This window comes from Mytilus trossulus, chromosome 11 (assembly GCF_036588685.1).
Source record: "Mytilus trossulus isolate FHL-02 chromosome 11, PNRI_Mtr1.1.1.hap1, whole genome shotgun sequence".
NCBI classification, from domain to species: domain Eukaryota; kingdom Metazoa; phylum Mollusca; class Bivalvia; order Mytilida; family Mytilidae; genus Mytilus; species Mytilus trossulus.
The window spans coordinates 44463815-44574771 of NC_086383.1; the positions used below are offsets into that span (position 1 = coordinate 44463815).

The window sequence follows — 110957 nt, forward strand, 5'->3', positions numbered from 1 at the left end:
ATTGGCTGATAGCCAGTGTATTTTTGCATATTCTAACATTTTTTCCTCATTTCAAACGAATCTGACTGTTTTCACCACTGTCGGTGAATATGCCTCAAATATCATGGTATTTGCCATTTTGGTTATTCCTTTTTTACCCTCGCGAGCATCTTGCCGCCAATTTTTCCGGATATGACGTTACATAAAGACAGCGCGAACGCGTATAAGTACATGCATAGTTCCCACGGTATATTTTATGATAGTACTTGTCCTCAAATAAATATTTCCTTTTCCTAGTACAGAGGGTTTTAATTAAAATTTATTCGGTGTAATTAAACAGATATATCATGTTATGGAGGGGTATTTGCAAAAAATACAAGTCTTGGGACAAAATTTACCTTGAAAAAAAGAGTAAAGTAAAAAATACTAATAATACGTTTTGATATAACGGAATATGGATGAAGTATAACATTTTCATAAAAAAAAATATATAGTGATAATGGAAATTACATTTCAGGCACATCTATATAAAATAATTCACTATCAAATTAATTAATGATTCTATCCCAGGGGTTCCAGTACATGTGACAATCTTTCACACTCATATTTTTTGAGGAAATATGTTTTTCTAAAATCAAATTTTCTTTGATATAGTTTTTAAGTCCCTCTATATGAGGTTTTTCCTCTCGCATCTTTGATCTGTATATAAAATACTTTACTAGTAAAATGAATTTCTTTTTATAAAATTTAGTTTATAGTTATCATAATATCATAGTTTTATCTCGCTGTTTCATTTTTTTCCTCATGACTGCGATCATTTCATTTTCATATAAAGAGAAATTGTATTATTAATGACCCGACTTTTCAGAAAACATAGTCATATTCCATCGAAATATAATTATAAATGTATATATCAAGATAGATAAATACATGTCGAATATATTATAAATTTAAAATAATTGTTATCAGAGATTACCAATGCAGTGCATGTATATTAAACTGTTGCCACATACTGATTAAACATTCCTATGTTGGTAGCTTAATGACCATAATAATGTTGGTTATCTATGAACATGATGAAATATGCATCTTTCAGTCGAAACACCTTGATATTTATCTTCCCCGTTGTATACGACACAGATGATCATGGACGTCAGATTTTGGTTGATCATATGTTTTATGTTTTTTCGAATCTCAAATGTAGAATATAGGTCAATATCTATTTACGCTTTAATACAAAGCTGTTACTAGTATTAAAATACATATAACAATTAATTGTATTGCTAAGCTTATTGTTTAATGTGTTATTAGTACAAATATTTTCATTGCAGTGTTTGAATATTCCATTTTTGAACTCATATTGTAAAACGAATCTTAATTTTCTTCGTGTTGCCATGTTGTTCTGTTGATTTTTTATTAATTAAATTTTGAAACTAATGTCTGACCTAATTAATTATTAATATAAAAAAAACACCATCAAATGACCTTTGACCACTTATTCTATTGTCATTGGTCATCAAGAAGATCTAGAAAATAAAGTATTACCCTTTATTCGTGGGTTTTGGTTTTTAAATTGATTTATCTCTATTGGTACAAGAGTGATCAAATGGCGTACAGGAACATATTGACTAAACCATTCACACATGACTACATGTAGTGTAAATAGTTATCAAAGGTACCAGGATTATAATTTAGTACTCCAGACGGGCGTTTCGTCTACATAAGACTCACCAGTGACGCTCATATCAAAATATTTATAAATCCAAACAAGTACAAAGTTGAAGAGCAATGAGGATCCATATTCCAAAACGTTGTGCCAAATACGGCTAAGGTAATCTATGCCTGGGATAACAAAATCCTCAGTTTTTCGAAAAATTCAATGTTTCGTAAAGTGGAAAAAGATACAAACTCCCCAGGAACAGATGATTCATATATTGTCTACTTTGTCGGACTTTATATGCCAGCATTTTTGATTTTATTGGAATTTGTTTCATGAACATTTGCAAAACCAATAATTGCAGTTATAATAGGTTATTTGTAGAAACAGCAGTCGGTAATTCATTGTGTAATTGACACAAAAACAGAGGATCAAACGTTTGTCTTTCGTTAATATGTTTATGAAAGGTAATAACAAAAACACTGGATCCCACCTAAAATATAAACTTTTCAATAGACGTTAAAGATTAAGTGTCGTGACCGAGTTTCCGAGTATTAAATTTCAGATATTTTGTATCCATAATGTTACGCAAACGCCAATGGTACTTATATACATGAATTATAGCATGTGAATTTATGAGTAGATGATGCATGTTTGCTATACCATGGTTAACTTCAACTTCATGACAATATCAACTCAGATTTACTTTAAATATTATAAGCAACACGGCACGAGTTACATATGGAACCTGATCTGCCTACCCCTCAAGAGCATCTGAGTTGACCTTGGTGTTGCCCAGTCTCATATTAGTTATCTATGTTGTGTTTTGTATACTGTTGTTTGTTCTTTGTCGTTTTGTTTTGTCTAAATGCGTGACGTTTTATTTTAACCTTGATATGGTTGATGACATGGTTTTCTCGAACGCACAAATTCACAAAACTAACCGTGCCGCTATATGGAATAATGACTGCTGCTATTCGAGCTGATGAAGTCAGTATCAAAAAACATAATGTCATTATTTTTTTTCCGGAAATTTTTCTTTACCGTATGATTTTGAGTTTGTTAAGTATATAAAATATAATGAAATAGTTTGTAAAACTATTGTTAAGGTCAAGGAACAGTAAATGGGCTATGTCGCAGATTTTGCTAAAAATTTGCATACAACCTTGGCTTGTTGAACTACAACTGAAAATCGAAAAATAATACATTTATCTCTTTTATTATCTGAAAAATTGCAGATTGATTTCTTTTAATATAGGTGAATATTTGTATAGAAAGCACATAAAACTGGCGAAAAACCTTCTAAAATTTGTCTTAAAATCGCCAAATCTCTAATTCTACTCCATAGATTTTTCTTAAAAAACTATATATTGTTGACACATAAATTTCTGTTTTAATAATCATAGGGTCACCGACTTCGTTTATTGTCTAATAATCAATTTGTTACCTTGTTGGTAGTGAAAAACGTCAAAAATCAACGTTTTACGGCCTGCAACGCGATAACGTTACGATTATTTCGACGTTTTGTTGGAATTTTTCACAAAGAACGCAACTTTGAATGATGTATACCGTAAAAACGAAGTCGGTGACCCTATCTTTATTTTGCATCATTATAACGGAAATTTATGTATCAACAACATATAGTTTTTTAAGAAAAATCTATGGAGTAGAATTAGAGATTTGACGATTTTAAGACAAACTTTAGAAGGGTTTTCGCCAATTTTATGTGCTTTCTATACAAATGTTCACCCATTCTGTAAGAAATCAATTAGTAATATTTCAAATGATAGTTGAGATAAATGTAATATTTTTTCGATTTTCAGTAGAAGTTCATCGAGCCAGAGTTGTATGTTAAATGTTACTGAAAGCTGTGACATAGCTCATTTACTGTTACTTGACCTTAAGTGATAGTTATGTGGTTTTATGAATGCATTGCATTGATAAATTGACTCAGATGGAGGTAAATAGGGGAGGTTTTTGCACTGATACATGATGCCTATTTTTTTTAGTATCAAGTCCTCTGCCATGACTTTCAAATATTAGACATTAATATTAAAGAGAAAATGCATAAAATGCCGAAAACCTACATACTGACCACCAAGTTATATTAGGAAATACAAAACGGCAGATTACGTAGAATGCAGGGTCAAGATGAGGTACGACAGGAAGCTATTCGTTCGAACCCCCCCCCCCATTTTGAAAAATAATAAGCACTGTTAAAGTCAATGTTCTGTTCGAATTGTGACAGTTAAAGTCTAGTTTGCGAGTCCAACGAACTCCCCCTTGGAAATTTCTGACTACGGGCCTGACAAGTATTCATTTTGTTAGACCTTGGACGACAGAACCATTTTTTACTAGAGTCTCGAGTATATGACCAAACAATACCTTGCCGTTTGAGATTTCTCGAGTGTACAAATACTTTTATTGACATTGTTTTAGTTTTATTAACGACGTAAACATATAAGTCAATGTGAAAAATAATGGGTTTTTTGGGTTTTTTTTTAAGATTGAACCACTATATCAAATTTTTTTTAGGATGACGGTAAATCCAGAATAGCGCATCAAACGCATGCCATTTATAAAGTTTTAATGAGATGTTTAATACCGCCTGTATATTTTTTACAAGCTAAAAATGTCCTTTCCAATTTGTAAGCCAGCATGCATGAGTAAAACGACGGATAACAAAATAAGATATATTTATAACCATAGAGTACATAACTTATATAAGACAATCGTGTTGATTAGACATAACACCATCCTACGATATTTTGTTTTCTGCATAACCAATATTAGCAGAGAGTAGTCAGATTGTTTCGATTAATTAGTTTAAATGTCCCTCTGGTATCTTTCGCCCCTCTTTTACCAACAATTAGCAAATTCCGATATATGGGTTTAAACAAAAAGATTTCGAACTGCGTCTTTAAATCAACATGACTCTATCAGATAACAATACGAATGCTAAACATCCTCGCTAAAAAAACGTGTGTACTTTAATTAAGTCAGTCCAGTAATATTGCGGAAAAAGTAAAAAAAATAAAAAATACTGAACTTCAAGGAAAATTCAAAACGAAAAGTCCCTAATCAAATGGAAAAATGGACTTAAACACATCAAACGAATGGATAGCACCAGTTAATTTCCGACTTGGTACAGGCATTTTCCTAAGTAAAAATGATGGATTCAACCTGGTTTCGAAGCTAGCTTAACCTATCACTTTTACGACAGTTGCGTGTGTATTCTAGTACTAATAACAGATATAACCTAAGATGCTAAATTTATTATATCTTATTTTTTCTGGGCCGTACAAGCACACAAGGTTCCATATGCCATCTCAAAGCTAAAGTCTCCACTGTAATCAATACTCGGAGCTGCTGGGGTAGCTGAAAGTAATAGAAAATAAATAGATAAATGATGTGAAAAAGTTGATATTAAGTATTTATGTAGGACTCATATATATGGTTAATTCTAGATCTATGACAAATTTCTGATTTTTAGTAAATCTTAATAAAAAACAAAGAATATGGGTATACATCCGTGACACAACATAATTAGTACATAAATAACACAATACAATGGAAAAGAACCTGTATCTCAGTTTGCCGCCCCAATGTTATAGTGAGGCATTCATCCGGTAGCGAAAAGTTTTTTTTAACTTAATTTAGCTAGCACGATAGAATGTATATATCTACATCAACAAATGAGTAAAAATTAGTGCAAGAGTTGGAATTCGACATAACGGCTACGCTATAATTGCATATTAAGCATTGAGAACCACTGTTTTAATATCGGAATACTTAAATAAGTTAACATGTAGTTTTATTTCTCAATTCTAGTGAAACTAAATATATTATGAATACTAAATAAATCATAATTAAGACTTTTATTAACTAATATATGATGATAGACTTTTGTTAGACTTCCTATTCCTTAAGTTCAAAATATTGTTATAAAGGGTATGTATGGAACTTACGCATGCAATCCTCAGTGCATCCGTGAAGTTGCTTTCCTGAAATTTGCAAAAAATATAACGTCTACATTTGAAATTAAACTACAGCTTTTTCGACACGAGCTTTTTGGTAATAAAATTTGAATATACTCCCATTCTAAAGAATTAATAATTTATATTTGCTTATGTAAACATGATCATGCATAGCATTTCCTCTTAAATTGCCACGGCATATCGCATTTTCCATTACATTATTATAACATTGCACAGTAACAATCTTACTGCGTTGGATATAATTTTGGACTGTTTATGTATTCGTAGTGTAAAAAATGATTAAATCGAATACCTTATCTACACATGATAAACGTTAGTACCAATTATTTACGAAAGGGACGGAAAGTATAGCCAAAGCAGGTAAACAAACTAGAGGCTCTAAAGAGCCTGTGTCGCTCACCTTGGTCTATGTGCATATTAAACAAAGGACACAAATGGATTCATGACAAAATTGTATTTTGGTGATGGTGATGTGTTTGAAGTTCTTACTTTACTGAACGTTCTTGCTTCTTACAATTATATCTATAATGAACCTTGCCCATTAGTAACAGAGAAAAATATTTGGTAAAAATTTACATAAATTTACCGAATTAATGAAAATTGTTAAAAATTGACTTTGGGCCAGGTGAGCTAATAAAAGCTGTGCATGAGGAAGATACATTCCTTATTATAAAATTATTTCATCAGTTTAAAATCAGCTCTTACATTAAACAATATGATATTGTACTAAACCCCCCCCCCCCCCCCCCCCTGTTATTTGGTTTTAAACGCATTGAGCACATAATTGGGATCGCCATTGATCTGTTTTACTACAATTACAATGAGAAAAAAATAATAATAATAAAAGTGTTAATCGCTTACCAGTAAAACCGTTTTCCTTACATTTCTCCACGCACATTTTCAGGGGGACAGCTTGAACAAAAATACATTACATTTTATTATGATATATCATCCAGCAACAAACATGTATGAACTTTGTAATACTAGTATTAAATGAGGAGAATGGTATGAGCGTTCATAAGACAACTCTCGTCCGAAGTTTGAATGAACTGGATGGAAGAAATTATAGGCAACTATACGTCCTTTCTATAACGAGAAACACACCCATATAAAAGTGCCATACATAGAAATTGTGTCTGCTTTTCCATTATTCAATTTGTCTTTTTGATTCAACTAGATATTTGTAGAGCATAATTATGAATGAAATAACAAATTTCAAATCATTACAAAACTAAACGAGAAATTTACTTACGATCGCACATACGGATACATTCGGCCTTTACACGTCCTACAAAAGCAATAGGTGAATAACTATTTAATAAGTCCTAAATACTGATAATTATTATAATAGTTTCATTTGTTACCTCTTATGAAACATGCAAGGATAAACAGCTGTTGGTTCATGAACAACCATACTTCTTGTGATAGCATTTCAAATGCAAAACTACATAAGATAATTACGATTACAATGATCATAAAATCATTTGTGTTTTTTCATCAATTTTATCGTAAAACATTCACCATCGTTCATTTCTGTTTTTATTCTGAAACATTCAATTATGCCCTTAATTTAAGACATGTTTCATGTACCACACAATTAATTGGCTATGTAACAAATTGTTCTCTCTATAAAGTTATGTTTGAATGGTGACCCATAAAATTGTTTATTAAATATTATCGATGATAATAAACAACATATTAAGCAGAATGTAAATGAATGATATGATATATTACGTTGAAGAAAAGAAATTTACCTTTTCCCTCGCATTTTCTGACACAGTTTGCAGTAGGGATTTCTTCTATGTCTTCTGTGGAAATAAAAGATTCAGATGTTAGTCCCTTAACATACAAATTATAATAGCTGTTTTGACTGTTTATTTTACGTTTTTTTTTTAAATTATTATGTTTTTTATCACGTGTGTAATATTTAATTGACACACTTATAGCACAATGAATGCGGTATTTAGTGTATATATCTTTTATTATGACTTGGTATCCATGCTTAATGAAATAAACAATAAATTTACAATTCAAAATCAGAAGGAATGAAATAGAAAAAAAAAGATACGTATTAGGCGATATTAGTTCCAAAATGTATCGTTCAGATTAATATTACAATGAAATTATTCTATTGTATAAATTAAAAAATACATATACAATGAAACCACGTCTTTTTAATTTGATAGCATTACTTCACTTCTTCCTTTGATAAAACAAGATAAAAAAAATCATATTATAGAGACGGTTAACAAACCTGCTGACTTTTGACGTACATTCTTAAAATAACAAGAAATTACGATGCTTAATAAAAGTCAAGTTGTGTCATTTAAATGACCAAATTTATGCATTCAATTGACATCAATCATTTTAATAACAAAAGATAATACTCACCATAGACACCTAAGACTTGCTTGGTAAACATAAATACAACCACAATCGACAAGGCTGCAAATACTTTCATGATAGTCGTTGGGTATTGAAAAAGTATACTACAATACACTGAGACTGTCGCTGTTATAAGTTTTGAAGCGGGCGACGTTGTTTTTATACTTCATTTCTACAACATCTGTTCGTATATTTTATTGTCTTTGCTTAGTACATGTATTATATTGCAATAACAATTGTAATTACATTAACAATAAATGAAACACGTTGTTATCTTCTGATTCAATTCTGATAAAGGAAAAGAAAAAAAAAGATCTTATACAACAAAAATTAATGTTTATCTGAAGTGATGTTCTAAAACATAGTACACGTATTCCTTTTGTAATATTAGAAAGAAACTCAATGATTTGTATTCTTATTTTGTTTTTTTGATTTTTATACCAACATAATTACTTATTTCTCTATAAACAATGATTATTGAACGCATAACATTCTAGAGTCGTGATTCATAATGGTATAACATTAATCGGCTGTTGTCTGCTCTACGGTCGGGTTGTTGTCGCTTTGACACATTCCCTATTTCCATTCTCAATTTTACAACAGCATATAAATCAGAAACTAGATATAGTAGTATCAGAAGTCCATTACTAGTAATCTGGTAGTACATATGCAAAATATTTGGCCATGCTCGTTAACAATCAGTCTAGAAATCTCATGAATGTCTGTCATAAACACCTTAATAAGACTAATCAAGACACTATACCACATGACGGTGAAGGTATTTCAACAAGTTTATTTTTTATGCCCCACCTACGATAGTAGAGGGGCATCATGTTTTCTGATCTGTGCCTTCGTTCGTCCGTCTGTGCGTCCGTGCGTCCGTTCGCTTCAAGTTAAAGTTTTTGGTCAAGGTAGTTTTTAAAGAAGTTGAAGTCCAATCAACTTGAAACTTAGTACACATGTTCCCCATGATATGATCTTTCTAATTAGTTTTGACCCCAATTTTATGGTCCACTGAACATAGAAAATGATAGTGTGAAGTTCAGGTTCAAGTTTTTGGTCAAAGTAGTTTTTGATGAAGTTAAAGTCCAATCAACTTGAAACTTAGTACACATGTTTCCTATGATATGATCTTTCTAATTTTAATTCAAAATTTAAGTTTTGACCCCAATTTCACGGTCTACTGAACATAGAAAATGATAGTGCGAGTGGGGCATCCGTGTACTATGGACACATTCTTGTTTAAACACATATTGAAAAAAAACACGTTATGAATTTTATGAATCAAACCGCTTCTCCTTGTTTATCTTCAGCAGGAACAAAAAAAAGCTGATCTTTTTAACCCTACCATTCTTAATATCAGTCAGTTAAACCATGATGATACACAAAAGATTAATAATAACGTTGATAATGAGGTTCATCTAGCTATAAAACCAGATTTCATCCACCATTTTCTACAGAGGGAAATGCGTGTATCAAGTCAGAAATATGACAGTTATTTTAAATCGTATTATGTGTTTGATCATAATATGGTTTTGCCAATTGTTTCGGGACTTTTTGTTTCGAATTTTCCTTGGATATCGGAATTTTTGTGATTTCACTTTTTATTGCATAGGATTTGTTATAACCTTACATTAACTTGCTTTCTTTATCTATGTAAGCAGTCAATTTAGTAAACATTGCCTCATTTTTCTGTATAAACAATCATGATCAATCGGACAAACACGGTTACTGTTTGACTGTTGGTCCTTTTTGTTTTCAGCAATATCTTTATTAGTTTATTTCCAACTTTTGAGTTTGAATGTCCCTTTGGTATATTTCGTCTCTCTTTTGCAAAGCTGACCTTAAGTTATAGCCCTTGAACTATGATATGTAATGTATATCACCATTCTTCGTTATCTATTGCCAGTTACCAATCACTTAGGAATTAATGGTGGCAGGTTTTTTTATTGAGCTCGTTATGTTAACAATGGGATAGCAAACACGGATATGACTCCGTGCGACACCGTTATCACTTTCACTATCACATTTTAATGCTTCGTGCATGTTAAAAAGGGACTAAAATATGTATTTGAAATGTAATTTAACACGTTCCGATCATGGAAAAACATGTGCACTATGTTTCTAGCTAATGTGATAATATTCATTTGAAACTATATATATATATATATATCAAATACTGTAATCGGATACCAGAAGAATGAACGAAATAAACAATAAAGAGAATAACAGACAGATGGAAATAATACAGAAAACCCCAAATGTTTTCTTACTATCATAGACGGGACATAACAACGATTAAATTAAATCATCATTAAACAATAGTTATCAAAGGTGCCATAATAATAATTTAGTACGCCATACGCGCGATTCGTCTAAATAAGACTCATCGGTGACGCTCATATCAAAATATTTATAAAGCTAAACAGTATTTACAAAATTGAAATTATTGTAAAAATGTGATATTAGAAAACCTATTTGAACGTCTCATTCTTGTTGATTACCTCATAGAATTATAGGGCTCGGTCTGCTTGCTTTTAGTTGAACGACCGTTCATTTTATAACACTACATAACATCATGCTAACTGCAGTAGTTTCAATATATAAGATAAAGCTATATCATGCTATTTGATAATTTCATATAATTGTTAGCTATCAAAATAACATTTAAAATTTTATGATTTTATGACATTTAAAATTGCATGATCAAACAACACACACCAATATATTGGTACATTATGATACATGATAATGTTTATTAGAAAAATACAAACTATCTTCAGAATTTGATCTCTCATAGGAATGCTATAACGAAAATCTAACAAATATGAAATATGATTCGATATTAGGTGTGATTAAGTTACGTCGACCGTCATTTTTATAGGACATATCTTATTTTAGTTACGAGTAAAATGACTTTGAATAATTGTTTGAATTTTATTTCGTATTACTCTGAAAGAGTAAACGTTATAACCTGATGATACTTTAAACTCTAATAGTACTCATGATCCCGTCAAAAACTGCCTTTGTGTTTAAAAACAATTGGATATTATAAATGGAATAACTCCTTAATGTTCAAACTGCATTGAGATTGTGTCTATCTGTTTATAAACATTACAAGATCCACTTGCGCGTCGATTTATATTTGCGCTATTATTTAAGACGCGAAAGTTGCGAAAATTAATCGCTTGCGAAAATAATTTGGTTTACAGTATTTCTAAAATGAACATGATAGTTAGGAATAATGTAGTGCATAATTCAACTCATAACCGGAGGGCAGTTTTGTTTTTGTGCCAGACGCGCGGTTCGTCTACAAAAGACTCACCAGTGACGCTCGAATAAAAAGTTAAAAAGGCCAAATACAGTACGAAAACAGCATTGAGAAGAAACAATTCCTAAAAGTTTTGCCAAATACTGCTAAGGTAATCTAATCCTTAGGTGGAAAAGCCTTAGTATTTCAAAAATTATTTAAAGTTAATTTATAATTTTGACCATATTAATGATAATTCATGTCAACACAGAAGTGCTGACAACTGGGCTGGTAATGCCCTCGTGGAAAAAAAATTCCACCAGCAGTGGCATCGACCCAGTAGATGTGAATAATCTCATCATAGATACCAGCATTAAAATTTAGTATTTGCGCCTTACGCACGTTTTTAACTTCAGCAGAAGTCAGTTTTTTTGCATTAAATACAATCATACAGTTATTTGTACTGGTTCTGCTTCGAGGACACAGCTGTTGTCATTTGATTTTACTGATTGTGGACAATTTATGAATTGGAAATATTTTTCGCATACATTCAGAACTTATTCTTTTATATATATCATGCTTAAAAGAAAGCAAGAAGGGAAATGACATTACATGTTTAAACATTAGGGGCATGCACTTAAAGTTAGAGTAGTGGTTTGATCCAGTTTAAAATGGTCAAAAATTTGTATTTCTGAAGCTGTCAAACTGAATTACAGACACCCTTTACACAGTTAGACTTTTCTGAAGTTTGTCCCGACTATACTACACTACACTGTAAAAATATTTTTTTAATAGAGCAGGTGAGGTTTTTTTTAGTTTTTTTTTTTTTGTCTAAAAGAAATACACTACGAAATATCTGTGTTCTTGGACCTTTCTACATGCATTTGAATGATTTGTAAATTGCATTTACCATTTAAGATATAAAAATTAAAACAGTTTATGGCACATAATTGAACAACAACAGGGTTTCTTGTCCAATATAAAAATGAAAAGAAATTGTAGGATTGCGAATGAGACAAGGGTTCACCATAGACAAAAGGATAATACTATTTGAGATCTCTGTCAATGGAAAATTGGAAAAGTTATATATAGATTTTTTAAAAGCAGACATAAGCAAGTTAAACATATCTTCAGTGTATATTGTACACTTGGGCGTAACTATTCTTATGTGAATCAGCGATCGTCAATCATTCTTCAAATGAACCTGTTCTCATCCGCGGCAACATGACTAGCTGAAATCATCAGATTGGTTGTGTTTGATGGGATGAATTATTTCTTATTTTATTTATCTAAACCGATTTATACTATCTAGGCAATACAGGCTCACCACTGATAGCAGGTTTAAACAAAACATTGCCTGGTAAGTGTCATACAGGTGAGAGATTTAGCTAGCTATAAAACAGGTTTAATCAACCATATATCTACTAGTATATTAGAATTAGCCTGTACCAAGTCAAGAATATGACAGTTGGTATCCATTCATTTGATGTGTTTGAGCTTTTGATTTTACCATTTGATTAAGGACTTTACTTTTTGAATTTTACTCGGAGTTCGGTATTTTTGTGATTTTACTTTTTGCATAGTAATATTCTTGGATTGAGTGGTCTTCAAAGTTGCTCTTATTTCAGAGTAAGATTAATTATAACAAAACAGTTATAAGTTTTAACAATTACTAGTATGTAATAAGTTATAAATATCAATAATTTCAAATACACTCAAACAGCGAGAAATTCAACGGACACTATTTGAATAACAGAACAAAAATGAAAAAGAATGCATTAACGTCATTATTCATGCTATGGCTAAGTGTATGTGTTGAATTACAGTAGACAATGGCATAGCTAACAGACCATATATAGAGACTATGAAATATTTAAGGTATTTAATGGATTGCATCGTTTTACTCTCTCGTTTAAGTTTGAAAAAATGATTAGATTTATGTGAGTCAGTTTAGGAAACATTGTTGAGATAACAGCATTAGTTTAAATAGAAAAGCAACGAAAAATGATATATTGAAATTCGGTTTTCACAGAATGGTATAGATTTTTATACAATAGTACGAGTAAAAATGCATTGATTCTTTGGGAAATAAGTAAAGACGACAATCCATAACTGTTCAAAGCCAACAAAAAGCCTAACCGTCCAAAGCTAAAAAAAATTACCTAGGCTGCATACATTTTCTTATTCTTGTAATGATATGTCCGAAACTTCACTCCACATATCCTTCCATGCAATTTTTTGTAATTCAAGTTGAGTTTCGGGTAGATGGGGTTTTAATTAAAATCCATAGATTTTTTAAATAGTTTGTCAAAATGTAGTTTATATCATGCTTTTTTCAAACATATAATAAAAAGTATGAGTCACTGGGCTTATTCACTACAGGTTGTGCAAAAGTGTCAGATTTTGTATAGATAATGCATGGAAACCCAAATTTTGTGTCATAAAACGATAATTACATCATATAATTTTGAGATAAAATATAAGAAGATAGTTCTAATAATATGCTTTCAAAGAGAAAAAGAAAAAAAATGGGGTCACCGAACTCATTTTCTTGCTATAAAATAAAATTGGTTAAATCCCAATACATTCTATTGTCATGTATCTAATATCGTTTTTTGTTAAATAATTAAATAAAAAATCATGCACATTTAAACAATTTACAACTAGAAAAGTAACGATGGACCAGTTTCAATAAGCCTGTTTTAGCTAAACCATTTGGACATATTTTATTCATGCAATATATCAAATGATTCAAATTTCTACAATCAAAGTATGAATCGATTATTCTATTGCGTCGTCAAAACTTCATATTTCAAGTTTGGTTACAGTGAAAAGAACAGTAACAAACGGTAGCGGTATACCAGTCAATACAATGTTTAATCTAAGCACAGCAGTTATTTGTTTAGTGTTTTTACAATTTGTTTCAAGTTTGAGTATTAAATCTCAGAAGTTCAAGAAAGAAATGGATTCACGAATAGTTGAAAGTGGTGCACCAATAAAGACAATTAAAGTGATATCAGGGAACGAATGTGCCATGGTTTGTGCAATTACTAACAGCTGCTGCTCCAGTACTTATGACACAAACCAAGAAGTGTGTATGTTATTTCAAACATGCAGCCCTAGCATTGTGTACTCGAAAGGATCACAAACAATGATTAATATTCAAGGTAGGGTAGTGCATAGAGGACCTCCAAAAAATATTGTTTGAATGTCAGATCTCGAATTAAGAAAATCGTAATCCCGGATTACATTCGTAATAATTAATTTTATAACTCGATAAAACCAATTATAATTCGTTATCATGAATATTCGTGATAACGAATCATCTGTTGAATTAGTTATTACATAGTTCTGTTTGTAATTTTTTATAACATATTTTTAATAATTGGTGATAACGGATTAAAATTGTTTTCACAAACTTGGAATTCGTTACTACGGATTTCATAAAAAAATCTTTGATAACGGATTGAATCCGCGATCACGTATTATGAAAAACTGTAATAAATAATTCTACAGATTCGTTATTAAGAAATCAATCCACAATAGCGAAATATGCTTCGTTGTAGGTTATACAAATCGTTATAACGATTGTTATCCGTGATCACCATTTTCTCCAATTCGATGATTTTTATGATCAGTGATTTAAAGTAGGCAACAATCATATGTACTGGCTTATCTTTTCCAGACATATGCTAACAATAAAAAATCACTTCTTTCACCAATGTTGTAATAATTTATCACTGAAACTCGCATTTCAAATATGTACATCAATATTTGTGTGAGTTTTAAGGCTTCGAGCATAATTGACTAAGTAGTAGTTCTCGAATTAAATGTTTGATGTATCAAAATTACGATACACTTTGATTAAAAATACAATAATCAAATTGTTGCTTATGTTTTACACGTAACAGTAGGACTAATATTTTTTTCTTAGTTTACATTGTATATCAAATTATAAATTAAATTATTATATATTGTAGAAGACGCATGCTCAGCAAGCCCATGTCTCAATGGCGGTACGTGTACAACTACTTCCGGTTCGGATTACAGCTGCGAATGTTTATCTGGATGGTATGGATCAACCTGTCATGTCAAGTGAGTGCTTCAACTTTTAAGTGAAATCCGTCAATGATAGACAAAACTTTTAAAATTGGATAAATTACATTTTTCCGCATAAAAAAGGGACGAAAGATACCAAAGGGACAATCAAACTCATAAATCCAAAACAAACTGGCAACGCCATGACAAAAAAGGAAAAAGACAAACAATAGTACACATAACAAAACATAGAAAACTAAAGAATAAGCAACACGAACCCCACCAAAAACTAGGGGTAATCTCAGGTGCTCCGGAAGGGTAAGCAGATCCTGCTCCACATGTGGTATAGTTTATAAGAATAAAACATTCCACGAAAAATCAGATATCAAACGAAAGAATTGTTTCAATTTGGTGACCGATCAAGTAGCCTGCCAACGCGGAGGTTGTGAGTTGGAATCGCGCACATAGCAGGTATAACTGACTCTAATCATTTGAATTGACTAGGATTGTCAGTTTTCATAATGAAGGTCAGTGGTTCTCGCCGGACACTCCGGCTTCCTGTACCAATAAAAACTGAACGCCACGAAAAAGCCAACAGTGTTAAAAGTGGCGTTAAAACATCAATTTTTTGGGGGTAATTAACTTCAGATTCTAAATCAAATCGTGTTCATGAAATCTCTGTTCCCAAGGTTCCGGAAAATGAAACAACACATTATTTGACACTTTGCAGAAAGGTTGTTACCACAACACTCATTTGTTATTGGTTCAGATTTAAGCCATATGCACCACGCTTTGTCCATTTATGCCATGCTTTTAAGATCTAATACTGTTAATTGTTATATTTTGTTTATAACCGAAGTAATCATGATTAGCAATTAAGGCTCCTTGGAGCCGTTTTTTTTAAAAGGGGCTAATAAATTATCGTGGTATCGACAATAAATATACCCATTATTTTCCATCAACGTAGACCTTTTATAACTGACTGCTTTTTGCTATTGTCTAAACTGAGTAAAATTCGGCTGCAAACATTTCCAGCAGTTGAAATGTAACAATGAAAGAAATGCAGGAGATAATTTAATGATGAAATTGCAACCATGTACGTTGGTTTATAACTGAACCAAAAACGGAATGTTTATTGAGACAGATTCGTGGATGAATCCTAGTATAATTGAAATCTCAGTCTGTCAAAACTCCTTAGCTTAATAACAGGTGCATGAAGCTTAATTATTTTTAAGGATAGCCAGCTATCTACAGGAAATCAATTTATATATACGTTAGTTTTCGCGTTTGAAATGTTTAACATTTTGCCATGTCCTTATCTTTAAGCATACTATAATGTGATTTAATTTGATCTTTAGTGTTTGAACGCCACTTTAAAGCACCGTTGTGTGGCTATGTCGTATATATAGCGGCCAGTTTTTATTGGTGAGAAGAAGCCGAGTGCCCGGAGAAAACCACCAACCTTCGATAGGAAAACTGACAATCCTAACCGATTAAGATTGCAGTCGAGTGCACCCACACGAGCGGGGTTCAAACTCAAAACCTCAGTGCTAACTGGCTAGTGATAAGTATAGATTATCGGGTTTTCTACACATTGATATCGTAAAATATCAGCCGCGAGCCACAATGTGAACCTTTTTGGCGAGTGAGCGTACCGAACGAGCTAAAAAGTTTCAAATTGTGTCGAGCGGCTGATATTTTACGATATCTGTACGTAGAAAACCCGATTATCTGTTTATCGTTCTATTAATGGTATTTTTTCCTCTCCCTAAGACAGTTTTACGCTTGACGAAAGCAAGCTTGATTACGTCTCCTCTCGCATTGTGACGTCGCTGATAACTTCTCCTCTCACATTGTGACGTCGCTGATGACTTCTCCTCTCATATTGTGACGTCGCTGGTTACTTCTCCTCTCACATTGTGACGTCGCTGTTAATGCCTGGTCTCGTTTTGAAGTCATGGTACGAGAATTTCTGAGCGACAGAGCAGGGTGGTATAGGCGTAGGGAAGGACGATAACAGTAGTAACTACTTGTAACACTTGGCCACCGACTCGAGGCCCCTTACTATAATGTGAGCTGCATCGGATACAAATCGACCTTATGCAAATGAATATCAATACATCTATTAACTTATTTCGGGTTTAAAATAAACTCATAATAGATACCAGGATTAAATTTTACATTTCTAAGTTTGTAACTATTGGAAAATTTAGTTGTTATCAGAACGCTACAAAACATACTAAAATTCATCATTTGTTTCATAGTTGAATGTTTCAAAAAGTAATCAAAGGTACCAGGCTTATACTGAGTTATGCCAGACGCTCGTTTCGTCTACCTAAGACTAATAAGTGACGCGCATATCAAAATAGTTAGAAAGCCAAACAAGTAAAATTTTGAAGAGTATTGATGACCCAAAATTCAAAAATCATCGTTCCAAATAAGGCTATGGTTATCTATGCCTGGGATAAAAAAAATCCCATAGTATTTCGAATAATATTTTGCAAGGACGTATGTTGAATTCATTCACGTTTTTTCTAGACTCTGAAGATTAAGAGCTGATCTTATTGTATATCTACGTCCTGTAGTGCAGCTTGGTTTCATTGGCGATTATACAAAATCGTTTTTCTTTCTCTCTTTTTTGTATATAAGATATAAAAAAGAAGATGTGATATGATTGCCAATGAGACAACTATCCACAATAGACCAAAATGACACAGACATTAGCAACTATAGGTCACCATACCACCTTCAACAAAGAGCAAAGCCCATACAGAATAGAATTTAGAAATTCAATAAGATATTTCTTTATTTCTTTAACATTACGCATGAAACAACAACGATTTATTTTGTTTAATCCTCTTGAAACTTTCCATAATAGTGCAAAAAAGTGAAAAGTGTATCATCCACGCGAAAACAATCGACATACTTGCCAATCTTGAGTACAATCTGAGTAACTATAACCCATTATTTATGTAAGCTGAAATATACAACCGTAGAACATATTGTAAATTCACTTGTTTCAAAGCCATGTTGATAATGGAAACGGTAAATTTGGATAAAAACTATGGTGATTGAAATCAAATCTTCTCAGTTCAAATGTATATTTCTGTATACAGACGGCGTACAGTGTTGGTGTTAGTTTTGGTCGTTTTTATTTGACGTTATTGTATATGCATTGTATATTCATAAACTCATCATAGATACTAGGTTTTAATTTTGTATATACGGCAGACGCTCGTTTCGTCTACAAAAGACTTATCAGTGACGCTCGAATCCAAAAAAGTTAAAAAGGCCAAATTAAGTACAAAGTTGAAGAGCATTGAGGACCAAAAGTTCTAACAGTTTTGCCAAATACAGCTAAGGTAATTTATGACTGAGGTAGAAAAGCCTTAGTATTTCAAAAATTCTAAATTTTGTGAACAGTAAATTTATAAATATAACCATATCAATGATAATTCATGTCAGCCCACACACAAGTGCTGACTACTGGGCTGGTGTTACCCTCGGGGAAATAAATCTCCACCAGCAGTGGCATCGATAACGTCGTACTTCTTTCATTTCGTACAGAAAAATATAATTTAAAGTAGTGAGGTTTTGTTGTTTTTTAGTATTGTACCAATGTGGTTGTTTAAATATCTGAGAAACTTTTCAAAACTGTTTTTTAGGCTGAAATTGTTACGCCTACACCAAATTGACACCGGACATGCACTTGGGTTACGTTCAATATAGTAGCAGTTTGTTTAGCCGCTATGTCTTAGAAATCTATCTATCAATATGTTGAACGATATAGCCTATCAAAATGACATCATTAGCAATAACCTTCCCAACGCTATTTTGGATTCCCTTGCTATCATGATTATTTTGAGCTATCTAGATCTATTAAGCGGCTAGGCTAACTATACGTTTAAAAGCCAAAACCTAGGTAGCGCTACGTAGCAGCTACGGTATTGAGCGCAACCCTGTGCTTTTTATATATACTCTTAATGAATTGTAATCAAAGCATGTGTGTAATTAGTCAGTTCACATGCTAATCATAAACGTATACTCTCCAAAGATAGTCATGTGTATTTCTATAAATTTTCTTACTTCTTTCACGTTTTCTATTTTAGCATTCAAAAACTTTGCAAACCAAATCCTTGTAAAGGTGTAAATGGTGGCGCTGGGTAAATGTATGTCAATTGGAGACGTTCACATTTGTTTTTATTAGTTTTAGCCTAAATATGTTTTATGTATTATATACAATATGTATATTTATTTAAATGTGTAAATGACTTGGTTGTTGAGGTCGAATTGTAATTTTGTTTTACGTTAATTTAACATCTGTAGTTTTCTAAGTTCTCTATTTAAAGATTATGCACTTTTCAATTGTTTCAATGTTTAACATATTGAATTTTATTTATGAAAAAGTCAAAGTACGGCCTTCACTGTGCCCGGAAATTTGGAAACGATCCTGGTAAACTTATCGATTCTTTAAATAAACTTATTTTTAAAGGTTACCATTTCAACATCATTGAATAGTGTGTTTATTGGTATAAATATTGATTTTGTTATCAGAAAAATGAAGAAAAAAAATGAATATAATTGTAATGTTGTTTTACGTTAATATAACATCTGTAGTTTTCTAAGTTCTCTATTTACGGATTATGCACTTTTCAATTGTTTAAATGTTTAACATATTGAATTTTATTAAAAATAAAGTCAAAGTGCGGCCTTAACTCTGCCCGGAAATTTAGAAACGATCCTGGTAAACTTATCGATCCTTTAAATAAACTTATTCTTAAAGGTTACTATTTCAACATCATTGAATATTGTGTTTATTGGTATTAATATTGATTTTTTTTATCAGAAAAATAAAAAAAAAATGAATATAATTGTTATATACATATACACATTCATGGATCTAAAAAATACGGTTTATACCTGTGTCTTGGCATTGCACAAGGTCATGTTTTTCTCTGACTGTTAATGACGACTTTCTACTAAATCCATTAGATGTTGGATGTGTACTGATTGACAATTTAGTCTTAGATGCATGATTTTTTTTGTATTAGTTGTTAATGGCTTTGAACTAGCTGTCAGTAACTGTTAGTACTCTCAAATATGTACTTAGTGTGTTTTTGTTGTTGGAATGTACAAGTACCCTACAACGTCCACTCTGTGTAGTATCTGTATTCAGCTCATGAGTTAAGCCTTTTTCAACTAATTTTTATAGATCGTTCTTTTGTTGTACTGTTACACCACTGTCCCAGGTTAGAGAGAGTGTTGGGATCCCACTAACATGTTTAACCCCGCAACATTCTGTATGTATGTGCCTGTCCCAATTCAGGAGCATGCAATTCAGTGGTTGTCGTTTGTTTAAGTGATAACGTATCTGTTTTTCGTTCATTTTTTTGTACATAAATTAGGCCGTTAGTTTTCACGTTTGAATTGTTTTACATTATCATTTCGTGGCCTTTTATATCTGATTATGCGGTATGGGCTTTGCTCATTGTTGAAGGCCATACGTTGACCTATAGTTGTAAATTTATAGTCATTTTTGGTCTCTTGTGGAGAGTTGTTTCATTGGCTATCAAACCACATCTTCTTTTTTTATATTCAACACAGAACCTTTCTCACACCGGACAATTAGCTATACTGAGCCCCAAATGACTAGTGTAAAACAATTCAAACAGGAAAGTCAACCCTCTAATCTATGTTAAAAAGGAAAAACAAGAAACACCCATGAACCTCACCAACAAAGTATTTCCCTATATAAAACAATGATTTCCTTAAAACAAGTATTTTTAATAACTATATTAGTCAAAATAAGTACAAATATGAACCTTTTCAACCAAACCTTCAAGTGCGCGCTCGACTTTAGTGGTGGGGCGTGGTTTTCGTCAAATAATGACCGTTGGGGTGTGGTTTCTCTGTTAATGACCGGTGGGGCATGGTTTCTCTGTTTAGAGAGATGTACCTTTATAAAACATGTTCCTATCTTTAATATTATATTTAAGTTGTTAAATTTTTATTATATGTTTTTGTTAATTATAAAATTAAAGAGAACTTGATTAAGTATTTATATACTGGAAAATTGCACTAAAATGAATGGCAGTATCACTATGACTGGTCTTCACTCTTTGCCATAGAAATCGTACAACTACTCGAGTTTGCTTTAGGCATTTGCCATATGCGGAACAAAATCATATACCGTAATTTACACGGTCCAAAATAAGGCATGAAAATACTTTGTCCATTGGTTAAAATACCTCAAATAGTTCGACACGTGGTCTAAATATATTTCTCTTTGAATTCACCTCAAGTTTTCATTTAAGTAAACAATGACATCAAAAGCAATATTTTGTGTCAGCGTAGGGCTATGTTTACACCCATCCTCAGTCCACCATTATTAATGAATCTCCAAAGTTTAAAGTTAATCACTAAAGGCAAACATGAATTATGAAATTGAGAATGGAAATGGGGAATATGTCAAAGAGACAACAACCCGATCAAAGTGTTGACAACAGCTGAAGGCCACCAATGGGTCTTCAATGAGCGAGAAAACCCTTCATCCAGAGATGGTTCTCAAAAATTACCTTTCAACTGTGAGATCTATTACTTTGTGTCATTTTTTTTAAATTTTTCTTGTGCTTCTTAAAGGTCTGTTAATTCAACCTAATTTTTACAGTTTGCTCTATGTTTTGTTGTGACTTGTTACATCATTGCTCCAGGTTAGGGGTATGATTGAGTGCTCACAAATAACTATGCCACCTTCAGAATCCTTTACTTCAGTTGTTGTTGTTTGCTGTCTGTTTAATTTATTTCTTGTTTGTTATGTCGTAAGTGATGCCTATTTTTATTGGAATTGTTGTTACATTTTGTTGTTAGGGACTTTTATAGCTGACTATATGGTATGGGTTGTGTTTAATGTTGAAGGCAGTATGGTGACTAATTATAAGTTATATTTGTTTAAAATCAACATCATTTGGACTTTATTGGATACATTTTCCATTGACAACCATACCACATCTCCTTACTTTGCATATATACCAACATTCTTCAGGGAATAAGATACAGTTACAGGGGAGGTTATGACTTGCTAACATAAAAAGTTATTTAGCGACGTCAAACTGCAACATTTCAGTAAAAGATGCATTTTTCGACTGATTTTTATCCTTCAAACTGATTTAATTTGAAAACAAGTACATGGACCCCTACTTTTTTAAACGACATTTTGTTTCATTTTGCACGGAAATTATGTGAACCAAATTTTATAAACTGTAAATAGTACGATTTTTTTAATTTTCGATAAATATACAGCAAGGAATTACGTTTTTTCCCCAGTTAATAACCATTTGGTAAATATGAGTTATTTCTGAATAAAAAATGTATAAATTTTAAGGATACTTATACAATACAGAAAGTACAAATTATTTAACAAAAAACAAAGTGTTTATTTTGTAAAACAAAAAAGTTATGTCTTTCTTTCGAAAGGGGAAATATGGCCTCAAATCCGAATTTTTATACAAAATTTTAACCTCATTTTACTCAAAAAGTAGCACATGAAGGTATATTTTTTATAGCATATTTGATTTAATCAGATAGAAAATAGTCTATATGGAAATTTTTCATCAAACTGTAAATACAGGATCAAAACTGTATCGTATGCCCTTAACACATTGGTAAAGTTTTAAATAGTACTTCTTCCTAAATGTTGATACCAATCAGGTCTGCATTTTATTTGAATATGAAATTTCAATTTTGTTTCTTTTGGAAAAGTCTGAATTAGAGTGTATAGAACAAAGATGAGTAATTACACATATTTACAACTTGTTATTTTTTTTTGTAAATAAATTGGGTATTAGTTTTCACTTTTGAATAGTTTTATATTTGTTATTTTATGGCCTTTTATAGCTGACTATATGCGGTACAGGCTTTGCTCATTGTTGAAGGTTATATGTGACCTAAGGTTAAATTTGTGTCAGTTGATCTCTTGTGAAGAACTGTCTCATTGGAAATCATACACATCTTCTTTTTTATAAATAACAAGTTTCCTTCAAACTTAAGATGCATGGATAAATTCAAAACAGTTCACATATTTTTTTCTGTTTATTCTAAGCAATTATCACAGATATATAAAATATTTGTCAGAATCAGACCTGTTTCTATCTGTCCTTGTAATAGTCATTAAAGTTCAGTCTAAGTAATAATTCCTGAAGATGAGGCTGATATCCTCTTACAGACAGTTTATATACAACTGAAATAGAAAACAATAAAAAGATTATTAAAAATTTATCTTGTGAATGTAAAATATACATCATTACTATTAAAATATACATACAATATACAAGGAACCTGTTGTTTAGTGGTTGTTTGTTGATGTGGTTCATGAGTTTTTCTCGTCTCTATTTATATTAGACCATTGGTTTTCCTGTTTGAATGGATTTACATTAATCATTTTTGAGGCCCTTTTAAATTTGGTGTTCGGTGTAAGCCAAGACCCTGTGTTGAAGGCCATACTCTGACCTATAATGGTATACTTTTTACAAATTGTGACAGAGGACTAAAAGGTGTCCCATTAGCACTCACACCACATTTTATATCAATAGTTCATACTTGATACAAAATTATATCCCTGTGTCTGCTACCCTCCCTTCAAGGTTAAACATTATTGGCAAAGAAGCAAAAGAGATTTTATTTGTCCGTCCCATTCTTGGCAAAGAAGCAAAATAGATTTTATTTGACCGTCCCATTATTGGCAAAGAAGCAAAATAGATTTTATTTGTCCGTCCCATTCTTGGCAAAGAAGCAAAATAGATTTTATTGGAGCGTCCCATTCTTGGAAAAGAAGCAAAATAGATTTTAATAGACTGTCCCATTCTTGGCAAAGAAGCAAAATAGATTTTATTTGACCATCCCATTCTTGGCAAAGAAGCAAAATAGATTTTATTTGACTGTCCCATTCTTGGCAAAGAAGCAAAATAGATTTTATTTGACCATCCCATTCTTGGCAAAGAAGCAAAATAAATTTTGTTATTTGAATAAAATGATGTTTTTCTTATCCTGGACATCATTTTGTAACAAAAGTAATACATAGCTTATTCCCTCATAAAGACTAGAAGGGCTGCAGAACAACAATATTTACTGGAAATGGTAGTTAAGGGTATAAAAACTAGAACTGCTACTTAAAGCAATATGTTGAATTTCATCATTACTAATTGATGGTTAACATTAAGTTTCAGATAATTTTCCTTGAATTCTTCTGCTTTACCTAAATTTCAATAAAATTGAGAATGGAAATGGGGAATGTATCAAAGAGACAACAACCCGACCATAGAGCAGACAACAGCAGAAGGTCACCAACAGGTCTTCAATGCGATGAGAAATTCCCGCACCTGGAGGTGTCCTTTAGCTGGCCCCTAAACAAATATATACTTGTTCAGTGAAAATGAACACCATACTAAACTCCATATTTATAGATTATAATATTAAGATGTGTGATGGTTAAATTTTTATGTTCTCCGTTCTGAACACACATACTCAATCACTCCTGGGAAGCTCTATTATAAGGGAAAGGAATTATAAAATTTACCCTTACTGTTCAACAATCATGATAACAACTTTCTGAATTTAAAAATAAATCAGGAATGTGCTCATGTGAAACATATGATGCCCACGCTTTCATATCATATAAAGGGATATAACTGAAGAATGGTAAAGGTGACAATAACCAAATGTGTACTTGATCTGATTTGCATGGTAATAATTATTGTGTATAAGTTTAAGAAACTTTGGTTGGATGCAACGCTAAGTTAGAGAATGTAAACGAAAAATTCAGCAATTTTTCCATTTTACTCTAGGTCTAGAACAGTAAAAGTGATACCCCCAAAATTCATATTTGATCTGTGTTTTGTGGTACTTAGCAAAGTGTATAAGTTTCATATTATATGGTTGAGGCTAACTTGAGTTGGAGAAAAGGAAACAAAACATTCAGCATTTTTTTCCATTTGTAAAGGTGCATAACTCTAGAAAGATTAAAGTGAAACCACCTAATTAAAACTTGTTCTGTGTTTTGTGGTAATAAGCATTGTATATCAGAAACGGCTTCATTTGTATAGGGGCATAACTCTAGAATGGTTAAAGTGAGACAGCCAAAATTCAAACTTGCACTATGTTTTGTGGTACATTTTGTAATAAGCATTAAGTTTAATTATTAGTAAAAGTCAACCTAAAGTTAAAGAACAAAAAACAACTTTGTGACGGATGTATGTTGAGACAGACATGAGTAAAACTTAATGCCCACACCGCTATAGTGGGGGCATAAAAAATCCAGAATTTTAAAATACTCACCTTTGAACAAAAACACAGAATATTCTCTAAAGGCTTTGTAGAGAGACACCATATTTACAAAGTTTGTATGTGTTAACTGTCCAGATTCTGGGTCAGTATACCACTCAGCATTAATCAACTGAACACGGAATTTCAGAATGAGGCTGAATATGTCCTGTATTATCTTCATCACTGGACTAGCCTTCTTGTTCAGTAAGCACCTATTTAATATGAATATGACAATAGATATAAAATTATGGCATATTTTGTATTTTAAACCGTGAGTAAATTATCGTGTTGTTATTGGTTTAACTCTGTTACGTCATCTGCTAATGATGTTTTGTTTCATCATTTATTTTTCTTCAAAACACAGCAGATAAATTCGTTGAACAGTTCACTACTTCGGACTATAGAGGGGGAGTAAAATCCATATGTGATTCGTCCTTTGGCCTCTGTATTTTACTAACCCTCAATGGATCCTTAGGGGTTCAGTGGTGAACCATATCACTTATATTATTGGAATTATAATAATTGAGCTTAATTTTGTGGAATTTATTTCTTAACTCTGCCTTTTATTCACAAACTTAAAATTAAGTCCCTTTACAAACTATACTTATAAAGGGAGAGACTGATTTCATTGAGTGGCATTTCCTCTGAAACCATACAAAGTTTGCAACGTTTGTGATATGATGTATAAATGTAGTGTTTTGTACTTCCCAATTTTGTCTGTGAAACAATCTTTTTTCCACAGATATGCCAATTTTTGAGAAAATATCATAATTTGGAGACTGTTATTGATCCTTGTCTTATTGCATACTCAGTCAACGTACTGTCTAGGAAATTAAAAAAATCTTTTGTTTCAACACTTTTTGCTATTGACCCCCCATTTTGCGGGCATCTTTTAGTATAAATAAAAAGAAAAGAAACTGTTACATAAATAATTTGTTTGCAATATGTAGATTTAACAATTTCTTAAAGTCCAAAACACAGCCATATTAGGTTAACTTTAAGTTAGTGGTTCTTTATAAATAAGTTTCATTTTAAATCAACAACAAATACCAACCTAAATATAGTTTTGTTGAGATATTCTGAATGTATTCTGTGTAAACAAATACCAACCTAAATATAGTTTTGTTGAGATATTCTGAATGTATTCTGTGTAAACAAATACCAACCTAAATATAGTTTTGTTGAAATATTCTGAATGTATTCTGTGTAAACAAATACCAACCTAAATATAGTTTTGTTGAGATATTCTGAATGTATTCTGTGTAAACAAATACAAACCTAAATATAGTTTTGTTGAGATATTCTGAATGTATTCTGTGTAAATCATCCAGGTCCTTGACATCTGTCGTCAGAGATTCTGTGAACTCCTTCCATGATACATGTATAATCTGACTGGCTACGTATCCTTGCATCACCTTCACAAAATGTTGCATCTCTTGTCTAAAATAGAATTAAATAGGCATGAGTGAAAAATACTCCTCAAAGATAACAGGGTGAAAATTTTGTACATCAATTCCCTCAGTCATTAAACTTTGCTAAGGACTATGACCCAAAAATTTATTAAACAACAAAACTGGTATTTCTATTAGTTGATTTCTGAGTCAAAATAAGAAAAAAAAATAGTGAAAAAGTACAACGTAAAAGAGTATTGATACTCTGAAATTTTAAAGATTTGAAAATGTGTTGTTTGGACATGATATGATTTTTTATAATTTATTTATTCTTAACAGATTTCCTTTTCATTACATTGACTTTTAATGTAAATTAAATAGAAAAGGCAAGGAGTCATTTGTTTTTAATTTGACAATTTGGTTTGAAAAAGAATTTAATAAAAAATTTACCTGTACAACTGTAGCTGTCGAAACTGTACACTATTTCCTGCCTTGTGAATAATTGCTGTAAAAGACAATTTTTGTTAATTTAACAAACATTTGCTCTGGTTTTTTTTGTTGGGCCATGTCAATATTTCTTTCACCAAGGTGTTGTCGGTTTTTGTTTTTTATTGGCCCTTTTTCCATTCAAACCTTTTTTTTCTCGTTTGCATCTGAAACCGGTGATTTAATAGTGTGCTAAAATCAATCAAAGAACTTTCACAGGGATTTTATTTTTTCTGAAAATCTCTAGAAACCACGGCATTTTAAAACAAAACAAAGAGCAATGTTTGTTAATACCAATGTAAATGTACCCCAATCACATACTATATTTTGTCATTAAGCAAACAATAGTCAATCAACCATACCTCAGTTTGTGGATTTAAGTTGTACTAAGAAGGGAGATAACTACAAACAATGTTGACTTACCTCCCCTTTTCAGTCTGTGCCACACATCTTTAAGACTCCAGACAATTCTTTTGAGTTGAAGCATGAAGGAGAAGACTTTACTGTATTTGCATATTAAACTGTCTGTGATCACAATGTTTAATGGCCATACAACCTGGAAAATATAATGAAATAATTCAGAATGGTAATACTCTTGGCCTTGTATTAGAAAAAAAAATTGTTGTTAAAAGCCACTTTTAGCGACGCTGGCTATATCATGTTAATAGACTAACTAACTTCAGCTGGAAAACTGGCAATTCAAAATTTGTATATTAAAAATTAGTGTCAAACACACTCATAACAACCACGAAAAGAGAAACCAATCTATTAAATAACTTCGCATTAAGTTTTTTAGACTTTTTATAAGGTTGAAATTTATTTTACAATAATACTAATGGCATCAAATACTGCTTCTGGAAAACAAAGTTGAGAATTGACAAGCAAAAAACAAGAATGTGTCCCCAGTACATGGATACACCACAGGTACTATCTTGTTCAGTGGACCGTGAAATTGAGGTAAATCTCTAATTTGGCATTAAAATTGGAAAGATTGTATAATAGGGAACATATGTACTAAGTTTAAAGTTGATTGGACTTCAACTTCATCAAAAACTACGACGGACAGATGGACAGATGGACAAATGAACAGACCAAAAAACATAAAACCCATCTACTAATGTAGGTGGGCCATAAAAAGTGTCTAATAAAGCATGTATGCATGATAGATCATACAAGTATTATTATCATTTGTAACCAGCAAAACGTTTTAAAACATTTTCATTCTTTTACAATAGGTCAATTAGTCAAGAATTATTTTTCCTGAAAAGTTTCTTCATAATTCTAGCACCATTAAAGGTTACTAACTCTGCTTGTTCTTTGAATATTTTCCATAACATATTTATCTATTTCAAACTTAACTGCATAAAAGCAGATATATTGTAATTAATGAAAACCTACCTTATATCTCAATTCTAGACAATCCAGAGTATCATGTGCTGTGAAAATAGAGAGTATAATATAATATAATAATTTCATTTTGGATGTAACACATCTTCTGATTGGCTGACGTTATTTTGTTGTCAGCCCATAGACATAATGTAGTCATGTGACTGTGATGTCAACAACATTTTTTCATGGTTTTCTACGGTTTAAAATGAAATTAAGAATTAAATTATAAGAAATGACTGTAATATTTTCTGTCTATTCGAAATAAAATAAAGTAGAGGCTCTAAAGAGCCTGTGTCGCTCACCTTGGTATATGTGAATTAAACAAAGGAAGCAGACAGTTAATGACAAAATTGTGTTTAGGTGATTGTGATGTGTTTGTACATCTTACTTTACTGAACATTCTTGCTGCTTAAAATTATCTCTATCTATAATGAACTTGTCCCTGTAGTTTCAGTGGAAAATATTGGTAAAAATTTACAAATTTTATGAAAATTGTTAAAAATTGATTATCAAGGACAATAACTTCTTAGGGGGTCAATTGACCATTTTGGTCATTTTGTATTTTTGAGTCTTAAATTGCTGTACATTATTGCTGTTTACAGTTTATCTCTATCTATAATAATATTCAAGATAATAACCCAAAACAGCAAAATTTCCTTAAAATTACCAATTTAGGGGCAGCAACCTAACGACTTGTCCAATTCATCTAACAATTTCAGGGCAGATAGATCTTGACCAGATAAACAATTTTACCACTCGTCAGATTTGCTCTAAATGCTTTGGTTTTTGAGTTATAAGCCAAAAACTGCATTTTACCCCTATGTTCTATTTTTAGCCATAGCGGCCATCTTGGTTGGTTTGCCCGGTCACAAAACACAAATTTTAAACTAGTTAGCCTAATAATGATTCTGGATATGTTTGGTAAAATTTGGCCCAGTAGTTTCAGAGGAGAAGTTTTTGTAAAAGTTAACTAAGATTTACGAAAAATGGTTAAAAATAAAGGGCAATAACTCCTAAAGGGGTCAACTGACCATTTTGGTCCTGTTTACTTATTTGTAAATCTTACTTTGCTGAACATTTTTGCTGTTTACAGTTTATCTCTATCCATAATAATATTCAAGATAATATCCAAAAACAGCAAAATTTCTATAAAATTACCAATTCAGGGGCAGCAACCCAACAACGGGTTGTCCCATTCATCTTAAAATTACAGGGCAGATAGATCTTGACCAGATAAATAATTTACCCATTGTCAGATTTGCTCTAAATGCTTTTGTTTTTGAGTAATAACCAAAAACCGCATTTAACCTCCATGTTCTATTTTTAGCTGTGACAGCCATCTTGGTTGGTTGGCAGGGTCAAAAAACACAAATTTAAAACTAGATACATCAATGATGATTGTGGCCAAGTTTGGATTAATTTGGCCCAGTAGTTTCAGAGGAGAAGATTTTTGTAAAAGATGATGGTGATTTACGAAAAAAGGTTAAAAATTGACTATAGAGGGCAATAACTCCTAAAGGGGTCAACTGACCATTTTGGTCATGCTGAGTTATTTGTAAATCTTACTTTTCTGAACATTATTGCTGTTTACAGTTTAACTCCATCTATAATAATATTCAAGATAATAACCAAAAACAGTAAAATATCCTTAAAATTACCAATTTAGGGGCAGCAACCCAACAATGGGTTGTCCGATTCATCTAAAAATTTCAGGGCAGATAGATTTTGACCTGATAAACAATTTTACCTCCGTGTCAGATTTGCTCTAAATGCTTTGGTTTATGAGTTATAAGCCAAAAACTGCATTTTACCCCTATGTTCTATTTTTAGCCATGGCGGCCATCTTGGTTGGTTGGCAGGGTCAAAAAACAAAATTTTTGAACTAGATACATCAATGATGATTGTGGCCAAGTTTGGTTTAATTTGGCCCAGTAGTTTCAAAGGAGAAGATTTTTGTAAAAGTTAACGACGACAGACGCAGGACAATGAAGCCGGACGCCAAGTGATGAGAAAAGCTCACCTGGCCTTTTAGGCCAGGTGAGCTAAAAATGTGGTGCACACTGTTAAATAACCCACTTCGCACGTATTTCAGTGTGCACCAATTTTTTTTATATTATTTCTTCATAGACAGAAAAAATATTACAGTCATTCCTTAAATATATTAATTTCAGTTAGCTGATTGAAATAACTTTCAACTACTATGGATTATTTAGTTTATTTTTTTGTATACCAATCTTCATGGATTGCAGAAAAATTGTATTTCCGTGGATACTTAAATTTTGTAGTAGTCAAATTCTGCATACAATATCCTATAAGGAATTGGTATATCTTTGAACATTCACCTATAACAAAGAAAATAAGTCTTCAACCAATAATGAATTGTAGAGAGCCGTGGTGTAGTGGTTAGTGCATCGGACTACTAACACAAAGGTTCCTGGTTCGATTCCTGTTTGGGATGAAAATTTCAGGAACTCAATTTTCGGCTCTCCCTTGACACGATTTGCGAGTATGGTCTTAAGGAAACGATGATAGTCCGTCGGAAGGACGATAAATGGCCGCCCTGTGTTAAGAGAGAGCCATATCTCTTGCACGTTTGTAGATTTCGAAAAAGAGTAGGCTAATGCCGCTACAAGGCAGCACTCGCACCCGCAAAGTGGAAAGGGATTAATATAAGTTGCAAAACTTGTTTCCCAATCCACTCTAAATAAATATGTTTAAATTAATAAAAAATCATTGGTATCCATAGAAGTCACATTCTAATGCACAATTTTGTTTGGTTAATGTGACCAATTTTTATGGCATCAATTCACAATTTTGTTTGGTTAATGTGACCAATTTTTATGGCATCAATTCACAATTTTGTTTGGTTAATGTGACCAATTTTTATGGCATCAATTCACAATTTTGTTTGGTTAATGTGACCAATTTTTATGGCATCAATTCACAATTTATAGTTACAGTAAACTTAATTTGCAGCCATCAAATCACCAATTGATGCTGTTAGAGCTTAAAATACAATACAGTTATCTCCTAATTGTTAATCCATAACAGTACAGGGAGGTATGCAAGTAACAAATGTAACTGGGTTAAACATGTTAGTAGGATCCAAACTATCCCCCTGTATGTTTTTTTTTCTATTTACCTGTATAGTTTGATTGTTTGAGTAAACTAGAAACTTTTTTTAAACATTTATATAATTTTTTTTTTTTTTTTGGATTAAGTTTTTTCGATAAATATTGAGTATCAGATCTTTTCAAGAAAAAACATATCAAATTTGTATATAACTTCAATTTTGATGATAAGAAAATTCCTAAGTCAGGAATCTGATGTACAGAAGTTGTCGTTTGTTTATGTAATATATACGTGTTTCTTGTTTCTCGTTTTGTTTATATAGATTAGACTGTTGGTTTTCCCGTTTGAATGGTTTTACACTAGTAATTTTGGGGCCCTTTATAGCTTGTTGTTAGGTGTGAGCCAAGGCTCTGTGTTGAAGGCCGTACTTTAACCTATAATGGTTTACTTTTTAAATTGTTATTTGGATGGAGAGTTGTCTCATTGGCACTCACACCACATATCTATCTATCAAATTTTATGCTATATACAGCATATGAAATTTTAACAAATAGAACAATTCACACATTTGGATCCATAGTATTTTACAAACTTAAACCCACCTGTTTGTTGTAGAACCTGAGGTACATATTTTATGGCAAAACTCAGGTTATCTGCGTAAACATCATCAGCATGCATAGAAGATCTAAGTGATTTGGTCAGGACACCATTTAAAAATACTGGGTTCAACATCTCTCTTGGTTTTGGATTGGATGACAGCTGAAATCATACAAAATAAATATCATGAAGTCACTATATAAATATAAATACTGTAAAAGCAGAAATTTTTGTGGAGGATTTAATTTAATTTTATTTATTTGGTGGAAAGAATATATCCACAAAATTAAAAAAAAAACGGAAATGTAAAATCACTTCCACTTATTGGAAACCATAAAATCTTATAGATACAAAACCACGAAATTTTAACCCCACAAAAATAAGTGTTTCTTTTAGTATATAAATTTTTCTGCACATTCATACAATTTCCTTCATTTTAACTATGTAGTCTTGTAAGGTAACTATGGTTTAGGGTTTTTTGTTAGATGTTCAGACTCCTTGTTTTTTTTCCTATGATACACGGTAAAATATTTGGCCCCATATCACCAACTTTTCTTTTAATATAAGACTTCAATAGCTCCTAAAGGTCACTTACCAAAATTTAAGCAGATTCTAGATTTCTTTTCTTATGATTTGAAACCCAAATAATGTCAATGCAAAATATATGGTTAAAGTTTGAGTCAGCCTTTTCATGCCATTTTGAAATTTAAATATCTTGAAAAGGAGTTCCATAACCTATCAATATTTTTTTTTCCTATTTTGTTCCTAACTAAAGGTTGATTTACCTTATCAAACAGTAAATCACTAAAAAACTGTGAAAAGTCGCCATCTCCCATCAATAAATATCTTCTTAGAGCCTGGAAATGTTCCTCTATCTGGAGTTCTACTGTGAAATAATCTATAACACTCTTGTTTACTAGGGAAATTCTGAAATATACAGAAACCAAATCAAACACGTAAAAAAGTTGTACATTAATAGTTAACACATGTTTGGTTAATTATAGTAAGGTCGGCTCAATTGGTATATTGAGTTCATGCACAAAATGAACTCAGGTGGTTTAAAGTCATTTATGCCATTGCAGTCAAAGTGTACAGTAGCATTTTGCCAAATAAATAATATCATTAATTACATTATTTATTTTCAGATTTGTAGACCACTTGTATGGGGAATCCAGTACAAGCTGCTTAATACCAGCTGCATGCAGTGTATTTATATGAACTTTCCACAATATCATATTCATAATTATAATAAACTGTTATCACAGAGATATGTGTTGCTTTTTTGTAATTTTTTTTTTTTTTTAAAGTAATCATACTTCATCATATATTTAGTACAAAATACAGCTATTTTGTATATTTAATAAAGGTTCTTTTTTCCAGTCTGTATCACCTACCCTGTATCGCATACCCCGTATCGCATAGCTAAACCCGTATTGCATACCCCGTATCGCATGGTAAAACCCATATCGCATACCTTTTTTTTCTTTTTTTTTTAAATTAAACATGAAGTCATTTTTTTTGGTTTTTTTTGGCCGAAGAAAAATTCCTCAAAATAGGTCAATTTTTTTAATGACGTCATTGTTTGTTATGTAATGTCACGAGCGTCAAGTTTTCATATTGTAATTGACGTCATGAACATCAAGTGTTCACAACATATTTTTTGGCACACTAAATGCAACTATAAAAAATACAAAACACTCAAATAAATACAATAATAAACAAAATATTTTTAAAACAACAGATTGTAAGTTAACCCAGGTGCTTCGTATAAATTATTTTAAGGCTTTGAAACAAGACAAAAGCAGAACTGAAGGTAACCCAGGGCTATGGATAAAAGACAGTTCATGGAATATAATACTCTTCTGTTGAAATATATGATAAAGCGTATAATACATGGCAAAATCCGTATCACATGCCGTACCACCCTCGACCAATATCATCCCTCGGGCTGATATTGATGTCTCGGGATGATACGACATGTGATACGGATTTTGCCATGTATTATTCTCTATTTATTGATATTTTTATATTTGTTAGTGGATACATCAAATACCGGTATCTTATCCCGGCCTCGTTAACCGTTAGTAGCATATAACTAATTTGATTAGTATTTGTTAGTTTCTTTAACTGTAATATATACATTCATAAATCATTGTAAATTATAATATATCCAACTAAAAACATTATCAATATAGAATGATCAATAAATCTGAATAGATAAAAAAAATAAAAAAATTATAAAGAATAAATAAATAAAAAACACAGGAGTTTTGAATTTTGGAAAAGAAATTAAAAAAAATAAAATAATAAATATATTTTACTTGCAGGATATATTTATTCGAATATTTGCATACAGGCAATAACTTAGAGGAACCTACATGTAGTTATAAACATAGACAAAACATAAATTTTGTAATTTTGATAATAAATAATATCCATGGTAATGAGATGTGCTAATACTAATACAACTGAATACCAAACATATTCGACTTACCACTAGTGGTTCACCATAAACGAGACCTAATCACAAACTACTGTGGATTCATTTATTTTCGTGGGTACCAATTTTCGTGGTTTGAGGAAAATTGACATATTCGTGGATATTTAATTTCGTGGTTTTGGCAAAGCCTACACTCATTCCTTTAGAACATTTGTTTTTCGTTGAACATTTGAATTCGCGGTTCTCCTGTACCAACGAAGTCCACGAAAATTGGTATCCAACGAATATTAATGAATCCACAGTAATACATTGTTGATGCTGACGCTGGAAACAGCATACCTATGTCTTGCTTTTGACTCCATAAAGTGAGACAATAAAATGTGCGCTTGTCTCTGCAAGTGGCGTCTCCCATGTACGAGTTTGTGGTTATTTGTTAAATATTTTATATTCGTCTGAGTTTACAAATGAGAATTTAACAAGGAAAGGTACCTAGAAATCTTGACTTATGTGATTTTTTTTATAAAGAAAATGTATGAGAAATTATGTAATTGCCTCTGATGTTAGTACCTTGATATAGGAAGATGTGGTGTGAGTGCCAATGAGACAACTCTCCATCCAAATAACAATTTAAAAATTAAACCATTATAGTTAAAGTACGGCCTTCAACACGGAGCCTTGGCTCACACCGAACAACAAGCTATAAAGGGCCCCAAAATTACTAGTGTAAAACCATTCAAACGGAAATTGCATGTTTAAATGGAGCAATCCTCAATGACATGAAGATCTTTTTTGATGATTAAAAATCCTTCTGCTCTTTTATGTGTAGTCCATAAGGGGTTCATAAAAATTCATGCCATGTTGATGAAAATGTGGATTTAACTTTAGTTACAAGGGCAGGTGATTTATAACTTTCAATAGTTAGCTTCCATCTTTTTTTTTTTTTTTTTATAAATTGTGTTTTTTCGACGAAAATTGCTCCATGTGAACACTTTTATCTAATGTCTTTCGGTTAATCAAGTAGAAAATCTTATCATGTGAACACTGTACAAATTATGAATCAGACAGAAATATGTTGACTTACTGTGATCTGAGAGGCTTTGTAACAGAATGTTTGAATAGTTCAGGTAAAGGCATGTATTTATAGATGTCCACATTTGACCGTAAATTGATTCCGTAATCGCCGAATCCACCGTACAATGTGGAAACAGACGATGACAACAAATCCACAGCTGGTTCATGTTCTGGAATAGATATATTCAAAATTTAAAATTTGTAAAAGGAGAAGTAAACAACTTATCTTCATGCACATATACATGTACAATACTTTAGTTGATCTTGGAACATTCAAATATGTATGCAAAACTTTTTCAAATCACTAAATAAAACATCAATGAAATACAATTTTTACTAAAGACACCAAAACTGGTATCCACTAAAGTAAATCAATCAACAGTAACAGTAAGAAAGTTAAGCAGCACATATTTTGGAGTCATTTTCCCCACATTGGGATATCAGAGTACTGCTACATAGTACTTTATAATTAAGTTTTAATTTATAGTTCTAACAACAAATGAATTACCTAAATGGTCAAACTGGTCCTCATAAGTGAATTTCTCTAAAACTTGCACTTCTGTAAAAACTACAGTAAAACCTTTTGTATCTGAAAAAACAAAAACAATCAAATCAATAGTAAAGATAATTTTCATCTTTGTTGGTATTTTAAAATAACATGTTGTTAGTTGCTGTTGCTGTAAGGCTTTTCTACCTCAGGCATAGATTACCTTAGCTGTATTTGGGAACACTTTTACGAACTTTGGTCTTCAATGCTCTTCAACTTCGTACTTTATTTGGCTCTTTTTTTTTTAACTTTTTTGGATTGGAGCGTCACTGATGAGTCTTTTATAGACGAAACGCGCGTCTGGCCTATATATAAAATTTAGTCCTGGTTGGTTTAGTGGTTATCGATTGTTGCTGTGTTATATCATATAATTTTTTTCTATTTTAAACCTAAAAATACAATGAAATAGAGGATTTTGTAAAACTTTTTATTAATTAATCAGTCTCTTAACATACAACTTTTTTCCTTGATGAACCAGTTTGCTGAACATTATAGACTATAAAATCTTAGAAATCTGGTTTGAAATGATCTATTGTAGATACTAAGTCTAACCAAATTATTTCTGAAAATACGTTTTTACCATTAGACTCTTTTAAGCCATTCAAAGAAATCTGAATCGTAATTTTGTTTGATAGAAGTATTCATATTATATGTTATTCAGGTCTCAGACAGGGTATATACTGTGACATTCCCGGCTTAGAGTTTATATCCCCTGAGCCGAAGGCGAAGGGGATATAAGCCCTAAGACGGGAATGTCACAGTATATACCCTTTCTGAGACCTGAATTACACATATATTACGGATTACCCCTGACTTAATGTTATTTTCCAGAGCAGGTATTTGTTGACAACACATATATTATATCAGTTGAAAAACACAACCTGATATGTTTGGCATACGTAAAGGATTTTCTAATTTGCTGTGAACATAATATTATCGTGTATGTAATAATTAATAATAACAGTTTTAACATTAAATTTAAGTATTAATAGTGTAAATTGCGTGATTTGTATCAAAAATGTTTTATTGACTGAAGCACGTCATTATTTTCCCTCTGTGAGCCTCTGACAGTCTGATGGCTTTTGACTACGTCACATAGTAACCGGTTTTATGATGACGTTTTAGAGGTTCCAATTGGGGATAAAAACGTCGTATATACCCCGGCAGTTTCCTGAATATATACTGACATCTCTGTGTTGTTATCCAATCACAAACCTCGACACATTTGTAATCCGTAATATAAGACCATATTCAATTTGTCATAATCAAAGATTTATATTTGCTTTAATTTTCTATTTGCAAAATTTGTAAAAAAAAATTACTCAAGATCAAGAAGCCCTAAAAAAATTGTGGTAAAAAAAAACTCATTACTATTACAAGCATATTTATGTGAGTAGGAAATTCATGTGATGTCAAGGGCTAACAAATAACCCTTATAAGTTGTGCATTATCTCTAATATTATTCTTGCTAAAGGTATCTTTACCTTAGATTTTCAATATCAACTCTCAAAACCAATTTGTACATTGTATGTTAACATTTTACATTCTTTTTATAAAACTAGTGTCAAAATAAATAGAGAATTGAAATGATTATGAAAAACAAAATTAGTTACCACATGTTTAACTTCAGTGGTCCTTTAACCATGTAAACACAATTGGTTACCACATGTTTAATTTCAGTGGTCCTTTAACCATGTAAACACAATTGGTTACCACATGTTTAATTTCAGTGGTCCTTTAACCATGTAAACACAATTAATTGGTTACCACATGTTTAATTTCAGTGGTCCTTTAACCATGTAAACAGAATTGGTTACCACATTTTTAATTTCAGTGGTCCTTTAACCATGTAAACAGAATTGGTTACCACATGTTTAATTTCAGTGGTCCTTTAACCATGTAAACAGAATTGGTTACCACATTTTTAATTTCAGTGGTCCTTTAACCATGTAAAAACAATTGGTTACCAATGGTTTGCTTTCAGTTGTAAATAGTCCATTTGCCAATTAACGATTTGGATCTGTTATTACACACTTTTTAACCAAATTACTTCCCTTTGTCAATCGTAGACTGGTTCCATACCGGACAAAATTGGCTTTAGCCAATGCAAAGCATGATGAATTGAAAGTGATGTATCGGACGTTTAACTAATTTTTCATGAAAAATAATTTCTGATGTCAAAAGTATTTAGTTAAAAACAACTAATTAATGTTATTAAAAGATTTGAAAACCTTATAAATTACTCACATTACACACAGTTAGATTTGCTCTTTCTGCTAGCTCTCCATTGTAAATAAAAATGTATGTCTGTCATACGGGAGACAACTTTTTTAGGGATCTCTAATTACGGGGTCAATTACAGAAGTTGGAAAATAGCCTATTATTCATGAACAAAATAGTAACCCCCTCATTTGTATAATATACAAATTACCTGTTTCATCATATGACCTGTTATGTTTGTCTCCATACAACAGTTTCTGTACGGTTGAGTCAGAAGAATGGCCGTATACATTAATGGACTTAAACTTCTCCAATCGGAGGGCATCGTGGTCAATCATTTCTGATTCCTTTGTTGCCCACATCTGTTCAGACTTTTTAATTCTCAGTCTTTTAATAACAGAAGGCTCAGACTCTTTAGAGGCATACATGTTTTTACTTATCCTTATTCTTGGCTTAATGCCAAAATCTCTAAGCTCCGATTCCAATGAAGCGTGAAAATGTAAGGAGCGTTTTAATTTTGGCGCTGCTATATCAACTGAGTCTAATTTGGTCATTTGAGAGGGATGACCAAAAACACTCTGCTTTTTAATTTTCCATACAGCAGCTGTTGATTCTGTATTAGAATCCATGTCTTTATTTCTCTTTAATTTTGGAAAGTTAGTTTCTTGTACATTTGTTGACTCTTTTGTTGATGACATCATAAGATTGGGTTTAATATGTGGACGGATTTTATCATCGTTCGACTCAGTTTCTTTTGTAGCATGCATATCTTCCCGTATTTTTATATGGCTCTTATACTCCTCCTCCTGTTTAGATTCTTTGGTAGCATGCATTTCTCCGACCAGCCTGACAGAATATTTATCTTTCTCAACTCCTTCCGATTCTTTCGTAGCGTTAGCATGCTGATATGTCTGAATACCAGATCGACTATCAATTTCCTCCGTTTCAGCAGAAGCAGAGAAAGAATCGTTCAATTTTATTCCTGTTTTGACTCTTGGTGAAGGCAGACGTTTCATTCTTGGTGTTGAAGGTCTTCCAGCTGTTGGTAACTGTCTTGATGGAGATTTGTTTTCATCAAGATTTTCAAATACACTTTCTTCACTATGGTAAAAAAAAAATATTATTCAGTAAAATGAAATATTGAGGCACATTGTTGATTATACATTTTAGTGAAAAAAAATTGAGGTTACAAATTTAAAATAATGAAAGCATTCAACATATTTTGTTAAAATTTGAATATAAAGAACCAACTAAGGGGTTTGTGTTGCTAAGTCTTAAGTATTCTATGTTGTGTCTTGTGTACTATTATTTGTCTGTTTGATTTTTTCTTTTTCAGCCATAGCGTTGTCAGTTTATTTTTTATCTATGAGTTTGACTGTCCTGCTGGTATCTTTCATCCCTCTTTTAAGGCACTTTCTGATATATAAACAAAGTCATGCAAACTTAGAATAAAATATTAAATACATCTTCTTTTAAAAATTCACGAAAATCTGATGAATTAAAGAAAATCAAAATCAGATACATACAACAAAGGTAATAATGTCTGATGCAAATTAGTCCAGAGAAGAACTGATGGATAGGCAACATGTATTGCTGGTCTAAATAGTGAGTGAATAATCCACTTCAATAAAATTCAGAAATTTCAGTTACTTGTACTGGAATTAATTTTTTTCCAACATCAAGGTCAAGGCTTTCGTGTAATTGTATCTTTTCTTATCCATTTTCTATTTAATTTCTACTTGTACATTTATTTCAACAGTAATACTAAATATACTTGAAAGGAAGAAGGGTTACATAGTGCTTTATTTCTTCCTGGAAGAAAATGTATATATTGGTGGAAAATTCAAAATTTATCTGTCCATGTTCTCATGTACTTTGTAACATATTTCTATATAAGTAAATTTCAGCTATGAACATATGTAATAAGGTTAATCTCAGAAACTTTGTACATTTTAAATCTTGCCTTCCCCTTCATCCCTTTCTCAAATTTTATCTTACTCTGCAAGTTCATCTCTTGCCCAATCAGGCATCTGTACACCTCCCTTGTTTGCCCACTTTGGCAAAGTGCTATCCCCAACGACTTTAGGTTTTTTACTTGATAAGCCTTTATCTGCCCAGGCTGGTAAGGCAACTGTATCAGGAAAATCTTCTGCTTTCTAAAAATAGTATAGCAATATATAGTTGTAGCCATTTGATATGATTTAATTTCACGGTTTTCAAATTTACTTGATGTAGTTTAATATGGAAAGATCCAAATTTTACATGACTATTTATATTCATGTTATTTTTCTACTCTTGATAGTAGTGAAAATAAATCGCGAAAGAAAATTAGTTGGTTTACAGTAATAATTTTAATTTCATTATTTAAATACAGCACATCATATTTCATCAATATCATCATACCAATGAACAAAACATCAATCCCTATACTTCAATCAATATAATATAAATTGCCCTGATGATGCTTTACTAGCAACAAAATATAGTCTTATTTGAAAAGCAGTCAGGTCGTTTCTTTATTATTCATGTATTTCTTCATTAAAATCTACTTAAGGCATGACTGTATTATTTTTTCTTTCTATGAAAATAATAATATAAAAAATGTGGTGCACACTGAATAACGAGCGTAGCGGGTTATGTTAAAGTGTGCACTACATTTTTTATGTTATTTCAAATAGACAGAAAAAAATATTGCAGTCATTTCTTATAATTTAATGCTAAATTTCATTTTATACAGGAGTAAACCTGGAAAAAATGTAGATGATGGTCACATGACAAAATTATGTCTATGAGCTGATAAAAAAAAAAACATCATCCAATCAGATGACACAACAGTTGACACATCCAAAATTAAATTAATTGAATTTAAACAGACCTTAGGTTCTGGATTAGCCTCCATTTCTGTCGACCATTGAGTTTGATCATGTTGTAGAAAGTTGATTCTGTCCAGATCTAATTTAGCTCGTCTGACACGCCATAATGCTTTCTGTTCTCTAAAGGCAGCTTCTTCTGTAAGCTTGCTGTAGTACTCTTCTATTTCTTCTCTGAAATAATAATTAAAATGTTTCATATTTTCAAATATCTTCCCTTCCATATGTCAGACCAGAGTTTTCTTTCAATATTCAGGTATAAACATTAAAACATTTTATAGAGAATAAATTCATAATATTGTGTTGGCTGATTCAGCTAGACGTATAATTTAATAAAGCATACACAACATCTAGTCCCCTGGCCTGTAGTTTCTTTTATTATTTTGTTTGTTTGAATTCAAATGCAAAACTTAATCCACAGGAGATATTACCAAGAACTTAACAAATTTGGTCCACAAGAACACACCTATTGTCCTGTGAAGGATACCCCACTGACATGACTAAGAAAGTAGGTGTCTGAAGGATCCAAAGGTGATCAAACATTACAACTATTCAATGTCGAGATGTTAATAAATATTATTTGGCTCAGAAGAAACAGAAATAGTTGCTGACAGAAAAATAACCTGAGACAAGGTAAATCAATAAACTGTAAATTTAGAAATAAATGCGAGGTTTTTATTATTGCAAAAAATGCGACAGAGTTGTAAACACAATAATTTAAACTCGCATTTTGAAATATTTTGTATGAATTTAACATGATTTTCTCAAAATCGTAAAAATTAAAATCGCATTTTAGTCAAAAATGACAAAATCGCAAGAATAAATGCACACAATAATTTCTGAATTTACAGTAGCAAGGTGTTATATCAACAGGGGAGGAATTGTCAAATCAGTTTACATCTAACTGTCTGAAGACTGCAATGTTTACATTTGAAATACATATATATAAATATAAACTTACTTTGCTTTCTTTTCCAGTTCTATCTCTTTCTCTGTAAGAGCTTCTTCAGCTCTTGTTACCCTGGCGATAAACTGTCTATCTTCCTCCTTGTTTGCCTCTTTTACAGATGCTCTCCTCTGTAAAGATAAATTTAGGTCAAACTATGTCATTTACAATACAGTAAATGAGTATTAAATAACATGTCATAAAGAGACCAACAAATATAATTACAGATGTGATTGCATTTTACCACACACTTTCTAAGATTGAAATATATATATACACTGTACAAGATTCACTACAAAATTCCTATTAAAGTGGATATTATGCAAACTTTAAGAACAAATTTCACACTAAAAATCATGTTTCAAAATTATCCTAACATCCTTCCACATAAAATCATGAATTTTTTAAGACAAGATTTTTTGGCTTTGCGTTTCAATAAGAGATCATACCTGTAAATCTGTCTTCATTTGATCTTTCAGAAATAAGAGATCTTACCTGTAAATCTGTCTTCATTTGATCTTTCAGAAATTAGAGATCTTACCTGTAAATCTGTCTTCATTTGATCTTTCAGAAATTAGAGATCTTACCTGTAAATCTGTCTTCATTTGATCTTTCAGAAATTAGAGATCTTACCTGTAAATCTGTCTTCATTTGATCTTTCAGAAATTAGAGATCTTACCTGTAAATCTGTCTTCATTTGATCTTTCAGAAATTAGAGATCTTACCTGTAAATCTGTCTTCATTTGATCTTTCAGAAATTAGAGATCTTACCTGTAAATCTGTCTTCATTTGATCTTTCAGAAATTAGAGATCTTACCTGTAAATCTGTCTTCATTTGATCTTTCAGAAATTAGAGATCTTACCTGTAAATCTGTCTTCATTTGATCTTTCAGAAATTAGAGATCTTACCTGTAAATCTGTCTTCATTTGATCTTTCAGAAATTAGAGATCTTACCTGTAAATCTGTCTTCATTTGATCTTTCAGAAATTAGAGATCTTACCTGTAAATCTGTCTTCATTTGATCTTTCAGAAATTAGAGATCTTACCTGTAAATCTGTCTTCATTTGATCTTTCAGAAATTAGAGATCTTACCTGTAAATCTGTCTTCATTTGATCTTTCAGAAATTAGAGATCTTACCTGTAAATCTGTCTTCATTTGATCTTTCAGAAATTAGAGATCTTACCTGTAAATCTGTCTTCATTTGATCTTTCAGAAATTAGAGATCATACCTGTAAATCTGTCTTCATTTGATCTTTCAGAAATTAGAGATCTTACCTGTAAATCTGTCTTCATTTGATCTTTCAGAAATTAGAGATCTTACCTGTAAATCTGTCTTCATTTGATCTTTCAGAAATTAGAGATCTTACCTGTAAATCTGTCTTCATTTGATCTTTCAGAAATTAGAGATCTTACCTGTAAATCTGTCTTCATTTGATCTTTCAGAAATTAGAGATCTTACCTGTAAATCTGTCTTCATTTGATCTTTCAGAAATTAGAGATCTTACCTGTAAATCTGTCTTCATTTGATCTTTCAGAAATTCAAATTGTTTCCTCTTCCTTTCATCAACTTTTTTCTTTACAGCAAGAACTTTCTCTGCAAAAAATATTGTATTCATTATGATTGTGTTAATGCTACTATATACTGTCAATTGATGTGATTCTAGCCACAGGAAGAAGTTACAGAAAGAAGAAGTTAACAAGAATGTGTCCATAGTACACTGATGCCCCACTCGCACTATCATTTTCTATGTTCATTGGACCGTGAAATTGGGGTCAAAAGTCTAATTTGACTTTAAAATTAGTAATACCATATCAGATTGGACTTCATCTTCATCAAAAACTACCTTGACCAAAAACTTTAACCTGCGGACGAACGAACAAACGGACGAACGAACAAACGGACGGACAAATGAACGGAGCCACAGACCAGAAAACATAATGCCTCTCTACTATCGTAGGTAGGGCATAAAATTAAGAAGTTAGAAAACAGGACTTTGAACAATTCAATTGTATTTATAGTAAAACAAGAATGTGTTCAAAGTACACGAATGCCTCACTCACACTATCATTTTCCATGTTCTATTGACAGTGAAATTGGGTAAAAATCTAATTTGGCAATTAAAATTTGAATGATTATACTATAGGTAACATGTGTACTAAATTTGAAGTTCATTGGACTTCAGCTTCATCAAAAACTACCATGACCAAAAACTTTAACCTGAAACTCTCACTTTCATTTTCTATGTTCAGTAGACCATGAAATTGGGGTCAAAAGTCTAATTTGGCTTTAAAACTAGAAAGATTATATCATAAGCAACAAGTGTACTAAGTTTCAAGTTGTTTGTACTTCAGCTTCATCAAAAACTACCTTGACCAAAAACTTTAATCTGAAGCAGGACGAACGGACAAACAAACGAACGAACGGAGCCACAGACCAGAAAACATAATGCCCCTCTACTATCGTAGGTGGGGCATAAAAAATTAATAGAAGTCACAAAATGCTTAAATATCTGATGTCTGTAAAAGGGAGAGAACTGAAATTCTAATAAGCCTATATTATACCTTGATATTCTTTCAGTTGTCTCTCTGCCACTTCCCTGGCTTTACGTATCAGATCTTGTTTAGCCTTTTCTGCTCTAGCTTTTTTCTCCTCCCTAGACATTGTAATTTGATTGGCTATCTGTTTCATTTTACTGACGTACATATCACATTGCACTTTAATAGCCTCCATTTCTTCACTTGAATACGTCACCATGATCCTAGGGATCTCAAAGTCTTCTAACTGACACAGAAAATGCTGCAATATACAAACCGAGTTTTAAACTGAGCTTATGTTTGTACTGATATAAGTGAACCTAATCAAAATAAAACTTTTGTATTCGTATCAAATGACATAATCAAGTGGCTGTCAGAGTGACAGCAAACCAGATTTCACTGCATGAAAATTATATTTACAAATCTGGACTCCCAAACAGGATCAAGTAAAAAATAAATGAATTTTTGTAGGGTTCAGAAATGCCACAATCGATCCAAGTTTTACTTTTTGCTCCTTTAAAAGTCTAAAACTAATGAATGATAAAAGCTTATGTGAAAATCAAATTAAACATCATTTAGTCACAGGAAACAGCATAGCTAAATTTGAAAAGATTTCATTAGAGTGTAATAAGTTATTGCACAGAAAATGCTCTTAGTATCACTATTGAAGGTCTACAACTACAGTTAAAATCGTAAAAAAGCAAACTTGACCTTCATTTTGTCATAGCTATCAATATATCTGAATTTGAAAAGGCTATATTGTGGAGATGAGCCAGTTAAAGATATTTCTTAGTTTGACAGTATCATTATCATGATATAAAAAAAAAAAGTTATTAAACTAAAAATATTTCTGTATTTTTAATGTTATTCAATCAAAATTTTTGAAGTTCCTAAAATTTCTATTCAAATTTTGAAAGAACTGCTGTTGAAACCAAATATCAAAGTGGAACTGTCTGGGAAATTCATTCAATAAAATTCAAATTGAACTGAAGAGTTGAATAACAGTTAGTGCAATGACTAATTAATTATTAGTTTGGGTGTAAACCTTTTAATATTTTTTTGGCAAATTTGCTTTTTCCCAGATATATGTAAGTCATGACATTTACATGTTGTATTCGTTTTTATATTAATATATAAAGTCTTCCTATACATGTCATGGATTCATTTATTTTCGTGGGAACAATTTTTGTGGATTTTCTAAAAACTTTTCGTGGATATTTTTGATTACGGGTTTTGCATACTACCTGATAGAACATCAGTAATTTGTTGAACATTTGAAATAGTGATTAACCTATACCCTCGTCCCACGAACACTGTGAAAATTGGTATCCATCGAATAATAATAAATCCACAGTAAATGTAGCTTTTTCTACACTAACTTACATCACGGCAGCATGTCTTGAGAAGATTGACAGACTTTCCACAACTGAAGATTTTCTTGGCATAGTCTCTAAGGAACAAAGGTACAGAATCCATCACTTCACTGGTTGTCAGGGTAAAACCATGAGTCCAATAATACTTATCTAAACAAAGAAATAAAACATTCACAGATAAAATTACTGATATTCTACTAACATTTCAATTTTATATTGCTTTTCTCTCCATTTCAAGTTATTTCCATTTCTTGCCATTTCAATATATTAAATTTTCTTGATATTTCAAGTTATTAAATTTTCTTGCTTTTTCAAGTTATTTGTTTTTATTGCTATTTCAAGTTATTTGCTTTTCTCCACATATGAAGGTAACATACTAATGACATAATGCAGATTGAAATAATTCATTAAGGTGGTACTAAACACCCAGACTAAAATTAATTTGGCTCGTTTAATTTTCAAATTATCTACTTTGAAAGTTATGAGAACATTTCTTGGATACATAGCAGTTAGACAAACACTAATTTTTATCATGGAAGCTTATTATTTCCTTAACAATACAACATGATTTAAACATTCAGTTGATTTTACAGAGTTATCTCCCTGTAGTGCTATGTAACACCTTCAAAACAAATCACAGAAGTAATGACTAATATATGCAACTCTGGAGACCTACATTAATTTTAAACTTAAATGTACATCATTTCTATTAAACAATAGTAAGATGCCTTCTCTTGGTTTGATATATATTTTTAAAATTTTGGGTCCATAATGTTTGTGTAAGGACACCACAGTCATACTACTATAACTTACATAAACTGATATAAGTTTATAACTGCTATTACCTCTGAACTGAATATAGTCCTCATTAACCTGAATCATAAATTCACCATATATATCTCTATAGCGACCATGATATATCCAATCTTCTAAACATCTGTTGATAAACAAATTGTAATTATATTAAAATCATAAATTCCACATATATATGTTTATAGCGACCATGATATATCCGATCTTCTAAACATCTGTTGATAAACAAATTATATCACAATCTATGGATTCTACAAATTTTACACTCTGACGACCAAAAAAATGTGAAGAGAATTAAATTGGTCATGCATGACTATGTTGTTAAAAGAACAAAAAATAAAAAAATACCTCAAACTTTTTGTACTTATAGACCATTCCTATCACATCATATAGTAAATTGTGAAAAATTAAGATCTGACATTTTTAAGGATTATTTGATATGTCATATTATAAAATACTGGTTAAAAGCTGCAGTATTGGCCAATTCTGGTTCTCAAGTATTTTTCCAGTGTTTATATGTTATACATTTTATAACACAGTTCTAAATCCGTAAAAGTTTCCATTTTAAAAATCTGTCTCTGAGATCCATACTTTTTAAAATTTTGTTCTAATGATATATTTTTAGAAGCATAATGAATTTTTTATATAAACAAATGAAAAACTATTATTTGTAAAAAAAGATACCAGTCGTGAAAAGTTTCCTTCACATAATGGCTCAGAAAATTTACATTTTTGAATACTACTACTAGGAAATACCAGTACTTAACATTATATAAATGTTCCAGATACTTTAAATAAAATAAATACAAGAATATAAATAAAAGGCATCACCTGAACCCAGATTTTTATTTTTTTTGGTTTAAAATATAGTTTACTTACAATAAATAGGGAGCACAAGTGGTCTGTAAGATGGATAACATCATAGGGTAGCTGTCAGAACTGGCTGATTCCAATGTCTCTTTGTAAACATAACTCAATAATTCAATACCCTGAAAAAAGAACAGCCATGATCAGAAGTGTACTTCATAAAACAGTAAATTTCAATTTTGTGCATTGAGGACAAGTTTAAAATTTAAAAATTTTAATGGGCACTTGATTTCTTGGTTCTAACATTTCCCACATTCAGGCCTGTTGAATACTGAAATGTTTAAAATGTTTATTTCATTGCTAAAATTGTGATGAAGTTTTTCAAAAATGAAAATACACATTTTAAGTTAAAGGTCATGTGAATGTTTTAAGCTTCTCAGGAAAACAAGGTTTCTTTTCATTCCCCCACCAGAAACAAACTACCTAATAATATTTTTTGCATTGCCTAAACTGAGATCAAAATGCAATGAGACATTGTTATTTATATTTTAAAACTACAAAATAAAACTCATGAACTTATGTGCTTGTATCACATTCATTATCAATAAATTTAGATAAGTGTTAGTTTTAATTAGCATATTATGAATTACATACAGAGGGAAACTGAAGATCTGCATGTGGGTCAAACTGTTCCTCACATTGGCAAAGCCTTGCTAAAAATCTGAAAGAAAAAAGAAATTTTAGTTAAAACTTTTTCCTTATGCTTAATGGTCCCGCTACCTTTGTTTGCACATATTCTAAGCCAGAAAACTTTGTTCAGTGGTTGTCGTTTGTTAATGTGGTTCATATTTTTTGTTTTTTATATAGCATGCATAGATTAGATCATTTGTTTGTCTCTTGAATGGTTTTACACTAGTCATATTGGGGCTCTTTAAAGCTTGCTAATCAGTATGAGCCAAAGCTTGTTGTTGAAGGTCATGCTTTGACCTATAATGGTTTACTTCTTATATATTGAGACGAGGATGGTGAGTTGTCTCATTGGCACTCATACCACATCTTCTTATTTATATTTGCTGGTTATTCAAGAAACTTAGTTTCCTAGTTTGCCAAATCACTCACATGGCAGCTTTAAATTTACCCTACATTTCTTAGCCTTATGTGTGAGTTCATTATGAAGTAACTGTGGATTCATTATTTTTTGTTTGATATTAATTTTTGTGGAATTGGTGGGTACATGAAACCACAAAATGAAATATTTTAGGAATTACAAATTTGCTTTATGAAAACTATGACTTTTGGAAATCTAAGTAATCAAATATCCATGAAAGAACAAGTTTTCCGTAATCCACTAAAAATTGATACCCTTGAAAAATGATCCATGGTACATTAAGTAAGCATTTATAGTTGGTGAATATGTTTTTTTAATGTATATATTTGGATCTCTTAACAATTATTCACAAATTACCCCAAAATGTCATCTCATCTTTCTTTATTACCTCATTTGTTTAAAAAGCTGATGACACTGGAATTTCATTCTCAACACTGTCATATTCTCTTTGATGGACAACACAACTGCCCTATAATGCTGTAGTACTTTTCTTATGGATCCAATGAAGGCCTGGAATATTAGTCCTTTCTTATAGAATGAGTCCATGGTCTGTGGCAAGGAGAAATAATTCAGTCGAATGTAGATGGCGCCACATTCCATAAAATCCTGACAGATGTTATTGAGACTTTGTGGAGTAATTCCTGTGAAGTGAGTTCCTTCCTTTATGCAAAATGTTCCAACAGACTAATGTAAAAAAAATGTTATAAATATAATATGAGAAGACAATTATCCACATAAAAAACTGTTTCAAATTGTATGGCAAGCAGCTGTGGATTCAATATTATTTTTGTGGGTTCCATAGGTAAACCCTTAAAAATTTGTATACACAATAATAAATATAATTTTAGCCCTCTTATCTACCAAACTGCAGGAGCTAGGTCAAGATCGATTGAACAGTCAAAGGAAGATAATTTCATAAGATAATGTCCTTTTTTCAAATTTGATCTATTTTTTTCAAATTTGAATTTGTTCTTTTTTCATATACATTAATACTGTATAGCAACTATACTCACTGCATACAGTTCAAAGGTCACTGACGGAATCCCTAACATGACACTTATGATGTTTTGGCACAGTTGCCGTTGTGAGACAAGTCGTCTTGGTGGCAACACTACAGAAGGACATAGTATGTTGATCTCTCGTCTTTTCATATTGTACCACTCGTCTAAAGCCTCAGGTCCAGCTTCTGTTATGTAGGGCCTCTTCTCGGTACTCCCTGGTCCGCTGTAAAATGGTGTCAAAACATTTCTTAGCTTTTAAAAGTCATGGTGCACTGGCCTAAATTTGAACAGCATACTAATGAGTAATCTTTTTTAACCTTTGATTTATCAAATTTTCAAGATTTATTTTATTAAAGTTTGCATTTCTTTTATATTATCTTTTGCATAATTCCTACTAGTGCTCAAATGCAATGAGCAGTCAACATGCTTACAGTTTTATTTACACGTATTTCAAAATAGAACTTACTGCAAATTCAGAAATTATTGCCATGTTTTTATTATTGCGAAAAATGCGACAGAGTTATAAGCGCAATAATTTAAACTCGCATTTTGCTATTAGTTATATAGATTAAACAGGATTGTCATCAATATCACAAAAATTAAAATCGCAATTTAGACATTTTAAAATGTCAAATTCGCAATAATAAATGCATGCGATATTTCTGAATTTACAGTAATTCATGATAACATAATTCATAGTCACTATATATTAAATAGTATAATTCTTTTTTTTGGGGTCAAGGAACAGAAACAAATATTTCAGCAACTTTTAAGTTTGTAAAGGGGCATAACTCTAGATTTGAAAAGTGACCACACCAAATTCAAACTTAGGGCCCTTTATAGCTGACTATGCGGTATGGGCTTTGCTCATTGTTCAAGGCTGTATGTTGCCCTATAGTTGTTAATTTCTGTGTCATTTCGTCTTTTGTGGAGAGTTGTCTCATTGATAATCATACCACATCTTCTTTTTTATTTTGATCTGTTTTTTGTGGTATTAAGCATTGTGCATAAGTTTCATAATATTTTGTTGAGATTAACTTAAGTTAAAGAACAGAAACCAATTTTGGGCCGTACAGACATACATTCACACTTACAGACAAACAAGGATCAAATTTAATGCTGTAAACATACCATTTACTGGACATTAACAGGTATAATGTTTACTAAGGACATGAGATAAACACTCCTCCCATATTAATGTGTCTATACCCTCTGATACAATACATAGTATCTATACATACCATTTACTGGTCTCCCAGGTATAATGTTTACTAAGGACATGAGATAAACACTCCTCCCATATTGATGTGGTTATACCAGAATCCTGTGATACAATACTACAAGACATAGTATCTATACATACCATTTACTGGACTCCCAGGTATAATGTTTACTAAGGACATGAGATAAACACTCCTCCCATATTGATGTGTCTATACCAGAATCTTGTGATACAATATTAAGAGACATAGTATCTATACATACCATTTACTGGTCTCCCAGGTATAATGTTAACTGAGGACATGAGATAAACACTCCTCCCATATTGATGTGTCTATACCAGAATCTTGTGATACAATACTACACAACATAGTATCTATACATACCATTTACTGGACTCCCAGGTATAATGTTTACTGAGGACATGAGATAAACACTCCTCCCATATTGATGTGTCTATACCAGAATCTTGTGATACAATACTACACGACATATAGTATCTATACATACCATTTACTGGTCTCCCAGGTATAATGTTTACTGAGGACATGAGATAAACACTCCTCCCATATTGATGTGGTTATACCAGAATCCTGTGATACAATACTACAAGACATAGTATCTATACATACCATTTACTGGACTCCCAGGTATAATGTTTACTAAGGACATGAGATAAACACTCCTCCCATATTGATGTGTCTATACCAGAATCTTGTGATACAATATTAAGAGACATAGTATCTATACATACCATTTACTGGTCTCCCAGGTAAAATGTTAACTGAGGACATGAGATAAACACTCCTCCCATATTGATGTGTCTATACCAGAATCTTGTGATACAATACTACACGACATAGTATCTACACATACCATTTACTGGACTTCCAGGTATAATGTTTACTGAGGACATGAGATAAACACTCCTCCCATATTGATGTGTCTATACCAGAACCTTGTGATACAATACTACACAACATAGTATGTATACATACCATTTACTGGTCTCCCAGGTATAATGTTTACTGAGGACATGAGATAAACACTCCTCCCATACTGATGTGTCTATACCAGAATCTTGTGATATAATACTACACGACATAGAATCTATACATACCATTTACTGCACTCCCAGGTATAATGTTTACTGAGGACATGAGATAAACACTCCTCCCATATTGATGTGTCTATACCAGAATCTTGTGATACAATACTACAAGACTTAGTATCTATACATACCATTCACTGATCTCCCAGGTATAATGTTTACTGAGGACATGAGATAAACACTCCTCCCATATTGATGTGTCTATACCAGAATCTTGTGATACAATACTACAAGACATAGTATCTATACATACCATTTACTGGTCTCCCAGGTATAATGTTTACTGAGGACATGAGATAAACACTCCTCCCATATTGATGTGTCTATACCAGAATCTTGTGATACAATACTACACGACATAGTATCTACACATACCATTTACTGGACTTCCAGGTATAATGTTTACTGAGGACATGAGATAAACACTCCTCCCATATTGATGTGTCTATACCAGAATCTTGTGATACAATACTACACGACATAGTATCTACACATACCATTTACTGGACTTCCAGGTATAATGTTTACTGAGGACATGAGATAAACACTCCTCCCATATTGATGTGTCTATACCAGAACCTTGTGATACAATACTACACAACATAGTATGTATACATACCATTTACTGGACTCCCAGGTATAATGTTTACTGAGGACATGAGATAAACACTCCTCCCATATTGATGTGTCTATACCAGAATCCTGTGATACAATACTACAAGACATAGTATCTATACTTACCATTTACTGGTCTCCCAGGTATAATGTTTACTGAGGACATGAGATAAACACTCCTCCCATATTGATGTGTCTATACCAGAATCCTGTGATACAATACTACATGACATAGTATCTATACATACCATTTACTGGACTCCCAGGTATAATGTTTACTGAGGACATGAGATAAACACTCCTCCCATATTGATGTGTCTATACCAGAATCTTGTGATACAATACTACACGACATAGTATCTACACATACCATTTACTGGACTTCCAGGTATAATGTTTACTGAGGACATGAGATAAACACTCCTCCCATATTGATGTGTCTATACCAGAATCCTGTGATACAATACTACATGACATAGTATCTATACATACCATTTACTGGACTCCCAGGTATAATGTTTACTGAGGACATGAGATAAACACTCCTCCCATATTGATGTGTCTATACCAGAATCCTGTGATACAATACTACACAACATAGTATGTATACATACCATTTACTGGACTCCCAGGTATAATGTTTACTGAGGACATGAGATAAACACTCCTCCCATATTGATGTGTCTATACCAGAATCCTGTGATACAATACTACAAGACATAGTATCTATACATACCATTTACTGGTCTCCCAGGTATAATGTTTACTGAGGACATGAGATAAACACTCCTCCCATATTGATGTGTCTATACCAGAATCTTGTGATACAATACTACAAGACATAGTATCTATACATACCATTTACTGGTCTCCCAGGTATAATGTTTACTAAGGACATGAGATAAACACTCCTCCCATATTGATGTGTCTATACCAGAATCCTGTGATACAATACTACAAGACATAGTATGTATACATACCATTTACTGGACTCCCAGGTATAATGTTTACTGAGGACATGAGATAAACACTCCTCCCATATTGATGTGTCTATACCAGAACCTTGTGATACAATACTACACGACATAGTATGTATACATACCATTTACTGGACTCCCAGGTATAATGTTTACTGAGGACATGAGATAAACACTCCTCCCATATTGATGTGTCTATACCAGAACCTTGTGATACAATACTACACGACATAGTATCTATACATACCATTTACTGGTCTCCCAGGTATAATGTTTACTGAGGACATGAGATAAACACTCCTCCCATATTGATGTGTCTATACCAGAATCCTGTGATACAATACTACAAGACATAGTATCTATACTTACCATTTACTGGTCTCCCAGGTATAATGTTTACTGAGGACATGAGATAAACACTCCTCCCATATTGATGTGTCTATACCAGAATCTTGTGATACAATACTACACGACATATAGTATCTATACATACCATTTACTGGTCTCCCAGGTATAATGTTTACTGAGGACATGAGATAAACACTCCTCCCATATTGATGTGGTTATACCAGAATCCTGTGATACAATACTACAAGACATAGTATCTATACATACCATTTACTGGACTCCCAGGTATAATGTTTACTAAGGACATGAGATAAACACTCCTCCCATATTGATGTGTCTATACCAGAATCTTGTGATACAATATTAAGAGACATAGTATCTATACATACCATTTACTGGTCTCCCAGGTAAAATGTTAACTGAGGACATGAGATAAACACTCCTCCCATATTGATGTGTCTATACCAGAATCTTGTGATACAATACTACACGACATAGTATCTACACATACCATTTACTGGACTTCCAGGTATAATGTTTACTGAGGACATGAGATAAACACTCCTCCCATATTGATGTGTCTATACCAGAACCTTGTGATACAATACTACACAACATAGTATGTATACATACCATTTACTGGTCTCCCAGGTATAATGTTTACTGAGGACATGAGATAAACACTCCTCCCATACTGATGTGTCTATACCAGAATCTTGTGATATAATACTACACGACATAGAATCTATACATACCATTTACTGCACTCCCAGGTATAATGTTTACTGAGGACATGAGATAAACACTCCTCCCATATTGATGTGTCTATACCAGAATCTTGTGATACAATACTACAAGACTTAGTATCTATACATACCATTCACTGATCTCCCAGGTATAATGTTTACTGAGGACATGAGATAAACACTCCTCCCATATTGATGTGTCTATACCAGAATCTTGTGATACAATACTACAAGACATAGTATCTATACATACCATTTACTGGTCTCCCAGGTATAATGTTTACTGAGGACATGAGATAAACACTCCTCCCATATTGATGTGTCTATACCAGAATCTTGTGATACAATACTACACGACATAGTATCTACACATACCATTTACTGGACTTCCAGGTATAATGTTTACTGAGGACATGAGATAAACACTCCTCCCATATTGATGTGTCTATACCAGAATCTTGTGATACAATACTACACGACATAGTATCTACACATACCATTTACTGGACTTCCAGGTATAATGTTTACTGAGGACATGAGATAAACACTCCTCCCATATTGATGTGTCTATACCAGAACCTTGTGATACAATACTACACAACATAGTATGTATACATACCATTTACTGGACTCCCAGGTATAATGTTTACTGAGGACATGAGATAAACACTCCTCCCATATTGATGTGTCTATACCAGAATCCTGTGATACAATACTACAAGACATAGTATCTATACTTACCATTTACTGGTCTCCCAGGTATAATGTTTACTGAGGACATGAGATAAACACTCCTCCCATATTGATGTGTCTATACCAGAATCCTGTGATACAATACTACATGACATAGTATCTATACATACCATTTACTGGACTCCCAGGTATAATGTTTACTGAGGACATGAGATAAACACTCCTCCCATATTGATGTGTCTATACCAGAATCTTGTGATACAATACTACACGACATAGTATCTACACATACCATTTACTGGACTTCCAGGTATAATGTTTACTGAGGACATGAGATAAACACTCCTCCCATATTGATGTGTCTATACCAGAATCTTGTGATACAATACTACACGACATAGTATCTACACATACCATTTACTGGACTTCCAGGTATAATGTTTACTGAGGACATGAGATAAACACTCCTCCCATATTGATGTGTCTATACCAGAACCTTGTGATACAATACTACACAACATAGTATGTATACATACCATTTACTGGACTCCCAGGTATAATGTTTACTGAGGACATGAGATAAACACTCCTCCCATATTGATGTGTCTATACCAGAATCCTGTGATACAATACTACAAGACATAGTATCTATACATACCATTTACTGGTCTCCCAGGTATAATGTTTACTGAGGACATGAGATAAACACTCCTCCCATATTGATGTGTCTATACCAGAATCTTGTGATACAATACTACAAGACATAGTATCTATACATACCATTTACTGGTCTCCCAGGTATAATGTTTACTAAGGACATGAGATAAACACTCCTCCCATATTGATGTGTCTATACCAGAATCCTGTGATACAATACTACAAGACATAGTATGTATACATACCATTTACTGGACTCCCAGGTATAATGTTTACTGAGGACATGAGATAAACACTCCTCCCATATTGATGTGTCTATACCAGAACCTTGTGATACAATACTACACGACATAGTATGTATACATACCATTTACTGGACTCCCAGGTATAATGTTTACTGAGGACATGAGATAAACACTCCTCCCATATTGATGTGTCTATACCAGAACCTTGTGATACAATACTACACGACATAGTATCTATACATACCATTTACTGCACTCCCAGGTATAATGTTTACTGAGGACATGAGATAAACACTCCTCCCATATTGATGTGTCTATACCAGAATCCTGTGATACAATACTACAAGACATAGTATCTATACTTACCATTTACTGGTCTCCCAGGTATAATGTTTACTGAGGACATGAGATAAACACTCCTCCCATATTGATGTGTCTATACCAGAATCCTGTGATACAATACTACATGACATAGTATCTATACATACCATTTACTGGACTCCCAGGTATAATGTTTACTGAGGACATGAGATAAACACTCCTCCCATATTGATGTGTCTATACCAGAATCTTGTGATACAATACTACACGACATAGTATCTACACATACCATTTACTGGACTTCCAGGTATAATGTTTACTGAGGACATGAGATAAACACTCCTCCCATATTGATGTGTCTATACCAGAATCTTGTGATACAATACTACACGACATAGTATCTACACATACCATTTACTGGACTTCCAGGTATAATGTTTACTGAGGACATGAGATAAACACTCCTCCCATATTGATGTGTCTATACCAGAATCTTGTGATACAATACTACACGACATAGTATCTACACATACCATTTACTGGACTTCCAGGTATAATGTTTACTGAGGACATGAGATAAACACTCCTCCCATATTGATGTGTCTATACCAGAATCCTGTGATACAATACTACAAGACATAGTATCTATACATACCATTTACTGGTCTCCCAGGTATAATGTTTACTGAGGACATGAGATAAACACTCCTCCCATATTGATGTGTCTATACCAGAATCTTGTGATACAATACTACAAGACATAGTATCTATACATACCATTTACTGGTCTCCCAGGTATAATGTTTACTAAGGACATGAGATAAACACTCCTCCCATATTGATGTGTCTATACCAGAATCCTGTGATACAATACTACAAGACATAGTATCTATACCCGTGGAAGCCTTGTCATCCAAAACCTTCAAAAAATAAATAAATAATCAATTTCTATAATAAGAAATTTTCAATTTATTTCATGACATGAGAAAAGACAAATCCATTGGTGGCCTTTGGCTGTTGTCTGCTCTATGGTCGGGTTGTTGTCGCTTTGACACATTCACCATTTCCATTCTCAATCTTAAATCATAATAAATGTTTAGTTATTGGAATTTCAAAAACATCTGCATACAGGTAAATGTTTCAGTTATCAGAATGCCAGATTGTCAGTTCATAATATTGCAATACTCATCCAGTCCTATTATTAAAATTGAGAATGGAAATGGGGAATGTATCAAAGAGACAACAACCCGACCATAGAAAAAACAACAGCAGAAGGTCACCAACAGGTCTTTAATGTAACGAGAAATTTCCCAGGTTGTAAGGATTTTAGCATTCATAAAAACCTTACAATAATTTCTGAAATTACAGTACTTTAACATTCTTTAATTATATTTTTTAGGTAGAAAATGGCTGGAGGATTTGACATCATTTTACTATTAACAATTATTTAATAACACCCTATTCCTAATTGTATTTTATAATCTAAATGCTTCATATAATAGACAAAAGACATTGTGACTACATAAATTTTTGTCACTCTGTTTCATGCACATTATTGAAATTCCTTGAATATTTCCTTAACCTAATCATAATCTTACCATTCTATCAATAGATTGAACACTTGGAATTCTGATTTCAAACATTCTGCAATAAAGAAGAGAGAGAGAGTGTATAAACAATCAAAATATAACCATATGTAAACAGTAAACATGTCTATTAAAGTAATTATTTTCTTGGGTATCAATTTTTGTGGATCGAAGAAAGAGACATTTTTTTGGATATTTGATTTTGTAAATTGGACAAAGTTTGCCTACCAGCTTGAAGAAAATTCTTATTCATGAAATTTGTGGTTTTATTGCATCATGGCTAACTAACTTTGAAAAGAAATAAAAGATACTCATAATTTATACCGTTTAACACTTTTTTAACAGAAATTTTGTTTGGACAACAAATCAAAAGCATATTCTAACATGATATCCTACTTTGCTTGGTAAACAACATTGTTATAAATTCTCGATACTACTAGTATGAATATTGGGATACAATTCTAAGTATGGATAAATTGGGATAAAATTCTTAGTATGAATATTGGGATACAATTCTTAGTATGAATATTGGGATACAATTCTTAGTATGAATATTGGGATACAATTCTTAGTATGAATATTGGGATACAATTCCTAAATAACGACCCAGGCTTAGTGGAAATTTCCGATAAAATTTATGACTGGCAGTAATAATTAATCATACATATTTCATTAAACATACCCACTATCTTCATCGTCTGGTAAATCAGGAAGTTCTAATTTGTCTTCAAGGGAGGTAAACTTTCCCTGTACCAGTCCTCCAAACAGGGTACCAGTCGTCATTCTTTCATGTTGATCATTGAGGTAACCCTACAAAAGGTCAGAACAATATCATACATAAGGCAAAGTATAAGGAAAAATGTAAAATATAATTATTTGTAAACTGGAAAGTCATTCTCAGTTTACTTTTTACTTTCTTTCTCAACTCTCATATATATATATAGATATAAAGTTGTCATTTGTTTAGACATACTTATCAAAATAATTATTTCTGTGACTGTATCTTATGATCCTTTAAGATAGATATTTAGCTAATCCCTAATCTGCAATTAATTCCATCTTCATGCCTAATAAATCATGTAAAGTGTTACAAGTCTAGATTCTTCTGACAAGGAAACGTAACAATAGGCCACTTAAAGCTGAATTATCAGTTCAGTCTAGGTTGCTGAGTGGTCTAGTGTGCTAGACACAGTGCAGGTAGTGTTGTCTCGATATCCCAATAGCATGAGTTCAAATCCAGGCCTGAGAAGAACAAAATTTGCTTCTGCAATATATATATCTGGATAGTTGACCTTCCAAAGGATAAATATATATAAAGGATAGTCGACCTTCCATGGATAGGAACCAGTGCCTGTGTTCTTTCATTTTGAAAATCTTGTCAACCTTTTTGTGATTTGGTCATAAAATAAGAAAGTAAACATCTTGTTGCTACTTTGGATTATGTGACACTTGAGGCCATAAAATTATCACATTAGAACTATGTCACAGGTATTTTCTCTTGAGGCATTAATATCTGAAGGTTACATCTGATATCTTGTAAAGATGGACAAATCGTGATAAAGTGTATTGGAAGTGTACTTATATATTTATATATATTTAATATACTTTACCTTTACATTAAACAAACTGTTTCCTTGAAGATCTGTCCCTGGTGTTACTTGAAAGATCTAGAATTATAATTTAAAAAAAGATAAATTTATACCAGTGTGAATTAATATCCCCAAAAATTTATCCTTATAACTAGTATTTTTTTTCTCTGTTCGTATCTAATGATAAATCATAGGAGAATAGCCATTTTTTTATTTTTTAAATTGACTGAACAACACTTTAATTCACCAATCAGTAAACGAGATAATGATCATGGCTGCAAGTAAAAATGTTTTCTCAAACCTATTTTAAAAATCTTCATTTTTTTAGCAAGGACTTTTTGTCTGGATTTGAAATAGGCAGCTTCATTTCTTTGAATACTGATTTCTAAGCACTGTAAACAAGGTTTTGGTTGGCTTAGTTTGGTTTTTATTGTTTTAGTTTAATGTGGATTCATGTCTTTTCGTGGTTACAAATTTTCATTGGATTAGGAAAAATGGTATTCTAATGAAAATTTGAATTCATGGATTTGCTTAAGTTTGCATACAAGCCATTAGAAAATGTATAATTCATCGAATATCTAAACCCACGATATCCATGAAAAGTGGTATTCAAGGAATAATAATGAAACCTAAGTACATATTATTCACTGGCAGTGAGTGCAAAACTGTTTTAGGGTTTGTGTGACCGAAAGAGAAATTTGAACTTTTGTACTATATTTATTCATCTATAAAATCTTAAAAATTCTGTCTGACCGAATGAATTTTTGTCAGTCTGACAGAGTTTGGGGTACACTGCTCTGGTAAAAATACATTAAGTTAGTTTGTTTTTTTACTGAGATGGGTTTTAGTAATGGCTATTCCTTGAAAATCAACAACACAATGGAATGTAAACAAAACTGAAGAATTTATACTGTAGTTAAAATTGAAAAAAATAATACACAAACTTTTTCAACCAAAAATCTCTTTTATCTCATTAAACTTTAATAAATATCAATTACCTTAGTAAAAGGTTCAGGTTGTCTCACTTGATCAGCCATAAAAATCTCCCTAAAAATAGAAACAATACATTTTAGGGAATACCACAATTGTTACAACAGATTTACTGACTTATATAGAATTAAAGGTTGCAGAATGAGTATTCTGGGGGAAAAGTCAATAATAATAATAAATTCTTTATTTAAAGAGGGTAAACACAGTAAGTTACAATAACTAATCTTCCTTGAGGCCCTTAATGTAAATAGCTTTGTCTTTTGTAAGTCAGAGACAATGTCAGCTGCTAATATAATCTAAAACAAGTGGGTAAAATAACTTTGATTTGGGCAGACAGTAATAGGAAAGCAGTTGCAGAAGTTTACTTTCTAGGCATTTTTTGTCTTCATGGTATGTTTTCTTATTGACAATCCATAGCCACATCTCTTATTATTATGTACAATGTTACGTGTGTCAGTCTCAATTTACAATTCTCATATCACTGTGATGACAATAGTGACAATGGAGTCCTGCACTATAAACTGACAATATTATAAAAAATCTTACAGTGGATAATGCATGTAGAACTTGTTGTCTGGTTGAGTCACATGACAATCTCCATAACACTGTGGTCCCCATGGTAACACTAGGGTATCTGTCTGTAAAAACAAAATGTTTGTTCACTAATTAACAATGGTCTCTGTATTAAAAAACATGAGGTTTGTTTCTATTTTGATTCTGCTATTAATTTGTTTTTGTAGCATTTGATGCCACTTTCAATTTTAAGATATTGCTTGATAGAATAGGACAATTTTTATAGGGAATATTGCAAAGGTAAAGGAAAATATTAAAATCAATCAACATTCAAAATACAATGACATTGATTTTTTGTAATCCATTCTTTAGAAATGTTTTAGTGGTTAAAGCAAATACTGTAAAAATTGTCTTTTTTAAAGAGGATTCACAATTGAAAAGTACCTATATAAAGTTTCCTTTATTGCAAGCTTACCTCTTCAAGTCTACTGGGTCCCTGTTCAGAATTCTTCACTATTGATTTTTTTCAAGTAAGACTTGTATTGCAGCTAAGATGTTCTAGTTTAAACTAGAGGCTCTAAAGAGCCTGTGTCGCTCACCTTGGTATATGTGAATTAAACAAAGGAAGCAGACAGTTCATTACAAAATTGTGTTTAGGTGATTGTGATGTGTTTGTACATCTTACTTTACTGAACATTCTTGCTGCTTACAATTATCTCTATCTATAATGAACTTGTCCGTGTAGTTTCAGTGGAAAATGTTAGTAAAAATTTACAAATTTTATGAAAATTGTTAAAAATTGATTATAAAGGACAATAACTTCTTAGGGGGTCAACTGACCATTTTGGTCATGTTGACTTATTTTTGAGTCTTAAATTGCTGTACATTATTGCTGTTTACAGTTTATCTCTATCTATAATAATATTCAAGATAATAACCCAAAACAGCAAAATTTCCTTAAAATTACCAATTTAGGGGCAGCAACCTAATAACGAGTTGTCAGATTCATCTAAAAATTTCAGGGCAGATAGATCTTGACCAGATAATCAATTTAACCTCTTGTCAGCTTTGGTTTTTGAGTTATAAGCCAAAAACTGCATTTTACCCCTATGTTCTATTTTTAGCCGTAGCAGCCATCTTGGTTGGTTTGCCCGGTCTCAAAACACAATTTTTAAACTAGATAGCCTAATAATGATTCTGGCTATGTTTGGTAAAATTTGGCCTGGTAGTTTCAGAGGAGAAGATTTTTGTAAAAGTTAACTAAGATTTACGAAAAATGGTTAAAAATTGACTATAAAGGGCAATAACTCCTAAAGGGGTCAACTGACCATTTTGGTCCTGTTGACTTATTAGTAAATCTTACTTTTCCTGAACATTTTTGCTGTTTACAGTTTATCTCTATCCATAATAATATTCATGATAATATCCAAAAACAGCAAAATTTCCTTAAAATTACCAATTCAGGGGCAGCAACCCAACAACTGGTTGTCCCATTCATCTTAAATTTGCAGGGCAGATAGATCTTGACCAGATAAACAATTTTAACCCATGTCAGATTTGCTCTAAATGCTTTGGTTTTTGAGTAATAACCAAAAACTGCATTTAACATCCATGTTCTATTTTTAGCCGTGGCGGCCATCTATGTTGGTTGGCCGGGTAAAAAAACACAATTTATTAATAGTCGTGTCCATTACCAATCCCAGCAAAACATATTAATACCTTTGTCAATAAGTGAATTATATATTGCTTCCTGTACAGACTTTTTTTGAAAAAATGTATTGCGTAAACTATATACATTCATTTTGTAGTTATTTTCATTGTAGCCTGATAAAAATTTGACCTTTCTTATGTAAAACAATTACTGTTAGAAAGGTGTGTGTCTGTTATAAGCTGAGGTTATAAGATTATAATGATGTGTTGTAATCAAGTAGACGTCTTCGATTTCCAGTGATGTAAAAATGATTAAGCTGCACCTGGTGTTTCGGATATCATTTAGGTCATTTTTGACCAAGGCAGATGATCCAATTACTTAGAGCAAACCTAGTTTAGGTCTGACAACTGAATATATGTTCAGATTCTCCCTTTTAAACCATTTCTGTTTAGGTTTTACAACTGGATCCCAGTTCAGATTATCCCTTTAAGCCTACCTGTTAAGGTCTGACAACTGGATCCCAGTTCAGATTATCCCTTTAAGCCTACCTGTTCAGGTCTGACAACTGGATCCCAGTTCAGATTATCCCTTTAAGCATACCTGCTCAGGTCTTACAACAGGATCCCAGTTCAGATTATCCCTTTAAGCCTACCTGTTCAGGTCTGACAACTGGATCCCAGTTCAGATTATCCCTTTAAGCATACCTGTTCAGGTCTTACAACTGGATCCCAGTTCAGATTATCCCTTTAAGCATACCTGTTCAGGTCTTACAACAGGATCCCAGTTCAGATTATCCCTTTAAGCATACCTGTTCAGGTCTTACAACAGGATCCCAGTTCAGATTATCCCTTTAAGCCTACCTGTTCAGGTCTGACAACAGGATCCCAGTTCAGATTATCCCTTTAAGCCTACCTGTTCAGGTCTGACAACAGGATACTTTGTCTCTCCATATCCAACAACTTCTTTATCTGTCTGGTTGGGGAATTCTGCCAAAGCCATAAGTAATGTTAACACTGATCTGATGGATTCATGTTCAACACTGTCATCTGAATACAAAACATCTTATTTAATTTATCTTTTACTGGACTTTAAATTTTTTCATCCAAATACTTTCCAATTGGAGATTGATTCTTTTTTTCAATCTCCGACAACAAGAGTGGTTATCCAAGAGATTAACATTTCCCTTTAAATAACAATGTACAGGTATTAAAGAAATATGCTATTTATTTGTCTGTTTAATATAGATAATTTGCACATGCATGACATGATTGCCATTTGAAGGAGTTTCTGATTGTTGAAGGTCATACAGTTGCATACAATTGCTTACATAATAATATGGACAGGAATAAAACATGTCAGGGGCCATTTATAGCAATCCATATGGTATGTGATTTCTCATTGTTGAAGACCATATGGTTGCCTGTAACTGCTCACATTTAAATTTTGGTGGATAGTTGTCTCATTGGCAATCTTAAGTTCTTATATTTATAAAGATGTAGTATACAGGTGAAATATTGGATTTTTTATTTTCCTTTTTCATATACATGTCTAATTTCCCATATACATGTTTAGCCCCACTGCATTTTTGCACCTGTCCCAAGTCAGGAGCCTCTGGTCTTTGTTAGTCTTGTATCATTTTAATTTTAGTTTTTTGTGAACAATTTGGAAATTAGTATGGCGTTCAATATCACTGAACTAGTATATATTTGTTTAGTGGCCAGCTGAAGGACGCCTCCGAGTGCGGGAATTTCTCATTACATTGAAAACCTGTTGGTGACTTTCTGCTGTTGTTTTTTCTATGGTCGGGTTGTTGTCTCTTTGATACATTCCCAATTTCCATTCTCTATTCTATCATATATTCTAGGCAAGATACTTTTTTGGAAAACCATCTAAATTGAGACATGACAGTCATTGCATTGACACATGTACATTTTAGATACCAGTAGATAGCTTATAGTAAAGGAGTTATCTAGATATCAATAACTTCTTGTAAAATTTGATGCAAATATATTCTTAATTTTCCCTTTAATCATATGTGTCTATCAAGTAGTTTTGACTGACAAGAGGAGAGGTAAAATTCATTTCTCCCAGGAGCATAAGAGAGGGATCAGTCTATTCATATGGGCACAGGGGCCCATATTTGACACTTCCCCCTCAAATTTATGTCAGAAAGTCTTGGCTAAAAAAGATTATATAGGTCAATTTCTCATTTCTGAACTTGATGTTGCTTGTCTGCCAATCATCCATACCTCCCAGTAAACTGTCAAATAAAGATTCTAGTCTGTTAGCCTCATCAAACTTTCTCTTGTATCTTAGCTGAAGAATGAATGATAGTATGTTGATTCTTTCATCCTTTCCTTTGTCATCAATTCTATAACAAAAGCAGTAAGTAAAATTTACTAATTTTTCAAAATGACTGACATGTATACATGATACTGAAAATTCTGAAATTAATGTGAGGTTTTTATTATTATGAAAACTGACACATAGTTGTAAACGCAATAACATTAACTCACATTTTTAAATATTGTATATGAATGAAACAGGATTTTTCACGAAATCGTAAAAATTAAAATCACATTTAAGTCTAAAATGACAAATTCGCAATACATGTAATAAATGCACACAATAATTTCTGAATTTACAGTATTTATTTAGTCTACATTTGGTACAACTTATGACAATGCTCTTATCTTTCTTTAAAACCATATTTAGTAAATTTATTCAACCTACATGTATATATATACAGCTTTGGTTTAACATTATATGATTTTTCTTAACATTTAACATCCTCAGATTTTTTAAAGTACTCACACTCACAGACTGAAAACAGAGCAAACCAACAAAAGATTAAGATATTGATCCTGATCATTACCATATGGCGACATGCTTATTCAAAGAACCTGCATGTTAAAATCTAATGTCAGATTAACAAAAAAGGAACTTGACAGGCATGTCATCTCGATACAGTGTCTTGAGACAGAGCTAAAGTGTTTAAAAACTGAAACAATAATTGAGAGCTGTACCTCTGCTGACTCCTCAGGTAACCAAACACAGTATCATAAACCTTCCTCTGTAACGTCCTATTGATGTGTTCTCTTGTTTCTGTTGGTTGTGTGAGAAAAGCCCGCTGTGGATTATGTTTCAAACAATTTTCACACAACTCTTTCACCAGACTTGGTACACTCTCTGTACAAGTTGTCATCTTTCTGCTTTACGTGTACATTGTTAACTGAAGTTAAAAATGAAGTTCAATTATACATTTTACTTACTAGCTTTATGTCTATAATGTACTACAAAATGTAGGCTACTAGCTATATAGCCTCAGAATAGTATATATAAGTTCATTTAACACTGACTGAGCAGGACACTATGAATGTTATGTTGATGACACATGTAGCCAGGATTTGTATATATTGACAAAATATAGGCAATATATGTTTTTTCTCTTGAGCCGATCACAATTTATATTTGACAGAGCCTTTGGCATGTTTAATGCCATACTTCATAGTGAAAATTTTGCTTATAAAATTGTTTGTTTACCATGCTTACAGTAACCAATTCTTCACATGTGCATTCTTATCCAGAAATTTTCCAGAGTGTTTTTGTTTTAAGAAATATACTTTCATGTCACCTTGAGTCCTTGAGTAGAATTACATGTATAAAAGCACTGTTTAACTGACATACATGTACAAATGAATTGAGATTTAATCAGATAATACATGATATTCCATTATCGTTTTTACGAAAAATGTGAATTCCTTATGACATTAAACAAGTTTTGTCAAATTGAATATCAGTACCACAGGGCATTATCTATGATTTTGGAGAGTTCCGTAAGAGAATAAGAGAGGAGAGAGAACATAGAAAAGAGGAGAACTTCATCTTGAATAAGTGAAATCCATGATCTTTTTGGTTGTGTTGTGTTTTCATGACTTTTTAGGTCAGTCAGCACACACCCTTTCTGAAAAGTTCTGGATCCGCCACTGCTTGTACATCATGCTCATTAGAATTCATTTTTAAAAAGTCCAGAAAAACATTTATTGTTATCATTTGGTGGAATATCCTCATGATCACCTGGTCATATATCAGTTGTAATTTTATATTCCCACTCTTGCTCATGCATGATTGTTATCAAACATGTTCAATAAATGATCTATCAATCATATTAATTTACTGACAATTTAAAAAAAAAAATTATTCCTTTTAATTTATGCAAGATGTCTATCTAATTAACGAGTCGGTCCAGATAACAAAACACACCATTGATCACAAGCTGATCATACATCCTACATTTGTAATCAAGAATATCTATAATCTTTTTTTTTTTAACTTTTTATCTTCAATTAATATTGTGACTCAATGAATAGCAGAAATCCCCTATTGGTTTCCTTCCCTTAACCTACCATTATCTAATACAACTGGGCAGCTCCTAATACACACATATATTTACATTAGATGTATCTTTCATTTTAATACTTTATTCTGATTAACTAGCTGCACATCACATGTTAATCCTTAAGCAATTGCACATGTTGCATTACTCAGTAAAACTTATCATTCATGATAAAACGTGGTCCCACAATAAAGTGCACAGGAAAATTAAAAAAGAATATATAAAATTTGTGTTTTCATGATCAAAGCTAAAAAATGTAATTACAAATGTATTAGTATTGAATGCATCTTTTTGTAACTTCATAGGCCATTAGGGGTATAAAAGCGTTGACTGAAGCACATTTTGAGAATAAAGCGCTTACGTGCTCCATACAAAATGTACTTCGGTCAACGCTTTTACACCCCAATGAAGTAACAAAAAGAAGCATTCAATTCTTATATAAATAAAAAAAAAATTTATTAAAATGCTGAGTGATGATGCACCATCATGATGATGAAAATCTTTGTAAAATATCAGTCTTTAGTTAAAGAAGTTAAATTCATAAATACATTATTATACAATCGAGCGTTTCCAGAATCTTATTTTTTTTGTTATCTCCTTTATAAATTATACCATATATATATCATTATATATCAGTCAACCTTCAAGATTTAGCCATTTAAATTTTTTTTGGCTTCTTAAAAAATTAAATTACTGCAGTTTGTGACAACACAAAATAGCCGATTGAGGGAGGGTACGTGTCCCAAACCTCCTCTAGGAAGCACTATCAATCTAACGACTTGATTACACAACAGCTTGAGACTGAGCGTACTTTGCCATTAACAGATGTTTCCCCGTCTCTAAAGTAGTCAAAATAATTATGACATAGGAAGGCGTCACAGACAAAAATATTAAAAAAAATAATAGCCTAAAAAATTCAAGACCTTGTAAGTTATAATTATTTGGACTAATTCTAACATAGAAGTATCATATTTGTACCTAAAAAACATTTGGGTTTATGGATTTGAATACAATATTTTTTTTAATTAAATTTTGGTGCAACTATGGGACCAAGGAAATGACAAAATTTGCTGTAGCTGTAATGTAAATCATGTTGAAACTGGATACACTTTTTACATTTAGATAATCAACGTTTGAATCTCTTTTATCTTCGCAATGTGAATAAAAAAAATCTAAATATTCAAACTAACCACCATCTATTCTAGCTTATCATACTTTAGTGTTGAGTAAAGACTTTGTATTGAAAGTAATTAAGGATGTTTTACAAAATAAAATCTTTGTTGATCATTTTGTCGTCCATCTTGAAATTTGCGCCAATTCTAGTAGTAAAACACATCGGTGACAATCATGTTTATAATTCCGGAAAAAATGTAACCCTTGTGATGATACGTCATTTAAAACTGACTAGTTTATACAATTTCCTTGTTACACGAACTAATACACTAATCGAGTAAAACAGAAAAAAAAGTTCCCCTAGTTGAAAATAAAATCTTTTTTTTCACCAAGAACATGAAGAATGCACACTCTTAACTTGACATTTGACCTCCTTTAACTGTACTTTTTTCCTAGTTTTTTCCATGTTATTAATGTTTTTTTCTATGTAGGAGCTACAGTACTAGATTTCAAAATGTATTTTGATAGTCCTTTCCTCATTGGTCTGATAATGCTATTTCTCGACCACATGCAGTTGTCTCAGATTTTTTTCTTCTTTCGTATATACCTAAGTTACCGTATAACCGTGCATGATCAAGAGTTATTAACTGAGATCATCAGTATCTTTAATTTCTTACTTTCTTTGATTGCTTCTAATGAGAGGAATGCTGCACATAGGGATGACACTCCTTCTGTAAAGCCTCTTTACAAGGAGTTTTGTATGTTGTTAAATAGATGCAGGCACTTCTATCCTTCTTTGTAATATTTTTGCAAAGGTTTTAGTTACAGTTATTCCTCTATAGCTTGATGGTAATGCTTTTCTTTCTTTAGGATTGGTGTTAGAATCCCTGTCTGCAGAAAGATTGGGACATCCATATATATGTTAAAACTTAGATCAAGAAAATGTACTATAAAGGGAGTTAATTCTTCCATCCCATATTTGTAGTGTTCTGTCAAAATTCCATCCCCATCTGGTGATTTTCCTGCTTCAAGTTTTTCTATAGCTTTATTAACTTGCTTTACATTTACATGATCTATGCTTTGACCTTTTTTCCTTTCTATGGATTCTATTATATTGTTTTGTATTTCTACTAGGTCCCCCCGGGGGTTACTTTCTATATTCTTAGTTGTATTAGTGTGCCGCAAAACAGAGTCCCTTTTTTGACCTGCTGGTTAAAACAGGGTCCCTTTTTCATGCCCTTCTGATTAAAACATGGTCGCTTATGCATGCCCTTCTGGCGATAACTGGTCTTTTTTTTAAACAAAGAATTTGTCTACAACATGCAGGATCGATTTTTAAGTGTTTAAATACAGTCTAGAACCCATATTTAGAACAGCATCTATTTTATACAGTCTAGAACAGGATATACATTTTCTGAGATTGTCTAGAACAAAGTATGTTTTTCAATATTTCTGTTTAGAACAGGGTATGTTTTTTAATGTTTTTTTGGTTAGAACAGGGTATGATTTGCCAAGTGCTTTCGGCACAGTTATACCTCAAAAGATATATAGTCAGTATAAAAGAATAAAAGATAGCCCTCCCCCGGACTAGGTCTAGCTTTTCAGTGTCAAATTTTTCCTCTAATGTTGGTGTAACTAGTTGTTGGAAGTGTTTGAATTTTGATTTTTCTTCTATACTTTGGGATTGCCGTTTCTCCGTCTTTATTTAGAAATTTTTCTAGATATTCATCAATATATTTGGTCGGACAAATAGGAAACAACCGTAAAATTGCTATTTTTCCGGCTTGCCAGAACAATAGACATTTATGACTATTCGTCCGGCTAGCGCGGGTTTGTGAACGAACTTATTCTAAATAATCCACATTTTTGTTTGTGTAAAAAAATGTATTTAGTTATTATAAAATTAAGAAGATGTGGTATGAAAGTCAACGAGAAAACTCTCCACGAAAAACCAAAATGACATTAATTATAGGTCAACGTATAACTGAAAAAAGTTTATTGAAATCAAAATGTTACCTTAGACACTCAAGTTGTAAGTAATAGCGTAAGTGAACCAAAAAGCGTCATAAAGCAGAAAGGGAAACTAACAACGATTTTTTTTTATATAAAATTCTGTATTACAGAAACATTAAAAATGGTAATTTAATAAACTTTAGCTGTTTCTAGCGATTAGACTACCAACATAGTTTCAAAACCTAGGAGGTCACGGGACCAAACCTCATACAACGGTCGTTCCAGAAACGGTCTTAAACATTTAGTGTGTCTGGTGGGTTTTTTTTGCTCATGCTGAAGGCATGATTGTGACTCCGTTTCAGATATAGAACTGCAATAAAACACGTAGGGGAATTTTGTTTCAGGCATTGCTACATCATACCAATCCTTTTCTGTTCAGATGCCTACTATAAGTACTAGGCTACACATATTCACACAGTTTCAGTTAAAAAAGAGCTGTTCAAATAGATACCATATAGGTCAGATTCACACTGCATATTGAACTACTAAAACATTCCTATTGTCATGGGTGCAGACATATACTCGTTAAGGCGTTAAGCTATTATTCGTCATTTAAAGTGTAATTTTAAAGTTATTAAGCAAAGATTTACAAAACGTGCCGTTGTCTTCTCACTTTTAAATTGCCGATTCTCTTTATATGAAGTAAAACAAACAAACAAAGACTTGATTTAAAGGACTTTTTATCGCATTTTCTGTTTGCATAGTTATGTATAATCTGAGGCTATGTATGAGTGATCTGTGTTAAAAATCAGACATAAACATATAAGGACAAAATATGCAGTTCGTTTATGTGATAAAATGCGCAAGGAAATTATAGCAAAATATTTTTTTTATAGCTATTCGGAGATAGAAAAAAACACTACCATAATTGAGATTGTATCTAAAATACTTATCCTTCCGGAGCACCTGATTTTACTCCCGGTTTTTAGTGGAGTTCGTGTGGTTTCTTATTTATTGTTTATAACTGTTGATGTAAATGTCTTTTGGTTTTATGAGTCTTTGACATTGTTTACTCTTTGGTTTTGATTGTTATTGTCTTTATTAACCATATTGCATCAAAAGTTTAATTTTGTTCGTTACATATTGTAGGAACCAGATAATTTCATTGCGTTAGATGCTATTTATACTCGTCAGTAACAATTTATGTCAAGACTTTAGACAGTCAAAGATACACAAAAAAACATTATCCAAAATGTAAGCCGTATTAATGTAAATTCATATCAATTTGCCTTTAGTAGTAAGTCGAGGAGGGGAATATGTAATTTTACATTTAAAGAAGTATACAAAATTTACCAGGCTGAACATGTTCTTGATCAGCAAATTTCAATCCCAATATCAACAGTCAAAGATAATCATCTCGTCTTGGTGCAATACTATGTTATCAAAGTGGCATATACATACATGGTATGAAAATACACAAGTACGTAAATGTAATGCCCCATCGTTGTGAAGGAGACATAGGTGAGTGATGGTAAAGCGTTCGCTTTTCATATAAATTAGGTGTACTCATCCCTCGCTTTTGAATGCCAAGTTATTTATAAATTCAGTGAAAATAGTAGACTGCAGGTTAGTAGTTAGTACATACGAACAAAATGAATATCTAGAACAGAGCTCCATTTACATCAAAGGTAGCTCCTCAAGAGCCTCATATTTTGACTGGTTGATCCCACGACTCCAGAACATGAGAAGGTAGGTATTTTGTATATTTGAGTTTTTATAACGATTCATTGTGATTATCAATTATTGATTATTGATTTTTGAGCATGTTGGTCCTCTGGTGTTAAATGTGATACAAATCTATTATATTAAATTTGTGAATGCTTTCTCGTGATAGACAGGACCAGGGTATGTTATTTGTTTATCATTCATTTAAATATGTATTTTAAATTGTGTTTTGTATACTAGTAGTTTGTTTGTATTGTGATATACCACAATTAACTTTTACTAGTTAAAATGCTGAAGAATGTATATTTTATCATGTTACTTTATTTTGAAATATTTAGGGAGCAAACAGATAACTTCCAAAAAAGAGGGGGGGATATTTTTTTTTGTTTGAATCAGAATTTGTTTTCTTTTTTCAACGCTTTCAATCAAATTATTTTTTTCAAAATTTAAGCCTATATATAACGTATGCGGGAAATTTGGATTACATTTTTTTGTTGGGTTGTTTGCTTCCACAGAGTATTTGTTTATTAATCGATTTGGGAAACAGCATTAAAAAAACCCTTAACTCCACCCAGCCCCCTTGAAGGGAAATGGTCGTTCCCGTATGTAACTTTAATTGTAGAATTTGATGCAATTTTTTAAAATGTATTTCTTGAGAGTAGCATTGTAAACTAAAAATATATAAATGCAAAGCGAGGCAAATAACTCTTTTACGTATTTAAATCCTACGAAATCCAAAATTCAACTTATAAAATCATCGTAAAGCAATAACTCAAACAATTTGAAATAAGGACGTTAAAACCAGATAAGGGAAGGGAAACCAGAAATTGGTCATATGTAAATAAAATCACAATACAATCACATATACATTTATTATTCAAATAAATTCACGTTAACCAACATGTCAGAGATATAAACAAACAAATATGAATTGGTCTTTTTTTCTCAGTTCATTAATGTAAGATTCTTTCTTTCAACGGGATTTGCTTGGTATAAAATTTCATTAGTGGGGAAGGGATGACTTCAATCCATTGATTATTTGTATATAATCAATTTGCTTTAGTCAAGAATTTTAGTATATTGAAGGACTTTTTGTTTTATTTTAAAAATATGCTTTAAATTGTAAAAATATTCGAATAAGCTCTCGCAGCGATATAGCCTTTTTGTGCTAATGCGACATAAAGCAACCAACAATCAATCATGCAATCAATCAATCCTTTGATGGTAGGAACGAGTAACGGAAACATGCAGAACCTTTCATAAAAGTTTAATGCTTCAAATATAGTTATTTAAATTTTTATTGTACATCTAGCTCCCGTAAGTTAGCAAAGGATGTGCATGTACATACATTTTTTTCAAATGTTGTCATTGCATCATCCGAAACTGACTACAAAGCACCCTTTAAAAAAAAAGAATCGGTAAGAAAACCAGAATTTCCTGTTAACAGATGGCAATTGCTCTTATCTAACTAATGCTTTTTCATGAATGTAAGAAACCTATCGTACTTTTATAAAACATGGTTACTAATTATGATTATTTTATTTCATATTAATTAATCATATATGACAGTATCAATATGTGCACACTGGTGTCGAATCAATTAGATTAGCAAGAGACGACAATATCAATAACAGATTAGCCTACTCGTGTAGGTTTGTTTTCGTATCAGATTTTGGTATTGAAGTCAACAATTTAATTGTGTAAAGTGGCAAAATACGTTCCAATTTTCATAACCACAATCCCGTCACCTTTTCAAAGAATGTGAACTGCCAATAAGACTTATCACTAAGTTTGAACTAACATGAGCATTACGACGAGTGCCACATGTGGAGCAGGATCTGCTTGCCCTTCTGGAGCACACGCTATCACCACCAGTCTATGGTATTCTGTGTTGTGTTTTGTGTACTCTTGGTTTTTTTTTGTCTTTTTATTTTTAAACCATGTTGTTGTAAGTTTATTTTTGACTAATGCGTTTGAATTTCCCATCGGTTTTTACACATTTAGACAAGCTAGCTACGTACACAAGAATTATGGTTCAACAGTAGTATAACGTCCCCCAATGCAAACAGTTACTGATTCCAGAGTACGTTAACAGAATAAATTATAAAGGTGTTGTTTGTTTTTGATTAAATCTATGGCCATGATTGTCAACTATGTAAACACAAGTAATTGACTTTGTATGGGAATAAATATTTAATATATTCATAAAATCAAATGATATTATGCTAATTAAATAGCTTTTTTCCAATTAGGCCAAACTATAATTTATTATCGAATTTCTATGATAAACTGATCAATTAGATTCAATAGTTTATTAAAGTCTTGCCACTTGTATAACATTATACATTCCAATATACATATAAAACATTGCGTATAACATGAAATATTGGATAACATATATAAAAACATAGTGTATATTAAAACTAACAGTAATTATGAAGGAACTCGATCAACATACAAGAATCAAAAATTTGCACCGGTAATGTCAAACGTAATATATCATATCTCGACCAATATTTATCTACATGATCTCTACATATAGAATTTGTAATCTTTGTAAAAAAGAAGTGGAAGATGAACTCCATTTTTTACTGAAATGTTCATCTTTGGAAAGTGAGAGAGTTTCCATTATTTCCAACATAGTTAAAAGTTACAAAAACTTTCACAATTTAGAGTATCAATCACAATTTATTTGGCTAAAAAATGTCCAATGAAGATAGTCACATTTTTAATCAAGTAAGCAATTTAATTAATAATCTAAATGTTATTCGAAAACAACTATTAGAAACTTAGTGAGTTTATATATTTTACTGTAAAAAGACAGTCTGAGAGACATAATTTAGATCAATTTAGAAATTTAGATATTTATAAAGCTTCTCATTTTTAAATGTAGGATCATGAAAGCACCAGGGGAAAAACCAGAATATTTAAATTTATTTTCCTATATTCATTCATTTTTTTTTTAGGATCACTGTATTTGTCAAGTTGAAACATGATACACTTTATGAATACACATTAGTGTGTCTTTCTTGTCTTTTCGTTGTAATCATTGATTTAATTGTTTTCAAATAATTGTAATCATTTTGTAATCATTGTACCAAATTTAACTTGTGATTATTCTGCCTGTAATGGGCGTCTTTAATTGACAATAAAATATATTTGATTTGATTTGATTATAGCTTACATTATTTCGAGGATATTTAAAACGAAAGTATGAAATCATTGTAAAACAATAATGTGTCCATAGTACATCCCCCTATAATTTTTTATCTTCAATGGACCGTGAAAATAGGGGTAAAATCTCTAATTTGGCATTAACATTAGAAAGATCATATCATAGGGAAATTGTGTACTAAGTTTCAAGTTGATTGAAAACGTTAACCAGAAGAGGGACGAACGGACGGACGGATGAACGGTACAACAGACAGACGGACGCACAGATCAGAAAACAATACCTTTAAATGAGGCATAACAAGAATACCAAGAATATGCATTATATCTTTATTACCAAAGTCTATAGAATTGTATGTATATACATGTAGGTACAAATATGACCTCGTTATTTTAATTAGTTAATAACGCCAGCTTCGGTGTATTGACTGTGCATAAATTAAATTCACAAAATGCATGCGATTTAAAATTTGTAATGTTAATTTCCCTTAGATATTTTAATCCAGATTTAAAATTCAGTTTATAAATTGTAGAATTATGTACGATCAATACTATACATGACTTTTAATGCATCTAAAGTTGTCAAGATGAAAATTCAATTATTAAACTATATGTATCAATACTCCTTTCAACTGGAAATATTGTTAAGATTATTTCACGCAGAGTGGATGAATTACAAAACATTGAATTGTAAACTGAATTATTTATCATACAGAATCCCTTTAATATGTTTTTGTGATGGTATTGGCTCTCGTAAAAATTTTATATTATAGTGTAAACTTTTCAACAGGATTTATCATTTCAGAACAAAAGTGTAAAGAACGTAATACATCAACAAAAACCGTGCACATTATTTGCTGTTATTTAGATGCTCTTGTTATAGCCCGGTTGTCTAGATCTTTTATATGTGTTGTTGATGATGTGAATAATTCATGAAAAACCCGAAGGTTTGTCACCATGGAAGTTTCACAAATTATACATTGACAAATAAATTCAATGATGAGTTATCAGGATGTTAATGACATGAAGTTTACATTATAGGACAAAATGTACGTTTACGAAAAGAGAGCTTTGAAAAGATGTCAGCACGCTATGTCCAGAGACCTAAATCTCAATACACCACTGTTGTCCCAGCTCGAGAAAGGTCATGTGATTGATTCGTCACAAAGCTCTCTAATTATGGTAAGTTTTTATACATGATAAGTATTATATAAAAAAGAAGATGTGGTATGATTGCCAATTGAATGAGACAACTATCCACAAGAGACCAAAATGACACAGAAATTAACATCTATAGGTCACCGTACGGCCTTCAACATTGAGCAAAGCCCACACCGCATAGTAGTTATAAACAAATCTTTTGAATGGACTGTTTTTGTTGTTTCAATCGAAAGGGTTCTTGATCTAGATCTGAAAATATTATTTTTCACTGACAGTTGAAAATACTTGATTGAACTATGAAAATATCTTTCTGTCTTTTTTTTATGTTATTTTTTTTGTGCTTCGTATTTCAATAATTTCAAAGTTTAACTGCATATCAATTTTTTTTTTCTTTTATTGTGCTAGTCAAGGGCTACGATCTGGTCGCATCCTCGTATAGGAGTAAATAGGATCGTAACTTTTGAATATAGGAAAGATGTATGTACACTTTCAAGGAATAGGGATAAAAGATAAAAGATGTGGGGGATTTTGTAGAATATGGTGTGCACATTAAAAAATATGCCATTCACATTAGAGACGGAGGTATGATTGTCAACGAGCCACCAAAGGACGTAGATATAAGCAATTATTTGTCAACGTACGATTTAACAACGAGGACACACAGGAGTTGGCGTAGGAGGTGTGCACTCCAAGTAAAACTAAAAGAAGTATCATTATTTAGTATTAAAAAATAATCTCGGCATCACAGGTATACTTAGGGGGATGGAAACTATTCTGTCCTCCAATATTTCTTTTTCAAAATCTGGTGTTTTACTTTTGCTGTATTTAAATTTCTTTCAGTTTTGTGCTTTTCTCTGTTTCTCGTCTCTATCAGGGGCAGACCCAGTCTTTTTTTAAAAGGGGGTGGGGGTTCTATCCAAGTATAAAAAGGGTGGTCCAACTATATATATCCCGATTCAAATGCATTGACCGTCAAAGACAGGTTGTTCCTACCCCGGAACCCGCCTTTCCCCCATCGGTAAGCGCCACTGCCTATATATTTGTTAATTGAGTACCCCGGTATCTATTATATTTGAACAAACTTCTGTATAATTTGTGGCATAATTCTCGTACATGTATGCATATCAATCGATTTATTAAATGTTTAACTTCAATTACAAGCGTCGCCTGACATTACTCGTAGTATATTTGCCTACTTTCTCAATTTTGATACTTTGCAATATAATATCTTACTAGTAGACAATCAATATATATAGGAAGATGTGGTGTGAGTGCCAATGAGACAACTCTCCATCCAAACAGAGACATATATATGTCTCTGATCCAAATAACAATTTAAAAAGTAAACCATTATAGGTTAAAGTATGGCCTTCAACACGGAGCCTTGGCTCACACCGAACAACAAGCTATAAAAGGCCCCAAAATTACTAGTGTAAAACCATTCAAACGGGAAAACCAACGGTCTAATCTATATAAACAAAACGAGAAACGAGAAACACGTATATATTACAAAAACAAACGACAACTACTGTACATCAGATTCCTGACTTAGGACAGGTGCAAACATTTGCAGCGGGATTAAAGCTTGTTATATTATAGTTCTACAAAAAGTAAGATAAACACTTTCGAAGTTAAGTGTCGCTTATGTTCTTAAAAACTGAAAAGAAGATGAACTTAGGATAATGTCCATGTCGAAAGATGGCTTATATTCTTATTGAACCCGAGCCAACTGATCCCCGAACATTAATACACTTTGTACTATTGAACATTAATTATTATCAGGCTCTCAAAAGCAAACTTTCAGTTCATTTACCGAAAAGGATTTTTTTTATTAAACAAACTCATTTAAATAACATTCCATGATTTGATAAACCCTAAAAGTACATGTACATTATATGTTTTTTTTTTAATTATTATTTTTTCAATTCCAGAGACAGTCTGCTAGAAAAGATAAAGTACTGTTGCTCATAGACATACTATTTGAACAAGAAGATGGTGTGTGTATACGACTCATTAACGCACTTAAACTGGATTATCCGTGGATTTCTAGTCAACTACATCGGGAATTCATTAAAGAAAAGACTAAATTTAATCGAGAATTCAATCAAGGGTTATCAACAGTAGTAAATAAACAAATATCACCTATGGTGCTAGGACCTGGTGCAGAAGAGTGCCGAGTTCCAAAAACTTCAAAAGAATCACTTCAGTGCGTTGAAACTGTGTCCGAACTACTTGAAACATTTCAAAAGTTAAATTACCGCCATCTTGGCGTAGATCCGATAGAGGTGTGCAATATGGCATTATGCGTCGTCTTAGAGGAGAAAATTACACAGTATAAGAAAACTATTGATAACTTACAGGAAAAATTAACTAAATTAAAAGTTCCTACAAACAATATCCGGGTGATCAAGCAAGAAATTTTAAACGAAAAGGAGGCTGCAAAACTACTTGAAAAACAAATAAAGATTAAAGACTCTGCAATTAGTCATCTGGAATACCAAAATGCGTTATTAAAACAAAAGCGTGAGGCATTACGAAAAACACGTGATATGTCAAATGATATGTGCGCAGTTTGTAACAGTAAATGTCTTAGACGACAAAGTTCTTTTAATATATATAAATAAATATTAAAAACATTAATTTTGCTTTAGGAGATCAAGAATATTGTGTTGACCTTATTTAAATATTAGAACAGCACAACATAAGAACAAATTGTAAAAAATCAGTTGCAATTGGCTTAACTGAAAATATCGATACGAAACACAGAAAAACTTGCATAAAACGATCAACATAAACCACAGATATAGGAGATCTTGCATGCAGTTACTGATATCTAAAATTGAGAATGACAATCATCCGGGGAAATATATCAAAGAGACAACAACCCAACCATATAGCAGGCAACACGAAGGCCAACAATGGATTTTCAATGCAGAGATAAACTCCCGCACCCGGAGTAGTCCTTCAGCTGGCTCATAAACAAAATGTATTTATAGTTCAGTGATAACGGACGTCATACAAAACTTTGAAATATACACAAGAAACTAAATGTGAAAATCATACAAGGCTAACAAAGGCCAGAAGCTCACGTTTTGGGACAGACGCAAAAATGCGGCAGTGTTAAACATTTTTTTGGAGATCTCAAACCTCCCCTAGCTTTACCTCTAGCCAATGTAGACAAAACAAACGCACAACAATACGCGTAGTAAAACTCTGTTCAAAAGAAGTCCGAGTCCGATATCAGAATATATAACAAAAGAAACTAAACAAAATGACAATGATACATAAATGAACAATTAAGGACTACTAGCAGTTACTGACATGACAGCTCCAGACCTGAGTTTAACTTATTGAATGATTGTGTCTTCATCATATGAATATCAAATACAATCTCTCCCGTTAGGGGTTTAGTACTATACCATAATAAAATATATCAGAAGAACATACGTATATCATGCCAACAACTGGTTTTAGATTAAAGACAATAACCCATAATGCATCGTGTTCTCCTAGACCTGTCAACCAGTACACCCCAACAGATGTCCTCAAATATGTCCTTGTTTTCTTTTAGTATCAGTTTATGAGTTCTACATGACGGGTGCCTGGTGTCAAGCAGGATCTGCTTACCCTTCCGGAGCACCTGAAATCAACGCTACTTTTTGATGGAGTTCGAGAGTTCGTGTTGCTGTTGTAACCCTATTTGTGACATTTTTCCCTATTGTGTCTGTTTGTTTTGTTCACGCATGGTTGTCAATATAATGGAATTTGATGCGATAGTCATACAAGTGAGAGGTTAAGCCTTATAAACCCAGAACAGTCTCCGGGACAAGTTTGCAATTCCGCTGAGTGCAAAAGTTGTCACCTTAATTTTTGGAGTTAAGTCAAAACAAAGTTGATAACTTGGTTGGTATTGGTTCCCTGATATTTGTCCTAAAAAATTTTGGCTCTAGCACCACTGTTGAAAAAGTTATGCCCCTTTTTTCAACAATTTCCTCAGAGGAAAAGTACTTTTCCTCAAGGGAAATCAAATTTCCCTGAAGGAAAAAGATTTTTCCTCAAGGGAAATTTTTTTTTCCTCAAGGGAAAAAGATTTCCCTTAGGGAATTTGCTGCATAATTATTTCCTTTGAGGAAATTCTATTTCCTTAGAGGAAATTCTATTTCCTTAGAGGAAATTCTATTTCCTTAGAGGAAATTCTATTTCCTTCGAGGAAATTCTTTTTCCTTCGAGGAAATTCTTTTTCCTTTGAGGAAATTTGCAGCTTCAAATTTTCCTTCGAGGAAATTTGCAGCTTTAAATTTTCCTTTGAGGAAATACTTTTTCCTGTGAGGAAATTTGTAGCTTCAAATTTTCCTTGGAGGAAATACTTTTTCCTGTGAGGAAATTTTTGACAAACACTTTTCCTCAGAGGAAAATTCAAGACAACAAATTTCCTCTGAGGAAATAATTGTTCTTCAAATTTCCTCTAGGGAAATTTCTGAACATCAAATTTCCCTTAAGGAAATGTTTTTCCTCTATGGAAATCTCATAACAGTACAAACAGTATTAATATATTTTCTCCTAGACTGAATTATTGATACAAAAGATAATTAAAACCTTATTACTGTAATACAAATTTTCATGGTGAGTATTCAACATACAAAAACAAAAGGCTGACTGTTTAGCATGTTTAAGACAATACAATAATAAGCAAAACACTATGAATATCATACCATTTGTGATGTTATTAATATTGTGCTCATATTTGAATATTAAATAAAATAAACACTTTTCATGTCAAATTAACTTGTCTTCTGTTACAGCTGCTGTGTATTCGACACCCTACATAACAGTTCAGTGCATAAATAATTCAATTCACAAGACATCTTCCTTCAATTTGTTGAATAAATTTTGGCAACATGTTCTTCAAACATCTTCTTTGTATATTTGATATGATGGAGCCATGTACATGAATGGATAAAGCAGGTGTTTATTTCGACAACAAACATGACAAAGATACTAATTTTTTTCTTAATTTCTCCATAATCCATCAGTGAATATGAATGTAGGTTGTTACATTTTACACAATTGTGTTCTTTGATAGTACTCCATTTTGTTTAAAGCAATTTTGTAGGATTTTTTTTTATTTCTTTTTCCAGAAAAACACACAGTTGAGTTCATTTCACCAAGGACTTAAAATTCCCTGATTTCACATTAGTAATCCAACATGTCCAATTAGCACATTATGTAGAAAAGTATTAACAATTAAAAATTCCTCTTCAGTATAGACCTGCAGGACCTGTTGATGATCATAAAAACCAAGATATCTGACCTATAAATACACAAAATAAAAAAAATAAATGTTATAAATTGAGAAAAAACAGCAATATAAATAAGCTTATTTTATCATGTTTTAATGAACATTTTGAAAAACTTTCATTTGATATTCTTACTTGTCATGCTTATGAGTTCTCTTATTTCAGTGCTTTGTGTCCAAGATTTAATAAAGTTGAGCCACTTGCAATAGTTGTTATAGAATGTTCATATGTTGTGTTAATATTTGAACCACTGTCCTATATTATGGTCAGGTTGAGTGCTCACAGACATGAGGCCTAAATTAATATTTTGTTTGTTTCCGTAATCCCTATTCTGACAAGCCAGGTGTTGGTAGGTAGGTAGGTAAATAATTTTATTTTTCCCAAAAGCCTGAATATTATCGGATGATCCGGCAAGCCCGAAAAATCAGAAATGAATAAAATAATATTTGGCTTAGTTTTGACAATAAAATTTTATGAGTAGGGCCATTTTTGCAGGGTCGGTTGGGATTGGAGAAACAAACCATATTTTATATTAGGCCTGATTTTTTTTTATTAATTGTTATTGCCTTTGAACATGTTGAACTAAATTGGATTGTTTAAATCTTTATATGTTGAGATCTTTAATGAATGACCTATAAAGGAAGTGTTTTCTCATTATTGAAGGCAGGCCCATGATTGGCCTTTAATTTCTTGCATCCGCTTCATTGAACTCTGGTGGATAAGTCACTCGTTTACCATACCATATTTTCTTATTTTTATATGAGTCATCATTCAAAGGCAATTTCTTTTATTACTGTAATTCAGAAATTATCCAAACTTTTTAGTAATGTGAATAATGTGACTGGGTGAGTATCGCAAAAATAAGAAATCATATTTTGATAACAGAAACATATATATATATATATATATATATATCATGTAACTATATAGATCTTTATGCAGATTTTTTTTGTAATCACAATAAGTTGTCCATTCCCTGAAAAATCTGAATTTACAGTATATAGAATCTTACCATTTAGACCTTGTTGTATTCTGTTTATCTTGTTTTGCGCTCATTTCTATTGTAACTGTTTATATTTTTCATTATTTTTCTATTCTTGTCCTATAAAACATAAAAAGGGTAAAAACTATTATTAAACTTCAGTTTGTGTTTTTCTTTATATGCAGTTATATTTAAAAAGAATGGAATATTTGTGCTATTTCATTTCACAAACTTTTTGCCAGTCATGACTTTCAAAGACTTTCACCCTGGTCAATAGTTTAAAAAACAAACATTCCCATACTTTTTCTTTGTGTTCGTACTAATTTTTCATAAATTTGACAAAAAAGACATGGTGATTCAACTATTCTTCTATAATTTGTTTCGCTTGACTACGTTAAACTCTGAAATATTGTTAACAGTATAATCTGTATGTGTCTCACTCGTCAAAATTTCAAATTAATATATAAATAACCAATTAAAATGCTATGCATGGCTCAGCTTGATACAAACGTACATGTTGAACCTAGAACAGTTGGGGCAAGTATGGACACAACATTCAAGCTCGATACAACTCTGAATTTTAAATTTTTATTGTGATTCAATAGTTGATGGAGCATAAGTTTCTGACACAGAATGAATGTGGTCCAAGTACTTAAAAATTTTTAAATTGACAATTAACCTCTAAAATGGCCCAATATTCAAAATCTCAATACATGGTTAGATGCAGCATATCAACATGATCAAAGAACCCCAATAATTCATTTTTTGATGAAATCAAATAAAAAAGTTAAATTTTGGACCCTTAAGAATTCAATGTGGACCAATTTGATAACGGCCAAAATATAAAAAATCTTAACGAATGGTTAGATTCAGCATATCATAGAGCCCCATATAATCAATTTTTGTTGAAATCAAACAAAGTAAAATGTTGGACCCCGATTTGGACCAACTTGAAATTTGGGCCCATAATAGAAAAATCTAAGTAAATATTCAGATTCAGCATTTTAATCTGAACACCAAGAATTTAAATATTGTTAAAATCAAAATAAGTTTAATTTTGGACCCTTTGGACCTTAAGGTAGACCAATTTTAAAACAGGACCAAAAAACTAGGAATCTAAATACACAGTAAGATTTGGCATATCAAAGAACTCGAATAAATCAATTTTCTATAAAATCAAACAAAGTTTAATATTGGCCCCTAATTCATGTAATTCCTAAACTCTGAACAAAAACTCTGGTCACAAACCTTGTGTTTGAATTTCACAGATTTCTATTAACTTGTACTAAAGTAATTAAGCGGAAACTAAATGTCCTGGGACAACAACGACTACATGATAAAATTGAGAATGGAAAAAGGGAATGTGTTAAAGAGACAACAACCTGACCATAGATTCGAGGGTTGGAATCCTTTTCTTTTACCGACCAATGCATTTGAATGGGAGATATAGTTGGAACCCCTCTTTACTCATGGTTGGGACCCCCTTTGAAAATGTCTGGATTCGCCCCTGAGAAGCATTATAGAAAAATCTATAAAGCTTTAACTCAAAATAAGGATAATTTTATTTTTAAAGGGCAGGCACGGATCCAGAGGGGGGTTCAAGGGATTGGAACCCCCCTTTTTTTGGATTATCAATGCATTTGAATGGGGACAAGTAATTGGACCCCCCCCCTTCCCCTTTTGTCCTGGGTTAGAATCCCACCCCCACCCCTTTTTAAAATGACTGGATCCGCCCCTTAAGGGTCTATAATTAAGTTTGACAACATCAGACATACTACTTTAACAAAAATAAATGCCACATTTCATCCAATTTAATTTCATCCCTTACTTGCTATTTCATCCATAATATTTAAAGAAATATAAATTTGGGAGTAGTATGATTTTAATTTGCAAGTTATTAACTATCCAAACTAGAGACCTAATCATGCTAATAGAGTAGATATACTTGACTAATCTAAATCAAACTTTGGGTGACTGGGAACAAGATTTAAGGGAATAGATGACAGTTTACCTACAATGACCTAGTTTCATAGCAATAGCATACATTAATAAAGACTACATGGTCACTCTTATGTTTAAATTTTGGGTGTTCATTTTTTAATGTTTAAAGCTAGCAATTTCAACTACATACAAGTATCAAGATTTGATCCTACATTATTTAAATATTGAAAAAAATAGCTTTTTAAATTTGGATCTTATATAATTGTGTATGTCACATATAAGGAAAAAATATAGACAATTTAGACATAAAATGATAAACCAGATTATAGATTCAAATAATAGCTGTCCAAATGATTTTTGGAAAACAATTAAGAAACTAAAAAAGGAGAACTTCAAGGATCCTAGTTCTAACATACAACCTAAAGAATGGTTTAAATATTTTAATAAATTAATGAATATTGATTATGATAAAAATGTATGTAATGACAAGAAAGAGTATACTACTTTTAAAGATTGTAACACATGTACTAAGATGTTAAACAGTTCTATTACAACTGAGGAGGTGGTTATTGCAGCAAAATCTTTAAAGAATAATAAAGCAAGCGGTTCAGATTGTATTACGAATGAAATGTTACAAATATCTTGTTATATGAATATTGATGTGTATGTAAAATTGTTTAATCTTATTCTTAAGTCTGGTATCTACCCAACTTTATGGAGAAAAAATTTTATTAAGCCCATTTTCAAGGGTGGGTGTTTTAATGATCCATCTAATTATCGAGGTATAGCCCTTTCAAGTTGTTTGGGAAAATTTTTTCTAAAAGTTTTACATAACAGATTAGAAAAGTATCTTGAAGGAAATGAACTTATATGTCGTGAGCAAATTGGATTCAGAAAGGGAAGTCGAACAAGTGATCATGTTTTAACTCTAAAAACTATAATTGATAAAGCATTTAAATCATCAAAAAAGATATATGCCTGTTTCATTGATTTCAGGAAGGCATTTGATACTATTAATAGAGATGCCCTCTTTTACAAATTGTCTTATTACAACATAGATGGTCCCTTTTTTAGTATAATGAAAGATATGTATAAAGAGGTTTTGTACTCGGTAAAGATCTCGGAAGGTATCACTGATTTTTTTAATTCCTCAGTTGGGGTAAAACAAGGGTGTATTTTAAGCCCTACATTATTTTCTTTATATATTAATGATTTACCATCTATTTTTGACTCGACATGTGAACCACCCAAGTTAAATGATAATGATATATCATGTCTGTTATATGCTGATGATTTAGTTCTTATTTCTGAATCGGCTAATGGCTTACAAAAATGCCTTGACAAGCTTAGTTTATATTGCACTAGTTGGGATTTAACAGTAAATCTTGACAAAACCAAAGTTATGATTTTTAACAAATCAGGTAAAAAACTTATAAAAGACAAGTTTGTTTTTAGTGATAATATTTTGGAACACTGTACAGAATATAAATATTTGGGTATACTGTTTAAACCATCTGGTAGTTTTACAGAGGCAGTGAGACTTCTTTGTAAAAAAGCCTCAAAAGCTATATTTTGTATTAGAAAACTGTTATTTTCTGAAAATATCAATGTATTACCTCACTTAAAGCTTTTTGATGCTTGTGTTAAACCTATACTTCTTTATTGTAGCGAAGTTTGGTCTCTGTATATGATAAAAGATATTACAAATCTAGAGTCAAAATATTGGTCATTGGCTACCATCAAAGTCCAAATTAAATTTGCAAAAACTTTAATTGGAGTAAATAAATCAGCTGTCAATTTAGCAGTACTAGCTGAACTTGGTATGTATCCAGTTTTTATAGAAGCTTTAAAACTGTCAATTGGCTTCTGGTTGCATGTCATAAAATCTGATAAGAATTGTTTACTAAAAGATGTATATTGTTCCAACCTGCAATTAACCAATGGATTTGCTAAAAAGATTGAACAGTTACTTGCTACATTAAATTTTTCACATGTTTGGAAAAATCATGATACTATTTCAAAAAAGCGTTTATTATATGCAATTCATACCAAACTTAATGATAGATATCTTAATTATTGGAAAGAAAATATATTTTGTGATAATAAATCAGTACATGGTAATAAGCTGAGAACATATAGACAGCTTAAAGAAAATTATAAATTGGAAACCTATTTATTGTTAAATATAGACAGAAAAGTAATAGGGCATTTTGCTAAAATTCGTATTAGTAATAGTGTTCTTAGAATTGAACAAGGGCGTCACACTAAAACCCCTGTAGAAGAAAGAATTTGTCCTTTGTGTCTCTTAGAAGTAGAAGATGAATTTCATTTCACTTTAAAATGTACAAAATTAAATATAATTAGAGACCAACTGTTTTCCAGAATTAGTGAAATAGTTCCCTCTTTTTTCAATATGACTAATGAAGCAAGATTTAAATTTTTGTATACGTGTGTTGAGACTGATATAATTAGAATTATTGTTAAATTTATAAGCGACATGTACATTTCTAGAAATGCTCTATTAAGCACTAAATAACTTTGTGGTGCCCCCCCCCCCCCCCCCCCCCCCCCCCCCCCCCCCCCCCCCCCAATTAAAAGTTCTGGATCCACCCATCAACCTTTCACTCAGGTCATTGGTTGTCACACAAAATAAATGATACCAAATGTTCATATGAATATGTTTTTAGCCAGTGTAGGTGTAAGTCAGTCAGGAGGCAACCTAGTCCAAATAATTATGACGTCTTGAAAGGCCATTATATTTTTTTTCTTTAACGCCTTACATCAACGTCGAAGTAAGGCGTCAAAGAAAAAAAATAAAATAGCCTTTCAAGACGTCATAATTATTTGGACTAGAGCAGTAGAGGCAACCATTTGATTTGTAGGGTGAAAAATGTGATTAATCTTGCTTGGTAAACATGTGCTATAAATAAAAATTACCAATCCATTAAAAAATCCGTGAGCCCAATCTCATCCAGTGAAATAGATTATTGTCTGTTTTCGAAGTTATATGGAAGTAAGTTAGTAGTCCAGATAATTATGACGCATTGCAAGGCATTTTTTCTGAGGAGAAGTGTAGAATGCATATGGGGGAATGGAACCAATAAATTGATCGGATCCGAAATGTTCTTCCCAGTAAAGGAGCACCGATTATTTTGTAGGTAATTATTATTAGTGTCGGTGGTCTCACAAGTAAATCAGAGTGAATATCGCATGCACAGTAAGAGACAATTATCAACTTGTGTTTTATTCATTTTCTCGCAGTTATTTACGGTAAATCAGCTATATAGACATAGGAAGATGTGGTGTATGTATAAACTGATATGGCTTATGAACACAGAAGATAAGTCTATTCTCACTGCTGCATGTAAATTTATTTCGAAAAATTGTTAATTATGTGGCCTTCTTGTCTGCTTCAGACACGAGGAGGACTGTGTAAATACCACAGCTCCTTGAGTACCGCCCCTTGGTGTCTGTTGCAGTAGGGAAACCTACACTATTCTCAATACCTGTTTACTGCAGTATATGTTATTTGCTGTGAATATACATAAACTTTTTTCATTTGTGTTTGTTTTTCTGCATCAGATACGAGGAGGATTGTTAGAGCTTTTAAGATCACAATCCTAGAGCATCGTCCCTTGGTGTCTGTTGCAGCTAAACAATCATTTATTTTATATTTTATATTTATACATTTTCAGCAAAATATTATAAAATCAAGTGAGAAAAAAAAAAAAAAAAAAAAAAAAAAAAAAAAAGTGGGGTTTGCCACATCTCTGGAGTAGCAACTCTCAAATACTTTTTTTATTTAACAAATAATACCTGTATGACTATTTCAATAGTTTATTTTACAATGTTATGTAAAATACTGTATGTTGTATCAATCATATATGTTATGTGTATATGCCCCCCTGGGGACCTAATTTGGAAAATAAAATTTATCTTATCTTATCTTATCTTATCTTATATAACCCAAAACAGGTGTTCGGTTCTAGTATATATATATAGTGGCTATAGTCAGAGACATATATACACATATATGTCTCTGCTATAGTATATGACTTTTAAATAACAATTATCAATTATATCTGTATTCTGTGGCGGGTCGAAGGGGATGGAATCCGGGGTTGGACTCCCCTAGCTTTTTGTGAGCAATCAATGATAATCTCGAGAATCCTCTCAATTTCCTATAATACAAGGTGATAGGACGTTCCGTTGGAAAAGGATACAGGTCTGTGCATCAGGAAAAGTTTTAATATAGGAACCTTAAAAATATGTGAACAGGTCGGGAAAAACTCTCTTTTGACACTTAGGTAATGCACTGTTGCATTAAACACCAATCAAAACGCAAACAATATGGGAAAAGATAACATTTTAACCTACACAATATATGAATAAGGTATACACTTTTGAAATCTAAATTATATGAAAAGGGTGGGGTAACAGAAACCCAGCGGCAATGACACCCCTTATTTAATGGAGACATGTAGTTGGAACCCCCTTTATCATGGCTAGATCCGCCCATGATTTTACATGTAAATCAAGCCCCGGGTATTTGTTGGCATAACGGTAACCACGAAAAGGGGGGGGGGCTAATTAAAAGCACGAGGAATTATAAATATACAATTCAACAGGGGTAGAGTGCATGGAGGAATGGGAATTAAAATTGTCTCTTCACGATGATCGAAAAAAGTATCTTGCACGTTATATATATATATTCATCATCTTGTCTGAAACACTCTGAATAATGAGCTTCAAGGCGAAAACAAGGCATGTGAAATACTAATAACATACACTTCTTTTTTTATACGTTGTATGGACAAACCCATAAATCCCTTAAAAAAAATGTTTGATTCATGTCAAAAAAATTACAGCGCGGAAAGGTAACTTTAATTTAATATCAAACCTAATTTTTTGTTATATTTTTCAATAAATTTAAACATCTTAATTAGGCATGCGTGAGTTCCATTTCATGAAACCTACACAGATTTCTATAAAACAAATAAAAAAATTATAAATACAGTTTTTCAATTCTTTCCGGCATAGATTAAAAAAATAATCTTTATACGGGTTTGGTTGAATTATTTCACTTCATTATAATGATAAATCCTTTAGTTCTTAAATTTTTAATTAAAATGAATTTATCATTTTGTTATCTAACGATAAACTTTTTAAATTGAAGTGACATGGTCAGTAACCTAATTAGTTGCATGACTGATTACCATCTTACAGGTGACCCAGTAATTTTCCATATGACAGTAGCGTGTCGGGGTATTATATCGGGGTGTGTATAACTTATTTTCTGGGGAACATCCTGTCCACGTGTAGTACATTTTTACTTGGCATATATTGCAACAGATGACATTAAACAAATTTTCTTTGTAGCATCGGAGGCAATTTCATGTTCGACCACACAAAATATTTCACAAAAAAGATATGATAAAATCAAAAGAAAATATTTCATTAACAAATAAAGGTGGAATTGAGTAAACGGGGATTCGTTTTTTTTTAGCTTATTTTCAGTGGACAACAACAAATGGAAGTTTTTAACGACCTTGTGTGACCTGAAGTTGTTGATGTCATTTTGGTCTTTTGTCGATAGTTGTCTCATTGGCAATCATACCACATCTTTTTTTTAATATTGACTGGCTATATATACATGATATAATATATATAGCACTTGCACGGTCGGTCCAGTGGACATATTTCATACTAGATAACTTATGCAGTAATTCTTTTTATATATATGACAATAATTGTCCGATCTGATACACGTACCTATAATGTACAGAATTTTGAACAGCTTCAAATATATGGGGTCCGTAGAAACACCGCAAAGGACCTCCTAATTAGTGCACTAAGAACAAAAATGTGCACTAAGGACCTGATGGAATGATACAACTGTCACAAAGGATATGGCATATAGAAATAGACTTTGTAAAAGGAGAAGGTCCGGTAAGACACCTTTTTGGCCCCAAAATATAGCAGTTTTACAAAATTGTTAAAAGTAAACTTTTAGTTATTTTTTGGACAGTAGAATGCTTCTGCCACATAAATATGGGCTGTTTTTGACAATACATGGCACATATATCGGGTACTAGCACCATAAAGTCATGCTAAATGGCAAAAACCATCTGAAAAGTGACATTTGCCGGCATATTTGGTGGATTTTTCATATTTGAGCTTGAATCGAATCGTTTTTAATGACAAAATCAGAGAAAATCTTCCACATACACTAATAGAATCAAATAAAATAGTCACTTAAGTGTTTCAAAAGTGGTCAAAATCTTTCGTCAGATGAACCTGAAATTTGAGGCCAAAATCGGTGCTTACCGGACCTACTCCTTTCATAATTTTAAATTATATCTTTTCTATAATGTTTTCTCGACACGTGCCTCAAAAAGTTGATTGTCACCTTTAGTATAATCGGTAGAAATTCATGTTCGCTCAACCTTGAACCGTGAATAATCTGCTATAGTATACTGATTAAACATGAATTGTACCAGTCTAGTATATGGTATTACAAATTGTTCTCTATTTTTTTTCATTTGTTTGTTTCTGTCGTATTTATTCTATCTGCTATATTTTCTACTTCTAAAGTAATAGCGTATTTTCAACTCTTTTCAGTTTGGGAATTTTTCATCCTTTTAATTTTAAAAAGACAAATAATTGTGAACACTTCACGGAAAAGTGAGGATTGATATTTGGTTGCTTAACGTCCAGTTGCCAATACTTCATTCATTTTTCTAATGTCAGGAACTATGCCATTTATTAATATTTCGATTTGATCGTCACTGATGAGTCTTGTGTAGACGAAACGTGCGCCTGGCGTACTAAATTATAATCCTGGTACTTTTGATAACTATCACAGCAATGTTTTTAAACATGTTTAGGAAAGGAACATATTTCTGATTCGATGTTTATATACAAATTATAAATATGTATAGGTCGATGTTTAGTCCCTTCGATGTATTAGACTGTAAATATGACCAATTTATTTCTGACATCTTCTTCATTTTTAACTTTTGTGGATAGGTCTTTCATTGACAGCCACACCACATCTCCTTTCGCTTATTTTTGTTGTATATATTTATTCCATTATTTTTATTTGATGCCGAAAATAAGAATACGAAGTTATTTGTCAAATGCTATAAATAAGCGAAGTAAAACAACCGTTAATAATTATGTATATGAGCATTTATTTATTTCTATTTATAAAATATTTTAAATACAAGCAGACATACCATTTGTGACACCAATTTCATTTATTTCCAAATCTTAAAATCATACATTTCCGTTCTTTAGCGTCTCTTAATAATGGCAGAACGGGCTTAAGAGTCATATGATTAAGTTAACTGAATTATTTAGTTCTCACACATCATTAGCGGATTTAGGGGGTTCTTGTTTTAATGTTTACTTTAATTTAATTTGAATATCTAGCACTGAATAGGGTGACACGTTGTCGCTACACTTCTTTAAATATACACAAGTCATAATTACATTGGCCAGAGGGTAACTTGATAATTAGAGGACCAAAGGATTTAATTAAGACAATCCAAGGCTGCTATCTCTATATTTTATTATATATATATCTTTATTAGCCTCACTTAGAGTGATACAACAATTGCAAAAGTTATAAACGGGTAGATACGATCTGAAATCAAATAATTAAACTTATAGAATTAATACTTAAAAGTTTATTTAGAGTAACCATATGCCGGATGAACAAAAAGTGTGCCATTTATTGAAAAACATATGGTTTGGTATAACCAGAGACTGTCTCTGGTATAACAAGAAAACTTATCTATAGGGTTCTAAACATTTCTCACATAACCCCTCCCCCAAACCCCCACTTCAAGCTCTGGATCCGCGCCTGACCATAGTGCTTTTAAGGCTTATTACATTATAAAATAAAATGGTATTCATCTTCAATTGTTGAAATAAAGATGAATTGTTATAAAAAAAAGCATTGACACCAGTTTAAAGTTATCGTTCATAGAAGACAGTTATGATTTATTCTATAATTCTCTTTTTAAAACGTAAAATAATTTTACCTCTTGGAGTTTACTTATATTACTTCTGTAATCGGATTTTGAAGAACCCCATGGACACCACATACTCTCCAATGTCTTTCAAGGAATAATGATAGTATGTAAACTCATGTGTTGTTAGTAAGGAAATGAAATATCAAAAGCCTTTGTTTCTCAATTTGTATCTCAAAATAGAGTTCGTTAATTAAAAAACAAACTTGCATAGCAATTTCCTTAAAAACTAAATATATATAACAAAGGCAAAGTTTTAAAACACAAAATTTATTTTTTATTTTTCTTTCATAAACTTGAAAGTATACCACGCTAAACCGTTAGGTTAACAACCATTGATTACTCAAAAAGTAACGATCAAAAGACAATTGTTTATTGGATTAGGTTGATTGAACATGAAAATTCGGGAATCTGCAATAAACCGTTGGTCACGTGGCGAGTGGCACGCGTTTATTAAAAAGTCATTTCACTTCAAAATTACAAAATCTATTGATTCCTAACTTTATAGATTCATATCCTCTTATATTCATGCTCGCTGTGATCTTAAAACATCGTTTTAGTGTCCTTAATGCAAAAATTTTCTTCAGTCTTAGTGCACTAAGAAGTCTTTTGCGGTATTTCTACACACCGAAATATATGGCCTTATTTTTGGTAATATACCATATTAGTGTCACTAATGGCTTAACGTGTTACCAAATTAAAAAGAAGAAATAGGCTCAAAACCGCATTTTTAACTTTAGATTTTTTTCAATCCCAAAATAGAGAAGACTGAGGTCCGGTATACAGACTAATTAAAAAGTCCAGATGAGAAGTTTAACTTGCTTTTCTATTCCCGGCACTTTTAACTGTTTATTGACGCATGCCAAAAAAAAATGCAGTACCTAGTTACAGTTGCTTATTGACAAATTATCATCTTTCGATTAAATGATCTTAAATCTATATGGTCTTAATTTTAAAAGTTATAAAATCTAAATGTGAAGTGATCTAATATGTTCAATATTAATGAGTATTTTCGCTGTGAAATGAGTCAAACTCGGGGAGTCAAAGGTCGTCTAAAAGTATAAACATGTGTATTTGACCCGACTACTGACTACATATAGTAAACTATTCATTATTTTTTGTAAACGTGACACATGAAAGTCAAATTATGAGGGAGGGTAAGAGGGGTACTGATTCCGAAATCCCGAGCTTAAAAACACGAAATCCCGAAATCCCGGGATGAAAAACACTAAATCCCGAGGTTCCGAAATTTGAAAAAAGAAATATCGGATCACGAAAGGGTCAATCCCTAAATCCAGAGCTTAAAAACCCCCGATCCCGGAGTCCCCATAAAGGTCCTATATCCTCCCTCAAATTATTGTGCCGTGAAAACGCGAAATGAAGTTTAGCGGGACATCATGGACATGGGAAATTACAAAAATATCAGAATTGTTCACTTACATAGGCTAGTGTACGCGTGATGGCATCATGCGGGAATCTAAAAAATAAGTAGTAACTAAGCGGGATCCGTGAACAGAACCCCCAATGAGACCCCCATTAGTTGTGGCTTATTTTGGTCTTTTTAGTTCGTTTCTTTCCCCTACATTATTTGACCGTTTTTGTAAAACAACAGCACTCGAGGTCTGACAGTATTTTACCAAGAACATGAAGAAATGTACAAAATATTCAAAAAGAAGGCCTAGAAAAATTTAAATATTGGTATGCACACATACTCCCCTGTCAGCACAGACAATTATATTTTTGTAAACACGCCAAACTCGTTTCTAATATTTATTATAGAACTGAAAAGAAAATGGAAATGGAAATGGGGACTGTATTAAAGAGATAACAACATGACCAAAGAGCAGATAACAGCCATAGGTCACCAATGGGTCTTCATTGCAACGAGAAAATCCCACAACCTGAGACTGGGGTGGGGGGGGGGGGTGTCAAACTACATGTCCCCATTCAAATGCATTGATCGTGCAGTATAGAAAGGGGGATTCCAACATGTCCAACCCTCAGCCCTCGGGATCCGTGCCTGTGAGGCATGCTTTAGCTTGCTTTAGCTTGCCATTAAACAAAAATGTATACTAGTTGAGTGATAATGGACGTCATAATGGACGTCATACTAAACTCTCCAATACAAAAAAAGAAACTAAAATAAAAATCATACAAAGGTCACAAAGGCCATAACTTCTGGCTCCTGAATTAGAAAAAGTGCAAAATGCAGTGGGGATAAAAGTCTTTACTGTAAATTCGTGAAATTACAATTATATAAATCATCTCGCATCTTTGTGCATTTCTTGAAATTGGTCATACTAATAAATGCATGCAATATTTTCAGAAAATTTCAATATATAGGCTTTTAAAAGTCAATCTTGTGCATGATTATCAATGATTATACTCGCACAATTAACACATGTGGTTCTCAAAACTCAAAGGTGTCTATGCTATTTATGACAACTTTTTATACCCCCGCTTTCAAAAAAGGGGGGTATACTGTTTTACCTCTGTCTGTCAATCTGTCCGTCCGTCCATCAGTCCGTCCCCTGAATATTTTTCGTCGCATTTTTCTAAGGAACTACAATACAAGGATTTCTGAAATTTGGTTTCAGGGTTTATCTAAGTCATTTATACCGTGTGATGTGTTTTCAGATTGATCACTTGACAACTTCCTGTTTACTGAACACTTGTATGATTTTACACATGATAGCCAAGTTGAAAATTTTCGTCACATTTTTCTTAGGAACTACAATACAAAGATTTCTGAAATTTGGTTTCAGGATTTATATAAGTCAGCTATACCGTGTGATGTGTTTTCAGATTCATCACTCGACAACTTCCTGTTTACCGAACACTTGCATATTTTTACACTATTTATATTATCCACTTGCGACGGGGGTATCATCAGTGAGCAGTAGCTCGCAGTTTCATTTGTTAATCAAGTATAAATTTATAAAATATGTTTAGAACTATATGATTTTTAGGTTTTTAAGCATAGATATAGTAGGTCAGGATCTGCAAACTCTCACTGACTGACTGAGCACATAAATTCAACACTAGTTTTTTGGTGATGTTGGTGTTGCTAAGTGTTTTGTTTATTTTTTCTTTTCTGCATCTCATGTTTTGCCTTGGCATTGTCAGTTTCTCTTTCATTGCCTTAGGTTTTTTTTATGTTAAATAACAAGTCACAAAAGAGAAAAGACAAAAAAAAATATGTGAAAAAATGGCTTAGTTCAGTACATGTATATATTAAGGACAGAGATAACAAATAGCTAAATAAGAAAAAAGAAAAGTCCTTTTCTAAAGTCAATTGTCTGATAATCTAGAAGATAGCCTGATTTGGTCTAATTCTCCTGAATTCTAGCAGGTACTTTATTCCAACTTTTTTTATTCAAACAAACCATGTCTTAGATAGCCTTGGAATTAGAATACATTAATCATAAAATTTTCATAATACTTATGTGAATTATCTATTGATATAATCATGATAATTAAGCTCCTTTTTAATTTTTAGGGATTTTAAATTTATAATTAAAAGTTAGGGATTTTATTCATAAAAGGGGAGATTTTCAAGTACGTATACTATTAATAATGCTTTGAGCAATTTTCATGAAACTTGGTGAATTATTTTTGTATAACATAAACATGATAATTTTCCTTTTAATTTAAAAAAAAATCTGATTTATGTCATTGTACTATCATGACTTGGGATTAGGAGTCTCAAGAATGCTTTCACAAATTTTAATGAAACTTTGGTGAATTGTTTTTATATCTTGACATAAACACCCTTTTTATTATTATGACCCATAGTGGAGGGGACATAATGTTTAACACTTGATCGTTTGTCCGTCTGTCCCAAAGTTGTTTTTTGTTCTCTTACAGTACTTTAGTTTGCCTCAACCAAATTCAATTAAACTTTTACAAAAGCTTGTTATTGCAATACTCAGATCAAGTTTGAATTTTGGTGATGTCAGTGTTACTGTACTAGAGTATCAGAGTTATGCCCCTTTAGAAATGGGGAAAATATGCTGAATTTTTGGTTTCCTGTTCTCTAAACTTTAGTTTGTCTCAACCAAATGTTATGAAATCAATACACAACGCTTATCACCACAAAATACAGATTAAGTTTGAATTTTGGTAGTGTCTCTTTTACTAAATTCTATAGTTATGTTCTTTAAAAATGGAAAAAATTGTTTCGGCCTTCTAACTTAAGTTTCCCTCAACCAAATTTTATTAAACTTTAAAACAATACTTTTTATCACAATTTTAATCAGATCAATTTCAAATTTTGGTAGTAAAACTTTTACTGTTCTTCAGTTATGTTCCTTTAAAACTTTGAATAATATACAAGCTGGAGTATCATTCCCTATTTATCATGTATATTTTTTTATAAGATGCAGAGTTAAGGAATTTAAGTTGTTGCAAAGTTATTTAAAATTTGTCCATTTTCAAAAACTTTGAAAGGTTTTAGAAATGTATTTGTTAAAAAAAAGTGCAGCCTTAAACTTAAAGTCACTTGAGATATCTATCAATTGAGCCAAATTATATACATGTTTTAAGTCAATGAATACCACTGTTTGTTTATGTTTTGTTTCTTTTGGAGGGCGGGGGTCTTATTTGCACAGTGCTCATAGTTTTTTAGTCTATCAATAAAATTCATTTAAAGCTTAAAGACCAGCTATAAGGGCAAGAAGCTTATCAAGCACCCATGGTTTAGATTTTTATTAAACACACATTAATATACATATAAATGTACATTAAACAGAAAAAAAAATTGATGCAAGATGTCATTCAACTTTTACTCTTTTATGTATAGGACAAGAACTATAGAAGATACAGAGAAATAATATACAGCAGAAATGATAGGCGATGTAAAATTTGCAGAAGCCAACTAAACCTAAATGGTAAGGCACCTTTTAATTTTAAAAAGTTATTGAACTTGAAAGATGATTACTAGTATCATGATTACTATAAAAATTCAAAGATGTGGTATATTAAATATGAAAACTATGATGGCTTTGAGAAAGCAATTGTAGGCCTGTTACGACCTTCAATAATGAGAAAATCCATACCCTATACTATAGTCAAAGTAGGCAGCTATAAAAGACCTAAAGATGAAACATTGAAACAATCCAAACTGTAAAACTAATCATGCTAATTGCCTAGTTTATAACAAAAAATAAATATGACCGGTATGAAACAACAACAACAACCACTAAATTTTAGTGTCAGACTAAACTGACAAAAGCTTCAGGCTCTCAACTTTGGACAGGTAGAATAGGGATATGGCAAGGTTATATAAAAATAAGATGTGGTATGATTGCCAATAAGACAACTCTCCACCAGACAACCAATGATGTAAATTTCCTGCAAACACGGACTGGACTACTGTAAATCAACTAATTTTTCGTGAAAACTTTATTTGGCATTTTATACTTTCTAGTCTACATCGCAGTTATTTATTTTTCTTGAGTTCAAGTTTACTTAATGTATTTTAATAAGGAAAGATACACACGAAAAACATTTATTGCTGTTTCTCTCTCCATTTATAACATTTTATTTGTTTATTTTGTGTATTTATAGGTAATCAGACATCTTGGTTTTCATGATCAATAGGTCATTACTGAAGAGGAAACTTAAAGTTGAAATTTATTTACATAGTGCATAATTGGATTAATTTGAAATGGAATGTGTGCTTTCCTGCAAAAAAGAAATAGGAAATTTCAACATTATCACATGATAATGACCATATAAAACAAAATGGAGTTCTATCATAGATACACAAAAACACTATTGCATAAAAGCAACAACATATCTTAATCAAAAGAAAGGAGAATGCAGAACAAATACTATTTTGTTGTTGAAAAAAGGAACATCAGTTTTATCCACTCATTTACATTGCTCCCTCATATCAAATATACAGAAGAAGATCACTGAAGAACAATTTGCAAAAATGATTTCTCTTAGAATTGAAGGGAATTGATTAGTGAATGGAATAATGTATTCACTGAATTCTTACGTAGTGGATTGAATAACTGTACACAAGCTGAAACAGAAGAAATTCTAATTTAAAATAACACGAAAAGTGTTTATTTTATTATTTAATCTGCAAATATATAAACAAATTCTTTAGAACACCACAAATGATATAATGACATTCAAATTGGTTGCTTATTAATGTATCGCATTGAAACAATTACAAAGAAAACAGAAGCATTTGCTCCAAAAAAAAATTATAAATCTAAGTTAAATTTATATAAAAAGTATAAACAATACCTAGATCTAAATAGTCAGACTGTATTATTTTCAATGTCATCAAAATGTTGAGTCAAACATTTATTAAAGTTTTAAATATCATTTGCATCAATTATAGTCATGATAGTCTTGTAATAATTATATTCATACTGTTTGTATACATGGTGTAGTGAAGAAATGTTTAACAAGTAAAAATAAGGGAAAACATTTCCTTAAAGGAAATTTGATGTTCAAAAATTTCCTTAGAGGAAATTTGAAGAACAATGATTTCCTTAGAGGAAATTTGTTGTCTTGAATTTTCCTCTAAGGAAAAGTGTTTGTCAAAAATTTCCTCACAGGAAAAAGTATTTCCTCCAAGGAAAATGTGAAACTACAAATTTCCTCACAGGAAAAAGTATTTCCTCCAAGGAAAATTTGAAGCTGCAAATTTCCTCAAAGGAAAAAGAATTTCCTCTAAGGAAAAAGAATTTCCTCTAAGGAAAAAGAATTTCCTCAAAGGAAATAATTATGCAGCAAATTCCCTAAGGGAAATCTTTTTCCCTTGAGGAAAAAACAATTTCCCTCGAGGAAAAATCTTTTTCCTGCAGGGAAATTTGATTTCCCTTGAGGAAAAGTACTTTTCCTCTGAGGAAATTGTTGAAAAAAGGGGCATAACTTTTTCAACAGTGGTGCTAGAGCCAAAAAAATCCACCATTTTCTACATAAGAACATGTCTGTACAAAGTCAGGAATGTGACAGTTTGATTTTGCCATTTGGTTAGGGACTTTCCTTTTTGAATTGTCTCCGGAGTTCAGTATTTTTGAGATTTTACTTTTTATTTCTATACTTCATACTAAATGATAAGGTTGATTTTAGTAATGAAAATTTAGACGGATAAAAGTTCGATGCAGCTGACATCATTTAATTATAATTCCGTTAAGCTGTTATGCCAAAGAACGTTACTATGTAGATAATAAGACAAATATTGTTATCGATAATTAATTAATTGATTTCATTGATTAAACGTTCCATTCTGTTGCAAATGAATTTCCAATAAATGTTTTGTCTACTAAGATGTGGTTTGATTGCAAATGAGAAAAATTATCACCAGAGACCAAATGACATAGAAATTAACTATAGGCCAATGCATGGCCTTAAACATTGAGTAAAACCCATAACGCATAGTCAGCTATAAAAGGCCAAAAAATATAAATAGTTCAATAATGAATACAGTTTTTAAAATATGGGTGGGGGAGGGACACGTTTAAATCCATATAAAAATTAATAAGTAGATTTGTTTTGGTTGAAAATCCATTTTTCAAGATAGGTTTGAACTTGAGAGTTTCAAACTTATTAAAAATACAATTTAATTATTTAAAAGGAGAAGGAATTGCATCATCGTATAGAACCTAAACTGCCCGAGCTTGAGCATCAAATAATAATGATAAATGAAAATAACATTACTGGGATGGAGAGGTGTCTCATTGGCACGCATACCACATCTTCTTATATCATTTCACCTGTGACCTGTAAAAAAATCGGCGCAAATGAAAACAAAAATCGGCGCAAATGAAAGAAAAAATCGGCGCAAATGAAATGCAGATCGGCGCAAATGCAAAACGCCGATCAAATAACCAGTATTGCAAAAAGGGATTTGATGTTTAAAGATGTTTGATGTCTTAGATTACTGTATTTCATTTTATAATAGTGCAGGAATTTGAGCTTAATGTTGCGCTTAATTTACCAAGTATGCTATTAAATTATTTAATTAAATATTGAAGTACAAATAATTCCTTCTCTTTGGTATCCATGCGGTGTAGATTTTTAATTTTATCTTATGTCCACACATTTGTTATTTATTTCAAAAGAATGAATGTTACGATATAGTTGCTAAGTCCTGCTTTCATATTCCTGTACTCTTTCTGTCTGTCTGTCCGTCTCGAGTAATTCGATCGCATTTATAATTCAGGGGTTGAAGTCATAAAACTTTGCTCAGTGCTCGAAGCACAAAAATCATGCTCGAAACATCAAATCCAGTATTTTAATTAGTTGATTCTGGAGTCTGAGTACAAAAATTATGTTCGAAAGTTTTATGACCGCAAGGCGAGAGCTTCTAGATTTTTTTTATCAGTCTTCCGAATTCCTTATTTTCCACAACTTTGACCTGGATTAACCTGAAACCTAATCTAATTGTTCTCTCCGTCAAGACAGGTAATAAGGTCATAACATAGGGAAACCATAAGAGATTTTAACCTTTGTTAATAAGCCAGGTTTTTAATTTTTACAACATAATCTAACATAATCCCATTGTTTTCACAATAACTCAAACATGAATTTCTCAATAGATAACCTTGAAAATTAAAAAAGTAGGAAAATCCAGAATAAACCTTTTCTTTGATCATCTTCTATATAAACATCGTCTAATTTGTGCTTGCGTTGTTATGTAACATTGCACAATATAACAATAGATAGTCTGACTAGTGGTTACATCGTGTGTATGGTTATATTCTTAACTGGAGACCCGCTGATTGATACTTCGACAGTTCTGTGTAGATTGGAGTGACACAACAGCAGGGTCCAGTTTAGGTTATATTCTTGTCATACCTCTAACCAAGGAGGTTATATAAATTTAACCATCTTGTACTAGTCTTTGTTCTAAAATGAGAACTACTCGATGTCAGTTCATCTCAACACTTGTGTCTGTGTTTATAGTTTCAAGCTCACAGGAAAAAGATCCGTCTGGATTTAGAGATTTTTTCAGGACAAATTTTGAAGAATTTGACAACAAACCTTTGAGATTTTCTCATCCTGTTCCTAGTTGGCTAAAGTTGAAAACTGGTAAGTAAAGATTAAAAATAAACGCTTGTGACGGGATTGTCTCCCTTAGAAAATCTGGTAGATACAATTTTCTTAGTCAGCCGTAAGCGGTTAAGCTAAGGAAGTACTTCTATAGCTCAGTCGGTTAACGAGGTCTTGGGTTCGAGTCCTGGTTGAAAAAGCAATTTTTTTAATGAATTCATGCAGTCTCCGGTTACACACTATTAAGTTACAATTCCTTATTCACTTGAGGAAAGTTTATATTGTTTTTTTCGTTTTGAATATTTGCTACTTAAACTTTTTTTATTGCAACAATAAAGCGAAATTGAGAAATTTAAAAACTCAGATATATGTGCATAAGGCAAAAAGTAGAGTTATGTGTCAGCAATCTTATTCATGTTGAATTTGAATTTACGTTTTAAAATAGTTAACATAGAACTAAGAAGATGTGGTATGAGTCCTAATGAGACAACTCTCCATCCAAGTCAACATGTGTTAAAAGTACGCTGATCTTTTTTTAGCAGTAACTGTTGTAAGTTATACAAGATTGCATAATTGCTTATATAAATATTAGAAAAGCAATTATGCAATCTTGTATAACTATTTCTTGCATTTTGTATTTTTGAAGTACATAGTTATAGGAAGATGTGGTGTGAGTACCAATGAGACAACTCTCCATCCAAATAACAATTTAAAAAGTAAACCATTATAGGTTATAGTACGGCCTTCAACACGGAGCCTTGGCTCACACCGAACAACAAGCTATAAAGGGCCCCAAAATTACTAGTGTAAAACCATTCAAACGGGAAAACCAACGGTCTAATCTATATAAACAAAACGAGAAACGAGAAACACGTATATATTACATAAACAAACGAGAACTACTTTACATCAGATTCCTGACAGGTGCAAACATTTGCAGCGGGATTAAACGTTTTAATGGATCCAAACCTTCTCCCTTTTTCTGAAACAATAGCATAACATCACAACATAGAAAAACACACGATAAAATATCAATTGGCAGACTTAACTCAATCAAAAAACGTATTTATATTAAAGACATTGAGAAGAAAAACACGTGAAATGTTCAAAAATGGGAGGAATCTTTACAGTCACATTTCTGAATTCACAATAATTTGTCGACACCTCCGCCAAAATTAGAAAAATGTAGAGCACATGAAGGAACCAATTATACTCTAACAAAATTTCAAAATAAAAATAGTATTTGACGTCACAAATTCAGGAATATTTTACTCTTAGAGAATTTGCTTTACTGAAAAAAATGCATTTGCGAGTAAATGCTAAGAGAGTTTATTCCTAATAGAGTAACTTTCTAATCCCGATACCTTTGACAACCAAGTGCATACGTGCGTTTTCCAAAAACATAAAAGAAGGTATATTCGTTCCTGTTCTGTTATTTCCCTATCCTCTGATATACCTTGATTTTTCAGTCAAAATTTGGTAAACTAATTTTAGTTCCAAGTAAGACCTGTATTTTAGTAGGGATAAGCAAGTTATTGTCATGACAATAGTAAAACAATATTCAGGACCAAACACAATGACACTGGCACAAATCTATATTCTATAATCTACCACAGGAATTGATTACCTTAGCCTTATTTGAGAAAAAGGTCATCGATGCTCTTCAATATCTGTGTCATTTGGTCTCTCATGGAGAGTTGTCTTATTCAGTTTAGCAATCATACCACATCTTCTTTTTCTATATATATATATATCTTCAACTCCGTACTGTATTTGATATTTTAAACATTTTTGAATTGAGCTGCATTGATGAGTCTTTTGTAGACGAAACGCGCGTCTGGCGTACTCAATAAGCCTAGCATCTATGATAGGTTTATATCCATGTGTATATCTACAAAATTTATCAAAATGTATAATGATGACTGTTGCGGCGCGTTACGTTTGCGCGGATTGGTCCTACATTTGCGCGAAAAAAAGCATTAAGTTTGCGCGATATTTACCTTTTGAAAACTTTACTACATTTGCGCGTATTTATACAAAATATATGAAAAATAAATCTATAACTTTTGTATAAAAAAACAATGGGCCAGAGTCTTTTCATGGCCATTACAATGCACAGTTTTACGCAACTCATCAAGCCATGTACAATTTCATTGAGATTATAATACAAGTTCAGCAACTACTTACATTTAAATTAAAGGCAGCGATAACTAAGCCCTTTTAAAACGCACAAACAAAGAGAAAATTCAGTTTACCGTTCAGCAATTTCTGAAATTTCAAAATGGTGAAATTCCCTTCAATGCTCTCTCAAATCGCTAGTATACAAGTTCCAGTCAATGAGTGATCTATAGATGATTCCTGTATACATGTAGATATCATTGGCATGAGTGCGTTTTATTCATGCATATATACTGTTCTTTGCATGTTTTTTTCCATGATAGTCGCTGCATTTTATTCAAAACTTTTCGTTTACACTTGTTTTATCTATTTTTATCAATAAAATGTGGTATGATCACCAATTTATGTTCAAAACAATAATCGAAAAACAAATGTCAGGTAAAAAAACCTCAGGTAAACTACAGGTAAATTCGCGCAAACGTAATACCATTTCTCCGCGCAAATGTCATTTTAAAATTCGAGCAAATGTAGGTCGCCCGACTTTTGTCTATAAAGTTAATTTTATCTAAAACAGGAAAGAGAATTATTGTTTCGCTCTAATAACTGCATATCACGATATGATATATATTATTAGTGTATTCTGGTTGTCTGTCATATCATTATTTTTTTTAGATTTTAGCGTTTATATAACGAATTTTCAACGGTGTTTTCAAATGCAGTGTATCTCAGGATTGCTGATATAAGATATATAATTACCATGGGCATGGTGCCGTTTGTGTAAATTTAATCCTTTTTTCTTTACTTTCAGATTCGAAATGGAGGTGCATGGTGTTATACAGTTAATTTTTCTTTCTTTACTTTCAGATTCGAAATGGAGGTGAACGGTTCGAAGTTGGAGAACGTTCATTCATGCACGCGTTTGATGCTTTGGCAAAACTTCACAGTTTCACGTTTCATGGAAATGGAACGGTAGCAATGTCTGCAAGATTTCTTAGAACAACCTACTTTAATGAATCGATTGCTGCGAATACAATCGCTCCGTATGCTCAATTCGGGCCACTTAATCCACGTTTTGATATGTTCGAGAAAATGGAGGCCCTTGCTAACCAGATTGACAATTTGAATGTAAATATTTACAGAATACGCAACGCAAAGAAAGGTAATTTCGAGTACATGACAGTAAATGACGTATGGGAAGTTTACCAAGTGTCAGATCGTTCCTTGAAAACTTTGAAGCTAATTTCACCACCAACCAGTGTGAAAACACATCTTTATTTGCCAATACTTTCTTCTGCTCATCCTGTGAAGGAATTTAGCAGGCAAACGTACCTTACATTCTTAATGAGTGTACCTGAATTGCCATTTCTCAAGAGTTTTGTAACATTATATCGGATGTCATCAATAGGGGACAGAGAAAAGATTGTCACGTGGTATTTAGAAGCACCAACGTACATGCATTCATTTTCTGTTACCAAAAACTATGCAATTTTTATTGGCCAACCTGTCTCAATAAACGTATGGAAAATGTTTAAAAAAGGAAATATAGTCGAAGCTATGGAATATCGGTATAACGATCCGACATATATTTATGTTGTTAGTTTAAGATCGAAAAAGATAACAACGTTAAAGTATGACAAATTCGTGTCCTATTTTCACCACATAAATGCGTATGAACAGAGAAAACATAAAATTATTGTAGATATTTGCACTCAAAATTCTTCAAACATGCACACAATGGAAATGCCTTATATACGTTCTCCAACACTTAGGAACAAGGTTCCACTGTATTATGGTATAAAGCGATTTGTCATCGATCTCAATTACGATAAATGGGCTTTAGTTAAGAAAGATGTGTGTGGACATGGAGTCGATTTATCTTGGACAATCGATAATCACTACCCATCGGAACCTTGGTTTGTGCCTACCCAAAATGGAAAGAAGGAAGACGACGGTATTTTAATGACACATGTATTTGATGGCATACGGAAAGAAAGTTATCTTGTTTTGATTAATGCCGTCACTATGAAAACAATAAGCAAGGCAAACTTACCAACTAATGTGCCTTTCAGTACTCACGGCAGGTTCTTTCCTGACGAATAAGTAAAATGCTGTCTTATTGAAAAAAAATGTTGGTAGGCATATACTTTTGTTCAGCTCGAAGAATTAAAAAAAAATGCCTGTATATCCCCTTCTTTTTATTTTCTCAAGACAGTGTCATACAGTATGCAACCTTATAGGTCGGTAATTTGTTGAAATTTGTTTTTCTCAACATTCGATGCAATTTTAAAAATGAATCAAAACTTGTCCAAATTATTGAGTTGAAGTTTGGTTGTTATTTGATAACAAACTTAATCTGATGTACAGTAGTTGTCGTTTGTTTATGTAATATATACGTGTTTCTCGTTTCTCGTTTTGTTTATATAGATTAGACCGTTGGTTTTCCCGTTTGAATGGTTTTACACTAGTTATTTTGGGGCCCTTTATAGCTTGTTGTTCGGTGTGAGCCAATGCTCCGTGTTGAAGGCCGTACTTTAACCTATAATGGTTTACTTTTTAAATTGTTACTTGGATGGAGAGTTGTCTCATTGGCACTCACACCACATCTTCCTATTGATTATTCCCGCCAAAATGACCGTGCCTTTTCATAGCTCCTAATATAAGAAGATGTGGTGTGAGTGACAATGAGACAACTCTCCATCCAAATAACAATGTATAGAAGTAAACCACTATAGGTCAATGTACGGTCTTCAACACGGAGAATTGGTTCTCACCAAACAAGAAGCTATAAAGGGCCCAAAAATTATTATGATTATTTCACTGAATGTTTCATATATGCGAGCTAAACCAATTCCTTTAAGTTTAAGATAAAGCTAACGATATAAGTTATTTGTAATAAAGTTTTGTTGTCTTTTAATTTATCATGATTAATGTTTAAATTTCTCCTTCTTCCTCACAATAGAAAAAACAAGAAGATGTAGTATGATTGCCAATGAGACAACCTCCACCAGAGGTCAAACTGACATAGATATAAGAACTATATAAGTCACCTAACGGCCTACAAAAGGCCTCGACATATCAAATGTTAAACAATTCAAACGAGAATACAAGCGGTCAAATTTATGTCAAGCACAATAAACGGAAAACAAATATGAAATACAGCAACAAACGACAACCACAGAATTATAGACTCCTGACTTTGGACAGATACATACATAATGTGGCGGGATCAAACATATAAGATATGTTCGTATAACAAAAGGGGATGTCGAATAATTGCCAATGGAGACAGCCTGAGGGTAAACATTTTAGCTCAGACATCTAAATTTAAAATTAGCTATAAATCTTAAATGTCATATAAAGAAAACCATGAATGCCTGTCGTAAATATAAATAAAAAACAAACAAGAACATACGTCAAAGCAAAAACTTTTTTTTTTTTTTTTTTTTTTTTTTTTTTTTAAGATTTCCCTGTCTAAAGGAAGTAGATGTTAGTAACTGTATATAACCGCGTTACAATATTCAACAATGAACAAAACCCATAACGTTAAGTAAGCTATAAAAGGCACCGATATGTTCAAAAAAATTTTAACCTCAAAGATAGGAATTTTGTTTACTGTGTATGAACTATAATTCATTAAGGAATGACTGTAAAATCTTTTCTGACCATGTCGGAGAAAATCATGAAAAGACGTTGATGACGTCACAGTCACATTATAAAATTATGTCTATGAGCTGATAGACAAAACACTGTCAGCCAATCAGAAGACGCGTTATATCTAAAATTAAATTATTTAAGGAATGACTGTAATATGTTTTCTGTCTATGAAGAAATAACACAAAAAATATGGTGCACACTAGATAACCAGCTTATCGGGTTATTTCAAAGTTCGCACCTTATTTTTTTCATTCGAATAGACAGAAAAAATATTACAGTCATTCCTTATAATTTAATTCTAAATTCCATTTTAAGCCGGAGTAAATTATGAAATATGTTGACGACGTTACAGTCACATGACAAAATTATTTCTATGAGATGATAGACAAAACACTGTCAGCCAACCAGAAGACGCGTTACATCCAAAATTCATCACTGATAACCCTGATCCTCTGCAACACCCTGTCCTAATATTTGAAAGGCCACTGACATTCAAATCAACAAGACTAAAACAAACTGACAACGCCATGGTTAAAAACAGAACAAAAAACAAACGAAAGACAAACATTGTATATAAACATATCATAGATAACTAACAACCAAGGAACACATATCCTGCATAATCGTTTGTGATCTCGGGTGTACCGGAAGGGTAAGAAAATCCTGCTCCATATATGTGTTTTTTGTCTCAGCTTGTATCAAAATCATGCACATTTCGGTTTACTCATGATTAAGTAATTGTCATAATACCGACTCCCAGATGCCTTTCACATTATTTATTATATCTATAAAGTATATTTGTGCTGATATATACCGCAGAACGGCATGGATTTCCTGAATAAACGTTTGTGGTCTCGGGTGTCCCGGAAGGGTAGGAAAATCTTGCTCCATGTGTGTTTTTTTTGTCTCAGCTTGTATCAAAATCACATTTCGGTTTACTCATGATTAAGTAATTGTCATAATACCGACTCCCAGATGCCTTTCACATTATTTATTATATCTATAAAGTATATTTGTGCTGATATATACCGCAGGACTGCATGAAGCAAGAAACACAGAAACATAATTAGAGGAATGAATATCGATAGTCACAAATTAAAGGGGAAGGTATGGTAAGGACATGTTTGTGCTCTTTGAATTCGGGAATCGAAAAGTATTATGAGCATTCATCAGATTTTCAAAAAGAATTTTTTTCTCAGATGATGAATTATTTATATTTTGGAATATCTGCTTAAGTCTGAGGGCTTCAAAAGTCTTGCGCTTCGTGCAAAACTTCAAACACTGTTAATTCCGTAGCTACCTCATTTGAAGATAAAGGTCTCAAGTCTATTGTCTAATACACTATTTTTGGGCGTATGACATTTGCGCCGATTTTGAAAATTTTCATTCTTTCATTTGCGCCGAATTCCTTTTTTCATTTGCGCCGATTTCATAATTTATCCTAATTGGATTTACAGTTACGGTTAATACTTTTACGTGTACCTTGCCTTGAAGGTAAATTGACGTTGTTCACTTTAATATGTTTAATAAATATAGCAAGATTTGGTATGAGTGCCAATGAGACAACTCTCCATCCAAGGAACAATTTATAAAAGAAAACCGTTTTAAGGTTGTTTTTTATTTATAATGCTCTAACACGATGAGCATAGTGTACACCTAAACGAGCCGATGATTCTATTCTTTATCTTTTATCGACGGCTACGAGTATATATATCGTTAGTTCAGTGTCCTGAAAAATAACATATATTAGCGATGCACCATCAAATCGTGTAAAGCCAGAGTCACAACGGATTCTGATTGGAGGACTATTGTCAAAACACAGAGAGAACGTGACCATGTGGCAGTTGACCGAAAGACCGAGGCTAAAGAACTATGGATACGGTCAAGGGAAGAGTCTGGAGATGTATCTAAGCCTTGGACGAAGAGTTGTCTCATTGGCACTTATTCCACATCTTCTTATATCTGTTCACCTGTATTTACCTATAATTTACCTGTAAACAAATCGTCGCAAATGAAAAGAAAAATCGGCGCAAATGAAAGAAAAAATCGGCGCAAATGAAATGCAGATCGGCGCAAATGCAAAACGCCGCTATTTTTGTGGGTATGATCTCATGTCATGTCTTATATCTTAAACATTAATTTTGTGGGTATGATCTCATGTCATGTCTATTGTCTAATACACTATTTTTTTGGGTATGATCTCATGTCATGTCTATTGTCTAATACACTATTTTTTTGGGTATGATCTCATGTCATGTCTATTGTCTAATACACTATTTTTTTGGGTATGATCTCATGTCATGTCTATTGTCTAATACACTATTTTTTTGGGGTATTACCTCATTTCATATCTATTGTCTAAAACAATATTTTTGTGTGTATGATCTCATGTCATGTCTATTGTCTAAAACACTATGTTTGTTGGTATGATCTCATGTCATGTCTTTTAAAATTTGTCTTATACACTATTTTTGTGGGTATGATCTCATTTCATGTCTTTTGTCTAACACACTATTTTTGTGGATATGATCTCATTTCATGTCTTTCGTCTAACGCACTATTTTTGTGGATATGATCTCATGTCATGTCTATTGTCTAAAACACTATTTTTTGGAAATGATCTCATGTCATGTCTATTGTCTAATACACTATGTTTGTTGGTATGATCTCATGTCATGTCTATTGTCTAATACACTATGTTTGTTGGTATGATCTCATGTCATGTCTATTGTCTAATACACTATGTTTGTTGGTATGAGCTCATGTCATGTCTTTTGTCTAATGCACTATGTTTGTGGATATGATCTCATGTCATGTCTATTGTCTAATACACTATG

At 32.1% G+C, this 110957-nt stretch overlaps 5 protein-coding genes and 1 long non-coding RNA gene across 6 annotated transcripts; 4 read left to right on the plus strand and 2 right to left on the minus strand.

Moving 5' to 3' along the window:
- Positions 1 to 4901: 4901 nt before the first annotated feature.
- Positions 4902 to 8154, minus strand: LOC134690399 (uncharacterized). The gene is made up of 6 exons (XM_063550371.1): positions 8026 to 8154; positions 7389 to 7442; positions 6887 to 6922; positions 6496 to 6546; positions 5605 to 5640; positions 4902 to 5014 (listed from the first exon to the last, which is right to left on the minus strand). The coding sequence occupies exons 1-6, from the start codon at positions 8093 to 8095 to the stop codon at positions 4920 to 4922; spliced, it is 342 nt and encodes a 113-aa protein (XP_063406441.1). The 5' UTR covers positions 8096 to 8154; the 3' UTR covers positions 4902 to 4919.
- Positions 8155 to 14096: 5942 nt separating this feature from the next.
- On the plus strand, positions 14097 to 20056 carry LOC134690400 (fibropellin-3-like). The gene is made up of 3 exons (XM_063550372.1): positions 14097 to 14436; positions 15250 to 15364; positions 19417 to 20056. The coding sequence occupies exons 1-3, from the start codon at positions 14142 to 14144 to the stop codon at positions 19472 to 19474; spliced, it is 468 nt and encodes a 155-aa protein (XP_063406442.1). The 5' UTR covers positions 14097 to 14141; the 3' UTR covers positions 19475 to 20056.
- Positions 20057 to 23376: 3320 nt separating this feature from the next.
- Positions 23377 to 69258, minus strand: LOC134690078 (gamma-tubulin complex component 6-like). The gene is made up of 48 exons (XM_063550053.1): positions 69142 to 69258; positions 66582 to 66787; positions 65805 to 65926; positions 64468 to 64601; positions 61938 to 62029; positions 61400 to 61448; positions 60423 to 60479; positions 59495 to 59622; positions 58825 to 58870; positions 58004 to 58146; positions 57760 to 57855; positions 57272 to 57367; positions 56784 to 56879; positions 56418 to 56513; positions 55930 to 56025; positions 55442 to 55537; positions 55076 to 55171; positions 54710 to 54805; positions 54464 to 54559; positions 54098 to 54193; positions 53732 to 53827; positions 53244 to 53339; positions 52756 to 52851; positions 52390 to 52485; positions 52031 to 52119; positions 51534 to 51645; positions 50305 to 50515; positions 49680 to 49975; positions 48838 to 48904; positions 48256 to 48365; positions 47409 to 47500; positions 46574 to 46713; positions 45218 to 45452; positions 44161 to 44249; positions 42669 to 42784; positions 41713 to 41881; positions 40836 to 40993; positions 39049 to 39938; positions 36579 to 36659; positions 36081 to 36240; positions 33345 to 33486; positions 32565 to 32721; positions 28900 to 28937; positions 27925 to 28057; positions 27466 to 27520; positions 26903 to 27064; positions 25637 to 25836; positions 23377 to 23543 (listed from the first exon to the last, which is right to left on the minus strand). The coding sequence occupies exons 2-48, from the start codon at positions 66758 to 66760 to the stop codon at positions 23452 to 23454; spliced, it is 6288 nt and encodes a 2095-aa protein (XP_063406123.1). The 5' UTR covers positions 66761 to 66787; positions 69142 to 69258; the 3' UTR covers positions 23377 to 23451.
- Positions 69259 to 72660: 3402 nt separating this feature from the next.
- On the plus strand, positions 72661 to 80431 carry LOC134690401 (uncharacterized). Its single transcript, XM_063550373.1, has 3 exons — positions 72661 to 72766; positions 76955 to 77095; positions 79006 to 80431. The coding sequence occupies exons 2-3, from the start codon at positions 76961 to 76963 to the stop codon at positions 79696 to 79698; spliced, it is 828 nt and encodes a 275-aa protein (XP_063406443.1). The 5' UTR covers positions 72661 to 72766; positions 76955 to 76960; the 3' UTR covers positions 79699 to 80431.
- A 1506-nt stretch (positions 80432 to 81937) lies between these two features.
- On the plus strand, positions 81938 to 99613 carry LOC134690403 (uncharacterized). Its single transcript, XR_010101925.1, has 3 exons — positions 81938 to 82039; positions 98132 to 98219; positions 98899 to 99613. It is a non-coding gene; the product is annotated as an uncharacterized LOC134690403 (long non-coding RNA).
- A 2442-nt stretch (positions 99614 to 102055) lies between these two features.
- LOC134690079 (beta,beta-carotene 15,15'-dioxygenase-like) lies at positions 102056 to 106584 on the plus strand. Its single transcript, XM_063550054.1, has 3 exons — positions 102056 to 102387; positions 102888 to 102898; positions 105331 to 106584. The coding sequence occupies exons 1-3, from the start codon at positions 102210 to 102212 to the stop codon at positions 106564 to 106566; spliced, it is 1425 nt and encodes a 474-aa protein (XP_063406124.1). The 5' UTR covers positions 102056 to 102209; the 3' UTR covers positions 106567 to 106584.
- Positions 106585 to 110957: the final 4373 nt, after the last annotated feature.

What these genes read in the sequence shown, in the direction of transcription:
- LOC134690401 (XM_063550373.1), top strand. Translation starts at nt 76,961, where the DNA reads ATGTACGTTTACGAAAAGAGAGCTTTGAAAAGATGTCAGCACGCTATG. An exon ending in CACAAAGCTCTCTAATTATG is followed by an intron (nt 77,096 to 79,005) that starts GTAAGTTTTTAT and finishes TTTCAATTCCAG; the next exon opens with AGACAGTCTGCTAGAAAAGA.
- LOC134690079 (XM_063550054.1), top strand. Translation starts at nt 102,210, where the DNA reads ATGAGAACTACTCGATGTCAGTTCATCTCAACACTTGTGTCTGTGTTT.
- LOC134690078 (XM_063550053.1), bottom strand. Translation starts at nt 66,760, where the DNA reads ATGACAACTTGTACAGAGAGTGTACCAAGTCTGGTGAAAGAGTTGTGT. An exon ending in GCAAGAGATGAACTTGCAGA is followed by an intron (nt 39,939 to 40,835) that starts GTAAGATAAAAT and finishes TTTTTACCATAG; the next exon opens with TGAAGAAAGTGTATTTGAAA. An exon ending in TTCTGTGTTTTTGTTCAAAG is followed by an intron (nt 23,544 to 25,636) that starts GTGAGTATTTTA and finishes TTTCTATTTCAG; the next exon opens with TTGTATATAAACTGTCTGTA.
- LOC134690400 (XM_063550372.1), top strand. Translation starts at nt 14,142, where the DNA reads ATGTTTAATCTAAGCACAGCAGTTATTTGTTTAGTGTTTTTACAATTT. An exon ending in AACAATGATTAATATTCAAG is followed by an intron (nt 14,437 to 15,249) that starts GTAGGGTAGTGC and finishes TATATATTGTAG; the next exon opens with AAGACGCATGCTCAGCAAGC. An exon ending in GGATCAACCTGTCATGTCAA is followed by an intron (nt 15,365 to 19,416) that starts GTGAGTGCTTCA and finishes TTTCTATTTTAG; the next exon opens with CATTCAAAAACTTTGCAAAC.
- LOC134690399 (XM_063550371.1), bottom strand. Translation starts at nt 8,095, where the DNA reads ATGAAAGTATTTGCAGCCTTGTCGATTGTGGTTGTATTTATGTTTACC. An exon ending in GCAAGTCTTAGGTGTCTATG is followed by an intron (nt 7,443 to 8,025) that starts GTGAGTATTATC and finishes TTATTTCCACAG; the next exon opens with AAGACATAGAAGAAATCCCT. An exon ending in CAGAAAATGCGAGGGAAAAG is followed by an intron (nt 6,923 to 7,388) that starts GTAAATTTCTTT and finishes TTGCTTTTGTAG; the next exon opens with GACGTGTAAAGGCCGAATGT.